The 121,896-nt window shown below is 36.7% G+C and overlaps 4 protein-coding genes and 2 long non-coding RNA genes across 6 annotated transcripts; 1 reads left to right on the top strand and 5 right to left on the bottom strand.

The window, feature by feature from the left end:
* The first annotated feature begins 7,721 nt into the window (after nt 1–7,721).
* On the top strand, nt 7,722–78,125 carry LOC121725573 (putative pre-mRNA-splicing factor ATP-dependent RNA helicase PRP1). Its single transcript, XM_042112589.1, has 10 exons — nt 7,722–7,871; nt 9,094–9,215; nt 10,283–11,435; nt 12,152–12,288; nt 14,280–14,417; nt 15,574–15,696; nt 75,207–75,306; nt 75,811–75,901; nt 77,131–77,293; nt 77,937–78,125. Exons 1-10 carry the CDS (start codon nt 7,822–7,824, stop codon nt 78,062–78,064), a joined length of 2,205 nt encoding a protein of 734 aa, XP_041968523.1. The 5' UTR covers nt 7,722–7,821; the 3' UTR covers nt 78,065–78,125.
* LOC121725596 lies at nt 46,456–47,423 on the bottom strand. The gene is made up of 2 exons (XR_006035408.1): nt 47,362–47,423; nt 46,456–46,742 (listed from the first exon to the last, which is right to left on the bottom strand). It is a non-coding gene; the product is annotated as an uncharacterized LOC121725596 (long non-coding RNA).
* LOC121725595 lies at nt 48,541–51,031 on the bottom strand. Its single transcript, XR_006035407.1, has 5 exons — nt 51,002–51,031; nt 50,518–50,736; nt 49,703–49,768; nt 49,091–49,156; nt 48,541–48,639 (listed from the first exon to the last, which is right to left on the bottom strand). It is a non-coding gene; the product is annotated as an uncharacterized LOC121725595 (long non-coding RNA).
* Nucleotides 78,126–89,135: 11,010 nt separating the features above from the next.
* On the bottom strand, nt 89,136–91,631 carry LOC121725574. The gene is made up of 2 exons (XM_042112591.1): nt 91,379–91,631; nt 89,136–91,058 (listed from the first exon to the last, which is right to left on the bottom strand). Exons 1-2 carry the CDS (start codon nt 91,508–91,510, stop codon nt 89,163–89,165), a joined length of 2,028 nt encoding a protein of 675 aa, XP_041968525.1. The 5' UTR covers nt 91,511–91,631; the 3' UTR covers nt 89,136–89,162.
* A 4,135-nt stretch (nt 91,632–95,766) lies between these two features.
* On the bottom strand, nt 95,767–97,474 carry LOC121725597 (jerky protein homolog-like). The gene is made up of 2 exons (XM_042112616.1): nt 97,428–97,474; nt 95,767–97,219 (listed from the first exon to the last, which is right to left on the bottom strand). Exon 2 carries the CDS (start codon nt 97,217–97,219, stop codon nt 96,239–96,241), a length of 981 nt encoding a protein of 326 aa, XP_041968550.1. The 5' UTR covers nt 97,428–97,474; the 3' UTR covers nt 95,767–96,238.
* A 1,403-nt stretch (nt 97,475–98,877) lies between these two features.
* On the bottom strand, nt 98,878–101,563 carry LOC121725643. The gene is made up of 3 exons (XM_042112672.1): nt 101,026–101,563; nt 100,354–100,445; nt 98,878–99,490 (listed from the first exon to the last, which is right to left on the bottom strand). Exons 1-3 carry the CDS (start codon nt 101,273–101,275, stop codon nt 98,906–98,908), a joined length of 927 nt encoding a protein of 308 aa, XP_041968606.1. The 5' UTR covers nt 101,276–101,563; the 3' UTR covers nt 98,878–98,905.
* Nucleotides 101,564–121,896: the final 20,333 nt, after the last annotated feature.

Below are 121,896 nucleotides of genomic sequence, written 5' to 3'. Positions count from 1 at the left end.
ATAATCCGACAAAAACATGAAAGAGTTTTCGTCAAAAACAAAACACAATGAAATGTATTGCAAAATAAAATTTAAGTAAACAACAACAATAAACTTATTCTTGAAATGAGTTATCCAAACTAAAATATAATATTATTGTCATTAATAATCAAGTATCAAAACTATAATTCCGACTATAGACAAGGTTGCCACACGTAGATTTTTTGAATTTGCCGCCTTTTTCCAGTATCATCTTTCGCTAGCCAAACTCTAATGACGTGATGTCGTAAATAATTACATTTTTTTCGCTTACATTGCAAACGCAGGCTGAACCCTACGAGCTTTATCAAAATAATGTACCAGGTATTGTACATACTAAAAAGGTCTACAGAAAACTCCGCGATGGTAGATATATGTCTGTCTCTTATGGATATCCCCTACGAATAATAAAAACTAAGGAAAATAACTCCGCCAAAAAACATGCTCCACAATACTTGTCAAAAAAGTGTACCTTAGTTAGTACACATTTCAATACATTTGCAATATTTAGATGACCTTGAGCGGTACTAGGTTGACGTTACATGACAGATCAAAATGAATCAAATTTAAAACGGTAATAGTACGGGAGTTACGATTTCCTACGAGTTTTTATTATTCGTAATTTCGTAGGATATCCCACAATAACAGTTTCTTGTCATTTACTTTTAACGACAAATAATGGGTAATTTTCGAAGCGATTTTAACTAATACGGCATTAATCCTTATTCAATTAAACACTTTAAATATATTATTGATTTAATATAGATATATAGATCTATATTTATTCAATAACATATTTAAAGTGCTTACAGCATATGATTTAAATGAATATTTTCGAAGATAATATTATATGACAAGGCTTTAAATGAACGTGGGTGACATTGACCTGCTGATAAAAGAGAACTGTCAAAAATAACGTTTTTGCAACATTTTTGTATGATAGCATCATAGATTAAGTATAGCATTATGATAGAAACGTTTAATTCCTTTTCTCGCCACGTTCATATAAAGCCTTGTCGAACTGTATTTAAAAATTGCGAGACGTAGCTTTTGCGGCGGTACCGAATGCAGGCCACGGGTTACTATCCGTGGCCTGCATTCGTTTCATCTGCATTTCGCTTCATCTCAATTCGATAATGAATATAAATCAAAACTGCTAAATCGATTTTAATTATTTTTTCAGTGGCTATATATTTTATACCCGTGCGAAGCCAGAGCGAGTCGCTAGTAAATTAATAATATTATTCTCTTTGCTGTCAAGTGTCAACAAGGAGTTTTGCCGGGAATGGGAAAGAGTGATGTTGTGGGAAACGTGCTATTTTGTGTTCCCTCCAAAACTCCATCGAAAGTTTCAGTAGGTAAAGCGTCTACCACTTTACTGAATCGACCGACTGGACTTCCTGACTGTATTGACTTTTACTTAGACTTTGACTAGACTTTTAGACCTGACAATATAGAAAAACAATGCTGAAAATTATTGTATTATAAAATATTGTTTTCCCGCCATAGTATACTCCGCCGAAGTGCCATACTAGCCAAAGTGCCATATTAAGAAAATAAAATGTCAAAATGCAGGCCTGTAAACATCCTGCAACCACATTCACGGTCCTTTGTGGCGGACTGCAAGAGGTGGGCGGAGCTTGCACACTTTGGGCAGGACTCAGGTCGCGTCCTACTCGGTGTTGCAGGCTGCCGTGCAGGCCTGCAACACCATTCACTATCCTGCTAAGCCGGTGGACTGCAAGGCGTGAGTGGGCTTTTTAATCTGTGATGTAAAGGCCTCTACCAAGCCTCGGCCTGTACGAAGCAGGGATGTTGCGAATATCCGCATCCTCATCCGCATCCGCATTAAATCGATGCGGATTTTTATGCGGATGCGAATGTCATACGAGAGTGAGTTACAAGAAAAAAAAAAGCGGCAGGGTCTGTGAATGGCGCGTGCCGCTTGCGCGTTATAAATGACCAATGGGAGCGAAAAAGCCGGCCAAGTACGTATCGGCCACGCACAATAGAGGGTAACGTAATACCGCCAGTTTTTGATAAATTTTATATCGTCTATGAATGTACAATTATAACATGTTTTACACTACTAACAACATCATCTCAGTTACATTCAAAGGAATTTGAACGAAAAATTCCTTTGTACATCTCAATAACTTATAAAGTCTTCTTAGCCGTGATAAATATCTTTTTAAATTTAGCATATTTCCTACTCCTATGAATTTTTCCACATATTTTACAGAATCAACCGTTTAGCTAATAGCTGGTAGAAAGGGGAGACACTGGACACTAACGATTTCCACTTCAAAACTTTGCATATTTCTTCGAATAATAATACTCGTAATATTTTTAAAAACCCTATACAACGACACCACACACGGTGGACTGGACGCAAAATAAAAAGACTTATTCCCCGCTTTGTGAAATGATAGATTTTTTTAAAGGTTTTATATACCATTTTGTCGACACCATTTATATGTATGTGCATTCATGCCAAATTTCGGATTCGTAGGCTATTCTCTGAGCGAAACCGCGGAGAAACAGACAGACAGACGGACAGATAGACCGAAAATATAAGGGTTCCTTGTTGATTACGGAACCCTAAAAACGGTCACAGGATCCAACGCGTTTATTGTGGTGCATTGATTATTGTCTTGTGTAAATTAATCACTACGTGTTTGTTTGTGCTTCTTACTTAATAAGAAACGGCATTATTACTATTAAATAATTTAAGTATAATGCTTTATGCTCCTATTTATAAATTCGTGTACTTACTAACAAAAAAATGGTAGAGGTTCATACAGGAGAATTAATGTAATTTTCATTTACAAATTATTATCTCTTTAATACAAAAGTATCATTATGGAACGGTAGAACAATTTTTTTTTATTACTATCAAGGCAATTTTTGTAAGCAGTTTCATTTTGATAAATGGAACAATAATTTCCTCTGCGGAAGTGGTAGCTAACAAAGATAAATATGATTTAATATTTCGATTTGATGGTCTTAAAATATGGATTGTTCTATTAAAATGCGTTTCAAAATGAAGCTACTCACAAAAAATTTGCTTAATATTAATTAAAAAATTTGTTCTAGGGAACCTGTACTATTATTTTGTAACACATTAATTAAAAATTAAAATAATACTTTTTCATTTTATAAACTATATTTATGTAGGATCCGAAACATCTGCATCCGCATCCGCATCCGCGGATGTATACCTCTAAAAATCCGCATCCGCATTCGCATCCGCGGATGTGAAAAAATCGGGATCCGCAACATCCCTGGTACGAAGCACGGGTACGAAGCATAAACTTATAAACTGTACGAAGTGTCTTAACTTTTAAAGGGCCCATTCACTATCCTCATGGCAAACCACCGTGCAGCCTGTAGGACTGTGAGCTGGACCTTGAGCTGGACATAGGCCATTAGCTCACGTCAGGCCTGTTAGACTAGCAATTGCATGCATAACATGCATTTATATCATCAGGAATTTGAAGAGGATCGTATAAAAAAATTGAGGTGGAATAGTTTTCGGTACTCATGCGCCGACTCGTGCTAGTCTAGGATGTTGATATTGTACAATTTTAAGTTACAATTGTAAATTTTAAAAAGATTTTTTTTCACACTTTTTTGGTAAAAAGTGGGACCCCGTGCGAGTTTCTTACGCCGGTTCTTCTCGCCGGGATAGTTCCCGAACCGATGGTAGGCACCAGTAGTATCAACGTTCTGAAAGCATTTGTTACAAATCTATTCGGAAATAAAACAATTTTATTTATTTACTTAAATAAATTTTGCAGTGCCGTATTTCTTATTTGCTTATTACTATAGGCTGGGGATTTTTGGTCCCACAATCAGCGATTTTCTTTATATATTTCGATAAACTCCACTAAGCCCGTGTTGTCTATTATCAACCACGTAGTGATTATAACACAGATTAAATTATATGTAGCAACTAGCAAGCTTATTATCGCTACATATTATAAAACAAAGTCGCTTTTTTTCCATCATGTCCCTTGGTTCCCTTTAATCTTTAAAACTACTTTCTTCTTTAATAGATAGAGTGATTCAAGAGGAAAGTTTATAAGTATAATAACATTCATTAAATAGTGGAGAAATACTGTTATTAATAGAGTTACTAATGTGATGTCGTAAAAAATTACATTTGTTTCCGCTTACATTGCAAACGCAGGCTGAAACCTACGAGATTTCTCAAAATAAAAATGCACCAATTAGTATTGTACACATTGAAAAGGTCTACAGAAAACTCCGCGATAGTATATGTCTATCTCTTATGGATATCCCACAATAACAGTTTTTTGTCATTTACTTTTAATCGATTTTAATTATATTTTCAGTGGCTATATAATATACTAGCGACCCGCCCCGGCTTCGCACGGGTATAAAATATAAATATCCACTGAAAAAATGATTAAAATCGATTCAGCAATCAGCAGTTTTGATTTATATTCATTATAGCGGTCGCCCGGGGCTCCGCCCGCTGCAAAAAGTATACCCAGGAAAGACTCAGTCAGCAAAATGATTGCCAGGTCAATTCACAGACTCCGACACGAACGCAGTCATTATTATACGCAGGCTGCCTACTGCACAGATTATCTTCCTCCCGCACGCGCACCCCCGCCTTGGTGACGCCCACTATCGTAATATTCATAAACCTATAATGCTATTAAGTCTATGGTAATATTTTAATTTCGCCATAACTTCTAAACCAAACGTCCAATTTTAATGGATGAAATAATTTATTTTGATAAGGATTATTAGCATGAGTAAAATAAATGCGTTTAAATGTAGTAAAAAAAAACAAGATTTTTAAATAAAAAAAGGGTTGTTGTGCCTCACTTGACATAAATAGGTATAGTATGTCGCGGACATTTTTGTAGATACTTATAAGATCTACATTTACTTAGAACATTGTATGGTATTGACGGGAGCGCTGCAGCTGGAAAAGAGGCCCACGCACGCCATTTCCGGCCAGAAACACAGAATGTGAACCAATCAGTGAGGCCCATTCACGGCAGGACTGCAGGCCGTGAATGGGCCGCTTAAAGTAGAACTGTCAAACACATGTCAAAAATTATGTTTTTCTATGATAGAAGCGTTTAGTTCCTTTTCTAGCCACGTTCAAATAAACCCTAGTCGAACTATAAAAGAATAATATTATTGTCTTTGCTGTCAAGTGTCAACAAAATGTCAAAATGCGGTCCTGCAACCACATTCACGCTCCTACTTTCTACACGGCAGTCCGCCACGCACACAGAATACAAATTACTCACGGAGGCCACATAGGACACCGAGCCACTCACGGTCCTTTGCGGCGGACTGTAAGCGGTGGGCGGAGCTTGCACACTTTGTGCAGGACTCAGGTCGCGTCCTACTCGGTGTAGGCTGTTGCAGGCCGCCTTGCAGGCCCGCAACACCGAGCAGGCGGCCTGCTGTGAATGGGCTCTTTTAATTAGCATTGCAATTTGGCAGGTATTAAGGGGGTGACAGACACGCGAGTAAGTACGTGGACTTATGGCTCGACGACCTTACTCGCCTGTGTGTCACCTAAAGTTCGTGTAGGTACTTAAAGATTGCCGCCTAAGTTCGCCGTCTTGGAATTTTACTCGTAGCTCGTACGTCTGGCAGCACTGCGAGTCGCGAGCCGCGAGCCGCGAGCCGTCAGGCAGTGTTGCCAACACGACTGATACAAAATTTGCTAAGCTACTGTTAAAATTTACTGTAATGAATTCTAAAAATTATGCTAACATTTTTCAGTCAAATAAAACGTTTTTTAAGTTTAAATCTTTAATAATCAACAAAATCTCAATTTATTTTATGTTATCAAACAAAATATTAATTTATTGGTGTTCATCGATAGCTGATGCTGCTGATGTACCTACATGTAGACGTTGAAAATTCATTGTCCAAACATGGTCCAAACTATAAATCTCCTTGGTACCATGAAGTTAATATACCTAACGGAATAGAGCAACAATTTCGAGCTGTCAAACGAAACCGAAATTGGTTTTCATCTGTGTGAAAAATATGTACGTACGTATACACTTCAATTTTTCGATTTAGTTTTTTAAAAGCTTTTATTTAACTTGCTCTGTATGTATGTATGTATGTTACGGTGGAATTTTGGAACTCAATTTTAAAATAGACATATTTAACCGATTGAGCTGAAATTTTGCATACGCGTTTAGGTTGGATGACCATGCACGATATGATATATGACATCACGCTAAATCTAATATGGCCGACCATCCAAGATGGCGAAATAATTATTTTCTATGCAGTCCTACAATATGGATAATAAACGAAAGGGCTTTTTGAGAGTAACTCAAAAACGAATGTAATTTCATTCTACATCCAACATGGCGGCTCATCCAAGATAGGGGAATAGTTATTTTTAATGCACTTCTGCAATATGGGTATCAAATAAAAGGGCTCATTAAAAATAAATTGAAAAATATTATTCGTGTCCATGTCGTGCGTCTCATTTCGTGACGTGACGTGACGTGAAGTGCCGTGTCGTGTCGTGTCGTGACTTGACGTTACGTGTCGTGATTTTACGTGACGTCACGTGACGTGACGTTACGTAACGTTACGTGATTGACTGACAGCCGGCCGAGGGCTTTCATAAAATGCTCCGTTCCGTTTCCGTTCACTTTTTTAAAATGAAATTTAACTTTTTAGTCATGCGGAAATCTAGCCAGGGATAACTAAAAATCAAAAAATAAATGATAAACAAAAAACTTTTTGAAAAAAAGCTTTTATTTAAATAGTCTAAAAAGAAGAAAATAAGATTCTCCTTAAAAATTTTAACTATTAAGTTATAATCCTCAATATATTATACAATTTGCATGATAATAAAAGCTTGTCGCAAAACTTAACAACCTATCAGTACCTACTTGATAAATTTATTAAAATATAACATTAATTTACTCAGTTACATAGTTAAATTGGTACTAGTTTATTGACGAATCGCGCGACAAGCTTTTATTATCATGCAAATTGTATAAAATATTGAGGATTATAACTTAATAGTTAAATTTTTTAAGGAGAATCTTATTTTCTTCTTTTTAGACTATTTAAATAAAAGCTTTTTTTCAAAAAGTTTTTTGTTTATCATTTATTCTTATTAGTTTTTAAAACTTAATATGATATTATTCCTAAATAACACAAAGCTTCTTCCGTCGACGACATGATAACCCAGTGTACTCGTGTGTCACCGACGCGACGCGAGCCGAGTAAGTTCGCGGACTAAAAACCCGCGTACTTAAAGTTCGTACGTCTATCACCGACGCGAGCTGAGTAAGCAACGAATACTATACTCACATGTGAGTAAGTTTGCGAACTTAAAACCCGCGTACTTTAAGTTCGTACGTCTGTCAGGCACTTTACACGCATCAATATTATCATGATTTCTAGTATCACGAGATTCACAAATCACAAGTACTAAATATCTGTGGTCTGTGATAACTGATACTGCGATTCGGCCTAATACACCATCTTGATATTATCACAAAATCATGATATTATCCATAAACTTATAATATTATCAATGAATAAGGAAACATAAATCAATGGATAATATTGATGCGTGTAATACCTGCCATTGAGATTCTGTGACTGTTGTCATTTGTCAATTGTCATTGATCTGTGAATCTATAATCTATTGTATTGTCATTTATGGTTGTAAGCGCCATTTTCATAGCCTTTTGTTGGTTTTCCAATAATTTCTCTGTAAAGTGTTCATAATTTTCTTTCCTAGTGATTCACTTTAGATAAACTGAAATGTCCAAACGAAGAATTGAAGTTATGGATCCTTTTATAAAAAAGAAGAGGCAAGTGTTTTCTCAGTTCGTCTAAAGAATTATGTTCAAACACGCACTAAACCTATAAATATTTTAGAACGCGCTTTATAAAATAAATATGGAAATACTGTTTTCTTTTTGTGTAGTCAAAATATAGAATGTTCAAATTAATTATAGTTTCATGAATCTATATTTTAGTCAAGGGGATAAAGCATAAGGCGCTTACTAAAAATCGGCGTTGCGACTATGGTCGCAACACATGCTGAGTAAGCACCAATTTGGTAGATACGGTTTTCAAATGTCATAAGCCCGCTCCACATTCTCGAGTTTTGGCCGAAACACAAAACTTTTGTTTGGCGAGAGCACACGAGAGCGGCTCTCCACATTCTCGCTTGGCTCTGTTGAAAATCTAAGACGCTCGTACGACATGGACTACACCAGAATATGTATGCTACTGTAGGATTCGCTGCAGCATATTATAGCTATTTGGTGAATCAGGAAAGAAGAGTACCTAAAATACGCTGGAAAAAGTAGTGTATGACCGGCATACTTCGTAACGGAAAATCCTGAACATACTTAGTGATTAAGGAGTTCTTTTTAGGGTTCTGTACCCAAAGGGTAAAAACAGGATGTCCATGTCTGTTGGTCTGTCTGTTAGTCTGTCTGTCTCCAGACTGTAACCCAAGAATGGCAACAGCTAGATTTCTGAAATTTTCAGAGATTGTGTATTTCTGGTGCCGCTATAACAAAAAATACTAAAAATAAACTTAATATTATATAAGGGGGGCTCCCATACAACAAACATGATTTTTTGGCCCTTTTGGGGGTATATTATTACTATAATTATTATTATATTAATTATAGTATTTTACCAACATTTTAAAAAAATATGTGCATTCAACATGGTGACTGTCTGCAGACTGGCACAAACAAACAAAGTTTACCTCTTTATAATAAAATATAGGATGAAGGGTCGCATATTTAAACTAATTTTGAATGATTGGTATCACCAACAAACTGAAATGCAGTTTGGCGGTTTTTAGGATAAGGACATAATGTTGTAAAATAATGGAATAAATACTTAAAAAAAAAAATACTATGAGGCTGGTGCCTGGTATAGATGCCAAGTGCATTTTTAAGCCTCGTCAAAAATTTGAATATTATCAAAAAATATTCAATTCAAAATATTATAAAATTTTGAATATTAATTTAAAATATTATTAATATATACTTATATTTTTAATGCTCAAAGGGAGGAGAGGGCTGCTGCTTTAGCAAAATCTGGAGGCAGTAGTGAGTCGTCAGAAGCAGTGGCTACTGTTAGCTCCAGCGCATCAACCACAACCAGTACGCCTGGAATCAACCCTTATACAGGTATGGAATTTCTTCAAATTATTAACATTGTCTATACTGTACTCGGCGAAACATGGCGGTAGCTGTCATTGAGTCCCTGCCAAAAACTTGTCATTTTCTTTACAGAGATTGCCAACATCCGGCTCTTCATTGTCAATCGTGATTTATAAAGAAAATGACAAGCTTTTGACAGGGTCAATGACCGCTACCGCCATGTTTTGCATGTACAGTATAGATGTGACAATAACCATTAATGTTTTTTGCTCACTTTGGTCTTATTTAACCTTAATATTTTTATTAGAAATCATTAAGGGGGTCCGTAGACGAGCAATTTTATTGCGCAATATAACACTCAATATTTATTAAACAACTTACTTGACAATTTAATGGTAGACACATTCAATAATAACCCTAAATGTCAATATGCCGATGTTAGGTTAGTATATATATATATATATATATATATATTACACACAATTTTTAGTTTTTTAATGCCAATGACATTAAAGCAAGTAGTTATTTAAATGTTACATTATAAATACTACCTATAATATTTTGAAAAATTATGAAGTCCCAAAATGTAGGTATACTATAAACAAATTAAATATTAAAACAGTAACTCTGACTTGCACTTGAAACATTTTGATTGCATAAAATTATTAGTGTCATTCATGTGTCTAACTGCCGCACTCAAGAGTGGAACATTAATTACTTAAATGCTACGAATAAAAACTAAGGAATCATAACTCCCATACAATTACCGTTTTAAATTTGGTTCCTTTTGATCTGTCATCTAACTTCAGCCTAGTACCGCTCAAGGTCACCTAAATATTGCAAATGTATTGAAATGTGTACCTAAGGTACACTTTTTTGACAGGTATTGTGGAGCATGTTTTTTGACGGAGTTACTTTTCGTTACTTTTTAATTTTTATTATTCGTAGCTTAAATGCAATTAATTCAAAAATTTGACTTAAGCCCCATACACTAACTGTCAAACTCTTCATTAAATCGAAGGTTTATCGTAATTAAATGTCTCTTAGTATGGCAGTAAGTATATAAAAAAATTAAGTTTACAATTTTATTGCAGGTTTACCCCACTCACAACGCTATCATGAACTTTTGCGTCGCCGACTTGGACTTCCAGTTTGGGAGTATAAAAATGATTTCATGAGACTACTCAACACTCACCAATGTATTGTACTCGTTGGTGAAACAGGGTCCGGTAAAACCACACAAATACCCCAATGGAGTGTGGAATTTGCTGCAATCTCAGCTGGAAAATCATGTGGAGTAGCATGCACACAGCCTAGAAGAGTGGCTGCTATGTCAGTAGCACAAAGAGTTGCAGAGGAGATGGATGTTGCACTCGGCCAGCAAGTTGGGTACAGTATACGTTTTGAAGATTGTTCTGGACCCCAAACCCTTCTGAAGTATATGACAGATGGTATGTTGTTGCGTGAGGCCATGTCTGATCCCATGTTGGAGCACTATAAAGTAATTCTTCTCGATGAAGCCCACGAAAGGACATTAGCCACTGATATATTGATGGGAGTACTGAAAGAAGTTATCAAGCAGCGGCCAGATTTAAAGTTGGTTATTATGTCTGCTACTTTGGATGCTGGAAAATTCCAACAGTATTTTGATAATGCTCCGTTAATGAATGTACCTGGACGTACACATCCTGTTGAAATATTTTACACTCCACAACCTGAGAAAGACTACCTGGAAGCTGCAATTCGTACTGTGATACAAATACATCTCTGTGAGAAAATATCTGGCGATATTCTTTTATTTTTGACGGGACAGGAGGAGATCGAGGACGCTTGCAAACGAATAAAACGTGAAATTGATAATTTGGGACCAGAAGTTGGAGAGTTAAAATGCATTCCACTGTATTCGACTTTGCCTCCAAACTTGCAACAGAGAATTTTTGAGCCACCCCCACCGAATCGATCCGAGGAAGCGATCGGTAGAAAAGTTGTAGTTTCCACAAATATAGCTGAAACTTCCTTGACTATTGATGGAGTAGTTTTCGTGATCGACACTGGGTTCTCGAAGCAGAAGGTGTACAACCCGAGGGTTCGTGTGGAGTCCCTGTTGGTGTCTCCCATCAGTAAGGCATCGGCGCAGCAGAGAGCGGGCCGTGCCGGGCGAACTCGCCCTGGGAAGTGCTTTAGATTGTACACAGAGAAGGCGTACAAAACGGAAATGCAAGACAACACTTACCCTGAGATTTTGAGGTAACCCTTGAAGAAGGGAGTTCACGTTTTTCTTCTGTAAGAATGTGTTCTTTATAATTTTTAGGGCTCAAATTCGTTTTGCTCAAAGTACAAAATTTAATAAACATTAAATGTGCATATTTTCTGTAATGTGGATTTGCCGATACTACTTTGCCTTAAATTCAGAAAGATGTGTTTAGTTTTGTAAGTACTTATATAACTTTGTTATTGAAAGATATGCTTTCTCAAATGAAATCTAAAAGACATACATACCTTTTTACCTGTTTATATATGAGTAGTACAAAATCATTTTGCAATAGACCTTGTAGTATGAGTAACAGGATCGAAAAGTGGTTAACCGGGTCCGGCGACCCTTCTACAACAGTGTTTTTCAACCTCTTTCGTGATGCAATCCCCCTGGAATGAAAACGATTTCGCGGCCCCTTTACTCAAGTGTGCATAGTGTATACAAACTTGATAAAAAAGTAAAGTATTAGGTACATATTATAAAGCTATATACTTTTATGGTAACAATTTCCTACCTAATAGTGTATCACTATTTTTAATCTCTGTTGTTTTTTTAATGAAATAGTTTTCTCGACCTCTGGCACTCCCAGAAGAAACTTCACAATCCCCCCAGGGAGTCGCGACCTACACGTTGAAAAACACTGGCCTACAACATAAGTTTGATTGTTAATAAGCAATCATCTAATGCCTCACCCGCATTACACTTGCAGATCAAACTTAGGATCTGTAGTTTTGCAGTTGAAAAAGCTGGGGATCGACGATTTGGTGCATTTTGACTTCATGGACCCACCAGCTCCGGAGACATTGATGAGAGCTTTGGAATTGCTCAACTATCTTGCTGCTCTTGGTAAGTTCTATCTTTATTTTTTAAAGCTGGTTTTAGTCTCACCATAGTAAAAGGAGGGGAAGTAAGTTATCTTCATACAAAGGCACCGCGCGCGGCTTGTATGTGTGCGCCATAGTATCAATGCGTCGCCACGTACGGCACACAACAAAATCTCGGCCAGCTTTATAAGGCTGGTACCGCCGAGATTTTGTTGTGTGCCGTGTGGCGACGCATTGATGCTATGGCGCACATGTAGCGTAAGACATGGTGGCATTTTATAAAACAAATTGTCGGCTGCTGTCGCTTGCCGCGTTGATTGGAACGGTACCTTTAATAGGCACTTTCGCATTTATAATATTAGTTAGATATAAGACTGCAGACAAGTGGTATTTCCGGTCCAATATGACCTGCAGGCTGCAAACCTTCAAGAAAATAGCATATTCCCTATCAAAAGGCCGACATCGCACCTGCAGCTCTTCTAATGTTGCGAGTGTCCGGCCACGGCACGGCCACCAGTAGAAATGCGAAAGTATGGACAAACTGTGGAGATAAACTTAAGGTAGCGTTCCGATCTTTTTTCGTTCCCAAAAATTCAATTAAAATGCCACTTTATGACAGACTAGCGACCCGCCCCGGCTTCGCACGGGTATAAAATAAATTATGGCCTAAGTCACTGAAAAAGTGATTAAAATCGATTCAGTAGTTTAATTTTAAATAAGTAATTTATATTCATTACTACCCGTGGCCCGCATTAGTCGGTACCGCCGCAAAAGCTACTTACGTCCCGCAATTTTCAAATCTGTAATATCTTCGAAAATATTCATTTAAAATTAAAATCTTAATAATTTTTTTGTAAAAGGCCATAATCAATAATGTATTTAAAGTTTTTAATTGAATAAGAGTTATTGCCGTATTAGTTAAAATCGCTTCGAAAATTAGCCATTATTTGAAGTTAAAAGTAAATGACAAAAAATATGTTATTGTGGGATATATCCATAAGAGATATACGTGGGAGAGCCATGCTTCGGCACGAATGGGCCGGCTCGACCGGAGAAATACCACGCTCTCACAGAAAACCGGCGTGAAACAGCGCATAGGGCGTTTGTGCACTACACGGAATTTTACCGTCCGGTGTTCATAACTTTCACGTTTGCCATATAAATAAGGTAGGAAATCGAGATGCCGCGCCGCGCCGGATGATAAAATTCCGTGTAGTGCACAAACGCCCTTACGCTATGTTTATGTTTACCGGAGGCCCAATCCCCTACCCTATTCCCTTCCCTACCCTCCCCTATTCCCTTCCCTTCCCATCCCTATTACCCTATTCCCCCTTAAAAGGCCGGCAACGCACCTGCAGCTCTTCCGATGCTGCGAGTGTCCATGGGCGTCGGAAGTTGCTTTCCATTAGGTGACCCGTTTGCTCGTTTGCCCCCTTATTTCATAAAAAAAAAATATACCATCGCGGAGTTTTCTGTAGACCTTTTCAATGTGTACAATGCGCACTCCTGCATTGGTACTTGTACTATTATCTATTCTGTGGCATTGGTAGCGCCCACTTCGAAACGGGCGTAAATCGCAATATTTTAATTTCGCCATAACTTCTAAACTAAACCAAACGTCCAATTTTAATCATTCAAAGAGCAAATATAATCTACGTAAACTGTACTTAGTGATGAAATTATTTATTTTGATAAGGATTATTAGCATGAGTAAAATAAATGCGTTTAAATGTAGTCCAAAAAAATCAAGATTTTTAAATTAAAAAATGGTTGTTGTGCCTCACTTGACATAGGTAGGTATAGTGTGTCGCGGACATTTTTGTAGATATTTATAAGATCTACATTTTCTCGTAGCGGTAAAGATCGGAACGGCACCTTTAGTTTATGTCCACAGTTTGTCTATACTTTCGCATTTCTACTGGTGACCCGTTTGCTGGTTTACCCCTTATTTTATAAAAAAAATTAGCAACATACTTTAAGAGAGCTTGTCCGCTCTATGTGCATTGTTCTCAGATGACGATGGCAACTTGACTGACCTCGGGGCCGTGATGGCGGAGTTCCCGTTGGACCCGCAACTCGCGAAGATGCTGATAGCCAGCTGCAACCACAACTGTTCCAATGAGATACTCTCCATCACCGCTATGTTGTCAGGTAATATATATATTTTTTTTAAAAACTTCATGCCTAATGGCATTATCTACCAGTCAACCTTTGGGCGGTACAAGAACAAAATTGTGTAGGTGCCAGTCAAGTTACAAAAAAAAAGAAAAACTTATACTTAACTTATCAAATAAATTGTAATTATTAATTATTCTTATTTAATACTAGATATTCCTTAACATTTAGTTTATTGCGTCTTGAATTCAAGTTAATCCTGGACTTTGTAGACTACGAGCCCATTGACGACCTCTGTGGCTCAATTGGTTGAGTGTGTGGAAGCTCAAGCCGGGGGTCGCGGGTTCGAATCCCGCCGACGGAACAAAAAGTTTTCAATGTTCCCAAGTCTGAATGTGTATTAATAAAAATCTCAAATTTATGTATAGTATAAATATAAATAAAAGTATTAAATATATTTCCGTTGTCTGGTACCTATAACACAAGTCCTTCAGGTACTTAGCACGGGGCCAGACTGACGTGGTGTGAAGCGTCCATAGATATTATTATATTATTATTATTATTGAAGAAAATTAACGGGTGAAATTAACGAACGCGAATATCGCTTAGGTTTGAGAAGGCTGTTACTATATCCTACTACGTCATTTCTGAGCGGGTACTACCTGTACCGCTCGGAACAGACGGCGTGGTGCTCAGAGTTATTATCAGACATAGTTATATGAAGTTTTATTGGAAGTCTCTTTATTAATGTCACCTGAAAAGGCTTACAGGGCCCTCTAGAGGACATAAAGAACAACCCCCCACTCTCAATAACGACAAAATCACAAGGATTGAGAAATAAAGAGTACCTTTTGAGTTACTAATATCAGTAAAAACTACGCAGCTGTGTACGTTTTTTGTCGTTTTACTATCCTAGCCCGCAATAAATAAATAAATAAATCTTTATTTCAACCCATCAACAGGTCATATTTTAAAATTACAATTAAATTTAACTAAGTATTATATTTTTAAATTAAAATAATATTAAGAACTTGACTTTCGGCATCATGCATAACCCAGCATAAAAGATTTTTTTCTTCACAGTGTCGTATGATTTATCATATAAATGAGCTTATCTAAGCACATTTAAAATATTTAAATAACATATTCGCGATATACTTTTTAAAATAAGTACTTGTTTACTTGATTTCAGTTCCCCAAGTGTTTGTTCGACCCAACGAAGCACGCAAAGCGGCTGACGAAGCTAAGATGCGCTTCGCCCACATCGACGGAGACCATCTCACCTTACTCAACGTTTACCATGCGTTTAAACAAAGTAAGTACACTTTAAGTACATTTTTTTTGAATGGACGCTTCACATACGTGGCCCCGTGGTAAGTACCTGAAGGACTTGTGTTACGGGTACCAGACAACAGACACATATTTAATACTTTTATACTTACTATAAACATATTTAAGAGTTTTTCTAAATATATGATACACATATTTAATACCTATCCATGACCTAGGACCTTTGAAAACTTTTGTTCCGTCGGCGGGATTTGAACCCACGTACCCCGGCTTGATCTACCAACGCGCTCACCCACTGAGCGACAGAGGTTGTCGAATTGTTTTATTTCTGAATAAATTTGAAACAAATGTTTTCAGAAAGTCTACACTCCACATGGCGCCTACCACCGTTTCGGGAACTAACCCGGCGAGAAGAACCGGCGTAAGAAACTCGCACGGGGCTCACTTTTTACCAAAAAAGAGAAATTGCTCATTTTAACATTAAATTTACAACTTAGTAACTTTTAAACACTGTCAACATACAGACAGCTTGCCTGGTGGTCGCTGTTACTCATTTGTGCAGACATATTTTTTTTTGTTAAGTTATGAATACAGTCTTGTTTTAAAAGGTCTTAAGAACATTCTGCATTCATAACTTAATATTATGTACTTTTTTTGTGGGATGAAACTCAAATGCTTAACAGCGTCCATATAGAGTTGACTAAAGAGGGCGCTGAGTTCCTCGTAGTCGTCACATTTTGACTTAAAATTCGTATGAAAATACTTTTGCATGGAAATTTCTACACTTAGCAAAACAGATTTTTCTAACATGTATTTTAGGCCTTCCAGGCCGCGTTCGGGAATGAATCACAGCCATAACTGGTACTTTATATTTTTTTCTTGTTTTCAACCCTTGGTTTGTCGTGTTTTATGATAACGCCGTTACATAAGAAAGTCAGAAATTTTATACCACTTAACTTTTTCATGTAGAAACGTACGAAGAAATTGATTCATAGATACTTAGAGGGCATCGATTGGTCGGGTTATGTTAAGGGCGCGTATTATATCAATTTGCTTTACATTATCGTCTGAATTATCTATACTAATATTATAAATGCGAAAGTATCTCTGTCTGTCTGTCTGTCTCGCTTTCACGCTAAAACTACCGAACCGATTGTAATGAAATTTTGTATACAGATAGTCTAAAGCCTGAGAAAGGACATAGGCTACTTTTTTATTGGAAAAAAGGGTTGTATGGGGGTGAAAATACGAAAATTTGTTCAAATTAAGTTAGTTCCAAAAATTCATACTAGATGGCGCCGTGCGTCTCTTACATTGCGCTAACGCTTGCCCAACATCTTTCTATAAGAGGTGGTATCATCATACATTCGGGTTTCGATTTTTTTCGATTGTTATTTCTTTTTTACGTTATTTAATTAGTCAGTACTTTATATTAAATACAGTGACGTAACCTTAAACTATCTTAAACCTATCAATGATAATTTTTATTATGGCTAAAGTTGTGTAATTGGGGGGCTAAATAAGCTTTAAAATTTGGCATAAAATATAAAGTTTAATTTTAAAAAATGAAATATGTGCACACTGCACAGCTGTTTTGATTTAAGGGGTACCAGGGTTTTTTTTTATAAAAGCTTTTGACACCAATTTTGTTGACATCGCGCGCTATAAACTGAAGTCCACGCGGACGAAGTAGCGGGCAACAGCTAGTCAATAATATTAATGAAAATCGAATGTTAAATTAAGATGCAGCAAACTTCAGGACTAAAGTGACATGTTACTCAAAAACACGATAGCATACAATTTTCTCGATAGAAAAAAATTGCGAAGTTGCTTCCAAATCACCTATAATTAACACGTTAAACTGCTACTATAGTCTAGTAAACGAATGCCCAAAATGGGGGTCTGCTTGGAAAAGTAATCAGAATAGGGACGTCACCAGAATAAGGATGCGCGCCCCTCACCTCACCCCCTCAAAAGCGTCGTGGTGCTGAACTCACAGCGCCTTAAGGGGGCGACCAACCCAAAAAATCAAACGTCGTTCTTCTCTCTTCACACTCACGCCCGTCTTTCATATGCCAGGTGAAATAGGACGACGCGGAATCATCGCCAAGTTAGCGGGCAAGTTATAGGTATTCTTTTTTTTAAAGGATATATAATATTAAGTTATTAAAAAAATATGTAACATAATCCCTGCCTTATCTATAATGTAATTATACTAAAAAGTGTCAAGCTTTATTTTAATCTATTACTCGAATAGTAGCCTAGTAAACGAATGATTCTGCTTGGAAAAGTCGAAAGCAGAAATTTTAACTTTGGTACTTTGTTTAGAGTAGTTAGGAGATAAACATACTAAAAGTCCTGACCCCTCTGAGGTGAGCCCGAGGGAGCGGGGGGCAAAGATGGTCCCGTTTTTTTGTTTTTTGGCTTACTCATCAAAAACGGTGCTTCGTACGAAATTCTCTTATACTACATAATAAAAGCTAATTAAATTCTCTGCAACTTCGTCCTTTACACTTTATATCTATCTCCAATCATTGCCTCATTGCCTCGCTAACTTGGCGATGATTCCGCGTCGTCCTATTTCATCTGGCATATGAAAGACGGGCGTGAGTGTGAAGAGAGAAGAACGATGTTTGATTTTTTGGGTTTGTCGCCCCCTTAAGGGGCTGTGAGTTCAGCACCACGACGCTTTTGAGGGGGTGAGGTGAGGGACGCGCATCCTTATTCTGGTGACGTCCCTATTCTGATTGCAAAATATTATAATCCCGGAAGTCCCGGAATTTTAAAAGCTTTATGAAATTACTGATATTATATCATGAGATATAAAATAAGATTAGTATTGTTACGTGCTAAGGTTCGAGAATCTGGAGAGAAAGACCTGGTGACTCTCTTGAAGACTTTATTCACTAAGTCCAGGTCACACAAGCACACACTAGGTCACAACACTTAGCACTAAGTCCAAACACTAATCACTAGGTCCAATCACTAAGCACTATCACTAACCTAGGTCGTAGCCAAGTCCACACACTATTAATCACTTGTTGTCACTCCGAAATCGCCTTGATGATAGCTCGAAGCGAACTGAATTTTCGCGCCGTCTACCTGCGGCTTTTTATATGGCGAGACGAATTCCAGAAAGTTCCCGATACACGTAAACAAGTAAACAAGTGTCGGAACTTTCTAGGAGGCTCGAGCATGTACCACAATAAACATAAACAACTAAACACGTAAACAAAATAAACCGGTAAACACGTAAACAAGACACTTCTAGAAAGTTCGAGCACAGTCTATTCGAGTATGTACTAGCGCACCTAACGCCATCTAGTATTGAGTAGGGGATTTATGTTGCCTGTGTTCCCTCTGTAAGTTTTGCTGGTTTGTCGCTAGATGGCACTACGTGTCCGTATACCATGTACCGTAACAGTATCATAAAAGAGTTCGAACCTTTTTCTATGGAGCGTGGCATACCTAATTAGTTTCAAGTACTTAAAATGGCATATTTTCGTGTTCACCTATAAAACATACGTCAATCGACAGAGAAAATAACTACATACAACAAATAATCTTTGACAAAATGTCGTAAGTGTTATACTTTTTGAAATATTTCAGTTAGTATATCAAAAATGTTATTTATTTTACATTTTCAAACTGAAATAACTCAAAAAGTATAGTATTTACGGCATTTTGTCAAAGAGTATATTTTATTGTTTGTAAACATCTTATCTTTTGATTGGCGTATGTTTCATAGGTGTACACCAAAATACGAAAGGTATGCCAATAAGGTTCGTTGTTCTTTGAAACCACTGATGAAAAATATGCCAATCGATAATGTAAATTTAAACAAAAAATGTCTAATAACAAAATTTGTTGGGGGTATCGTATCATCCCCGGTCCCGTGTGTTAAAAAAAACAAATTTTCTTATTTTTATGTGCCTGTTGTTTTTTGAATTCCTCTTAGGCTCTTGAACACATTTTCTCTTAGGAACTGCTACCGTATAATTACTTCTTATAAATAATCTCCTTTCAGCATGTGTCATATTCCAATACTGGTTGTTAATATACAAACGTTCCTCAGGAGTAAATATAATTGAACAACGTTTTGTACACTTCATATCACAGCCTGTTTTTACATTGTACTTGCTTCTAAGTTCGTTTTCCTTCTCAACCAATCATTCAAGCTAATATAACTCTTGATCTTTTCTTTTTCAATATTGGGTCACTTTAAAGGTTTGATGCATTTGTCTGTCTTTGCATGTCATAACCATATTCGGTGTCATCACTGAACACTTCGTCACATGGTTGATAGTCCTTATCCTTAACAGAACCGTCACTATCATAATCTAATATTTCAGGAATAATGCACTGAGGAACAGATGGAATCGGTGAAGGAGGTACCGACTCGTGGCAGTATAAAATATTATGTTTTTCAAGCTGCTGTTCCAGAGTTTCTTCTAGTTGGCTGGAATGTGTAATTTGTGTCTCATTAAATTTTTTAAATACTTGAAAGGTCATGGAGTAAGTCTCTTGGTAGAGAAGATTAACTAAGTCCTTATTGTTCATGCGGGCGTATTTTGATTCTCTTTGGCTAATCTTAGAGCAAGTGGAACTTCGTACAGTAGATGGCATGCTGTTAGTTTCATGATGTTGTGCAGTAGGAAATTCCTGGTCCACCTGCACACTATTCATTATAGTTTGAATCCTTGATGATACACAGGAACGTTTTTGTCTATATGCTCCATTCTCGTAAAAATGGCGCCAAAACTGTTTTTTGAACTTATCAGCTTTTCTTCCATTTTTTCTTTCCAAAAGTTTTCGTCTCTGTTTATATATAATATTACCATTTTGTGATCTTCCCCTCCCCATATTCCAAAAATACATCTCGATCGTTTTGTAAGATGTAGCTGCCCTTGAGCCTGGAAATACCAATTGCTATTCTTATTAATAGTTATATTTTTGTTTTTCTTATTATATCGCAAATTTTTTATTTTATTTTGGATTAAAGCTTCTTCGATTCCTATTTTGTGAGCAGCTACGGGACATTTAACTTCAACAACAGTATCGTCCTACAACACCATCGGGGGAAGCACCTAGAAAATCATTGTCTTTGTCAATGAAGAGACCACAAGGGTCTATTGTGATATTCTCTTGCTTCGCTAGATGCTGGAGAGCAACCTGCTCGTTATCTATTCCGTGCGCGATCGAGCGTACAAAAGATATATTTGTTTACAAAATTTGCTTTACCAGGTTTCCGTATTTTTTTTCCTTTTTATTACATTACCAAAGTTTAATGCAGTTAAAATCAATTTTCGTAGCTCGAGCCACTCATTGCAGTCTCTTTGCAAAACTGTTTTTTTTTTCTATTTGGTTTCTGTCTTTTACTAAATCTTTTAGTCGTTCATAGAAACTTTTTTCTGCTTTTTTGAAATCTTCTCCATTCATGTCTGGGGCAGCTGAGGAATCACCGTAGTCATTTTGATTAGTAAATAATTTCCTCTTTCTATTTTTCTTTCTTTCGACAATATTGGACAAAATTCTTTTCTTGTCTCTTTTCTCTTGTAGTTTTTTTATATTTCCTCGCGGATTTTTGCCCAAAATTCTTTTGTGTAATGTGTATACGGGTTTTTTGGTGTTAAACGCAACAACAGCCGCGGAGCACCGCGCTTGGTAGGATCTGCGCAGTGCAAAATTAATTATTTTTACTCGTACAAACTTAGCTATAACGCTATTAAATCTTTCGACATTATTTGTGTCTACATTTTCGTACAGGCTTCGGGAGTTAGAGGCCACTGAATTTATTATCACCTGAGTCCTAAACCACAACATTGAATTCTCTATTTGTGGCACAACATTATTTTCAAATGACTTTTGCGTATAGCAGTAATAAAATAATTGATTGGCATGTGTCATTATGAATATTTTTTATGGATTCGTCTCTATTTTGTCTATTTTGATTAATTGATGTTGTAATTACTTTCCTTATGCTCATAATTTTTTGATCAGTAATTAACTTTCTGTGAGCCAGTGGGTACTTTGTATTTTTTGTTATTGCTCGAAGTTTATTGCACATATTTCTCAATAGATAGTTACGGTATTCTATCTTACTTACTGTAAAATTAGGATATGGGTTCGTAGCAACGATTTTTGCATAAGTAGACGAATCTCCGTCTCCTATAACATTTCCATATATAAGCCCGTACATTTCTAACGACTTCTTAAATCCTTCGCAAATTATAGCCGCCTCCATCCCAGTCGAGGAGCCCTCATAATTCTTGTAACATATATGCTCTTTTGAAATCTCGCCTTTTTTTCAGCTCTAGCGCAAATCAGACAATATTTATTCGTGACTCCTATAAAGATAACTTCACCGAATTTCCTGCCAACTATTGCAGCTCCTGAAAGAGCTCTGTAGTTATTTCCATATGATCGGCCACACCAAGCACCGTCCACAGACACGTCAATAACTGGTATATTATCTTTGAGACGCCCTTCTGCAATAGCAGCATGTTTTTGTCGTTGAGCTGCTGCTTCCATAACTTCTATAGCAGTAGCTTCCCACAGGCCAAAAACTTGATTTTGTAATTTACTATAATTCTCTGTAAATACTGGTACCTCCACAGTACATATTTCTTCAAACTGCGAATATCCTATGCCACTAGCAATGATGCCTGAGCACGCAACAGTATTTATATCAACATGATCTGATGAATCTGAATTATCTGTTGTTACTTTAAATAATAAACCGCATAAATTACATTTTAATTTAACATTTGACAAGACCAATTCGCTTTCCACTAATGTTATATTGCTGAGGTTACACTGAAATAAAGTTTTTAGTTGTTCAAAAAAGTATTTCATGTCTATTATTCGTCTTCCTACAATATCATTTTCTTCTGTTAGATCAGTGTTTTCTATCTCTATTACGATCATGTTATTCACTCCTGAAACAAACATTCAATTAATAGTTTTTAAGAAATCATAACAAAATTTCTCAACAAGTTGAGAAATTTTGTTGTGATTTCTTAAAAACTATTCTCTCATTTAGAATTAAGATTTTATTCGCTATATACAAAAACATTAATAATTGATAGTACGTTTTAATACACTGACGGCAAGTAACGTGGCAAGCAAGCGACAAGACAGCGAGCAAATTGGCAGTAAATGAACACTTTCTAAGGGCTCTAATCATACATCATTTAAAACGACAATATAGTAAACTAGCTGTGCCGGTGAACTTCGTGTCACTTTAAAACCTTCCCTGGACTTCTACAAATATTTTAAGACTAAAATCAGCCCAATCCGTTCAGCCGTTTCCGAGTTTTAGCGCGACTAACACATTTGGAAATCCATTTTTATATATAAGAAGAAGACTAGCTGTCCCGGTCAACTTCGTGTCACTTTAAAACCTTCCTTGGACTTCTACGAATATTTTGAGCCTAAATTCAGCCCAATCCGTTCAGCCGTTTTCGAGTTTTAGCGCGACTAACACATTTGAAAATCCATTTTTATATATAAGATAATTATACTTACGGAAAATGTTAAATTATTTCTAGATCATTCACAGGCGTTTTTATTGCATTTACAACCACACCTTGGAGAGGTAAACTGAAAAAAAATAATTTTACATGAATATATTGTATTAAAAATATATAATACCTTTTAAAAAATTGTATTTTGGCTAAGTTCCGCTTCTGACCAGCCAGACATGCAGTCTCGTGTTGAGGTACAATGGGAGAAGTACAGGACAAGGTTTCAGCTTGCCTCAAACACCTTCTCTAAATTTCCCAGTAGCTCTTGGGCTATAAATAATACTTACTAACGGTAACAGTGGTTCCAGTTCATTCACAGGCGTTTTTATTCTATCTGTAACCACATCTTGCACAGGTAAACTGAAAAAAAACTTACCCCTCAACTGTCCATGCAAAAAAATGCAATATGGCGCCTCTGTCCACGTCAACGTGGGTGGTCTCCCGCGATAGCGCCGCGGCGAATTACAATGACAATATCTTAAAATTTTTGTATAGAAGACATATTTTAAGTTTGTGTTTTCAAAATATGTAGTCTATAAGCTACCTAATAAATATAATTTGTAATGCTTTTACCTAAAAATATATTTCTCATTCTAAGGTAAAAGAAGGAGAAAATCGTTGAAAAATATATTTCTCTCTAAAATAAAAAAAAATAAACCATTTTCTCAAATTATTTTTATTTTATATACAAAAGGATATACATTATACAGCTTAACTATAATCTATTAAAAAATACACATTTCAATAGCGTTTTTTTATACCACAAGCTTAACAATCACTTATCTCGTGTAGGTGACCTGAGCGCAACACAAAATAAACGTGTATGTTTATACTTCAATTTAAGGAACCCTGTTCGCCAAGTGGCCAAAAACAAACACTCATTCTATAGTTGGGTTCGTCATCTTGTTACAAACAAAGATTTAGCTGTTGAACTTGTTTACTTTACAAGACCCAAACAAAAAACTAAGCACTTGAAAATAAGCTCTAAAAAAGGTGCTCTCGTACTTTGCATTACAGAGCAAATTGTGTTGAAAGTTTGTCAAATATTAATTTACATTCTACAACTTAATGACATTTACAATTGGAAAAATATAATTATTGGGCACACTATCATACAAAATAATTTTATAAATCAAAATGTAAAACAAACGATTTCTCTACAGAAAGTAGCAAGTACATAGTAAGTGAGTTAAATAATATGGATACGCCTTTTTGTACAGAAATAAAATTAAATGAAATGAAAATAGATTTTTTTAGAACAGCAACAGAAAAGCATTTTTTTGTGAGTTTAAATTATTTTAATGTTTTTTTAATGAAAAAAAATTACAATGTATTCTAACAAAGTGTGTCTGAATATTTTTTTGTGATTTGTATGGGCAAGCGCCCTAGCGTCACGAGTTTTCTTATACAAAAGTAAAAAAATATTGGTCTTTCAATCTCAAACTCAAATTACTTTATGACGTGGGAGAGCCATGCTTCGGCACGAATGCGCCGGCTCGACCGGAGTCACCACCACAGTACCACGTCCTCACAGAAAACCGGCGTGAAACAGCGCTTGTGCTGTGTTTCGCCGAGTGAGAGTTTACCAGAGGCCCAATCCCCTACCCTTTTCCCTTCCCTACCCTCCCCTATTACCCCTGAAAAGGCCGGCAACGCACCTGCAGCTCTTCTGATGCTGCGAGTGTCCATGGGCGACGGAAGTTGCTTTCCATCAGGTGACCCGTTTGCTCGTTTGCCCCCTTATTGCATAAAAAAAATTATTCAGAATAATTTTTTTCAAATACTTTCTGAACGTTGGTGCTATGGTGCCTACCATCGGTTCGGGAACTAACCCGGCGGGAAGAACCGGCGTAAGAAACTCGCACGGGGCCATCTTTTACTAAAAAGATGGAAAATTACAATGTCATTTGACTAAATAAAAACTAAATACAACAAGTGCACATAATAATATACAGAAACAGCTCAGCAGGGGCGACCTTATTCCCACGGTACTATCATTCATGAAATCAGTAACTTTATAGTATGCTTTGGTACACAAACGTTCCTTAACAACTTTTTAAATTTATTAATTGACAGATTTTGAACGTTTTCTGGGATCTTATTATAAAGGTGTATACATTAACCTTTAAAAGAATTTTGGAATTTCAAGCTTAATGTTTATTACGAGTATTTCTCCCATCCCACGGTGTACTGTCATTCATGAAATCAGTAACTTTATAGTATGCTTTGGTACACAAACGTTCCTTAACAACTTTTTAAATTTATTAATTCACAGATTTTGAACGTTTTCTGGGATCTTATTATAAAGGTGTATAATAATAATAATAATAGTTTATTGTCTCAGTAAAAACATAGCAAAATGATATTAACCTTTAAAATAATTTTGGAATTTCAAGCTTAATGTTTATTACGAGTATTTCTCCCATCCAACGGTGTACTATCATTAATGAAATCAGTAACTTTATAGTATGCTTTGGTACACAAACGTCCCTTAACAACTTTTTTAAATTTATTAATTCACAGATTTTGAACGTTTTCTGGGATCTTATTATAAAGGCGGACTCATACACACCCTAAAGTATTATCACTTAGTTTTGTTACACCTTGTATAAATGTAATTTGTTTATTTATAATATAAAAAATACATAATGTGTAATGTTTTAGTAATTTATATACATGATATTATTATAAGATATTATATTCTATATATTATATTATAATAAATTATAATAATATCATGTATGTAAATTACTAAAACAGGGGTCGAAACATACGGATTTGCCACAACCAACACAATGTGTGCACCCGTTTTTTGCATACACATTGCACAATCGCCGCTTGCGATAACTGTTTTGCAACGGGTACTCAGCCAAGCGGTGGGTGAGGTCGAGAGTTGAAGTCTGTGGAAGCGGAATAAGTGGAGCAACGGAAGTGTGTTTGGAGAGAAGGGATTTGACGAGACTTATATGGAAATCGCGATGTGAAAGAGGACCCGAGTGGTGATGGATTATATACGAATTTAAAACTGATACGTTTAAAAGTTTTCTAAATAATTTTTTGTACCATACCCTCGTTCTTTTCCTTTCAATGGGGTACATAGCGAGCATCTGATCTTTTTTGTCAACCCCACCCATCATGATATTGTAATCTAATATGAGGATGGGTTTGGTTGACTGATGCACCATCTTAGCCGCATTGCCATGGTAAGTAGAGATCATTGAGACCCTATTTGAATCTCTCCATACCATGATATCAATATCTCCCGATGTCAGGCCAGTGATTTGCCCCTTTGTCATGTTCTTCTTCGTAAGATCATTTAGGGCCTGTGGAACAAACTGGCGATTCGTACGCAGGGTTCCTACGCAATCTATACCTGAAGCCTTAAGACGCCGAGCGAGACTTGGCGAATTATAAAAATTGTCCATCCACAACGTGTGACCTTTGTTCTCAAGACCTTGTGTTAGCCTTAAAACAATTGAAGGCGTGGATGCTTTTAATGGATCTTCTGGATGCTGCTGTGGGGATTTCTTATTAGCGTGAATCTCAAACCGCCATAAATAACCAGTTTGAGATTCACAAATCTCATAAGATTTTATCCCCATTACAGCAGCTTTATTAGGAACAAGCTGGTTGATATCCAACCAACCTTTCCACTGCAAAAGAGATTCGTCTAAGGCTATGTTTTGAGATAGATCATAAAAATTTTGAAATTTGGTGTTGAGGTGTGTCAGTACGGGCATAATTTTGAATAATTTAGCGTCGGAAAATGATAGTTCTGACGCTTTCATTTCGTGGTTGTTCCTAAAATGTAAAAACTTGTTTAACAATAAAAATCTATTTATCCCCATATGGGGGCCAAAACCCGGGGTGCAAAAAATGTCTGCTATGGAATTCCAAAATTCTTCTAGCCTCGATTTGACAACGATCCCCATCGCAATTATCATACCAAAGTAAATATAAAGCTCATCGGCTGTGGTATCATACCACCGGTTGATGCGGCTATTAGGATAAAGGCTATTCTTATCCATCATTTCTTGTGCCACCTGCTGAGCGTACCTGTTTGTTTCCAACGCAATTGACTCCATAAACTGACGATCCCATATAGACACGAATATCTCATATGGGTTGACATGTGGAATTGTTGGACCGCTACTTCCGGAAAATGTTTCCCTCCTCGATTCTGGTGGAATTGGAGGATTTGGAAACGTTTTCCAATCAAATTGGAAAAAACTATTTGGCTGGTACGTCTCCGTCGACCCACCATCCACCCCAGCAGGCGCTGTGCTACCAGTAGCGGGAGTATTGATGATTGTGGGAACTGGTGCAGGCTCATCATCATCGTCAGATGGTGTCTCCATCATGCTCCTATAAGCCCTCGGAATCAATGGAGCTACTACTTCGTTCTCACCCTCGCTCTCATCAGAGCTTTCATCGCTTCCTGTAACAAATAATTAATAGGCTTGGATATTTGGTCTCCACCAGGTTATGAACATGGTCTGACAAAAATCCAAAAATGTCAACCGAGCTAAAACTAGTTGCTACTTACCATAATGTAATTCAAAGATAATATCATCATCATTTAAGATCTGACGGGGGCGAGGAAGAGAACGCACTATCGGCGACCGAGATGGCGTGCTCGTTGTTTGGCCACATTCGACAAACCTAAAACAAAAAGTTTTGTAGTTGGTACCTATTATCTTTAGATGTAAGAAAAAAAAAGAAACCAAGACGGCCTCTGTGGTTCAATTGGTTGAGTGTGTGGCAGCTCAAGCCGGGAGTCGCGGTTTCGAATCCCGCCGACGGAACAAAAAGTTTTCAATGTTCCCGGGTCTGGATGTGTATTAAATATGTGTATGATATAATAAAAATCTTAAATATATATGTATAGTATAAAAGTATTAAATATATTTCTGTTGTCTGGTACCTGACACAAATCCTTCAGGTACTTAGCACGGGGCCAGACTGACGTGGTGTGAAGCGTCCATAGATATTATTATTATTAGATATTATTATTAAGATACGTACATTGATGGCGAGGGCGGCATTGTCAATGGCGAGGGTGGCATTGTCGATGGCGAGCTCGGGGTTGATTGGCCACATTCGACAAACCTAAAACAAAAAGTTTTGTAGTTGGTACCTACTATCTTTAGATGTAAGAAAAAAACCATGATACATACATTGCCGGCGAGGGCGGCATTGCCAATGGCGAGGGTGGCATTGTCGATGGCGAGGGTGGCATTGTCGATGGTGAGCTCGGGGCTGATTGGCCACATTCGACAAACCTAAAACAAAAAGTTTTGTAGTTGGTACCTACTCTCTTTAGATATAAGAAAAAAAGAAACCAAGATACATACATTGCCGGCGAGGGCGGCATTGCCAATGCCGAGGGTGGCATTGTCGATGGCGAGGGTGGCATTGTCGATGGCGAGCTCGGGGCTGATTGGCCACATTCGACTAACCTAAAACAAAAAGTTTTGTAGTTGGTACCTATTCTCTTTAGATGTAAGAAAAAAAAGAAAACCAAGATACGTACATTGCCAGCGAGGGCGGCATCGCTGATGCAGCAGACGCCAAGCACTCATCAACCACCATCGTCGATGGCGTCCTCGTAACTGATTGGCCACATTCCAAAAACCTGAAACAATAAGCTTTGTAGTTAGGCCCTATCTTTTTAGAGATAAAAAGAAAAATGAGGTGCTGTGTTTCTTTTTGAGATCTAGACCTACAAAAATGATTTATTTGTAATTACTAATTATACTTGCAAGTTATGAAAGTAGTATGTATGTACAACTAACTTTAAATAAAACTACTTACCGTTGCCACACGCGCATTCGCTTGGGGTGAAGGGGAGTTTCAAGCCCCTCACCGGTCGGCATATCTGATATATCGACAATAGTAAGCCTAAAATTATAGGTCATCGTTAGTAATAAAATATATATTATGTGACATAAAATAAATTCGAAATACGATAAAAAAGTGTTAGTAAAATATAAAGCTAACTCGTCTATAGAAGAAGGTCCAGGTCGCCTGGGGGGGCCTTGGGGTACTCCAGCACGACCACCCCGACCACCCCGACTACCTCGACTACCTCGACCACGACGACCACTACCACCACCTCGCGTGATCACTGCCGGTGCCGGCAGTTGAACCCTCACACCTCTGCCTCGTCGCCCTCCACGAGTACAAGCACCTCGTGTCACACTAGCAAAAAAAATAATAATGCAAACAAAAAAAAACATGCACGTTAAAAAAAAGACGGGTTGCACTCCGGTAGTTCCGGCAGAAGTGAAAACTTGATCGACTGTTCATTTCTGCTTAGCACAATTTTCCCCGACTGTACATTTCTGCTAAACAGCTCATTTCCCCGACTGTACATTTCTGCTTAGCACAATTTTCCCCGACTGTACATTTCTGCTAAACAACTCATTTCCCCGACTGTACATTTCTGCTTAGCACAATTTTCCCCGACTGTACATTTCGTTCGAGTTCGAGTTCGACACAAAACACTACTCTCCAACCGTCTTACGCGTTTTTCAATCAGCACTAAAATCTGGCGCGAGTTTCATAGTTTTTACCCATCCCACAAAAGTGCTCAACGCCGCAACAGAAGTTTTCACTTCAAAAATAGAAGAAAAATAATAAAGCATGCAAGAAACAATATTAAATAAAATGCAACAAAAAAAAAAATACAACGCGCAAGCAAAATAAAAAATTATAATTCACACAAAAAAGGTCTTATCCATACTATCCAAGTCAGGAACAAAATGTCGTTATACTGAGGCCAATGACCTTACGCCTGTGTGTCCAAATGCCAGTAGGTGGCGTGTTTATTTTGCGTATTTTAGTTTCATTCTTTACGCTAAATTTTAACGAAGTTATTCAAATTAAATGCTGTATACGCATGTAGTAAGATGTATCTTTGATGTAATTAATTACATTTTGCTGTTAATGTAACATTTTATAGGCAAATCAAATCAAAGTGTAGAGGGTTGGCGCGCGATATGGTTGACTTTGTCTTTAAACAGGTTAATTACTACCAATAATCATTGTCTGAAAAACAAGAAAGGAATAAAAAACTGTTTATTACTTACCCTTCCATGATTGTAAACAATGTTTGATCAAATTTAACTTTTATTACACCTCAAAATAATAAAAATATCACCACCTCAAACACAACCACAACTTGTCAACAACGGCGTCACTTCACTGAATCATAAATTACGTTCCGGCGGGAAACTGCTTGACATGTCATGGTATATTCTATCCTTGTCTTACTCTTCGTATGTTTTGCGAGTTTGAGCAGGATAGACACATTTTTTAAAGGTCATTTCTGCAAATAAAATACGGCGGCAAAAATCGGCCAGTAGCTGGCGTTGGACAGACGCGCGCATTTCGAAAAACGCCAACAGCTGGCGTGTGGACGGTCAAGGGGTTTAATAGTCATAACTTATAAATTAATAAAGAACTTTTTTTATTTCAAATAATCTTTTATATTGTTTGTTTACACATAATATTATACACTTACTCGAAAAAATCTGCCAAAACTGGACGTAGTTCTATAAAAGTTTTCGTACTTATTTTCTGGAGAATTTTCGTTTTCTCTGAATCTGAAAGAAAATCATATAACTGCTGATTTAACACTATAAAGTTTTGCAAGATATGTAATAGCGTATTTGAGAAGGAGTTCAAATCACGATTCCAAAGAATTGCTTCTTACTAGGGAATATAATCCCGGACTTTTATTCAATCCCGGGATTTCAGTCCCGAAATCCCGGGATTGAAAAAAACCGAAAATAAGAAGTAATTCTTTGGAATCGTGGTTGGAACTCCTCAAAGTTTCGGTTAGGTTAAGTTAGGGTGTAGAACCGGGAAACTCCGGTACTGAAAATCCCGGGAATCTTTTGCAGGAAATCTATATTATTATTTACTTATTATTATTATTATTATATTTACTTTGATCCAACATAATAAGAGATGTAAGGATAGGGGTTATTTATAAAAGAGAATGCTAAAAAAAAACCCACGCCCGGCGCAAATGAAATGTATCTTAGATTATTAGTATAAATGAGTAATAAGATGTCATGTAGGTGGCATCATCAAAAACAATGGCTAAATGGAGCAAATTGCTATTTAGTTTTGGCAGGGACTATTTATTATGATTATTTTATTAATTAAAAATATGTAATATCTCGTTGCTTTATTGAGGTAATTACGCTCCGTATTCATCTTGAGCATCAATAAAGCGTGTCATAAGGCTTCCAAGTGCGAGTGAGAGAGATAGATATGAACATTTGGAATGCTAACGAAGTATGGGAAAAAACCCCAAGCCAACAAATGAAATGTATCCCAGATTATTACGGTGGTATGAATAAAAAAATCTTAGTGAACGTTTTAACAGCTTTCTAACTAAAATGTTCACTAAAGTTAAAAACCGTCTTATAACACTCCATATGAATAAACGCTTGCTAAGCCTTCGCTAAGTAAAATACCTTTAGATGACGTTTTATAAGAATTTTTTTTGGTAATGTTGGCAGTGTGTCAATTTATTGTATTCCACAGATTAAAAATTGTATTCAATGTGTCAAAAATAAAGAGTAAAGAAAAAATAAATGTACTTTATGGATTTTATAAATCATAGAGCAAAGTAGACTTTGACATTGGCAACTCACTAAGGCCGCCATAATAAAAGAAGAAGAAGAATAATGAAAAGAAGGAGAAGATAACTAAAAATACTATTTTATCCTGTTTTACTTTTGAGGCCTACAATTAGTGCATTTAACACAATGTATCTAAGGGTCTATACAGACGGACCGCATTTCAACTGCAATCCAACCGCAAATTGCAGTTCAAGTGCAGTTTGAATGCAGTTGACACGACTGCAATAGAACTGCAAACCAAACGCGCAGTTGGATTGCAGTTCATTTGCAGTTGGCGTGCAGTCGTGTGAACTGCATACCGACTGCATTCAAACTGCACTGCTGGAGAGCGGACCGTGCGGGCGGGTAGGATGGTGCAGTTTAGATGCAGTCAGTATGCAGTTCACACGACTTCACGCCAACTGCAAGTCTGCAACTGAACTGCAATCCGACTGCGCGTTTGGTTTGCAGTTCTATTGTAAGGTGACAGATGGACCGCATTTCAACTGCAATCCAACCGCAAATTGCAGTTCAAGTGCAGTTTGAATGCAGTTGACACGACTGCAATAGAACTGCAAACTAAACGCGCAGTCGGATTGCAGTTCAGTTGCAGTTGGCGTGCAGTCGTGTAAACTGTATGGTTTGCAGTTCTATTGCAGTCGAATTGCAATCGTGTCAACTGCATTCAAACTGCACTTGAACTGCAATTTGCGGTTGGATTGCAGTTGAAACGCGATCCATCTGTGTAGACCCGTAATCGTGTCAACTGGATTTAAACTGCACTTGAACTGCAATTTGCGGTTGGATTGCAGTTGAAATGCGGTCCGTCTGTAGAGACCCTTACTAATTCTTGAAATTGATATAATGTCAGAAATCGCGATAATACTCGATATTGCGTCCATTTTCAGTCTCTTAAAATGGTCTTAAAGTAGGTCCGAGGCTTCACTAAAGTTTGCGAACTCCTATTTGACGTTTCGCGCCTAAACAACTGTTAGCAAACGTTTATTCATATCGATTATGCTTAAAATGTTCTTAAAATAGGTTTAAAACAGGCGCGCTATTTTTTGACAGCTGTCACCTTAAAAAGGTGTTAGAGCACTGTTAGAGAACCTTTATTCATATTAAATTTTACAACAGGCTTATAAAGCTGTTGTAAACCTTCGCTAAGTTTTTATTCATACGACCGTTAGTATCAATGATGATTAATAAAACATTATATAAGTGACTACATCGGAATTGAGGAAATAGCTACCTATATGTTTTTATTAGGGTTTTTTTTACTTTTTATTTCTGGTGAAGTAGAAAGTATCAAAACGAATACAAACATAATCAAAACATCATTTATTACAGATATAACAGTAATTATTCAACATTGTCATCATTTTCTATATCTAATATTACATTTTCCAAAGAAAGTGCGGGATGTGCGAAACTATCTTGGTGTCTTGCCCACCCAAGATAATATATTATTGACATCACATGGGCACAGCTACCCAACGTCCTTTTCCCGTGGGGATACATGAACAATAATGTTCGGAAATTCCATTTCTCCCACTGTCGCTTTTGTATAAGATGTAGGTGTAGTATGTCTTACTTCTAACATGACGTGATTGGATACGGCATCTAATAAGTCGATAATCATCATCTCCATTTAAATTCAACGCCACAGGGTCTCGAAAAACTTCGATCTCATACACACCCGTTTGCTTGATGTGCTCACTAAAGTACGAGCCAGCTATTTTCATATGGTAAGTGCCCACTGCAAATGAAATCATTTCTTCACGTGTGAATGTTAGGAAGTCATTTGAAAAATGTGGATCGTTGGCTTCCATTCGCACAAACACTGTCCTTTGTCTGTTCAGATTATTTTGAATAGCATAATCTGCCAAAAGATTTGGTCGATTCATTCTTGCATTTATTATTTCAATAAACTGCTGCGTGTACTGACTGTCTTCATACGGCTCTTGAAAGCAGTATTAGTGCAGCTGGCTTTTGGCGATTTGTTATTCCCCAAAATATGGTTTGGAAGAACTCTGCTTCTGTGTATCACTTCTTCTCTGGTGATGTGATCAAACCCCAAATGTTGAGGAACGAATTCGTTAAGTAGGCAATCTCTGACCAAGTGAACTTTGCGGTCTATAGTTTGCCTGGATTTATTGAAACATGGTTCGCCAGTTCGTATTTTGCTGAGGTATATGCCCAGATCTTCTCGAGCAGTACTTGATCGGCGCCGCAAGCTTGGTAATTGTTCATATAAATGGGTGTACTGTTCATGGTCCAAACCAGTCCAGAAATGAAGATCTTCTGTTGTGAGCTCATTAATATTATAAAAATCCAGAACACATCGCTTTTCCAGAGCCATCGTATTCATCCTGACAATATCTGGAATACAGTAAGCGTTGAAGCCTGTTTGACGGCGTGTCACGCTGAGGGGTATATCATCCAAGATGGTGTTCATTAAATAATTGTGACAAATTCTTGCTAACTGGGGTATGTACAGTTGATGGTAGCTCATTAGGTACACCTTTATGCTGTTCGGAATAGCACAGAGCTGAACGTTATTGCAGTCGTCCACCATGCCCATTCAAGACATGTATTTAAGGCAGACACCGCATTTGAGCTGGAAACGCTTGCTACTGGATCAACGTGCGACATTTCTACACTTTCGCCGTCGCATTCCTTTGTTATTTGCCTTATTATTTCATCGTCAGTGAGAGGTTCAGTTTCAATTAGTAGGTCATCATTGCGTAGTAAGACGTCATTAATTTCAGCCTCAGAAAAGCCTCAATTAGCGAAAAAAGTTAAAGGAATCTCATCTTCGGGATCAAAGTCATCGTCTGTATGTTCTTCGACGTGTAATTGAGGCCACAAAGGAAACCAAGATTTTTTTATTAAGTTCGCATTCACCTGATGCCAACTTTCACCCAATGAGAAAACAGCGTCTTTCATAATGGTCTTCTTGAGAATATCGGATACACTGTAGTGTGCTTTCACAGGAACTGGATTCAGAATGTATTCTGAATCCAGTTCCTGTTGTGCAAAAACTTGCAGCAAAAGTTTTTTCTTGTAATTTACCTTTATGTTTTGAATAACGTTTTGGTCCATTGGTTGGATGAGAGCTGTACAATTAGGAGGCATGTATAAAATTGTGAAATTTTCATCAATGGATTGCAGGTCTTCATCAAGCGGATGTGCCGGCGCATTATCGAGAAGCAGTATCGCTTTCTGTGGTAGATTCTTCTTAGACAAGATTTTTTTTACTTCAGGGATAAAGTATACTTTCAACTACTCTAGAAATACAGGTCTCGTCACCCATGCATTCCTTTGCCCCATGTCCAACTGGTAGCTTTCGTACAGATGCAAAGGCACGTGGCTTTTGTGCTTTTCCAGTGACCAACAAAGGCAGCTTGTGCGTCCCAGCAGCATTCCCACAGGGCATAAATGTTATTCGTTCTTTAGAAACTTTAGAACCTGGGGCTCTAACTTCTGTGTCAGATGCCAGACAAAACCTTGTCTGGTATAGTTTTCCAGTACAAACCAGACTTATAATATATATTCTTTCTATGTGCAAATTTCTAGTACACACCAGACGCCTACTCGATAGTCGGTAAGCAACTGGCGAGACCGCGAGACGGCGAGTGAAACAGCAGTGCAGGCGGGGGTGTGGCGTTCGGATTACAGAGGGGTTAGAATTAGAGTGGGTTCGGATTATAGAGGTCGTGCTGTAGTTCCAACAACCACTTCACCTTACATTACAAGGCCACGATCTCTAAGTGAATTAGGTATTTAACTCTTTCTCTCCACCGTCGGATGGGTTCTCGCGAACGCCCGATTCGAGTGAACTCGCCCGACACTGCGCCGTGGCGCCGCGCGCCGGCCGGTTGCGGCAGTCGCTTCGTACGCCGCAGTACACTTAAAACAGTACGACAACTTTAATATTTCTACAAAAATGAATGTTAATTTATAACACAATTTGTTTTAAATACCTAAGTATGAAGTTTGGAGGTATCTTTAACCTACTCGAAAAGTAAGTGAAGAGAGGTAGTACTTATTTTAATTGCATCATTCATAAAAATGGTATTTTGTATGGGGTAAAACAATATAAAAATAGGGTAAATGACCAGTGATTGCACAGTACCAGTCATTGGACAAAGCACAAAAAATATTTAAGGTTGCTTTAGAAACTGCTTTTTTTAAAGTCATAGAACACACGATTTTAAAGAAAAACAGGTTGTTGTTACAGCAATCTTAATAAATATTGTGTCTTTGTGCTCTATCCAATGACTAGTACCGTCCAATCACTAGTCATTTACCCTATATTAATAAAAAAAAAGTAAAATATATTATTTTGATCAAAAGATTTTTATCACTTCAATTAATAATCAATTAATCACAAAAATTAACAATATTTGTATTCGAGCCAGGTTTTTGATCTTCTGTCCTGGCATCCTGTTGTTGCGAATTTGGTTGTATATTTTCTGTGTCTTCTGATGACATACGATTAGGCATACCACGTTTGTGTCTACTATCAACAGATTCTGGTAGTAGAATATTCATATAAAAAGTTTTCAGCTTTGGCTCCATTTTAGTGGCCCAGAAAGTGTCATTGTCTATTATTTCTATGTGCAAATTTTCTTTGTCTCCAGCACAAATACCTAATAGGCATGGTTGCCGGCCCGTAACATGCAGCTGGCCTTGAATTTGGTAGTACCAATTACTGGTTTCATTTATGTGTGACTTTATCTGCTTATTATATTTAAAAAAATGTATTTGTTCTTGGCTATTGCTTTTGATAGCCCTAATTTGCTAGCTGTGATGGGACACTTTACTGCTACAATAGTATCATCATCTATTAATCCGTCAGGCGTTGCTCCTATAAATAGATATATGGGATCTATAAATAAAGCACATGACAAAATTTCAACATATTCCTGCTGTTGTAATTAGAGCAACGCCTGTTTTTCATTTTCAATCCCATAAACAATTAAGGGTCTATGTGCTAATTTCTTCTGGTATTGTTAAATATGTGCTGGAGATCAGTGAAACACGCTAGGCCATTTTTCAGACTGTTTATTCTCGTAGCCTGGAAACATGACATTCTATCATAGACTAAGCACAGACTACGCATATGCAACATTTCTCCCCCCATAAAAAGTAAGGAATATAAAACAAAACAATAATAGTACAAATAACAAATAATTGTAAACATAAATAATTTATTACAAATATCTGATGACTCTTGCCTCCCCCCGTCGACTCCTCAGGTTCTGAATTTCGGGCATTGTCTACAAATGCAGGCCCATATTCTTTATATATATATATATATATATATATATATATATATATATATATATATATATATACATATATATATATATATATGTCGGAGAATCATTGTCCTGGTCATCTCTGCCGCTAACGTTAGGAATTCTAGAGGGCGTCATTTTGGGTAAATGCGGGCACAAAACACAATAATTGTCACTTGTATTCACAAATTTATTATAAACACTATTGTAACGCTTTCACACAATTTACTAGGATTCTATAATCATAACACAAATTCCAAAACGAGCAGTGAGTTCGGGGCACCGATGTTACTTTATTTAGCACAACACCAGAACTAGCCACGATCCAACTCGATCGACTGCTCACACTAGAATGTGCTCCCCAGACTGTCAATCCCTCTAAAGTAAAGATGGCGCCTCGACCCCACTCAAGGCGCACGCGCCCTCTGCTCTGATTGGTCATTAATCAAATAATTACAATTTAATTCAAACCAATATATTTAGAGCTAGTAAAAATATGACAAACTAAATTAAATTTAGCTAAGAATTTTACAATGATCACTGAATTTTACAATCATTTTAAAGCAATATAATCGTGAAGAATCAACACTTCAAACAATCAGAAATTAACTATACTCATGACTACTCATGACTTCCTCTGACATTTAAGAATCAATATATATATATATATATATATATATATATATATATATATATATATATATATATATATATATATATATATATATATATATATATATATATATATATATATATATATATATATATATATATATATATATATATATATATATATATATATTCGGAATCTCGGAATCGGCTCCAACGATTTTCATGAAATTTAGTATATAGGGGGTTTCGGGGGTGATAAATCGATCTAGCTAGGAATCATTTTTAGAAAATGTCATTTTCATCGAATACCGAGCAAAGCTCGGTCAAATAGCTAGTGTTTTTTAACATGAGATGACGATTGATGATCAAAAATTAAATAAACAACCTTCCCTATTTTGTCTACGATAGTTCCACGTTCCCACACAAACTTATTACTACTCACTGCTTTTTGTACAGTACCTCATCACCTGGCTCAAAACTCTCATCTCTTTTATGTCCTTCTTTACTACTTTGCAAACACTGTTTTTTATTAACAAGGGATGAAGACGATGCCGAGGGTGAGCTAGACTTTATTAAATCCAAACGACATTTTAAATTTCGACCGTACATCATTCGAGCCGGTGACAAACCCGTGGTAGAGTGTACCAAATTCCTATAGTCAAACAAATATTAAAAAAAAATGATTTTTTTACGTTCGGCGGTTTGTAACGGATAACGTTACAAACAAAGCTGATTTGATTCCCTTTTTTACAACTTTTTACAAAACTCTCTGCTTGCCCATTGCTCGCGGGGTGATATGCCGGCGACGTAACGTGAGCCATTACTTCGGCAAAAATTTTGAAATTCGTACGACGTAAACGCCGTTCCGTTGTCATATAATCCTCGGTAACCCAAATCGTGACATGTACTCGTACATTTTGTCTATTACCTCGCTAGAACCAGTGTTCCTGCATTGATGCACCTCTACCCATTTCGTATGAGCATCAACTATAACTAAGTACGTACGTCCATGAATTTGCATTGTCCAAAAAAAATCACATGTACTTTTTTCGTTAAAATAGGGTATTTTAAGAATATAAATTAAATAATTTTGAAATTCATTGGCTAGTTTTTTCTCAATAAATTTTTAAAGTTTTGCTCTGACGTCATCATCGGCCGCCAATTGACCTCTGCATATGTTTTAAATTTCCTTTCAATCTTATTTATAATGGCTGTTTCGTCAAATGCAAGTTCTCATTATGTGAAAGCTGATACGCGAAGCTTACAAAAAGTTCGAAACATAATGTTGGTCGAATTTATTGCTGATTTAACGCCATTGAAGGTCAAACAAAGGTTAAACGTATTTGTTCAAAAATATAAGGAACTAATGTGTATTTTTTTCGTTTATATACAGAAAAACGATCACTGACCTTATTTTTTTTTTGTAGTTTTTGTAATGAGCAAAATTAAAAAAAAAATGGACAATCCCCATTGGTCCTAAAAAGTCTAAATGGACTCTTTCAAAAGCATGTTTTGGATACGAACACGGTGCAGGCGAAACGCGCGGCGGTGATGGTCGCAACTGTGAATAAATCGCGCATGTCCTGATCATGGTCTCTATCGCACCGTCTATGCCGGGAAACCATAAAAGTGCCCGAGCCTCAGCCTTAGTTTTAACCATTCCTAGATGAGAGCGGTGAAGCTCCTTTAAAACTTCCGCTTTTAACGTCTCGGGTATGACTTATGCCCTCGCATTATACATCAATTTTCGTAGGACAGCTGGGCTCTACATAAACGGTAAGGTTTAATTTGGTCGTCGTCATTTCCCTAAGGCCAGCCTTTCAATATACAAGTTTTTACTTATTGTAACACTGAATCTTTTAGTGTTTCGTCGCGAACTCTACTTATAGTTACTGGCATGTCCCCGTTCACTATAAAATTAATATAGGATGCCTTATCGACATCGTCCTCTATGCCTGTCGTGTCTGCCGGCTCTGGCGCGACCGGCTGGACATCTGGCAAACTGGCCCGAGAGAAATAGTCGGCGCAATTATTGGCACTCCTAACATACTCAATATTGTAATTGTATGCACTTAAAAACATCGCATACCTTTGCAGCCGATTAGCAGAAAATTCCTGAATACCCTTTTAGGGCCCAAAAATCGAAATTAAGGGCTTGTGATCGGTCCGCAAAATTAACGGACACGCTCTCCCATACAAATATTGATGGAAACGCCTTACATCAAAAATTTTTGCCGTCGCCTCCTTTTGAATCTGCGAGTACCGCTTCTCGGCAGAATTGAGCGTACGAGACGCAAAAGAGATAGGGCGCTCCGCCCCCGTCTCGTCCACCTGCGATAATACCGCACCAAAACCGCTCGGCGACGCGTCCACCGTCAAAATTAGCTTCGCGCTAAGGTTATAATGTGTTAACACCCGATCTGATGACAGACGCTTCATAATTTCGATAAAAGCATGCTCGTGCTTCTGCGACCTAGTCCATTTAGTACCCTTCTTCAGTAACTCGTACAAAGGGCCAAACAACGACGAAGCTTCATGAACGAAACTTCTATAATAGTTAACTAACCCTAAAAACGACTGTAACCTATGTACATTCTCGGGCCTAGGCGCATTGACAATAGCCTTAACCTAGTCCGGTGATTTTTTTTAACCCGTATTTATTAATAACATACCCTAAATAACTTATTTCGTCCTTAAAAAACAAGGAGCAATGTGTGCTCCTCTGTAACGTTAGCCCCGCGTCCTGCAGTCTCTTGAGGACCTCATGAATCCTCCGCAGGTGCTCCTCTCTGTTGGAAGCGGTTATTAATATGTCATCGAGCAGACACACCCCGTCCATGCCCGCGAGCATGCCCTCCATCGCGCGCTGAAAAATAGACGGCGCGCTTGTCAGCCCGAACGACATACGCGTGTATTTAAATAATCCGCGATGCGTATTTATGCATGTGAGCTTCCTGGCTATCTTCATCTAGAACAAACTGGTTGTAGGCACTTGATAAATCCAGTTTCGTAAACTCCTGCCGCCCGTGCAAACATGGGTGATGAAGACGATGATAACATCAGAAAATCTTTGTTTTTCTGTAGGAACAGATATACAGAAAAACAAAGATTGTTGTTATTAGTCACTCTTCTGTAGTCGGGTAAAGTAAGTTGATTTTTTTGTGCTATTTTCTTCATTTGAAACGAATGACGCTATAGGCTCATTCGTTGTTGACAGTACCTCGGCTAGTATAGGCTCATCCATTGTTGACGGCAGCTCGGCTGGTATAGGCTCATCTATTGTTGACGGTACCTTGGCTGGTATTGGCTTATCTATTGTTGATGGTACCTCGACTGGTATAGGCTCATCTATTGTTGACGGTACCTTGGCTGGTATTGGCTTATCTATTGTTGATGGTACCTCGACTGGTATAGGCTCATCTATTGTTGACGGTACCTTGGCTGGTATTGGCTTACCTATTGTTGATGGTACCTCGGCTGGTATAGGCTCATCTATTGTTGACGGTACCTTGGCTGGTATTGGCTTATCAATTGTTGATGGTATCTCAGCTGGTATAGGCTCATCTATTGTTGACGGTACCTTGGCTGGTATTGGCTTATTTATTGTTGATGGTACCTCGGCTGGTATAGGCGCATCTATTGTTGACGGTACCTTGGCTGGTATTGGCTTATCTATTGTTGATGGTACCTCGGCTGGTATAGGCTCATCTATTATTGACGGTACCTTGGCTGGTATTGGCTTATCTATTGTTGATGGTATCTCGGCAGTCGGCGGGTATTGGCTCATCCGTAGTTGACGGCACCTCAGTTTCAGATTGTGGTCTGTTAACATCATGTGTATGACGGGCCTCTCTTTGTGTGTGCATCCAACAAGGGTGACACACCTTATCAGTTACCGTTATCTAGAAAGAAAAATAAAATACTTCAGTCGGAAACCTAAATAATTATTTTGAAATAAAATGTGGGAAAATAATAATGTCAATAAAACCTTTTATAAATATATTTCCAATAAAACCTTTTATAAATATATTCCATTTATAGTTTTTATTAACAAATCAAATATATTATGAATAATCAGAAACCAAAAATTCCTAATGCTTACAGATGTAGCTCTAAAATAAGATGAATGTGTTTTTTTCACAATAGATGACAACCCAAAATAAATAAATTGTTACAATAATAGGCTTATGGTATGGCAACTAAGATAAATCAATAGTACTTAACAATTATTGTAAACATTAATGACTCAGGTACAAATATAGTCTAGCTAGCGGAACATTAACCTAGCAAAGCGCGGCAAATTCAAAATTGGCGAAGAAGGCAACACAGAATATAGTTGAAAAAAAAATACGATTTTGATACTTTTATAAAATAATAAATTAAAAATATATTATTACTCACAGAACATTTTCGGATTTAATTTTGTGTGTTAACCCGGGATATAAACTACATGCAAGCAAGTTCATCCAAATCTATTCAAAAATTTTGTGTAATTGAGTATTGATTAATGGTGTCAAAATACACAACAGATTCAAGCAAATTTGTGTCAAAGGTTCAGGTCAAAGTTTTTGAGCTGCTCGACTCTTCATCCCGGACACTTATTATAAATTGTTCCATATCTTCCGCTATCCCATCCCTGGTTCTGAATTGGTCTTCAACATGCAGTACCTGCTCGCCGCCCTTTTTTTTTTTTTTTTTTTTTTTTTGGTTGTTCCTACTTTCGCGCAGGACGGAGACGCGGCCTGCTCGCCGCCCTGGAGCCATATTTACGTTGTAGCAAGTCGACACTTAACAAGCCTCACGTCTTTCCAAGCGACAACGGAAACGTCACCACATTGTCGGCTTTCCACCTCTTTTGTTTGTTTTTCAAAGACCATGTTTTTTTTTCTTTCTTTTTTCTCTTATTTCAGTTGTTTTTTTTTTTTGTATTTAAGTACTATTAATGTTTTTGCTTTTTGTTTAAATTTGTGTTAGCTTTTATTGTAAGTTAATTATAAGAGTATTGTATAGTTTTTCCCTTTATTTGGTGGTGGTGGTGGTGGTGGTGCAGTCACTCATTGGCCCTTGCAGAATACCAGTGCAGCGAGCTAGCTTGCTGGCTGCTGCGTATTGCTGAGCTTGGGCCAATTTTGTACATCACACAATATTATGTATGTATTGTGTTTTACATGTGTTGTGTGGTGACAAAATAAAAAACGTATGAAACGCATTAGGAGAAGGAAGCGGTCTTTTCTCATTATGCTCCGTAATCCGGGCATACCCAGGATTCCGGTGCTCCAATATTCATCAATACGTCCCCTTACACACATGTCCATTACTAAAGTCACAGCAATTAACCGGTAAAGCTCAGCTACCGTGGTTTCGGACCATTGATGTAACCGGCTTTTCCGCGGTAAATCTGCCTCTGACTAAAAATAAGCTCCAATGCTTTTTTCGGCGAACTTATTGGTTTCAGCCTTGATGAGTTCCATGAGAGGATCGTCCCATAATCCACAGCTCTAGAGGGCGTGTTCCATCAATTTTGGGACCAGTACTCTCATGGAACTCTTCTTGAGCGCCTCGAAAGCTAGAATAGTCATGGAGGTTTGTCAAGTACTTCATCTTCGGGCATATCTTCTAGATATTCCAAATCCTCCTCCTCCTCCGCTTCACTTCCCGAATCAGCAAGAGTCGCGGCAAGTGGCGGGTCAAATTACCGTTTTAAGGGTGCTTTGGGATAATCTGGTTGCATGTTTTGCTAGATTGAAGACGACGCATTTGCCGCGGCTCTTGCGGAAGCGAAGCGGAGGAGGAGGAAGAAATGCCCGAAGAATTAGACAATTGGGACGCAGAATCCGTCCAATCGAATACAATATTTGATTGGACGGATGACTATTCTATATTTCGAGGCGCTCAAGAAGAGTTCCATGAGAGTGCTGGTCCCAAAATTGAGGGAACACGCCCTATAGAGCTGTTCACTCAATTATAGGACGATCCTCTCATGGAACTCATCAAGGCTGAAACCAATAAGTTCGCCTAAAATAGTATTGCTGCTTATTTCGAGACAGCGGCAGATTTACCGGCAAAAAGACGTTACATCAGTGGTCCGAGACGACGGTAGCTGAGCTTTATAGATTAATTGCAGTAATGTTAGTAATGGGCATGTGTGTAAGGAGTCGAATAATGAGAAAGGACCGCTTTCTGCTCCTGATGCGGTTCCTACATTTTGTTGACAACGACAGTATAAGCTACCGTGGTCCCGAGCGCAAGCTTTCAAAAATTAAGCCGGTTCTGGATCACTTAAAGTTTTAAGCCGCTTACACGCCTCGCCGAGAAGTCAGCAAAAGACGAATCGTTGCTGCTTTGGAAGGGTCACCTTAGTTGGATCCAATGCATTCGCACCAAAGCAGCACGATTCGGCATAAAAAGCTACGAACTCTGCGAGGCGGTAACCGGCTATGTATTAAATATAATTACATATACCGGGAATGGTACATTAGCTACCACTGCTGAGTTAAGGAGTGAGCACACTGAGACGGGCCGTGCCGGGGCTCAGCGTGCCGGGGCGCATCGCAAAAATCCGCCTCCATACAATTTGTATGGAAGCGGATGCGCGTATCGCACATTGTGTCGGGGCGCATCGGTGCGGATTTTTGCTCGGCGGATTTCCGTCAATTAGACACGGCCCGATAAGACCCGCTGCGCCCCGGCAACAGTGTGCTATAGCAAGCGGCGCGCGGATGTGATGCGGTGCGGCCCGGCAAGCCTCGGCTCAAAATCCGTCAATGCATTTCGCGCCGACCCGTCCCGGCACGCCCCGACACATTGAGCGTTAAAATCCGTCAATGCGATGCGACCCGACCTGGCAATAGTGTGCTATAGGGCATTTTGCGCCCTGACCCGCCCCGGCACGCGCCGACAAAGTGAGCGCGCTGCGCGAACCTTATGGCTTTAGGCCTCAACAGCCAAGATAGTTCTTGAGCTTTTCAAGGACTATCTTGCCAAAGGCCATAAACTATTTATGGACAATTTTTATAATTCGATAACTTCAGCCAGATTCTTAAAATCCCGGAGGACCGACGTGGTCGGAACTTTGAACCGCCGGCGTGTCGACTGTCCTCAAGCAATTAAATATTTGCAAGAGAAGCGGATGCAAAAAGGCGCTGTGGAAAGCCGACAATGTGGTGACGTTTCCGTTGTCGCTTGGGAAGACGTGAAGCTTGTTACCACAGTGTCGACTTGCTACAACGCAAATATGGCTCCAGGCCGGCGAGCAGGTACTGCATGTTGAAGACCAATATCCCGCACTTAGTTTTATTGTAAAATGTAATGATTTCGGGCTTGTTGTCTTCACCGCTATCGGAATCTATTTTGTTATCGTTGTGGAGGGTAGAGAGCAACAAAACTACGTTATTTTTTAGGTACATAGCTTACAAGTGTGCAATCAGATTGAAAGCCAAATGTAGACTCACTAAGTATCTTGCCTTGGCTTGTTTTGAACAATTCTGGTATCTCTGGTTTATTTTTTTTACGGCCGTTCCCAATATTTGATCTATCTCTTGTGAGCTATTCCTATCTCTAGTAGGGCAAAACCAGAGCGCAAAAACATAGATCAAATATTGGGAACGGCCGTTAATGTGCCAACTGTTGTGATCCTTAAAAGTGATACTTAAAAGTTCTTTATATACAGGAATGCTGGTAAACCAGTTATCCATTGTGACATTGCAACCCAATCCATATAATGGATTCAAATGCGATGAATAGTATCAGGAACCTTGTTAGACTGCCTAAAAGGTCCTTCTGGCTGCATGGCCACATAAGTTTTGAAATTGTAGACATAAGGATACTTTACATCTACGACCAATATTATCTTGATGCCAAGTTTGGCCGGCTTATTGGGCATATACATCACATAGCCGCAGCATCCCCTGAAAACTACTAGCTGTTCATCTATTGTAGACTCATGGATTTTTAGGGTTCTATTACTAAGACTTCGATGTCTGTCCGTCCGTCCGTCTGTCTGTCTCCAGGCTGTAATTCAAGAACCGCTATAGCTAGACTTTTGAAATTTTCACAGATTGTGTATTTCGGTTGCCGCTATAACAATAAATACTTAAAAAAAATACTCAAGGGTGTCTCCCATACAAGAAACGCTATTTTTTCGGCCTTTTTTGCTCTATATCAAAAATGGCAACAGGTAGGCACATTATATTTTCACACAGGCCCTTATTGTATGTCTACTTCAATAACTCATAATAATATTAAAATAAAATAAAAAATTAATATCCCATACATAAAACACAATTTTTGGCCTATTTTTGCTCTATAACGGTACGGAACCCTTCGTGCGCGAGTCCAACTCGCACTTGGCCGGTTTTTTATTAATATTTAATGCGTTAAGTATAGTCTTACATAACGTATATTTTGTCAGAAAAGTGAAGAAATTAAAAAGTGGCAACATCGTAGTGTCATCCCTTTTTTCTTAAGATTAATTCGAACACTACGATGTTGCCACTTTTTAATTTCTTCACTTTTTTGACAGACTATACTGACGCATTAAATTTTAATTTAAAAAAGTACTAGCTCGATAGACCCACCGCTGCCGCGCTGGTCCAACGATTTTAGAAATTTTTACTTAATTAGTTAATTTTAGAAAAGACTACTTACCTTCGACGTTTCTTGTCGTCTGTTTTGATGATTAACTACAACTGCATGCGTTGTTTTCTTCATCCCACGAAGAAGGATGCACGATGATATTATACAAATCGCCCACAAATTACACTGGAAAAAAAAACGTTTAAATCTTTGTTCGCTGCAAAAATATATAAAAATCAACATGAAACAACACTTCCCTCGGCAAGCAAGCTCTCACTCACTTAAGACATGATAGTCTTAAGACACAGCTATACTAATCACATGAAGATGTGTGTAAGTCTGTCTAAAGACAATCGTGCCTCAAGTGAACAAGAGCAGTTTTCTGCTTTGAATATCTTCTGCATCTCTCGAAGAGAACTGTAACAAAAATCAGAATGTTAAATGTATTCAATACTCAACGTAAGAAAGTTATTTTTATTTATTTTTAATTTAAATCTACTTAAAGAATTCGTAAAATAATAAGCCACTGGCTGCTTAAAATTGTTTTTTATAGTTTTTATCATAAACACCAAGACATGATTAGCCAATTTACAATCCTTTGTATCTAAACCTTTTAATTCATCTTTAAAAGGATTAAAGTGCAACTGTGGCGTTATAGACATTTCGTCGAAAATCAAGGAGCAAAGACGATCTTCAGAAGCAGAGAGATTGGCTTGTCTTTTTAAATTTTTAAAGATGACATGACTATCCGTGCCAGGGCTTAGTTTCACTTGTGAGAGAAGCCTTTTTAAGGATTTTGCAGAAGGCAATGTAAACATTTTATATAACAAAGATTTATACGTCTTAGGACTTTTTTTGTAGAGAGCTAAAGATAAAAGTTTCTCGTCAAAACTAAAACGACGTCCTTTTAGTTTTTTATTACATTGACTAAATTGCATTTTGCAAAATACTTTTACGGGTTTAGTCAGCTCATCAATTTTGTCAACCATTCTGTCAGCTTCACTTAACCTAGTTTGATATGATGGACGTCCCTTACGAAAATTCCTTACTGTACGACGAAGGGATTTCACGTTAGTTCTTTATATTTTTGATGCAGCTTTGACCCTGAAAAGTAACCATACAACTAATGAGTTTCAAATGCAACTTTAAACTTATAACTAATATTACAAGTCTATTAACTTTGAAATCTATATAAAATGAAACTGAAATGCATTTGCATATCAGTTCTAAGAAAGATGGCCGAGAGCTATTTATATCACACCATCTTTCTTCTTTGGGTTTCATACCCAAAGGATAAAAACGAAACCCTATTATGAGATAGACAGACACGGAAAACTTATTACTAAGTTATCCGTGTCTGTCTGTCTGTCTCCAGGACGTAGGTATCTCAAGAACTGCTATAGCTGAACTTCTAAAATTTTACATAATAATTATTCTAAAAAAAACCTATACAAATTACTTTCACTACACTATCTACGAACAAAATAAACTAAAAAAGATAGTATACTCAGAAATTTAACTTGAATTTCTACCAAAGGTCCACAAATTACGTGAGGTGTTTTTTTTTAAATTTTCTGAATTCTGACCCTCCTCCCTTTCAGTGGTTTAAACAACGCCAAAATCCCCGAACTAGTATTTATAAGGATTCAAAAGTTCTGTTGGGTACCTTCGGATCCAGGGTATAACCTGGTGTAAAGTCTTACTTTTTGGTAGCATGTGCCTTGAATTGAATATTTCGGAAAAAATTGAATTCACTATACAGGGTGTAACAAAAATAAGTGATAATACTTTAGGGTGTACACCACATCCTAAAGTATTATCACTTATTTTTGTTACACTGTATATTCCCAAACAAATTTCATATAATTCAAATAACAATGAGAAAAAAAAATACGTGAGATTTCCCGAGACCCCTCCTCCCCCCAGCGTAATATTAGATGATTTGACACCTCATGTAATTTGTGGCTGCCCTCAAAAACCTACAGTAGATTCAATAACACAAAGGTTTTATCTTACTCCTAGATTTTCTATTTCCAGCCTGGCAAAAGCCCGAAAGGAAATAGTTGTGCTCTAAGGTAATGCGAGACGCAGATGTTAAAGCAGCTGTAAAAATGAGAATTTATATTTAATTAAAAAAAGAATAATAAAATAAAAGAATGTAAAATATGTTTCAGAATGGTAACAGAAGGATACTTACACAGTTGTAATAGCCCACAATTATTACTATCCTCCAGCTCCACAGTTCCATATAAAGGTTGTACAATACTCTCTGGTATAGGTAAATGAAATTGGGGCATTATTTCTTCAATACAGTCTGAAATAAAAAAAATCCCATCAAACGACTGGAAGTTGCAAATCAGCCTATCACGGACCAGATAAACCGTGATTTTCCAACAATGAGCAGGCTGATGATGATGAACTATAGCTAAGAACACTCTCGACCATGTCTGCTTTCAAACAAAAAAAAACTAGTTCCAAATCGGTCCACCCGTTTGGATGCTACAATGCCACAGACAGACACACAGACCGACAGAAACGTCAAACTTATAACACCTCTCTTTTTTGTCGGGGGCTAAAAATAACATTAAAATGTTATTTTTGGAAGGTTATATTATACTACAGTTAATAAAGTTCAAATTCTGTAGTCACAGTTCCCAGAACCTTTTACACTAATTGACTATCACCGGGACATCGTTAAGGCGAGTTACTTAGAGTTGCACTTCAGTGCAAGCACTATAAAAATATTAACTAGTAAAAATACTTACCAGAAGCACAATAAATTTCTCCTACATAGGGTATAGATTCTTCATGTATTACTCCACCCCAAGTACCTATAAACAATATCATGAAAATCTGTATACATATTACACTCTAACCATTGATCCTCGACCTCCGTGGCTCAATGGTTAGAGTGTGTGGCAACTCAAGCCGGGGGTCGCGGGTTCGAATCCCGCCGATGGAACAAAAATTTTTCAATGTTCCTGGGTCATGGATGTGTATTAAATATGAGTATGATATAATAAAAATCTTTAATATATGTATAGTATAAAAGTATTAAATATATTTCAGTTGTCTGGTACCTGTAAAAAGTCCTTCAGGTACTTAGCACGGGGCCAGACTGACGTGGTGTGAAGCGTCCATAGATATTATATTTTATTATTTTTATATTCATTTAAAAAGGCAACCATTATCAGGGTGGATGTTTAAAAGTCCTTCTATAGTGGATGGCCACATACTTAGGTAACACATATGAAAATATATGTTTTTAGATTTAATGATTAGTCATGTGTGTCGATACACCTGATGTTAATAGCACATTTGTTTTATTAAACTATTGTGTTATACGATAACTTTTAATATAAAGACAAGTTACTTACTTGAAGCAACCTCAACTTCTATAGGATTTTGTAATACACATCCCGCATCATCAACCACTTGATTTCCTGAAACATTAATAAAATATATTATAATATGTTGAAGTATTGCCTTTCCTTTTCAAAAATTATCTAGGAATCCTGTACTATATTGTATTAATGTGTACATATTATTACATTACTTCACTACTTACTTAAGGTAGGTAAATCAGTGCTTAATGACTCTGCACAGGGAAAATGTGTATCTGTAAAGATGATAATATAATTTTGTGATGAATAACACTAAATTCACCAAACCATATTCCAATACAAAATTATCTACTTTGTGTGTGTGTTTTATTATTATTAAAGTTGAATAATATACGCACATAATATGAAAATAGGTTAATTAGTGTAATTTTGGCTACACTTGGCTACTATAATTTTAGATCAGTGGTTCTTAACCTTTTAGTCATGATGGACCATTAATACCAAATGTTTGTCTAACCGGGACCACCCGCTGGTTTTGATAAAGAAAACAAGGACAACTTTATAATGATTAGCACATACATTTTTTTTATTTGGCAAAAATCGAAAAGTTACAGATTTTAATAAAATGTGATTTTTGTGACTGCATAGTGCACACTATTAACTAACTTCTGAATTCTCACATACATATTATTAGAATAGCTTTGCATACCACTTGGAATGCTTTCAGCGACCACCAGTGGTCCGCAGACCACCGGTTAAGAACCACTGTTTTAGATAATCATAGTAGTTACATTGCATTGCAGGAAATTAATTCTATAATTACTTATAATTACTTTTAATGAACTTACCAACTGTGGTAGGCTCACTAGGTAAATGTAGTTTTGGAACTGCCCATCTTTGAAGGCGACCCTTCCCGTACTTTGCTTCTGGTTCAAAATGTCTATCGCAAACTCTATATTTGCGATAGCAATTTTCGTTTTTAAATCTGCTTGGGACGACTTCCAACCACTCTTCGTATACAACAGGATGTATATTTGGTGACGGAAATCTATGTAAGGTCTTTGATCCTAAAAGATAATTGATATTAAATAAAAAATCATCTGACCATAGCATATGAAATCTGGATTGTATTGTACTACTATGTACTACGTAGTAGTATGTACCACCATATGCCGTATGCGTATCAATATAGTTAAACCTCGTAAAAATCCGGTGACGGAAAACGTGTGATCTATGATCCCAATAGACAATAAATAGAAAATAGTCTGACCATAACATGTTCTGATTTTATTTACAATTGTAACAATTGATAAATAATTACGTTATACTTACAATATTACGAGGCTGCGAGGTTAAGCAAATAACTAAGTATATAAGTTCTAATATACGGTACTTTAATAGGTAAGTACTTACTTTCCTGTGGCGAACAGCCAAAAATGCAACGACTGCTCATTATAAATAATTATCTCTGATTTTATTTTAAGAACAAAAAACAAATTTGAAATTTTGAATAAATTATTTAGAAATCAGTTCCTCTAACGGCAACCATTTTCTAAAGAATGTTGCCAATTATTTTTGTTTATCTGCCCAGTTATTAAGGTGCATTGGGGTAATCTCGTAAAGTTTTTGGAAGAGTGAGTATATTGTGTCATTGTTTCAAGTTTAGAAGACGAATTTGTATATATTGTTACCTATAACTGTAACATTTTAGTTATAATAAACATATTTCCATGTGAATTGTATATTTTTTAGTTCAAAAGTATTTACGGATTCTGATATAACTATCCCTTTAAAATATAACCCTATTTCTACTTTTCATGGGTAATTTCGCATACTCAAGGGGTAATTTCGAATAACAGCCGAAACACGACCTAATGTAAAAATACATTTAAGGCACATATTTATTTTTATTATATTTTACCCCATACAAAAACATTGTGCATACAAGCCATAGAAGACACCAAACTAAGTTTTTTTTTTTTTTTTTTTTTTCTAAAAAATCAAATGGGTTAAACAAAAACATTGGATAAATATCGAAATAAAATGTAGTATATTAGGAACTTAAATATATTATATTGTTATAGATTAAGAAAAATTGCACAAAGGAGATAAAATAATGGTTTAGTTTTTCCCAAGGAACATTTTCCCTTGTCCTTCAAGCCTTATGTTCACTTCATCTCCAGGTCTTCCCAGCTGTAGAGTGTTGATATCTCTCCATTTAGTAGTCCCCATAGACAATTTTCCATTTTCTTTCTTAATCAATGAGTGGATCTCCTCTAGGGTGCTGGTTAAGATGTTCACAATTTGTGAAAGGGTCTTTCCAGTGTTACTTAGAATGCGTTTCTTCTCGATGTGTTCAAAGAAAGTCTGATCAAATTTATGGGTCCTTGCCCCACTGAAGCACGGAACAGTGACCACCTGATTATAAACCCCTGAAAGAAGCCCTGTTTGATTGGCACAGGACATTTTTGCGTAGTATCTAACCAAAGGGAGTTCTACCTTGGTAATGGAGCCAACGGATCCTTGCTGGCGAAAACAAGTACCCATTTGCTCCCTATTGAACCATATAGATACATTAGTAATTTGAGAGAGAATTGATAGGTCTTCCTTATAAGTTCCGAATATGCTATGAAATACAATCTGGGACGCCTTCTCAGATTCCATCTGGCCACACACACTAAATTTTATATTTAATCTAGCAGCTGTTTTGTATGTGTACCAGCCCCCTGCCCCAGTGGAGCTAAAGAAATTACAAAAATCTCTAGGATTCTTATGCGAACTCCATACTGCAGCGAAAATCGTGATAGGGAAGAACATTCTTGTTGCCTGTCTTGCAGTGGTGACCAGCAGGATTTCTGCTACCAATGTTGTGAGTATTGATATTTCAGATGCCTGTTTAGTTGTTTTGGTGAGTTCAATGATGTCGTCTATACAAGGTACATGGGACATAGCCCTTTTCACTGCAGCAGCATACTTCTTCCTATATATCCCTTCGCTCCTTACCATGCAGATCCATGCAGTCATAGGCCCCAGGCTCTGTACGATAGATGATCGGCGTTCAGGTGGAAATGATGTACCTTCAAGCAGTTCTTGATGTGCACCCGACAAACCGTACTTTGAAACCGGGAAGCTCTTATGTATACCGTCCACTTTAGTTATGGGCATGTTATTATGGCCTAGTCCGAGCTCGTTGGTCCTGAGTGCATACGCAGCGAACATATCCAGATATGGACCCATCGTACCATACCAGTTTGTTGAGTCAGTCTGAGAAAAATCCTTGTACTCTAAACCATGTCCCTTTAAGATATCAATCCATCTCACTTTCAGTGCTGTATTGTCAAGAGGATAATCACTGCCTCTATAATGGATCTTGAAACTTGTAGATGCTGTTTTCTTAATCATGTTGGTGGCTGCACTTTTGACCTCCTGTCTGCAGGTATTATGCAGAGTGAAAATTATACTGATTATATGGTTTCCAGCAGTGATATTATATAGTGTTTCTTCAATGGGATATCTGGGTAAGGGGGAATCTGTTTCCATGGGTGACTCACCAAAAGTCACGGTTTTAGTGCTGGTTGCTTTTTCTTTGGTTGCCTGGAAAGCAGCATTATGGATGAACTTAAACATGTCAACTATCGATTTCAAGCAGAAATATTTTCTCTCTGCATTCAAGTCGATTTTGGGTCTCTTAGCATCCTCTATTTGTTGAAGTGTGTCAGGGTCCACTATTATATCTTCGGCTTTCCTTTTTAAGCCGGTATCTACAGCAGTTGTTGCCATTTCTGTTACTTGATTTTTTGATTGTGGTGTTCAAATAAAGTCTTAAATATAGGATCTGTTCATACTGACCAAACTAAGTTTTGTACCGAAAAATTTTCGAAATTACCCCATCGGGGATGCAGATGTCCTCAACATTTGGAGCAAAGAAATAAATAGAATAAGAACAATAAAAAAGCCAACGAAAGTGGTAGCTAACAGAGATAGAACTATTAACCTATCAATATACAGAAAATCAGCTTGTTAGGGGTGCATTTTAGGGTTCCGTAGTCAACTAAGTTTTGTTGATTAGTGAACTAAAACGACTAAAACGGTACCCTAATAAGCTGTTTTCTTGTATAATGATAGGTTATTATAGTTATATAATTCAAGAGTAACCTTGTCCTACAAATAGAACCATCCATATTTTAGGACCATCAAATCGGAATATTATATTATGTTGCGCACCCCTGCAGAAGACTATGAAAAAATTTTTGGGGAAATTTCGTTAACAAATTTACCCCACTGGGGCTATTTCGAATGTTTATTAAAAATCACAGCTAGAGCAACATAACCTATTCTTAGGAAAGCAAAAAACGTCAAAGCTTCTTTAAAACAAACAAAATATTACGTAACTTACCTAATTTCTGTGTAAAACAATACGGGGTAATTTCGATAATTTTGATAATCCCAAAAAAATCATAAAATTGCACTTGGCGCGAAAAAATGAACTTAGCGCACATACACTGCCGGCTGACAGAAAGGAAGTGGGGGAGGTGATTAAATTGGCGTCTCGGTTAATGTAGCCAGAGCTCAAAATTATATGAAATGTTGCTAGCGTAGTTAATACTCGTAATTAATAATAAATATAATGCCGGTAATTATCAAAACTACACATTATTTATAATTAATTACGCTGATATAAACGTAACAAGTAATTTGCTTAACAAATAAGAGTAAATTTGCCCACTGACACATTTTTTCTGTCAACTGACACACGTCATAATAAAAGAAACTTTAAATCAATTTAATAAGGTTGAAAATTACTTCATTCGACGACTCTTTAAAAAGAAACCCCTTTGAGCTCCCTTATTCTTTATGTACTTATTCGTTATGAAGAGAAATATATAAATATATACACTTCTCTTAATTTTATATGAAAGTAAAAGAATATTCAATTCCTTTACCAAAATTCTGTTTTGGTTTTACGTCAATTTTTTTAAGTTTCTTTGCCACTGGCAATTTACAATGTTATGATCAAAGCTCCGGAAAACAATATAAAAAGAAGAAGGAAAAGTTTTGTATCGATGTGTATGTGTGAGTGTGACCGTGAGGGGCACCAATTACATGGTTCTGTCCCCCCCTGGCACACGCCTAGCCAGCCTTGAAGACATGCCTCTGACGAGGTTAAAAGTGACAAAGTTGTGCTTAACAAACTTTTAAAGTAACAAACTTTTAAAGACAATGTGCAAAACGCGCTAGACTTTGCTTAGAGCAAAACGGATTGCAGTTTGAACTCGTTTGAACTATGCTAAGTGTAGACAAGATGGAAGTAAATAAGATTTAGAGGTGGGTTGTTTTGATTTTTATTTTTTAATTAGTTGTACTGTGTACATAAGTTAATTGAATTTTTAAATACGCCTAAATGCAAAGGATGTGGTTTAGATTTATTATAAATTTCTAAAGTGCTTATTTTTCGTAATTAAAAAGTTGTAATTTTCGATACTTTTGATGTGTATCAATTTATTTTATTCTGAACATACCTGTCTACGTCCTTTACATTTGACGGTCCTAAGTTCGTCAAAGTATGAAGTACTAGTACTATGTATTATCTATTCTGTGGTATGAAGGGAAAATTCGCAACTTATGATAATAACAAGAATGCAGTGACGGATTAGCCGTTAATCAAATTAAGCAATTGCCTAGGGCATCACGTCTGAGGGGGCACCAGAAGAGTAAAGGTTCAAAGACTGATTCTAGTTGAGATACGGATAATGGCCCACAGCCATGGATTGCTTAGGGCATCAAGTAGTCTTAATCCGTCACTGCAAGACTGTCAATGGAAGGGCGGGGCGGGGCCGGGTCGCGCATGTGTCCATATTTTGTGGTGATTGGTAGGATAACTTTCGGAGGCTATTTCTCAAAATTTTAGTATTGAGTGATTATAAAAGAAGAAATACGTGTATTTTTATTTTTAACAAGGATCAATATATCCAAATTTGGCAGGAAGGTTAAATTTCACCCTGTATCTTCAGAAGGTGTTTCTTGTAAGACCTCCTGTCTTAATAATATTTTTTTATAAAAACTTAATACCAATAAGCCTTGCCATTCCGTACCAAACTTAGAGCATTAAACCAGCCTGGCTGGTTTAATGCTCTAAGGTACCAAAATGTTTGCTCAGTAATTTATTGACATCACTTAATTTACTTTTATTAACAGCAACTATACTGGGCAGTATAATCGGATTTATTATATCTATAAGTTTTCGTGGTCTACAAATATTTTGAGCGGTAGCTAGGTCACCCCTCACAAGCACTTTACCAGGTTTTTTGAACGACGCAGAGTAAGTCTTTTACACTGCTTTAATTGAATATTCCAAGTTGTGGTGGGTTTTACGATGTCTTTGATAGATAGATGACTTCCAGTCAAAAACCTTGCAATCTTCGCCTACTAATGTCGCGTTTTCAGACACAATATCTATGATTTCTTTGGGATGAATACGTAAAATGGAGGTAGTACACCTACATTTTACGCAGCTTTTTTCTATAACTCCAAAAAAGCGATCAGCAGGCATAAAGGAATGAGCGGTGACAGTAAAAATTACTTTGTTTCCATTTTCTAATAGCCATTTGCAGCACATACCAATTAAAATACAATTACATATATAATATAATAAATACATACAATTTTGCCCGCCACATCCGTCTGCAACTAAACGAATTCTTGATATGCCCGTTTTATCAGTCTTACAAAGCCGGTCATAAACTGCAGAATATGCCACCAAATTTTTTCCTAAACTCGTCTTCTGTACAATTAACAATAATAAGAGACTACACGCTCTTTATTTAGGGGCAAAGAATGGCCTTCGACTACGGTTAAATTGAAGAAATATAATTATTGTCGGCTATAATAGCATGATTGGTCAGGCACCTTTGGTAATGGTTAATTTTTTTTTAATCAAAAGATATTATTTTCAAGGCAGGTGTAGTGTCTCTCAAGTTTTCAAAAAATTATTTCACTCAAAGAATGAACCCTCTTCTCTGTCATAAATATTTTTATTTTATTTCCGTCTTTTTCCATTTTGATCTTTTCTTTTATTTCAAGACATTTTGAACAAACATCCGTTTGTGGTGTGCCGAAGCCTGAATTATATTCAGTGTTGAAAATATGCCGAAAGTATGATAATAATTTTATCTCAAGTTGCGCATTACGCTGGTCAAAATTATACATTAGGTAAAGTTTTTTAATATTTAACTCACATGGCAAGTATTTTCTTTCAGCTTCCTTGCTTTTTCGGCAATAACGAGACTATACATTTGAGACTTTGGATAACAGAGCCGCTGCTATTTGAAAGTTTTGCATCATGTGTGGTAGTCGGTAGATACCTATGGAAGTACTCCTATCGAAACAATTTAAAATCTCTTTTAGTGTCCATTCACGACCTCTACCTATCCATTTGCAAATTGAGACGCAGTGACTCCTAATAAGGATTCTGGTATATTATGGTTTGTACCCACATCCTTCTAACACTCCTCCCACTTTATCACCATTGATGTACTTTTTTCGTATGTTTGCACATCTTCCCAAGCCCTTAAACTACCGCCACAACAGAAACAAACGGTTTTATCTCCTCGACCCATGTATAAAAAACCAGCATCCGCAAGTTGCTCCGCCGTCTGACGCATACGCTTTGGCCAGTCTTTAAAATTTCTCAATCGTTGCCATTTTGAACGGAAAATTGGAAATTCTACTCTCTCAAAAACACTCCATCTTGAAGTTCATTAATTATGATTAATAACAACAACGATTCCCTTCCACTGTGGAATCCACACGTATCCATGTTCAGTGTTCGCCTTCGAATAAGGATTCCGGTATATTATGGTTTGTACCCACATCCTTCTAACACTCCTCTCCCACTCACACCTTTATCACGATTGATGTACTTTTTTCGTATGTTCGCACATCTTCCCAATCCTTTAAACTACCGCTAATACAGAAATAAACGGTTCTATCTCCTCGACCCGTATATAAAAAAAAAGCATCCGCAAGTTGCTCCGCCGTCTGACGCATACGCTTTGGCCAGGTTTAAAATTTCTCAATCGTTGCCATTTGAACGGAAAATTGGAAATTCTACTCTCTCAAAAACACTCCATCTTGAAGTTCATTAATTATGATTGACAACACCAACGATTCCCTTCCACAGTGTGGAATCCACACGTATCAATGTTCACATTGAAACTAACTTTTTTTCACAATAATATTATCAACTCTATTATTACAATTCACACACACAGACATACCACCTCTCCTTATCACTACACCTACCAGAGAGATCTTTTTACGCTGGTTTTTGCGTGGTCCAGAACGAACAATATAACACTACTAACTCATATTGTCTCGGAACTCCCTATCCAAAATAAATATTATATAATTCTCTCTAAAATATGATCTTAACTCATATTATCCCAACCATAATAAATCATGTTATTTTTTTTTAATAAAAATCGGATAAGGCCATGACCCATATTTATAAGTCTATATACAGGGTTACCTCGTAAGTCGACCTAGATCCTTTAAGGGGCTATAATTTAGATCATTTCTGACTGATTTGACTATGAAACACCCTATCCTAAATCCAATGGTTTTCGAGATAAACTAATTTTAAGTATTTTTCATAAAAAGTCCATTTTTTGCCTTTTGTTGTATCTCCTTTTTGTAATCTGAGGCTCTGGTATGTTTGTTTATACGTTTTATTTTAGAAGATAAATTGCTTTATCCATTACAATAAAAAAAAAATACAATTGCAGAATAAAATGAGTCGTAAAAGATGGAGAAAAGTGAAAAATCAAACAAGAAAAAAACCTAAGATGTGTCTTTCTTTAAGCGATACTTAAAAAAAATCTATGGAAGTCTGTTTGCAGATGAGCTTAAAAACATCTCCGTTTTGTCAGCTATCCAAAAAGGTATAACATTATAGGGTAATAGCAGTTTTTATTACAAAAAACTCAGATGATAGCCTCCCCGGGCATTGAAATAAAAATATTAGTTAGTTCTAAAAATTAAACAAAAAAATGTAAACAGTAAATATTTATTAAATTTTGTTTTTACAGTTCATTTTCTACGTGTCCGCCTCTGTTTCGGACACAAATTCGCATTCTTTTTCTCAAAGCACTTTTAACTACTCCAGTTGTTAGTGTAGTTCGCATTTTATCGGCTGCATCAATAATCTTTTGGCGTAAAACTTCTACACTCGTTATGGGATTGGGGTCGTCATACACCAAAGTCTTCATGTGTCCCCATACGTAATAGTCCATGGGGGTTAAGTCGGGACTTCTGGCTGGCCATGGTGTAGGTCCACCTCTCCCAATCCACTTATTGGGATACGTCGTATCTAGCAATTGTCGGACTGATCTTCGGTAATGTGCAGGACAACCGTCGTGTTGAAACCACATATTTTGGGTGATTTCCGCCGGTAAGTCCTGCAATAGTTGTGGTAATTCTTCAGTCAAAAAGTTTTCATATGTTTCTCCATTTAAATTTTCGGGTAGAAAATATGGGCCAATTAAATGGTTACAAACTATACCCATCCACACATTCAAACTAAATCGCCTCTGGGATCCCTTTGCTCTTTTCTTTTTTGGATTTCCGTCTGCCTTTGAGGCCCAATAGTGAGCATTGTGGTAATTTGTTATACCATCTTTGTCAAATTTGGACTCATCAGTCCACAAAATGCGTTTAAAAAAATTTGGGTCTTCTAAATCGGCATGCAGCATAAATCTGCAGAAATCCAATCTCCTCACAGGATCGCCTTCTTCGATGACTTGTACGGGCGTGTAATGGTATGGGTATAAGCCAGCTGTATGGACGGTGGACCACACTTTCCACTGCGAGCATCCAAGATCTCGGGCAACAACACTCGTTGTTGTAGTTGGATCTGATCTAAATCGTTGTACTATATCGTTATCTTGTTCGTCGTCATCATTAACACGTGGACGACCCAGGTCAGACCGTCGTCTTGAAACTGAACCAGTCTCTCTAATTCGTCGGTAAACTCCATCAAACACACTGACATCTGGGGCGCGGCGGTTAGGAAACCGTCGTGTGTATTCGGCACGAGCTCTTGATGATACACCATCGCAATATCCGTAACACAATAACATGTCAGCATATTCCTCGTTCGTATAGGCCGCCATTTTCAACAGTTCCAAATCAGAAGCACAAAACAAAGTCCACAAAGCAAGCACAGGTAGTCACGAAGATAAAACGGGATCAGTCCAGAAATACAAGCCGAGTCAAAAAACAGAGAGAGCACAGAGCAAGAATCGCATCTACCACGGACGAATCGCATGAGCAGACTAAGCTAAATCTTTTGTTTAGTCATCCAAACTCCAAAGTAACTCAAACTATCTTTTTTCTCACTCCCACATACACAAAACGTATCTCATCTCGCTCGCACGTATCCTATTTCAAACAAGGATACTTAACAAAAGACCGGAATTTTTGCTACCTGTGGGCCTTTTAACAAAGTTTTTTTTATGAGGTTTTGATGTTACCCTATAATGTTATACCTTTTTGGATAGCTGACAAAATGGAGATGTTTTTAAGCTTATCTGCAAACAGACTTCCATAGATTTTTTTTAAGTATCGCTTAAAGAAAGACACATCTTAGGTTTTATTTTTGTTTGATTTTTCACTTTTCACCATCTTTTACGACTCATTTTATTCTGAAATTGTATTTTTTTTTATTGTTATGGATAGAGCAATTCATTTTCTAAAATAAAACGTATAAACAAACATACCAGAGCCTCAGAATAAAAAAAGGAGATACAACAAAAGGCAAAAAATAGACTGTTTATGAAAAATACTTAAAATTAGATTATCTCGAAAACCATTGGATTTAGGATAGGGTGTTTCATAGTCAAATCAGTCAGAAATTATCTTAACTATAGCCCCTTAAAGGATCTAGGTCGACTTACGAGGTAACCCTGTATATAAATAAAGCTACGTACGAAAAAATTATACTAAACCTTATTTAAATTTTTAGTTTTATAACCGTTCCAATGATGGATCAGTAGGATAATACTTACATACATGTTAGTTTCCGTTATAATAAAACATATTATTTTTTTATAAAAATCGGATTAGGCCAAAGAGAATATAATCACTATGGATTAGGCCATGGCCCATGTTTATAGATGTATATAATTAAAGCTACGTACGAAAAAAATTATCTTATTTAGATTTTTAGTTTTGTAACCGTTCCGTTCTGTTCCAATAATGGATCAGTAGGATGATACATATACACGTTAGGGGCTATGTTTTTTTTTTAAGGAAACTAGCTGTCCCAGCAAACGTTGTTTGCCATTTAAAGTATTTCGCTGATATTATTTTATTAAAGTGACTAAATAAGTATGTCACCATGGCAACGTCCATCGCTATTCCGTCACACAAACAATGGTCATCGTCAATCTCAAGTTGTAAAAATTCACTATTATTTATTCAAGAAATGCACTTATCAATATAAAAAGTAGCCAGTAGCTGATTCTCAGACCTGAATTTTGAAAATTTGGTAAAAGTCATTAAAGCCGTTTCGGAGCAGTACGGTAACTAATATTGTGACAAGAGAATTTTATATATAAAACTAGCTGTCCCGGTGAACTTCGTGTCACTTTAAAACCTTCCCTGGACTTCTCCGAACATTTTAAGACTAAAATCAGCCCAATCCGTTCAGCCGTTTTCGAGTTTTAGCGCGACTAACACATTTGATTCCAATTTTATATATAAGAAGAAATTCCATTTTTATATATAAGAAGATAAAACAATTATATATGCTTTATTTCTTTATTATAGTTAGTAAAATCTTACAAATTATTAATCTTCTAATTAAAAGGGGATATTAGGTATGTTACTTAATTAGTGTAAAATAAAATAGAGCATTTGCTATGTGAAGGAACATTAAGTTTTATACATATCATAGTGATATTTTTATGACAATAACCACATCGAGTTTGTTTATTTTGTTTATCAATTAGATGCCCTTTGCCATTCAACCTAATAGCATCAGGAATACGTTTTACAACAGCCAATGAAGATCTAGGAATTGATACTGATGAAGTATGTATTTGGAACTGAATCTTTTATTAGAAAGTATGTAAAAATAATATCTCCTGTAATAGACAAAAGATCATGTTGCGTAAGTTTTTTTGAAGCTGGGGATATTTTATAAAGTTAAAAAGCGTTATTGAGTGCTACTTTTAGAGGAAACACGAGCAATTGCCAATACCAACTTGTTTGAACCTTATAATACCACCTCTTCAGGCGAATAGCGATTCGGTAACAACTAACAACCCACATTTTGATCCAGTCGGTCCACGCCGCCCATAAAGAATGATCATCGTATTTCTTCGTCATTTCGTACTCACTAATGTAGAACTTTGAGACATATACCAAATGAAAGGACTTAAAAAGTTGAATATTTTATTGTATAACGAAAAATCTCTAAACCATGGGAGAAAAAAGTAAATGAGGGTAGAAGGTAAGAAATAATTCCTAATGCTAAACAGTTTCGAGATATCTATAATATGTCGAAACTGTTTAGCATTAGGATTATTATTATATCCACCCTGCCTGCGAATAATACCATAAACAGCTCTATATGATCTTGGGAAAGACACAACAGATTCAAGCAAATTTGTATGAAAATAATTACTTAGATAAGAATTTCACTTAAATAATCATTTAAAAATCAAAGTCATACATTCAATAACAACATATTCACTGTAATCAAATTCTAATTTTAAATATTCTACACCCATATCTGATTCATCTGAGCTGCTCGACATTTCATCCCGAAAATTGTTCTATCTTCCGCTATCCCATCCCTGGTTCTGTATTGGTCTTCAACATGCAGTACATGATCGATATTTTTTTCATCTGCTGTTATGCTTTGGAAAGCTTATTTTATTAGTTCTTGTGATTGAGCTACTGATATAGAAATATTTCTGCTTGCCACTCGACATTTTTTTTCCAGTCATCTGCTGTTATGCTTTGGAAAGCTTCTTTTATTAGTTCTTGTGATTGAGCTACTGATATAGAAATATTTCTGCTTGCCACTTTTCGCTTTCAAAGACTATATTATAAGCTCTATGGGATTGAGGTCGCAATGGTAGGGAGCTAACTTCAAGCATAATGTGATTGGCCCGCAGCCAATCTTGTATAACTGCTTTCCGAGTGCTGGTGTTGGGTATCTTATTAATTTGAACTATATGGTAACCAACGTTGTCCATCACTATGACGCTATTGGCACTCAAGTTGGGTATCAGTTTCTCGCACAACCATTTATTAAAACTACAGATCGCCCATTGGTCGAAATTTGACCTTAAATTTAATTATAAGTTGCAATGCTAATAATATTTTATTACCAAAATATTGACTTTCTTATTCTTCTTTTGGCGCCCCGTTTAAAGTTTTGACTATTTCAGATTTAATTGAAAAAAAAACAATCCATTTTTAATTTCACAACAGACTTCACCAAATCTAGATTAGAAATAGATATATTAGAAATCTATTATAGAAAACAATATTGCAACTTTGCAACTGAACATATGTATAATATAATAATATTTTTATAGTTTTTACAATGTGCTGGATTAAACATGTTTCACATAGTTTTTTTCTTAATAAATTCCAAGTTTATTGACAAAATAATCTGAATTATTATATAGTAAAGCTATATAAATGGGTCGGCAACATTGCCTATTTTCTCGGCAAAATCCGGTTCGAGTTACGGCAAATTATAGAAAAAGAAATAACTGAATAATAATTTAAAAAAAGGCGTTCAATTTTTTATTTTTTAATATCTGGTATGGCCTCCTCGTTTTCTAATGCACTCTTCCAGTCTTGTAGGTACACTCTCCACAAGGTGAACAATTGTTTCTTGCGGGATTTCATCCCAGCTTCTTTTCAGCACGTCGATCAGCTGCCTCTCATTGTGGACGGGTTGGTCTGTGCTTCGGACCTTTCGTTTTAAGATGTCCCACATGTGCTCGATGGGATTCAGGTCCAGACTGCTCGCAGGCCAGGGCAAGACCTGTATACCAGCGGACTCTAGGGTTTCCCTGGTGGCACTAGCCTCTAGCTGTGTGTGCGCGAGCATTGTCGTGCAACAAGTGGAATCCTGCGCCAACTCTGTGTGCATATGGGGCCACGTGGGGTCCTATGACCTCCTCGATGTATCGCTAGCCATAATCGTACCTCCACAGAATGACTAGCTCGGTTCTGCCAGACATAGAGATTCCTCCCCACACCATAACGTTAGGACTCCCAAATCTATCACTTTCATGTATGCAGACATCGGAAAATCGTTCTCTCCAGACTTTAATGCGATGATCACTACTACAAAATTTCACTTTGCACTCGTCAGTGAACAATACTCAGCTGCTCCAATCACTCATATTCCATACGAGATGCTGCCTGGCAAACGATAATAATCAGTTTGCCCGATGAGTACTCGTTAAGGGAATTCGTACTAATCGTCTTCTGGAGAACTGCTGGTCCTCGTGTAACCGATTTCTAATCGTTTGGTCACTGACGCTGGTTTCCGTCGCCTGCCGCAGACGGTTTTGTATAGAGCGGGCTGTGGTGGCGCGCTCTCTACGGGCCATCAGGCGCACGTAGCGATCCTCCTGGTGTCACGGGGTAAGTCCCTGAGCCCTTAAAGAATCTTTATTATAACTTCTGTCTTGATATTATTTCACTCTCCTGTCCAGACAGCAAACAAACATTTAGATTTTTTTTTTGTTATACTCAGTTGTCCTTGCATTTGGTAATAGCAATTGTGGGATTTATTTATTTCTAATTCCCCTTTATCATTGAGTTTGTAAAATGGCAGCTTTTTATTTATTTATTTATTTATTCAGGTATAATTACAGACAACAGAATAATACATTTACATATAAAATAAAAATTAACAACTTATCACGTTCAGACTGAAGTCCTATTACAATTATACATATCATTGCACTCATTAAAATTATTACTGCAATATTAATATAAAATAATAATTGGTAAATAGTACATGCTCAACAATAACATAATATAAATTATAAATTATAAATTAAATAAGGTCAAGCTACGGCGAGCCCCACATATCCGCAGTGGGAGTCCCCATCCCCTGCGTCGAATGCGTCACAGCATTTCTCTGCGAAAAAAATAAATTAATTAATAATGACAATAATATGACTTAGTACAATTCATTGACTTAAAAATATGCTTAAAAATAATATAAATTATAATTTAACATAGAAACTCTGTAAAAAATTAATAATAATAAAAAAATCGTTAAATAATAATGTAGTTTGGCTTGTTTGGTATGTGCTTTACTGCATATGTAGTCATTTATTTTCAACCACCACTTGTATATCCTTTTCGTACGCACAAATGGGACATTTGATTTCTAATTTTCTACTATGGTCTTATCATCGGTTATGCCATCGGGTGTAGTACCAAGAAAATCACACTCATCATCACATATAGAGGCCACAACGGAGAATTTTGAGATTTTCTTGGATCTGTTTCTAAATTGTTTTAGCGCTTTCTGTTCGTTATCCTTCCCGTGCTCGATGGATTTGATATGCGATAATGGTTCGTTATATACAGGTTGTTCGGGTGAACACCGTTTCGTATAATTATTAATCGCATAATTAAATGAATCAGTATTCTTCCGTCTTTCATAAGATCATTATCACGTTTTTAACATTTTTTAAATACATTAGTTTCAAATTTTCTAATAACATACCCGGCAACATATTTTTTGGATTTATTATGCTCTTATAAAGGGTTTTCCAATAAGAGGTGTTATTTTGATATTCAAAGAAAAATGCCATTTTTTATTATAAATCATCAGATGTTTATTTCATTACAAAGAGGAAGGTATGCCGTTAATAGTGGAAAATAACATCAGGCAAATGACCACCACGGCCACGCTTACAGGACAAAATCCTTTTCATGAAATTTTCCATAACTAAATCGCAAAGTGGCTGCTCTATGTCCTCGATAGCCTCACGAATTCCATCTTTGAGGTCTTGAATCGATACTGGGCTGTTGGCGTAGACCTTCTCCTTCACGTGGCCCCAAAGAAAGAAGTCGCAAGGTGTTAAATCACAAGATCTCGGTGGCCAATTGTGATCACCTCTTCGAGAGATAACACGGTCCGGAAACTTTTCCCTTAAAAGATCAATGGTTTCGTTGCTTGTGTGGCACGTAGCGCCGTCTTGTTGAAAGTGAACGTTGTCCAGATCAATACCATCCAATTCCGGCCATAAAAAATCGTTAATCATCTCTTGATAGCGCAATCCATTCACCGTAACTGTTGCGCCAGCCTCATTTTCGAAAAAGTAAGGTCCAATGACTCCGCCGGACCATAAACCGCACCAAACAGTCACACGTTGAGGATAGAGAGGCTTTTCAACAATAACTCTTGGGTTTTCTGAGCCCCAGATGCGACAATTTTGCTTGTTGACGAAGCCACCGAGGTGGAAATGGGCCTCATCACTGAAGATGATTTTTCGATGGAATTCCGGATCATTTTCATGCATTTCAACGACCAAATCAGCAAAGTCACGACGTTGTTGATGATCGGCCGGCTTGAGTTCTTGTGTCAACTGGACTTTATAAGCCTTAAGACCCAAATCTTTATGCAAAATACGGTGTAATGACGTTTGTGGAATACCTAATTCCAAAGAACGACGAGGAATGGACAAACCTGGGTTTTCTTCAACACTTTCGGCTACAGCAGCAATATTCTCGGCTGTTCTTGAGCGACGTGCACGGGTTTTATTCTTCTTATCACTAACTTGTCCCAACAGCTCGAATTTTTCCACCAATTTCTGTATTGCGGTCCGACAAGGTGCTTCACGACGACCCAAAAATGTTCGAGTTTTACGAACCGTCTCTGCCAAATTTTCACCATTTTTATAGTGAATTTTAATAATTTCAATGCGTTGTTGAAGCGTGTATCGTACCATTTTTATTAATGGCGTAGTTTCTACTTGTCAAATGCCAAGAAATGACAGCTTCAAAAGAGACATCTACCGAAATAGCGGGCTATTCAAAATAACACCTCTTATTGGAAAACCCTTTAGTTACTGGTTGTAATTTTATTCATCGGTATGATCAAGGATTCAATTTCACATGCAGAATCAGGAGTTTTTACATCACATTTCTGAGATAATAAAATTTTCATTGATTTTAATGGTTTATAATCTTTTTCACAATTGGCAATTAACGAATGAGGTGAATTCATATTGTCAAGCATTAAAGTTTTGTACGCGTTAACAACCTGCAGACAGGTTGGACTTATGTTTAGGTATCCATTGCTTCTAATATACAACAAAATACGTTCTCAAGAGGGTCTTGATTGAAATTTGTCAAAATATTTTAATACTAGTTGATGCCCGCAACTCCGTTGCGCCAAAATTCGTTTATCGCGCAGGAACCGTACATTTTTTTCGGGACAAAAAGTATCCTATGTCCTTTCCCGGGACTCAAAGTATCTCCATGCCAAATTTCAGCGAAATCGGTTCAGCGGTTTGGGCGTGAAGAGGTAACAGATAGACACACTTTCGCATTTATAATATTAGTATGGCTGAGTCCACATTTCAGGAAAAGTATTGATATTGTGTATCCAGCTTTGTACTGTATACACTTTTTAATATTTTTTGTACCATCTACATTTTTTAATTTTTTAAACATTTTTTAATTAACATTTTAATTGTGCTTACATTTGAGGCAGCCTGGTCACATATACATAGTTTCAAATAATCATTCCTGGTTAATTTTTCTATTGTTGTCTTAATAATGGATTTCAAATTATATTTTTTTTTGTTGTGCTCCTACAAAAAATGAACAGAATCGGTATTTTTATTTTTGTTTTAATTCCCTTAATCATTAACACTAGGGCATGGTCAGCAATGTATTGATTTGTTTTTTTTTCCAAAATCTTCAAATCCTGTTATTTTACCATTATTAAAATAAAGTCCTGGTGCCAAGGCTACCTCATCAAACAAAAGTGTGAAGTGTTTTTTTATAGGTAGATTTTTTTATCCCTCTTTTGATTACTTGCATAATGTTTTAATTTATTCCTGGATTTAAGCTAAAATCACTTATTAATCGTTGTAGTGTTCGTAAGATTATATGTTTCCTCAGATAATTATAGCCTTTCCGGCTCTGCTTCCAAATTTATGCGGACATAATTGTCGTCTAATTAAAATTTTCTGTCTTTAGGTTTTTTAAATTTTATTAAATTTTATTTGCATCTTCACAAATGTTTGTAGCATATCTGGCAAAGGCTCTACAATTTTTAAAAATTATTTAGTTTCGGAAAATTTTAGGGGCGAGAACCCCTACAACGTGGGAGTGGATTGAGAAGAGGAAAGGGAAGTTACCTGGTGGTTGACACAGCTGGGCAGATGTGCGGAGAAGACGGCTGATGTGCTGATACATTCACTGAGCTGAGTTCGAATTTATGACGATTCACGGGAACGGTTAGCTGATATTTTTCGTATAACGATCGCGGGCACCGGTAGTGGACTGTGTCTTACTGTGTCACTTGTCAAAGGACGTATGACATCTGACAGCGACTCATGCGCAGTGTTGCCAACTGCCACATTCGTCGCGCGAAAGTTTGGCTCGAACAGCTACTTTTATTTCTTTAGTCAAATTTTTTGACTTTTGGGTTACTTTAAAAACCTTTTTATTTAATCGTTTAATTATTTTGTGGTTGGTTACGCCGGAAATAGAAATAAGGGGTTTAAAAAATTATTTAATAAAAAAACAATAAATTAATTAAAAAATCATGGCCAAGTCTATACTTTTTTGGGTGAGCTCAAATCTAACCTGCCATTTTGACAGTTTTAATTTTAGGGTTCTCTACCCAAAGGGTAAAAACGGAACTCCATGATACTAACGGTGGTATGAATAAAAAAAACTTAGTGAACGTTTTAACAGCTTTCTAACTAAAATGTTCACTAAAGTTAAAAACCGTCTTATAACACTCCATATGAATAAACGCTTGCTAAGCCTTCGATAAGTAAAATACCTTTACATGACGTTTTATAAGAATTTTTTTTGGTAATCTAAAATTTGGCAGTGTGTCAATTTATTGTATTCCACAGATTAAAAATTGTATTCAATGTGTCAAAAATAAAGAGTAAAGAAAAAATAAATGTACTTTATGGATTTTATAAATCATAGAGCAAAGTAGACTTTGACATTGGCAACTCACTAAGGCCGCCATAATAAAAGAAGAAGAAGAATAATGAAAAGAAGGAGAAGATGACTAAAAATACTATTTTATTCTGTTTTACTTTTGAGGCCTACAATTAGTGCATTTGACACAATGTATCTAAGGGTCTATACAGACGGACCGCATTTCAACTGCAATCCAACCGCAAATTGCAGTTCAAGTGCAGTTTGAATGCAGTTGACACGACTGCAATAGAACTGCAAACCAAACACGCAGTTGGATTGCAGTTTATTTTCAGTTGGCGTGCAGTCGTGTGAACTGCATACCGACTGCATCCAAACTGCACTGCTGGAGAGCGGACCGTGCGGGCGGGTAGGATGGTGCAGTTTAGATGCAGTCAGTATGCAGTTCACATGACTGCACGCCAACTGCAAGTCTGCAACTGAACTGCAATCCGACTGCGCGTTTGGTTTGCAGTTATATTGTAAGGTCTACACAGATGGACCGCATTTCAACTGCAATCCAACCGCAAATTGCAGTTCAAGTGCAGTTTGAATGCAGTTGACACGACTGCAATACGACTGCAAACTAAACGCGCAGTCGGATTGCAGTTCAGTTGCAGTTGGCGTGCAGTCGTGTAAACTGTATGGTTTGCAGTTCTATTGCAGTCGAATTGCAATCGTGTCAACTGCATTCAAACTGCACTTGAACTGCAATTTGCGGTTGAATTGCAGTTGAAACGCGATCCGTCTGTGTAGACCCGTAATCGTGTCAACTTGATTTAAACTGCACTTGAACTGCAATTTGCGCTGGATTGCAATTGAAATGCGGTCCGTCTGTAGAGACCCTTACTGATTCTTGAAATTGCAATAATGTCAGAAATCGCGATAATACTCGATATTGCGTCCATTTTCAGTCTCTTAAAATGGTCTTAAAGTAGGTCCGAGGCTTCACTAAAGTTTGCGAACTCCTATTTTACGTTTCGAGCCTAAACAACTGTTAGCAAACGTTTATTCATAATGATTAAGCTTAAAATAGGTTTACAACAGGCCTATTAAACATGCGCTATTCTTTGACAGCTGTCACCTTAAAACGGTGTTAGAGCACTGTTAGAGAACCTTTATTCATAATAAATTTTACAACAGGCTTTTAAAGCTTCTAAAAACCCACGCTAAGTTTTTATTCATACGACCGTAAGTCTTTGCTGTCCGTCTGTCTGTTTCCAGGCTGTATCTCAAGAATGGTGATAGGTAGATAGTTGAAATTCTCACAAATTGTGTATTTATGTTGCCGCTTTAACAATATATTCTAAAAATAAAATATTTAGGGGGACACCTACAGAACAAACATGATTTTTTTGGCCATTTCTTGTCTCTTGTAGCCACATGAATATACAAAAAATTGTGTATCAAGGAATATAAGTACTGCATGCATATCTTCTTAGAATGCATAAGTATACTGTATTGTAGTAGTATAAATTGCACTGTGAATTATCTACAGGGTGTAACAAAAATAAGTGATAATACTTTAGGGTGTGTACGTGTTACTTGTAGAGAGTACACTGTGAAAGTAGCAGCGCTGAAAGACCAAATTTTTTTTTCACTTTTGTATGGGAAAACTCGTGACGCTCGTACCCTTGTCCATACAAAAGTGAAAAAAAAATTTCGTCTTTCAGAGCTGCTACTTTCACAGTGAACTCTCTACAAGGAACACGTACACACCCTAAAGTATTATCACTTATTTTTGTTACACACTGTATATCTATACATATTATAAAACAAAGTCGCTTTTTTTCCCTCGTGTCCCTTTGTTCCCTTTAATCTTTAAAACTACGCAACGGATTTTGATGCGGTTTTCTTTAATAGATAGAGTGAATCAAGAGGAAGATTATAGGTATAATAACATTAATTAAATAGTGGAGAAATACTGTTATTGTTGGGGTTTCTAATGTGATGTCGTAAATAATTACAATTTTTTTCCGCTTACATTGCAAACGCAGACTGAACCCTACGAGATTTATCAAAATAATGTACCAAGTATAGCGCGCGCGACGACTCCGCGATGGTATATGTCTATCTCTTATGGATATCCCACAATAACTTTTTGTCATTTTGTTTTTCGACAAAAAATAACTAATTTTCGAAGCAATTTTAATAAATGCAGCATTAATTCTTATCCAATTAAATAACTTAAATACATTGTTGATTTAATGTAGATCTATATGGCCCTTTACAGCCGTATTGAAGATATAACTGATATAAAGATATTACAGATTAAAAAAATGCGGAAAGTAGCTTTTGCTGCGGTCAAACTACAAGTCAAAACTGCTGAATCGATTTTTATCATTTTTTCAGTGGCTATATATTTTATACCCGATGCGAAGCCGGGGCGGGTCGCTAGTATTTGTATAATAGTGATAAGAAAAACGACTTGAGTAATTTACAGTAGGTAATTTATTTTTATCATTATATATAAGTTGTACGTCAAGTTAATAGACAGATACCAGTTTTGTTATAAGTTGAGCCTCTTTTATAGCTTAGCAGTGAAATGAATCCCGCTAACATAGCTAGGTTTTTTTATACCAAAAGCTATCATACAACTATTTTTCCTACTATAAATGACAAAGTACGTATTAAAAACTAGTACAATTTGTAATTAAGTAGTAAGTATTTGTGATACTTATTTTGCAAAAAAATTCACTAAAGGACAGAGTCTAAATCTAACAAAATCGTTATATTTTAAAAGTTATTCAGTTATTTTGAATAGCATATTTGTATTAAATACAATATTAAAAATTATAAAACAGGCCCATTACATAATAAATTATACAGAATTATTAACAATCTTACTTTAACCCTTTATAGGGCGGAGGTATTAAATAATGAAAAAAATTGCTTTTGTGTTATTATTTATTCCTATATGATGACCTATTTTAACTTTATTTATGGAAATCTAAAAATATATAATAATAAGTACGCGAAAATTGGGTGGTAACTATATTACCATTGCCAGTTTACGTCTAGGTGTTGGTGATAATTATTTGACCTTAGCCCGTTAAGGTACTAGAAGTAGAGCTGCTACAATCCCTAGCTTCTCCTTCTTCTGGAGCAATATGAAAGGTTTCAAAGCATGGGGTCACAGGGTGGTACATAAAGCTACTTTGCAGATGTTGCCAATGATCCTCGATCGTTTTTGAACACTTTTCGTGCTGCAAAATCGGCATCTGGTAAATTTTCCCTGATCTTCTGGGTAGTGTAGTATAGAAGAGCATCTGATTTCAGTGGGTACCCCAAAATTCCCACCTTGTTTATTCCTGAAAATAATACTCGTGGTTCGTTTATTGCTTCAAAATTTTCAAATTTTTTGTATATCCTATCCAACTCTGGCTCTCCTCCACATATTCGTGACAGACCTCGCGAAACTTCATCTTCGTAATCCTGGACGCTACCGTTCCAAAGTGGTTCTTCCGAGATATTTTCGTCGCTGCTTTCAATGTTGGAGAGATCACCTTCTAAAATTATCTCGATTGTAGTGTCCGATAACTTTTTTTTTGTTCGACATTCTTCTGAAATAAAAATACGGTAATGGGTAATGGTAACTATGTAACCACCAAATACTATTATGTTCGTGTAACCGGGCAATGGTAAAAGTTTTACCACCAAGCTTACGACGATTTTCTGAATAGTACAAGATTCATTTCAAAAACTACTATGCGAATCATGCAGGATAGCATAATTAATAATGACACCAGTTATCACAAAACTATTTACCGGAATCTTGTTAGAACAAAATTAATACTTTTGAAGCCAAATTTTAAAGGACATTGACAGGGTTTGGCCCAAGTGGTGCCCACACGTGGGAGTAGTGCCAACTAGTTCTCCTTGGACTACAATACATTAAAAAATAATTTTAAAAAATCGGTCTCAGGAGTTATTAATTTGAATACTTACATACAATTTTTTTAAGATTTTTTGGTGTTTAAGGTATTTTTTGTTTAATTAGTTACATTTTCACGCTCAAAAATGCACACCTAACTCATTCCTGTCATACGTATCGCATAACTCCTTAAACCGGTCTTTTGTATGCTCCGCTCTGATAACAAATACCTACCATGTGCATAATATGGTTTTTGGGGTGGGCTAGGCATCTCGATGCGATAAGGTGCCCTGCTTTATTCCTAGATAGAATTATAATCGATGACGATGACGACGACTAGTATCTTATTTGTTTTATTTTTATGTTATCCTATGGCTGAAATGATGATGATAATGATTGTAATGTAAATGTTGTATAGTATTTTTATAACTATACTATTACAGTGCAATAAGTAATAGTCACTGCCACAGCTGTTACCAACTGATTACTTATGTTTATTATTGTAAATATCGATTTATGAAAATTGATTTATATTAATATATGTAAAACTATAGAAGTGGACGTTCTGTCACTGACATGATGATGTAAAACTGAAGTAATAATTATGCAATAGTTGCTTTTTATTGTCAAATTATTTTTTCGTAAATAATTAATTCACTACAAACAAAAAATAATTCTCTTGACCCCTGGGATAGATTTTTGAACGCTTTGGTTTACAGGTTAGGGTTGGCCTGAGGAACAAAATGCACCATGGCTTCATTGTGGGCAGCACTTGGGCCAACTTCCATATAAGGATTGGCAATGTCCTTTTATCGACACTTTTTTCTGAACGTTGGTAGTTTGCAAACTTTGACGTTAGCGTTATTGCCAGTAGTAATAAAAGTTTCTACGCTATTTACACTTTATAAATATTGAATTTACGGAAGTACACATACCAATCCAAAGTTACGAGGGTGCAAAAATACGATGAAACGTTTCGAGAAAAGGTAGGTAGTGCCCTTGCGCGCTTCGCTTGGCTCATCTTGGCGGGGGGCACTCCCGTGCCCCCAGATACCGTTCCTTTGTTTATGGTCAAAAAACTAAGGTGGTAAGCAATAATTGTCCTTTGCCCTATTAAGGGATAATTTAATCATTCAGTTTCAATAAGATTATTTACCTTTCGTTACAGTATTAATCGTAATACAGTGTTTAAAATTCCACAGTTATTTATTTCGTAACATAGGAGATTTTTTACAATTATCTTTATTTTAAAATATCAATAAAATCATGGAAATAAATATACGAATCTATATATTACAGATCAGTTTTGACTCCGGACATAGACAACATTATTGGTTAAGGGTTAGCACATTGAATTTGGTTTCTTTAGAGCGCGTATGGCGAGCGTATCTTTAAAGGCTTTTATACATACAACATTGCACAATATTGTTTTAACTGGCAACTTAAACGTAGCAAAATTATAACAATAGAGTATATTGTACTTAAGAAATCACCAAATACTATGTATAGCCAACTAACATTTATAGGTGACACAACACTGGCAAAGATACAAGATAATCATAAAATTAATTAAGCTAAAGTACGTACTTAATAAAATTAATAAAATAATCAATTTAATATAACAACTAAAACAATAATAATATAAAATAACATTTCATTGATTTTATTAGAAAACATAAAAAACAGAACATAAATAATAACCTTAGATCAATTATAATAATTCATGACAATAAATACTATGGAGTGCAATAGATAATACGAGTATAGGCAATTAATGTGCGTTTTACTTAAATAACTTTTTTAATTTTATAAAATCCCTTTTTTTATTTGAAAACCTTTTTCTTGGTAAGAAACCACTCTCCAAGCAAGCGTGGTATTTTATAATAATAATAATATCTATGGACGCTTCAGTATTTTTTCCATTCTTTTGATGTGTATCAATTAATTTTATTCTGAACATACCTACTAGTCAGGGAGCCCTAGAACAACATTTTTTTTTATTACTATCAAGCTAATTTTTTTGTGAGTAAGCTACATTTTGATAAGACAAACAACATTTTTATCTGCGAAAAATCTTGAAAGTGAGCTAACAGGGATAGAAAGGATTTCATACTTTGGTTTGATGGTTCTAAAATATGGACTGTTCTATTTGTAGGACAATGTTACTCTTAAATTGTATAATTATTAACCTACCGATATACAAAAAATCAGCCGGTTAGGCTTCTGTAATCAACAAAACTTGTTGACTACGTTGAAACGGAACCCTAACCATATTATAATAAAGTATACTTACTACCCGTCCGCGCTAAGTTTGCCGCTGTAAACTGTCACGCGTTTATCATTCTCTCACTCACTCACATTCATTAACAGAACCGAGTGAGTGAGATAAATTCATATTTTATTTAAAAATGTTGGTGCTAATTATGAATTTCCCTTTTTTAGGCATGGAAGACCCTCACTGGTGCTATGACAATTTCATCAACTACAGATCTCTCAAGTCCGGTGATAATGTAAGGGAACAGCTGAGTAGAATTATGGATAGGTAAGTTTATAGTTTGCAACTTATTTATCAATAGTCGCTGTTAAACCCCGCTTATTTGTGCCCCGCAAAACATTTTTTTGGGTTATGAATGCAGTCTTGTTTCATATGTATGGAATTAACTATACGTATGGAATGTCATGTCACGTCATGTCAATTCCAAACATTTTGCGATTTTATAAAGAAGCAATAGAGAAAATACCTTGGCTAGTTATTGGTAAGGTGTGGGTTGGAAACACTGCTCTAGTGCTTTTTTTTGCCGGTTTTATTATATTATGGACTTTTCTTGTAAATATAATTTACTTGCACAAACTTTTACAACGAGGTAAGGTAAGAAAACAAAGACAAAAGCCATAGATCATAGATCAGTGTTCCCACCTGGCAGAAATATTTAAAAAAAAATTGTGGCCAGTGTTAAATTTTCTTATTCAACAGGTTTGTCAAATTCCTTGTAATATTTACAAAATTATTGTAATACATATTTACTATACATTTTTTCCTCTACAGGTTTAGCCTCAAGAGAACAAGTACTGAGTTCACAAGTAAAGACTACTACATTAACATTAGAAAAGCGCTTGTCAACGGTTTCTTCATGCAGGTGACTAAAATTATTTTTAAATATTGTCCGCGCGAACGTACTGTATAGTGTATAGCCTCTGCCCGTTGCATGGTGAGATCACAAGAAAATGTATGTAACAATTTAAGTAGCGTCGCGGACGCTTTATTATATTATTATATTAATACGCTAGCGAAAAACTTTGGATCCATTTTGAAATTGACATGAACTACGTTTCCGCATTTTTCGTCAAAATGAATGAATGTTGGTATCGTTATTTTATTGTAATGAATGAAAATTTGTATCGTTATAGTTTATGTGGTGAAGGAGTGCATGGATCATTATTTTTAAATTATGCTTTTATCATACATTTTTTATTAACAAATAAATCATTACACACACTACAATGTGCACACTACCATCTTTTTCAATGACATGCCTATACATACGAATTATACTCTTTTGTTTATGGTTGACTAGATGATGCCCGCAACTCCGTTGCGCCAAAACTCGTTTATCGCGCGGGAACCGTACATTTTCCTGGGGCAAAAAGTATCCTATGTCCTTTCCCGGGACTCAAAGTATTTCCATACCAAATTTCAGCAAAATCGGTTCAGCGGTTTGGGCGTGCAGAGGTAACAGACAGGCAGACATACAGACGGACAGACAGATAGACACACTTTCGCATTTATAATATTAGTATGGATGTCTGTTGTCAAATTAAAAATGGATTATTGTTTTTTTTTTATTAAATCTGAAATAGTCAATAGAAGAAGATAAGTAATTTAAAAGGTCGAATTTCGACCATTGGGTGATCTCTAGTTATAGTATATAAATTTGCTTGTGATCCCTCGGTGTAGCCATACAAATAATAATAATAATAATAATATCTATGGACGCTTCACACCACGTCAGTCTGGCCCCGTGCTAAGTACCTAAAGGACTTGTGTTACAGGTACCAGACAACGGAAATATATTTAATACTTTTATACTATACATATATTTAAGATTTTTATTATATCATACACATATTTAATACACATCCAGACCCGGGAACATTGAAAACTTTTTGTTCCGTCGGCGGGATTCGAACCCGCGACCCCCGGCTTGAGCTACCAACGCGCTCACCACTGAGCCACAGAGGTCGTCAATAGAGATAGAATAGATAAACAAATAGAGCCTAAGGCAGAGTTGCGGGTACTATAGAACATATCTCAACTCTGCCAGCGATGCTAACCCATCAGTACTAACTCATCCCAATCTTTTCACAGGTCGCTCACTTGGAGCGTACTGGCCACTACTTGACGGTGAAGGACAATCAGGTTGTCCAGCTTCATCCGTCGACCTGCCTCGACCACAAGCCCGACTGGGTCATCTACAACGAGTTTGTACTCACCACCAAGAACTATATACGTACAGTGACCGACATCAAACGTAAGTAAACTTACCCTTCTAGAGAGACTATGGCAGCCCTTAAATCTACAAACATATTGAACAATTTATTTGACAATTAGATTGAAAGGCGGGCGCGTTCAATATTAATCCTAGACGGTCAATAATATTGCACAATAAAATTGATCGTCTAGGGGCCCGCTAACATAAGGACCGTTCAGACGTGCGCGTTTTGCCAAAAGCTACAGCAGAAAAGCGCACGTCTAAACGCGTTGTAGGTCATCTCTTTAAAATTTCACTCACTTTTAATTTAGGACTCAACCTTGTCCTAAATTAAAAGTCCTAAATTAAAATAAACCATGTCTTAAATTTTTGACGACAACAGTCGTCAACAATTTAAGACATGAGTGGATTTTACATTCTACAATATAGGAGCAATTGCTCAATTTTTCCCTTACAATTTGAACAAACCTTGTAACTTATCTACTTCATCATCTGGCTAATATGTCTAGCTATACATAGAATCAACATTTTTTGTTGATTTATAACAATTTTCCCGATCCTAAAGCTTCCATTTATGCAAAAATAATCATTACTTACCCGCTGCATCCACTCATGTCTTCAATTATGACGTTTTATTGAACAAATATATCATCTAAATAAAAATATTTTTTTGTCATTACAGCGGAATGGCTATTGAAAATAGCGCCGCAGTACTACGAGTTAAACAACTTCCCGCAGTGCGAGGCTCGTCGACAGCTCGAGCTGCTGCAAGCTCGGCTCGAGTCCAAGGCGTACCAGGAGGGCTTCTAAGTGCAAAGTGACAAAGACTAAGTGATCTTAGTGAAGTGCTAAATAAATATGTGTAAGGTTACGTATATTTTATTCTCCTATAAAGGTGATCGCACATATATCAGCATGCACGCGCCGTATTTCAGAATTCGTTGTATTTTCATTGATGTGAAACCTCGCAAACATTTGTCAGCACCGTACGCGCCGCATTTCATGAACCATGTGGCGCGTACGGTGCTGACAAATGTGCGATAAGCTTAATAATCACAAGTTTAAAAGTACATACAGGGTGCAATTTAACTTTCCTGTCAAATTTGGATATATTGATCCTTGTTAAAAAATAAAAATACACGTATTTCTTCTTTTATAATCACTCAATACTAAAATTTTGAGAAAAAGCCTCCGAAAGTTATCCTACCAAACACCACAAAATATGGACACATGCGCGGCCCGGCCCCGCCCTTCCATTGAGATTCTTGCAGTGACGGGCTTACACTACTTGATGCCCTAAGCAATCCATGGCTGTGGGCCCCCCTATCCGTATCTCAACTAGAATCGGTCTTTGAACCTTTACTCTTCTTAAATCTAAACCACATCCTTTGCATTTAGGCGTATTTAAAAAATTCAATCAACTTATGTATGTACGCAGTAAAACTAATTAAAAATCAAAAAAACCTACCTCTAAATCTTATTTACTTCCATCTTGTCTACACTTAACATAGTTCAAACTGCAATCCGTTTTGCTCTAAGCAGAGTCTAGCGCGTTTTGCACATTGTCTTTTAGACTTTAAAAGTTTGTTAAGCACAACTTTGTCACTTTTAACCTCGTCAGAGGCATGTCTTCGAGGCTGACTAGGTGTGTGAAGGTGTTGCGAAGTGCGAACTGTCCATAATCCGAGTCTTCGATTGTTTCACGATTCAGATTCAGGGTACAGCTGCTGCATTCGAGAATCATCAATCAGCTGTTACGAAGACGAGGAAGACTTTCTTGCTCGTACAGTCTCTGGGTTGCGCGTAAACTTTCGCCACTCAAAATGTAGCACCTGCACCTATGCCTTCACATTTCATAACACTCGATCGTGGTTAGGGTACATTGTAACAGACACTAATTATTAAAGCGCGAGGGCCGGGGGGGCCGTGACAAACAAAATAATTACGTGTTACCTATACAACTACGCGCGTGGCCGCGCGTGGTACTAAACGGTCGCCGGCGGGCCTCCCGCCTCCCACGGCCCACCCCGCGCGTCACCCCCGCTTTACCCCTTCGCATAACCGGTTTTCCGACTGGATATAATCTGTGCGGCGCCATGGCGGTCGCAATATCGTAATTATTATGAACTTATGAAGTGACCATTGTGCATCGATTTATTTGGATAAAATATGTTATTTTAAAAAAATTAACAGCCTATTTTTTTTTGTTTAATGGACTCACCTAATGATACCTAAGCCCCAAAAAAAATTTGGCAGGTAGGTTTAATTGCACCCTGTATACAAGGTGTTACAAAACAAAAAATAGGGTTCTGTAAAAATAAAGATTAAAAAGATTAATATATTAAGTAGGAGTTTTTTTCTAAAGTATAATTAATAGTTGCATCTGTACGGTAAATTATACGGCTGTTGCTGAACCAAAGATTTCTTTTGGTAGTGTTGTAATTAAACCAGTGGAAGTTATTTATGAGGTTTATTTTAACAAATATTACTATTAGTTTTACAGAGCACAGCCACCATTTCTGTCACGGATAATAGAGAGAGAGAGACATAGATAATAGATACAGGACATTGATAATAGACGAGTACACAGAACATTTTCTTACCACAGACAAAAGAACTTACTTTATAAATTTAAACTACATCACTCCTGCCAAATTTTTACCCTATTATAACAAACTTATGTACTAACGTCTAACATACATTAAACTTCTATTAGCTAATTAAGAGATAACATACCAATCTTGTCTCTCAAACATTTAAATTTTTCTCTTGGCAAAGCCTTAGTAATAAAATCTGCTACTTAGTTGATTATTACTTGAAATATATCTAAAATCAATAATTTTTGCATAATACTTTTCTTTAATGAAGTGATACTTTGTATCTATGTGAAAATTAATGTTCTAAATTACACTAATTGCACTTTGATTGTCTATATGAATACACACTGATTGTTGATTAAATTCACCCAAGTCACACAATAGTTGCTTTATCCAAATTGCCTCCTTGGTGGCAGCACAGGCAGCCATAAACTCCGCCTCAGTTGTAGATAATGCTACAGTCGCTGCTGTGACTTGGTCTCGCTAACGTCAGCATATATTATTATTATTATAATACTATATGCTGACGTTGGCTAGACCAAGTCACAGCAGCGCCATTTTTGACAAAAATATACCCTGTAGTAGAGCGTCTAGTTGTAATATCGTTTGTATAATCAGCGTCACTGTGTCCAGTCAAGTCCGACAGTCCTGATGATGATTTTTGATAACATAATCCATAATTGACAGTTCCTTTGAGATACTTAATTATTTTCTTTACAACTGCCCAGTGAGTTTCGTTATAACAATTCAGAAATCGACATACCAAACTCACAGCAAACATACCCTTTAGCACAGAGTCTTGACTTGAAGCGTGGACCCGTTGGTTGATCTTTTACTCTGAAGACATATTTACATCCGATGACATTTGCATTGTCAGGTTTATTTACCAATATTTATGCACCATTTCTTTCATGGGCTTCAAGTTCCTCCTCAATTGACTTTTGCCATTTTTCAGAATTTTCACAGTTAATTGCCTCTTGATAAGTTTCAGGGACTTGATTTAACAAGGAATATTCATCATAGCACAGGTAAGTTTGTTCTTTCATTTTGTTTCTAGGCCTTAGTGTTATGTTTCTCGGCGAAGGCATTTCAAAATTAACATCTGGTCACTCATCCGAATCCGAGTTATTTTTGACAGTATTGTATGAACTATCAGAGTTATAGGAGTCTTCTTTATGCTGTTCAAACATTTAACTTTCCTCTTTATTTTGGCAAGGTATGTTAATATCTAATGTGTTATTTTCTTTTTCAGACAGTTCCAGTGCCACATAATTCCTCTTCACAGAAGATTCAAGAAAAACTGCATCTCTGCTTTTGATCACAATTTTAGTAGATGGATCTATGAATCTGTAACCTTTTGAATTTTCACAATAGCCAATAAAGATTAATTTTTGTGCCTTTGGATCCCATTTCTTGCGTTTTTCTTTTGGCAGGTGAACCATGGCTTCCGATCCGAATACTTTCATATGACCAATCTTAGGTTTATTACCGGACCAAAGTTCTTCCGGAGTTTTATATGATAGTTATCTAGTCGGGGATCCGTACCGGCTTAACAGAATGTTGTCCACTTTTGTTGCTGTTGCTACTATTAAATTTTGTCGGTTCAGTATTTGTGATTAAACTTAACTTGGCCACCATTTTTGGTAATTTGATGTACAGATATTAAATTGACAGCATTTTCAGGAACATAAAGAACATCAGTGAATAAAATTTTGTTTGTCTTATTTTCTCCATTCAAAACATTAAGAATTACATTTCCGGCACTTTTAACTGAAAGTGTTTTGTTATTTGCAACTTTAATTTCATTGACAGGTGGAGAATGTTTATTCTGAAGCAAAGTTTCATATTTTGTCATGTGCATTGAGGCACCGGAGTCTATAAACCAAGCATCACTATTGTTGTCAGAAGCTATGAATGCAGTGTCATAGCTTGAATTTTCTTGCTTTGGTTTCGGTTTAGACTTGCACACATTTGCAATATGTCCATACTTGTTACATTTAAAACAGCGTGGACCTCTCTGAAATGGCTTCTTATATACAGGATGTTGTATAAACCTGCGTTAACAGCAACGCTTATCCAACCGCACTTTTCCATGTACTGCCCGATGACTCCGAGAAATGCCTTCTCTATATGAAAAGGGGCAAACATCATCACAAATTTCTCTTGTCCATACAAATCTGGCCAATTCCATTGGATTAGTTTCCCGATAGTGAAGAGTGGTTGGTCTCCATACATGACTGGTGTTTGGAGAGGGTTGAGTTGGTGCGTTGTATTTTTTATGATATTCATTCCGTGACGAACCATAGACACAGTGTTTGACTCTTAAAAAAAGTGGCAATAGTGAGCAAACAGCAGTACGTAAATTCTGAATATTCTAACCACTATTGCTTGTATGAAATGCACCTCAAGACCGATTACTCCGTGTACCATCTTCGTGACTGCTGCAATTAAGGATGTATTCAAGCCATTCGGATTCTGTTTTCCATAGTTTCTTTAGGGGGCATTTGTGATAAAACTGGAACACAGCTATCAGGGACTTTTGGTTTCGTTTCCACAAGGATCGCATTTGGCACAATGGCATACGACTCTGGTAACTGAGGGACAACCTAATGTTCAAAGGTCCGCAACTGTTGTATGTAAATTGGAAACAGGGATACTAAAATTTAATTTCTGTAATAAATAGGCGCTGTCAATGTTAGGATTGATTATTTTACCTAAATAGGATAGATCAATTATATTTTGTCTAATTTTTAATGATAAAAAGTGGAAATGTCTGCATCTGTCTTCATAATTGGGTAAATAATAATTACTTCTAAATTGTAGGTATCGTAGAAAACGCTTTTGGACTGATTCAATCCTATTTTTATATTATATTTCATACCTGGGGTTCCATACCTAAGTATACTACGCACAAGACAGCAAAACAGAATTTTAATAACCTTGAGTGTTGTGAAATTTTTGCTCATCCTTATAGTGTGCCTAGTGCCTTCAAAGCTTTATTTACAATATGATCAATATGTTGGTCAAAAATTAACTTCGAATCCATGATAACACCTAGTTCACTCATTTCATAAATGGACTCAAGAGATAACAGCTACGTCTCTCATTTTATCAATGGACTCAAGATTTGTATTATTAATTTTATATAAGAATTTTATTAAATTTGCATTACGAGAAAACGTCACCATAAAGCGCTTAGAGACGTTTAGATCCAGTCCATTTAGATCGGAGAAATCGTACACTTTTTTTGATATTTAAAGTTGAATTTCGACTTGGTGATGAAAATTGTCTGCAGACATAAACGTATGTCCTGGTTCGAGGTATTTAATTATAAATTTGTTTGCGCTGATTACATGGCTGTTTATAATCTGTACCAGAAATGTGAAAAATGCCCAATTTTTATTTTGGCTAGTGCAGTGGTCTGTCCAAACAATGATTTCATTGCAATTACGTTTACTTTTAAAAAAAGCTCTATATGTACTTATAATGTCTTCCTGTTTTCTACCAGATACTGCTTCTTGCTAGACCGCTGCGAAAGATTTTTCTTTACAACAAAACTTTCGTTAAATGCTATGATTCTTAGACAGAACATAACAATTTTAAACATGTCTAGCCTAGGTAACAGAATTACTGTTGGCGACACGACAAACTCGGCGGGGCCGTGGTCGCCAGTTGGTGGAGCGGTGGACTGTATCTTGAGGGTTGAAGGATGCCGGATGAGGGTTCTTTCTGGAGAAGGAGGTGCATGTGGAGGAGATGAGAAGGAAACACCAAGAGGATACTTGGAGCTGCTTGGTGCGGAGTGTTGGGGTTGGCGGACAGAGCTTAGTCAGGCATCTGCTTGTCTTGTGGAATGTGAAAGTGTATGCACCAAGAAAGTGCGTGTTTATATTTGAAAATTGTACCGATAGAACCTATCGGATGTTGCCGAACGTATGCAGCCCGTTTATTGAAATATACAAATTTTACGCACATGACCTCAAATGAGATTATTATAAAATAATACAATAGTAAACAAACATTCTTATAAGATAAATTAACAATAAAATGTGTAAATAAAGTTATGTAAAAAAAGAGACAACAATAACGTTCGAGTGAGACGTACTACAACTATGTAAGAAAGAGACAACAATAACAATTGTATGAAACACACTACGTTTCTGTGCGAAAGCGACAGCAATAACATATATATATATGAGACACAAGATAATACATTTTCCAATAAGAACTAATACGAAATCTTAAATCTATGTGTAAACAAAAAGGAGGGAATAAAACTAAGCTATTATTTACAATTACCTTCCAGCCGAGTAGTAACATTTTGATGATCCTGATTCATTTATGGTTTGCGTTACACCAAGTTGATAACGAATTCGTGTTTTTTTATGAACAGTATCCACAACGACCAATCTTATTATTGTTAGATGTTGCTGAAGACTCGGGTCCATCTAATTTACATATTTCGGCGAGCCTGAGCCTTATGGTTCTGGCAAGGATGTATTTAGAGCCCGACGTCTAAGATGCGGATTGATCAGATCGTATGCTAAGGCTTCAAGAAAGATCCTACGGCTCATTTTCTTCGAAGGGTTGTTCTGCAGGTATATTATAAACGTGTTTATACCTGCTACATTCATAAGGCTATAAAATACCACCATCGGCCATCTATTAGTACCACGTGCAACGTTGTGAGTCTCACACATTTTGTCCACGGTATCAACTCCACCTTTGGTTCTGTTGTAGTCCATTATAATTTCCGGTTTACCGGTATCTTCATTTATTTGAGCATCTTCATGCATGCTGGATACGAGAAGGACATTTTTGCCTTTTTTCGGTACATAAGATACCAGACTGCAATTGCCTCGGTGCCCGAATATACTAGATTGTTCGGCTCTTCCTTTTATTTCCGTGAATTATTTAGGCAACTGCCTTTTGCTTTTACGAATCGTCCCAATAACTGTTAATTTATGTGACTCAAGCTTCTCTATCAATGGAATACTGGTGAAGAAGTTGTCACATGTGATATTACGCCCAGTATTGTAAATATTTTCACTTAATCGCAAAACTAAGGCCATAGCGGAGTTGTCAACTTGATATGGACCGTCTGGTGGTCGTCCAACATAAACTTCCATAGTATGGGTATAAAACATTTTGGCATCTGTCAACGCATAAATTTTAATTCCATATTTGTTGGGTTTCGATAGAATGTACTGGCGAAAGCTGCAACGTCCTCTAAAAGCTTCTAATTTCTCGTCAATTGTGACATACTGAGACACACTGTAATATTTTTTGAACGCTCCCACAACTTCATCGAACAACTCTCTAATAGGTGCCAGTTTATCCAGGTTCAGTCTCTCATTTCGCGTATCTTTGTTGTCAAATCTGAGACAGCGCATCAATAGATAGAACCTGGTAAAGCTCATTGTTAGTCTACATATCTCCGGGGTTGAACCATCAGTTCTGAACAAGTCTTTGGCATTTAGACGACCATTTTTTCTGACTCCAGCAAAAATTAATATGCCTAATAAAGCTTCAATTTCCATGTTGTCTGTATCGGCACAGTCTCTTTCTCTTGAGAAATTATGTTTCGATCGATTAATTTGTTCATTAGTATACTTTACTATCATATTGATAATGCTCTCCGAGAAAAAAAGCTTCCATACCTCACCTGGTTCTATCAAATTTCTGGCTTCTCTTCTAGCGCCTGGAAGTTGAACTATGTTTCTAGCACGTCGCCTAGTTGGGTGTAAGGCTGGAGATTTATTCCACCTAGTCCGTTCATCTTTACCTACATAAATATCGCGGGAACTTCCTATATCTCCTACCTCAAATTTCTCTTCACTATCGTCATCTTGTTCAGTATCGTATGTCTCTTCTTGTACCTCCACATGGTCTTCCACCTCACTGTCATTTTCGTCTTCATAGTTAGAGTCAGAACTTAATTCCTCCTCCAGCAACAATCTGATTCGCTCCTCATCCATTTTGATATGATATATTATAATCTAAAAAGAATAACGAAGTTGATTAAAATATAATATAGAGCAACATACACGCATACATTTTACTATACATAAGTAATAAAGTATTCAAGGTTTGTTAAAAATATATAAGTTCAAAAAATATAAATATTAATACTTACGCTAAAACTAGCACCTGTAGTCGCGTCGGTCTCACGGACCGATCGGCGCCAAATGCTACCACACGTACGTTTCGCACGAACGCACGGCGCACATTGGATCGAAAATCCAGTTTCATAAACATAGGAACTTGAATTTCCAGATGTCATTTTTTGGGCTGAAATATGTTCTCCTAGTTGTTATCCATACTAATATTATAAATGCGAAAGTATCTCTGTCTGTCTGTCTCGCTTTCACGCCAAAACTACTGAACCGATTGCAATGAAATTTTGTACACAGTTATTCTAGAGTCTGAGAAAGGACATAGGCTACATTTTGATGTGGGGAAAATATCTTATTTCCATGAAAATATCGATGAAAATTAATTCGCATTGCGCGTGGCCAGCGCTCATCCCGGGGGTCCTGGGTTCGAGTCCCGCAGGCGGAACAAAAAGTTTTCAATGTTCCTGGGACTTGGATGTGTATTAAAATAATATTTCAAAAATCATAATTAACACGTTCGTGGACAGTACAAGTTAAGAATTTCTTCCTAAATGACACTTCTTATTCTCATACATTGCCTATGGGCGTAGTGTCAATGCGGTTGTATGTACAATGTTGTTGAGTGACAGAACGCCTATAGGCGCTTACGTCTATGAGCGTACTGTCATGTTGCATGTCATGAAAACTACGCATAGGGACTACACGCCTATAGCCGTAAAGTTGATTATACAGATAATAGTAATAAAACCAGTATTTTATATATAAATTTGTTTAATAATAATCACAAAATTAATCAGCCTCTTTTATAATTAACAAGTTACTAATATAATCATCTTTTTATCTTGCCTGTATTGAAATTCAAATAAAACATTAAAACTCTTTTAGCTTTAGAATAATTGTTCATACCGTCGCCCTGACATAGTGTAGGTAAATATCGGATGATAATACATTGCTTTGGTTAAAGTAAAAAGGTTCCTTTGTTTAGGACATTTTATATGACCTTTCAGAAGGCTAAGTCCTAGAAATTTCAGCATTTCTTCATAATTGGTTTCACGAAAGACAGCTTTGCGGCTATATCTTGTATGTGGTTTGTTAGTTTGGCACAAAGATTTACCATAATTATTAGTATATATTACCAGATATTCAACGAAATTCCGTGGAAAAACTAGATGAAAAAAGTCCATAACATTTTCTATGTTATCAATGTTTACTTGAATACCAGAAGCAGCGTTATCAAAATTAAAATCAGGTATATCGGTCACCGTGTCAGACCAACCTTCTACTACTGAAGGTATCTCAGCAGATGTCCTGGGAGCATGACTGATTGGGCTAGTAAGCTGATCAGAAATATCTGGTGAATTGGGGCAATCATCTTGATTTATAAGCCGATCGTTTGACGATAAAGGAATGCCAGATGACGTCGCCTCCGAAACATGAAAGTTTTGGGTAACTGAAATATTCTCATTCCGTCGTTCGTCCTCGGAAGGGCAAAATGTTTTTTCACTATCATCCGAATCACTAGACGAAGAAGACTCACCAGATGAGTCACTAGCGTGTTTTTGTGGGCGGCGTCCAGCAGCATCGTCAGAACTCAACGACTCGTCGCCTGAAGGATAGTAGTCCTTGTCGGACCCGTATTCCCCATCATCAGCATATGGATCTTTACTAGATTCCGGAGTTTCAACTTCATTGAACAATTCTAACAACCGTTTTTGTTCCCTTTCGTACGGATCTCCAGGCGCCATCTGTAGATAAATTCATTTTGTTTCAATACCAAAAAACTGCATTCAAAACAAGCAACTACTAATATTAGAAGCACAATTACCTTATACGTAAGTTACATGAATTGAATTTGAATGTTTCGATAAATAAAAACACAAAAATACGTTGATAACTTACCACTCGAACCGTTATTTGCGCGCGAAAGTATGAGGTGACACTAATCCTCCCGCCGACGCGCACTACGTGACTAAATGTATGAAAACACGACGCCCACGAGCGTACTGTGCGGGGAGAGGGGTACCGGAATTCTGTCAATGTGTGTGTAACTTGACATGTTGTAGAACTATGTACGATGACAGTAGGAAAGCCGCATTACTTTTGCGGTGACACTACAACATGTTCTTCCTTGTAAAAGTATTGAAAATCACACGCCCTCAGACGTACTGCCGTGACACGAGTAATAACTATGACGTCTACAGGCGTTCTGTCGTATCATTATTTACTATCTGAACGTCCGTGGACGTTACTGTCCATCAATAATATTAAAATATATTTTATGTAAGTATAATATTATACAAAATCCAGAAATATATCGATGCAATGAACATTTTAGTTCTAATATGATTCAACATATGGCGTTTTATTTTAATCGCTCTAAAATAAAGTGTACCGTGTTGGCCTATATTCCATCCAGAAAATATATCAATGCAATCAACTTTTTAATTCTAATATATGAAAACAGATGGCGTTTTATTTTTTACTTAAATATATTTTATGTATAATATTATAAAAAATCCAGAAATATATCGATGCAATGAACATTTTAGTTCTAATACGATTCAACAGATGGCATTTTATTTTTTACTTCATTGTAACATAGAACTAATCATACTTATTAGTTACTAGCTGTTGCCCGCGACTTCGCCCGCGTGGACTTTAGTTTATAGCGCGCGGTGTCAACAAAATTTGTGTCAAATTTAAAAACTTTTTAAAACCCTGGTAAGTGGTACTCCTCTTAGGGCCGCGCTACACCGGAATGGCAGCGCTGAAAGAAATTTTGTATACAGATAGTCTAAAGCCTGAGAAAGGACATAGGCTACTTTTTTACTGGAAAAAAGTGTTGTCAGGGGGTGAAAATGCGTAAAGGACAATGCTCACATATTATGGAAAATTAACCCAGGCCCGGCGCGAATGAAATATATCTGAAATAACTGGTTATAATGAGTAATTAATTACTGCATAGGGGGCATCACCGAAATATATTTTTTTAGGTGTCAAATTGCTATTCGAAGATCTGCAGGGGTCATATTACCCTTTTTAGTAAAAGGATATTGAATCGTTAAAATAGATGTTTAATAATGAATAACATATGGTCATCCTTAAATATTTTTCTACTTTGTGAAATTCCTCTTACATTAAAAGAAAAGAAAACACAGAAAGTTAGTTACATGGATCATTTTATTATTTTAAACATTATTCATTTTCTAAATCTAGAATTACATAATCCAATGTGTGTCCAGGATGAATAAAGTCATTTTGAAATCTGGCCCAGCTCAAGTAATATATAATACTCATCACATGAGCACAGCTGCCCAATGTCCTCTTTCCGTGAATACATGTACAATAGTGTTCTAAAATAGCGTATCTACTATTTTCATTTTTATACAATATATATGTGTAGTAAATTCTACTTCTAACGTGCCTAGATTGAATTCGGCATCTTATCAATGCTCCTTCTTCACCATTCAATGTCATAAGTACTGGATCTCTGTAAGCTTCAATTTCATAAACACCTGTTCGTTTTATGTGCTCACTGCAATAGGAACGTGCTATTTTGCAATGATATGTTCCCACGGCAAACAATATTAGTTCTTCTTGTGTCAGTCTGGGGAAATCTTCGAATGTCTGGTCATTAACTTCCAAGCGCACAAAGGTTGCTCGTTGGCGATTTAAGTTGCGCTCAACAACATAGTCAGCCAAAAGATTGGGCCTATTCATGTTCCTGTTTATGGTTTCTATAAACTGTTCTGTATATTGGCTATCTTCGTAGGGCTGTTGAAACGCGTTTATTAGTGCTGCAGCTATTCTGTAATCCATCATTACGGTAGGTAAAGCTGTATTAAATACCCGGTATCTAAACATTTTGAAGTCACGCTTGAACCTTCCATTTATTGTTTCAACAACCCATCTACACAAGGTCACCAATCTAGATTTATTGGCTTCTTCACATGTTAATTGTGTTTCACCGCGCCTTTTCGTTGGGGGCATATGGACTGTATAGCCGCACGACTCAAGCAGAGGAATAACATCCCGGAAACCTCTATCAACAATGAACGTATCACCTTGTTCAAGATAATAATTAATTGGTGCCTCCTCAGGTGGGCCATCAGGATTTTCCAAAATGTGCCGCATGATTACAGCATCTGAGGCAGTGGCTGCGTATGGACCTGCGACATCTAAAATATGTCCATCACCGCAGACCAACATAAAAGGCTTGATTAGATTTGTGTATTTATGAAGACTGTAGCATTCTCTTTGGAAGAAGAAGTTAGAGCTTTTTTGTATGAAAATGTAACCTCCGTCACATATTATTAATGCTTTTGTCCAAAGGTCATCCCCAAAGATGTAGTTGGGAAGAATTCGGTTTCTTTCGACTATTTCTGATCTGCTAATGTGATCTAGCCCTAAATGTAATGGAACAAAATCATTGTTAAGGCACTGTCTCGCCAATTTAATTTTTCTGTCTATACTTTGTCTTGATTTATTAAAAAGCGTTGCCAGTCGTATACTGGGTTCACCCGTTCTTATTTTAGCTAAATATATACCTAGATCCTCTCGAGCAGAAAAAGATCTGCGGGACAAAGTCGGTAATTGATCAAATAAGCTATTGAACTCTTCATGGTTCAAGCCAGTCCAAAAATGTAAATCTTCTGCTGTTATTTCATCCAAATTGTTAAAATTCAATTTGCATCTGTTTTCTAGTGCTAATGTATACATACGTACAATGTCTCCGAAACTTCCACTATTAAAATCAGTTTGAGCATGAGACACACTCTGAGACATGTCTTCCAATGCAGTATTTCGAAGATGATTTTCGCAAATCCTCGCAAGTGGGGGTATGTACAGGTGGTAATAACTGAGCAAAAATACCTTAATTGAATTAGGCATTTGCCGGAGTTGCACATTATTACAACTCTCCATCATACAGCGACGGGAAGTGTTTGCCGCTCTAGTGAAACCCGGAACTTGGATTGCTGCACGACTCGGTGACACTTGACGTATAGGTGGAGTACGTGGTCGCTGATGTAAGGATTGCTCAATTCTATGCCAACAAGGATGGCATATCGACCTCGTTCCATCAAATGCAAGCTGAAACAAACAAACATTTCGTTACTTAACTACTTTCACTAACAATAAACTCCGGTCTCCGGTTAATACGGTCACGAAATCTTAGGTTATAGAATGTGAAGACAGTGCCTCAGCTACATGCACATTTACATAAGTATTATAATACTGGTTATCTAGAAGAAAGCCGTCGAAAGGCTGCCTTAGCCCACACTAACGTAATGTAATAATGTTGCTGTATTTTGTTACTTGTTTAATGTCTGTATTTAAGTAATAGCGTATATCTATCTATCATATATACAGTTTTGCTTATATCTATCATACTATACATAAGATTGACTTACCTCCTGTAGCGGTTGCAAGTTCTGGAAAATGCGCTCAACGAAATCTCTCCGGGAATCAAAAAAATGATGCGTAAGAACGTGTCTCCGAACACCACGGTATAATGATCGATCACACGTAACACATCTAGCCATCTTTAAACAATAACCAATCGCAATGCTTGTCGTAGTCAAAAATCGTGCCAAAGTCGTAGTTAACAGAATGAAGTATAAACCAAAGCCGGTTTGACGATACAAAAAACGCACAGATCTAACGAAGTACAACGGAAGACTGCGCATCATAAGTATCCTGTATCACTCACATAATAAACGTGAGCGAGACGTAAAATGGTCTCATACGGGCGGCGGCGGCTACCTGAAGTACGAGAATACATGAACCTATAAGAGTGAGTGAAATAGCAGATGACTTGCATACGGGCGGCGGCGACTACCTGATAAAGTACGAGAATACCCGAACCTATAAGAGTGAGTGAAATAGCAGATGACTTGCTATTTCACTCACTCTTATAGGTACTTACCGCAAAGACCTCTAAAAACAGGCTTACCGTCATGTATTCTCGTACTTTATCAGGTAGCCGCCGCCGCCCGTATGAGACTATTGTACGGGACGAAGTTATTTGAATTAATATTAACTTTTCTAACTGGATAATTAGTATGCTTAAACACCCTTTTCAATGATTTAATACCATTTTACTAGAAACCACTAATGTCACCCCTACCAGTTTCGAATAGCAATTTCACACTTTTAGAAAAATATTTCGAGGATTCAAACTATGCAGTATTTAATAACTCATTAATCGTTATAATTTGTGATACATTTCATTTCCGCCGAGCTTTGGGTTTTTTTTGAGCATTGTTATTTGTTCGAATTAAGTTAGTTCCAAAAATTCATAATAGATGGCGCAGTACGTCTTCTACATCGCGCTGACGCTTGCTCAAAAGTCTTTCTATAAGAGGTTGTATCATCTTACATTTAAGTTTCTATTTTTTTCGATTGTTATATCTATTCTACGGTATTAAATATCTCAGTACTTTATCTGTGCAGTGACGTAACCTTAAACCTATCAATGATAAATAGTTTATGGGTAAAGTTGTGTAATTGGGGGGCTAAATAAGCTTTAAAATTTGGCATAAAATATAAAGTTTAATATAAAAATATGAAATACTTATTGTGTGCACACTGCACAGCTGTATTGATTTAAGGGGTACCAGGGTTTTTTTATAAAAGCTTTTGATACCAATTTTGTTGACATCGCGCTTTATAAACTGAAGTCCAAGCGGACGAAGTCGCGGGCAACAGCTAGTTACATAATAAAATGTTAAAAGACTCAGTTACTTGTAATAATATAAGAGTTATAATTTTTTAAATAAATTTTTGTATGGAGCCGACATAAAAGATGAGCATATCTCTAGAATCGCATGGTTGGCCGTTTTATCCTCACACACTATTATAGTACTAATTATTACTCACATTTTGGAATAGTTTGTATTACGGCACTATTTGCGATTTTTTTTCTAAAATTCATCGAAATTAAAAATATTTATTCTATTTGTATTTGTTATAAAAGTTTATGTTGTGGTTAAATGAGGTCTCTATCATAATATTTTAATACCACAGGATCACATAATTGGCCAAGTCCGAGTCGGACTCCCGCACGAAGGGTCCCGTACCATTATAGAGCAAAATAAGCCCATAAATTGTATTTTTTCGTATGGCAGCCCCCCTTAATTTTTTATTTTATTGTAAAATTATTATTAAATATTAAAGTACACATATAACTAAGGATTTTTTAAAAAAATCAAGTAAGTACCTACATGTTGCCATTATTGATATAGAGCAAAAATGGCCAAAAAATCACGTTTTTTTTTATGGGAGCGGACCTTAAATATTATTTTTATTTTGTTTTTAGTAGTTTTTGTTTGTAGCGGTAATAGATAAACATAATCTGTGAAATTTTAAACTATCTGGAGACAGACAGACATAACGTTTTACACCTGTGGTCTGTGGGCCAGCTTTACTCAACGGACCTATGGCGCCTTGCGGGTCCTTTACAATAACATATTCAGGTCTCTGTTGCGGCTCCCTAGTTACTGCAGTGCATCCGGGATGTTTGCCGATGCAGGAGTCGACGACTTCTATGCAATTATGCGCAAAAAGGTAGCGTCAGTGGTGCATAGAGTTCGAGAAAGCCGGAATAGTGTCCTGAAGATGATAGCGGAGAGAATTGACTCTGCGCTCCTTCGCAGACTCACTGAGCTACATGTCAGGGTAGCAAGATGAGCTGCATTATAATTGTTATCATAATTAGATTGTTAATATAATTAGATTGTAACTAAACATTCCTTAATATGGACCTTTTTCTCTGATAATTTTTTTTTTTTTTATGGACGGAGTCGCACTCCATTAATTTGAGTGTGTCCTTTGGTAAGGTACTTTTGAATTATTTCAACATCATATTTTTCGGCAAGACTTAATAGTGCATTGGACATTATTACATTTCGGTTCTGGGCTGTACAACCATCAGAGTATATTATAATAGGGCGATTATCACCCTTTCCCAGAAAATTAGATTCGAGGTAATGAACCAAAAAACTAGCAAAAGTTGATGCTGAGCCGTCACTAACAGTTTCATCGAACCAGTTACATGTTGCATCACTTGTGGCAAGATTGTAGATTGCAAAATTGTGGTAACATAGCTTAGTCCGATAGTAAAGAGCACATTGGCTTTCGTCATCGGAGACAATTTAACAGCTTGGACATCCATGGTTAAGACATGGCATTCACCCTCCAAAGCCCTGATTTTATCTTTACTTTTTTCGTCTCTTGCTTTCTTCTTTTCAGCTTGATCACCAACATTTGAACAAACGAGGTTCGTTTGTTCAAATGTTGGTGATTCAACAAAAGGATTCTCTATTGCGGTTTGTTTATTTCCTTCTGGAACAGGCACTAATTCTGTTAAATTGTGAGTTGATATCTCTTCTAATGTATCAAAACTATCGCCAATCAATTCTGGTAATCCAAAAGGTTCTTCATTAAAGTGTACTTCAGTCAAATTAACATTGTTATTATCATTATTTATCACAGGCAACAACTCATCAAAAGGCTGAATGTCGGACAAAAATTCTTCAACAGGAGACAAAGTATTCTGCTTATTAGTTTCACAAGTAATTGACGTAATCGTATTACTCTCATTCATGGTATTTTCTTTTAATAACGCCTTTCCCTGTTGGTGACAGTTTCGGTTAATTTGTGAATCACATTGAAGAGCCATCAGTAGAATAATAATAATAATATCTATGGACGCTTCACACCACGTCAGTCTGGCCCCGTGCTAAGTACCTAAAGGACTTGTATTACAGGTACCGGACAACGGAAATATATTTAATACTTTTATACTATACATATATTTAAGATTTTTATTATATTATACACATATTTAATACACATCCAGACCCGAGAACATTGAAAACTTTTTGTTCCGTCGGCGGGATTCAAACCCGCGACCCCCGGCTTGAGCTACCAACGCACTCACTACTGAGCCACAGAGGTCGTCAAATTTTTCTAAGAATCTTTTTTTTTTTAATTAAATAAGGGGGCAAACGAGCAAACGGGTCACCTGATGGTAAGCAACTACCGTCGCCCATGGACACTCGCAACATCAGAAGAGCTGCAGGTGCGTTGCCGGCCTTTTAAGAGGGTATACGCTCTTTTCTTGAAGGTTTTCTTTCTTTTATTTTTCGAAGTCAACATCGCGTTCGTGACTGTGGACGAAAGAAATGATGTTGTATTAGTAAAAGTATTAAATCAGTGTATTAACTACGTTGTTGCTGTTCATTTATAAATAAGATTCGTTCCTAGATATAATGAGCAACTCAAACAAAACCAATTTAGGTATAACAACCGAAAAGCAAAAATGTAAGAACAACTTGAACATACTTTTCATAAAATTCAGCTGTATGATTACTATATTATATAGCTAAACAATTTAGCTTTTATCGTTTATAATTTTGTTGTTTATGAACCGAATGACGATAATGATACATGAAATTCAAATATGAAGTTTTGCCTACGATACGGCTGTATCATTATAGTTCCCGGGTTATTATTTTTAGAAACATATGAAATTAAAAAAAAAAGAAAATTTGTTGCAACCGTCCCCATGCCAGGGGCGGTTGAAACAGCGATTGGGGTCAATTGAAACACATACAAATACTAAGGAAAAATGTCTTATTTATCATTATGGCACTACATAACGACATTAATCAGTCTTCAAGGTTTCATCAGCCTTTGACAAATAGTAAAAATTTAAAGAATTTCTAAAATCAAATAAAAATTAAGAATAAAATTAACAGTTTGAATAAACTAAACAAAAACTTTGGTGTATTTATAGTTTCTTCTGGTTCGTGAACGTTTACTTGCTGGATTATTGGAACTGGTGAGTCAAGGCGAGCTTGTTGTTCAACTGTTGTCGGGAGAGAGCACTGTAATTCTTCAGTTAAAAGAGAAGGCGATAGTGGTGGTGTTTCATCTACGTTTGGATTATCATTAAATATAGGAACAACTGCAGACTCAATAGTATTTTCTAGATTAGGTCTATCTGTTCTTTCAGTTGTATTGTCCGGATTAGGTCTATCTGTTACAAATGCAGGAGCAAAATCGATCTCAGTAAACAGATTCCGGTTATATGGGTAAATTCCTCTTTTGCGAAAGCCGGCTTGAATGTTGGAAGATGTCATAGCGAGGGGCATAGCAGACGCTACAATCCCCGGTATATCGTATATTGACATGGGTTTTCCTGGATTGTTTCTCATCCACGCATCACACGTGGTATTTACAGCCTTCTTTAAAGGACCATATGCGGATCAATCGAGCGGCTGGAGCTTGTGAGAGCAATGAGGAGGAAAAGACAATAACACAATTCCATTGTTCTTGCAATAGTCCAGTGTGTTTATGTGTACGTGTGAGGAATGGTTATCTAGTACGAGTAAAACTTTGTGTGACAGAGAAACCTTGGAATGCTTTTGAAAGTGTTTTAGAAAATTCAGGAATGATTCATCTTGCATCCAACCTGAGGGATTTGCAGCTCCACTAGACCCTATTGGCCCATCCCTAACAAAATGGTCTTGGAATCGTGCTCGCGGAAACACAAAAAATGGTGGGAAAACATTTCCAATGGCGTTTACTGCAAAGGTTACTGTCACTAAAGTACCTCTTTCACCTGAGGTTACTGAATCAACTTGACCAGCACCACGTCTAGCTATAACTCTGTCAGGCTTTTGCACGGTGGTTATGCCGGTTTCATCTACGTTATATATATCTTGGGGCTCAAATTTATAACGGTCCATGACAATGGACAGATTATCATAGAAGACATCTACGTTACTTTTATTGAAGCTTGTCGCCCTTGCTAAGCTTGTAGCTTGTGCGGCGTGTACGGACAGTTCAGGGTTTCTTCTCATAAACATCCGAAACCATTCTTCACCAGCCATTCCGTTGTCATCCCAAGTTCGAGGACGTGATAAATTATACTTAATGGTAAGTTCGTAAGCCTCTTTCTTGGATAGTCCGAAATATATATCAGCACATCGAATCAAATATTTTGATAATTCTCGCTCCTGATCTTCATTGAAAACACGATTGTGTGCTTTATACCCCATACCTTCATCGTCTTTCCCGGACACATCTCGCTTTCGAATGTATCTTAATAGGGAACAGTGGTTTATACCATGCTTGTCCGCCGCTTTCCGTAGTGAATCCCCAGCTTTTACCTCCTCATATGCATTACTATAGCTCGACAAGTTAATTTCCCCTCTGGAAGTCTTCCTCACTCGAACTCTCGGCATCTACAAAAAATAAACATTTTGTTTCAACCGTCCCCAATAGCACTTTTGGTAGAATATACTTTATAGTTACGACAGTAATAATAACACATTAAAAATAATCACTATCCCTTATTTTACAAGCTTCATAATAATCACAAACACACACTCAATACAATCACTTAAAAAGAACAGATAATATAAGCGTTAATGTCAGAAGAAAAATACTTACTTTTGGGTAGTAAAAAACAATATGGCGTCCTGCACACAACAACAACGCGCGGGGAGCGGCGCGACACTAAATTCGTGTCCAGAACTGTCGTCCGCTTCGTTTTCCCCTCGCCTCCCTCACTCCCCGCGTAACCGTTTACGAGATATTTGCTCTGTTGCAACCGTCCTTTGTTTCAACCGTACCCAGTCTACCCTACATTAGGTTTTAAAGGTCTATTTTTTGTTTTAAAATAACATTATTTACGTAAGTATAATCTAGTGTTATTTTTTTTTTAATTTAACGCAATAACTTCTAACTTTTAAGACTTTTTTAACCTCTGAAATGCCGGGCCGCGCCGCACACAAAATGTGCCAACTGCTGCGTGAAATGCCGCAATTGCGTAATTATTTTGTTTCTCATTTTCAATCTTGATACCTAGTCTATACAATCTTTTTTATATTTCTAGGTTTAGATAGATCCTTGGGCATTATTTACTGTATTTTACGTCACTGAATAATAAGTTATTTCTTTTATACAAGCACATCATTTACGCTCAAGAAAATTGTTGAATAAAAACTATTTACAACATTTTTTTTTCAGTTTTATTTCCTTTTAACAATATAAATATTGTTAAGAACTTTGAAAATATACGATTTCTAAGCTAAAAGTGATCTAAAATCAAATTTGAAAATCTTTAATAATGTGCGTAGATATACGTTCCGGCGCAACACCTACAGGATGCTCCATTTTGTGCCGACAATATTATTTTTGTAGCATAATTTTAACAGAAAACAGGTTAAGGTGGGTACAGACTGGTGAAACGTAACATGAAATGTATAATTCTGCCTTTCATTGCATGTTCGCTGCAAGCGTGGACGCATAGCGCGCTCTTAACGCGCATTCACTACGAACCTCCCGCGTTCGTCTGTTTCCGCCATTCTGCCGCGAACACGGCCCTTCGATACACGTTTTTTTCGTGCGCGTCACTTACAAAACCATAGATCACACGAAGCATGGAGTCCGAAGACCACGTTCTTGCTATGACGATTATCAGTACTTCATTATTAATAATACATCAACTCATGAAAACACGCCGAAGACCCCGACGTTGGTGGCGGACAGAATTGTATAAACGGAGAGAAGGTAGAGAACTGCTTACTGATATGAATTTTCAGCACATAAGTGGACAATACAAAAACTTTACTAGGATGACGCCAACAGACTTTGAAAATTTACTCGAGATGATTGGACCAAGAATTAGTCGAAACCATACAAATTTAAGAGCTCCAATTTCAATCCAAGATAGGCTAGCAATAACACTTCGATTTTTAGGTTCCGGGGACTCTTACACAAGTCTGCAGTATACGTTTAGAGTATCGAAACAATCCATAAGTGCTATTGTACCTGAAGTGTGCGCCGCAATAATGGAGGAATTAAAAGAATACATTAAGGTACGTATTATGAAAATCTTTATTTATGTTTAGAAGTGTCTTTATTTATCACATTAAATCATTAAAGTCATCCATAGAAGACGTGTAAGACTCTTGTGAAGAGACCGACAAGGGCGGCTGGTTGGTTGGATAGTCAGTAGTATCTTCATTTCTTGCCGTAGTATAGCCATAGGGTCCCGCTTCGTTTGTGCCCGATGGTGGTCCGGCCGATGTTGAGGGACGATTAGAATATCCGGTCAGATCCACACAGTTCTGTCTTGCCCTGGATAAATAGTCATCTTGGTGTGAACCATATGCATGGTTATTTTGATGACGCCACGATTCGTAATATCCCCTGTCAGCTTTCATAATTATTTCAAAAATTGCATGTTCGACCGAAGTCCTAGTTTGTGGAGAATAACTAGTCATTTTAGCCCCTATAAAGGAAGCGAAACTTTTCGTTGTATCAGAAATACCTATCGAATTGTCCAATTTGTTGGCTGTTGTTTTCAGTATTCCCATCACATCTGAGAGCACATTGTCATCCCTCCTGGTTTGTTTAGCGCTCTTTGGACTACATTCATTTGGTAGTACTGGAGGGGTGAACACATTTTGGTCGGCAGTGTTTTCCAAGTCCGAGCGATGAAGTGACTCCTAAAAATGCAAAAAATAATTAATTGTTTTCTTTTTAGATACCAACGACAGCCGAAGCCTGGTTGAAGATAAGCAAGGAGTTTGAAGACCGGTGGAACTTTCCACACTGTTCAGGGGCATTAGACGGAAAGCACGTTATACTTGAAGCACCTATCAAAAGCGGAACCGAGTTCTATAATTATAAACAAAATTTTAGCATCGTTTTGTTTGCTCTAGTTGATGCAGATTATAATTTTCTATTCGTAGACGTGGGATGCCAAGGGAGAATTTCAGATGGCGGAGTTTTCAAAGATACCACATTATATGATATGATAGAGAATCACACAATAAACCTGCCATCGCCGCGTCCACTCCCCGATAGAAATATTTCCATCCCATATTTTTTTGTAGGCGATAGTGCCTTTGCTTTAAGTGAAAACTTGATGAAACCATATGGTGGGACACCTCCAAAGGGTTCATCGAAGAGAATATTTAATTACCGATTAAGTAGAGCTAGACGGATTGTTGAGAACGTATTTGAAATTATATCGTCTGTGTTCAGAGTTTTAAGAAAACCAATGCTTTTACAGCCTGATAATGCTGAATTGGTAGTTATGGCAATCGTTCTTCTACATAATTATTTGAAACGTCATTCTAGAAACGTGTTCATAACTCCAGGATTAGTTGATCAGGAGGTAGAAGGAATTTTAAATGAAGGTTCGTGGAGGCGAAATAATGACGACATGACATCATTACTGCCCATAAGAAATATTCCCAGACGATCACCTGCACATCTAAATGCTATTAGAGATGAATTGGCTGATTATTTTACGAAAGAAGGAAAGGTTTCTTGGCAAGACAGATGTTCATAGAATAATCCATACCGTATTTTTTCTCTTTCTCGGTGTGTTCCTGTCGTCTAAGAACTTCAAAGCATCATAGGCAAACCATCGACTTATGTATGTTTCCGAGGCACCTGCAACCGAGTAATACAAAGTTAATTGTTTAGGATAAATAAATAATGTAGCTGAAACATGAGGTTTGAATTCCTTTTTCTCGTTTTTGCATCGAAATTGGTCCATCCGTTTAAGCGCTACGATGCTACAGACAGACAGGCCCACAGTTTTAGGGGTCAGACTTATAACACCCCTCGTTTTACGTCAGAAGTAAACAATTACACATTCTCGTGGTATTTTTTATACACTTACATTACCACTTACATTACAATACAGGCTGTCCCGTAAATAGTACGACATACTGCCAGAGGTTAAAGTACTCATCAATACGAACAACTTTTACTATGGGACCAACTTCGAAATCGCGAAAAAAAATCAGCTGTGGCAGTATGTCGTAGTATTTACGGGACATCCTGTATGTCTTTATCTACCATTATACTTTATGTAGATACTATGTGGTTAATGTTGCTGGTTTCACAATGTTATAGATTTAAATACCAAAATTTTACACTAATTAATGTGATTACCTACTGTTTGTTAATCTTTATAAATGAAGAAAAAAAAAACAATAATAATACAAACATTAATCATTATTCTTACCTTTTCCTGTCCCCTTTGATTTTTTTTCCTTCAGCTTTTCGCGGCGGTATGAAGAGAGAAGACTAACAATTTTGTTGTTGCATTTTTCTACAGTCATTGACATCAACTTTGCGATTTCCGACCACGCATCTTGCTTAAGATTTTTCTTAAAATAGTTTTCATTTTGTGGGTTCCACAAAATTTCACGAACTCTGTACGCATCTATCAAGCAAAATGCTTTTTCCTCACTCCACGCAGTGTCGTCCTCCATGTTCGTTGCGTGCACGTGTTGATTTCAAAACGACCGTCCACGTTGGCTGCTCCGCGCACACTGCGCGCCCCTTTGTGTTCGTTCGAAAAACCGACAAATCACGGATCGCTCCGCGCGCGGCTTGTAATGCTCGTAGCGTGCGCGTGAAATGCACATTTCGCGCGCACAAGACGTCCAAACTATGAGAAATTGTTACAAAGTGTGTTACCTTTCATGATACATTGCAGCAATGTGTACGGTGAATTCTTTCATTGCATGACACATTGCATGTTACGTTTCACCAGTCTGTACCCACCATTAAAGATAAATAAAAACCCTTTTACATTAAAAATGTTGATTTATTATTAAATACAAATTAAAATTAAAGTCTTGACAGGAGAATAACATTTATTTACTTTCATTTATTTTTTTTTACTTTTTATTTTATTTTATTTTTTCAACCAAATAAATAAATACAACGTGTTATTGAAATAACGCAAAACCTCTTAGGTGGTAACTCAGCCCATGAAATTGAACAACTTTTGATCTACAACTTTCCCGAAATCCCAATAAAAAAGTATTTCGGATTTTCATACAAACTGATCACCTGATCGAGTCAATTTGTATGAAAATCCGAAATTTTTTTTGGGATTTTGGGAAAATTGTAGAACAAAAGTTGTTCAGTTTCTTGGGCTGAGTTACCTGAGAGGTTTTGCGTTATTTCATCAACAAGTTGTATATAAAGATCCCACCAAAAACATAAATGTAAAAATGGGAGCCAAGTTCAACCGTCGACTTTGCCGAAAAAAGAATTGAGATCTAAATGTGTTCTGTAGGCAGTCCAAAATCAAAATTGAAAATTAGTCCAGAAATTTATTTACAAAGACATGAAATTCTTAGATGGGTTTGAAACTCAATCATTATTTTTCCCTTATAGAATAATGCTTATTCGAAACTTACAATAGAAAATATTATGTTAAATACGTTTTAAATATTATGTTAATTATGTTAAATCAATCACGTAGACAGTACTTCCTTCGTGTGATAATCACGCCAGCATGTACCTATACACAAATATACGCGGCATTTTGAGCACTTTACATTGCTTTCAGTCCGTTTTTTATTCGTCAGAGCTAGGCACCGCGCACATCGCCCCCTTTTATAACGCACCCGTCCTTTCTGAACACGATTATCACTTTCTTCATGCTCTGGGAAGTGTTCAGTTCCATCTAACCTTGTCTCTCTCGGATGGGATAAAGCTCCAGATCTTATGCGCTGTCTGGTTAAATGTTGCTCCGATAAACTTTTAGCTAAAGCATAGCGATATTCCCGGTGTGTCAGTTTGCGCGAACGACTGCTATTACTATCAGAGTTTGCGCAATAAATTATAAAGGTATTCAAAACGCTAATATTTAACAGCCTCCTGAATACCTTGACATACCATTTTAGCCCTCTTTTTCGCTCCAATAAGTACATGGATAGTTTTTGGTCTTTAAGGTCGACCCCACCCATGTACTTATTGTATCTGTGAATTACGAGCGGCTTAATGCACTCTTGTCCTGCTCGCTGTCCTGACGCCGTATCAGAATTATGATACGTGGAGATCATGGTGACTAGTTTGACATCTTTCCATGATAACACAGTAATATTCTTGCAATGCCGTGCGACTATTTCACCTCTCTGCATACGTCGGTCAACTAGGGCTTTTATATCTGGGGGAGTATCTGTTCGCCGCCGATTTAGTGAACCAAGTACATCAGTACCTTGCTGCTCCTTTAGAAATCGAGTTAGAGCTACACTATTATAAAAATTGTCCATGACTAGACAGTGTCCCTTATGAAAATAGTCATTCATCAACTGTATTACTATTTTACTTGTGGCTCCTGTAAATCCGTGTACTGCCTGTACAGGTTGTGAATTATTTTTCCCCAAGGAACTTCTACCCAAACTGGAATGTGCACAGTCAATCAAAACGCGGTCCGAGGGAGATAGATTCGCGAGAGCCCTCTGTCCTTGTTCTGTAGGGTGACCATTCGGGTTGAAAAGAAAGGAAAACACGGAAAGAAAATGCTAGCTTAGTAAAATAAATTGTGTTTAATAAACAATCGTGGCCGTATTTATAAAATGGATTTTAGCTTATAATAGAAACGGTTTTTCTTTAATGTCATACAGTTGCTGTCAAACGAACGAATGTGACAATACAGTCAAGTATTAAATAGCTAAAATGCTTGTAAATTTTTTACTAATAAGTTATTAACAAATTCACTAACAACAGATTAACATTTGTGTAGAGCAAGATGAGATCCAGCTTTTTTCTTTTTTGTGGAGATGCCGGGGATAGTAAAACAGAAACAAGTTACTGAAAACATTTCTTTATTTACACATGGTTAAATAGGACAGTTTTATGTAGTTTTTGCCTTAATGTAGATTTTTGACCTAAAACCCTCTGTGTTTGTGATTTCCCATAATTAATTAGACGAACAAATAAATAATATGTTGCTATACTTTTAACTAGTTGCATCTCATGTGAATCTTCACATTCAAATGATTGTAAAGGATGAGGTGGATCAAAATATTTCATAAGCTCGGTAGAAAAAACATTCATTATAATCATAACCATTTTGTTTTTGTTAATTGTTTTCAAACATTGTGAACTTTGAGCAACAAATATTTTTTTCTGAACATCTCACAATCTCAAATACAAATTTGGATACATGTTTTAATTTACCTCTATCTATTAAGGTTGTAAAAGCCGAATACGAACATACATCTATCACAGCATAGCTATGATCATCAGTCTTACGTTCATGCTTAAACAGTGCAGAACAACAATATTCACAACTCAATTTTTCAAATATCTTTTTTGCACAGTGGCCAGCTATGTAATACAGTATGTTGTTTTTGTAATACGATAAATTTAAATCTTGTACTAAAGACTGTAAATCACGCAACTGAATATCGTTCGTTTTTAAATCAGCTGCTATACTTGTAGAGGGTTTGTCTACGATAGACCTTTTAAAATGTCTAAATTCCAAAATAAGTGTGTTTTCACAATTGTCTTCAGTTGTACAATTGGCGTTGATACTAGGCTGTACACTATTACAAAATAGGAGTTTTCGCAAGGTATGTCGTAACTGGAGCGCATCGGGGTTATCATTTAAAGCACCACAACTTCTGATGCAAGAAAAAAATATCTCCAGCTGATCCTGGGAACATTTGTAAGTTAAGAAGTATTTCATTGGATGTTCGTTGCTCGTCAATAAGTCCACTGCTAAGTTTGCAAAGCTAAACGAATCCACTATTAATCCGAGAGCTGGAGTTTTGCGTCTGTGCTGCAGAATATGTTGACTATTCACAATTAAACTCATCAGATTTTCCCTGGTTTCAGTAAGTATATTTATCCATATATCTTTATTAACTAAACGCAAAGGTGACTTAAAACCTCTTCCAAAAGGATTTTTTGTATTAAAAATGTCGAAAATTCTATCTAACATTCGAATGTACTCAACAGTGGCCTCACTTCCCAAAAACCGCTCATCACCCACCTTAGACAAAAACTCTATTGCGTCTGCTACGGAGCTACTTAGTGTCTGAGCTGCTAGTTTGACGTTCATCTTTTTTCCTGAAAAATTAATGTGCATTTCTGAAAATTTATTAGCTAATTTAAGCGCTTCCTCTTCCTGCATCTCATGTAACTGCCTCACAAACTTGAATTGTATGTCTCCTTTTGGAGAACTAATATTTGCGTCCGCAAATACATTTCTCGCAAGTTTTAGCATATGAGGAGGATCAAAAATGCAATAAACTTGATATTCCTTTGTTGGATGTTTAAAACTTGTTACTATATTCGGTAATTCGAAATTGCATCCTAAGAGCTCGTAGGTTTTTACATTGACAATTGTGCCATCGCAAGTCAAGGATCTGACAACAATATTTACTTCCGCCAACATTCGGATTGCGGTAAGTACTATTTGAGCCTGGATTTGAGCTGATATTTTATTGATAAAAAAATACGCTATCGGACATTTAAATCTTGTTGTGTAAGATACAATCATCAAAATAAATACTTCAGTTGCTAGCAATTCAGAATCACTTTGTAAAATACCTCCATAGTCCACGTACCCCCAATATTTATCTGTTTTTTTGTCATATCTGTACCCGCTCCTTATCGACATTGAGTCGTAAAGGAGACCCACACTGTGAAGATAGTCATTCTTAAGAGCAGTATCTTTTAAGAATGCAATAACTTCTTGTAAGAACCCTACGTTACAGTCACGAGTCGCTAAAAGTCTTCTTAGTGTTGCAGGATGCGGAAGACATATATGTTTTCTCAAGAAGAGAAATGCCCTTGGACTGTAATAGTGCAGAGTCAATGCAAAAGATTTAAATTCATCAGTATACCTGACTTCCTTTTTGCGTACATTATAATTAAACTGTTCGTTAATAGAATTAAAGTTATTTTTTATGACGCTTTCTACTTCATCTGGATCGTAACTTTTTTTTTAAATAATATTTAAAAGATGCGTTGCTTTAGAATCTTTACCTCTCGTTGCAGTTCTACAGTTTTATCATCATCTTGAAGCCGAACTTTTTTAGAAGGTGGCTCGGAAGTACTTGGTAATGGACAAACTTCAAGAATACAACTTGGTCCCGCAGAGATATTAACAAGTTTTTCAAAAGCTTCTTTTGTACAGGTACGTAGCTCAGGTTCAGGAGAAGCAGATTGGATAACTATATTGCTTAAGACAGTTATTTTTTTATCTGGCGGGGTAACCTGCAAAAATAAAATTTTATGTTAAGTAAACAAGTATGTGCATATTGTTAGTTTCACGACGTGTCAGCTAGTACACAACATAAATTATACCTATAATATAATGGATACTTAGTAGGGTGTCCCAAGCTATAAGGGCGAAAAAATTTTTTGTGAATTTGGGTACGCATACCCGCTTTATTTTTTCGATTTGACCCTTAAGGCTTAAATATGAAATATTATTGCAATCGGATGATGATAACCCGTGCCGACTTAGCACCAAAGTTTGAACCTGAAAGTTAGTATGGAGAAATATAGGAGAATTTAAGAACTTAATTTTAATTCAGTTAATAAAACAAATTTTTATCAGTAACTTGTATTATTCTCATAATAAACATAAACAGGGCTTTATTTTTCATATTTTCTTTTCAATGTTTGATTTTTACAGTCCGGATACATTTGCCTGTGTTCTTGTACGCTTCTGCTTGTTCACGACCTGAAGAGTTGTCCAATTTAGGCACAGCAAGAAGTTGTTCTTTATCATCATATGAAATAAGTATTGGAAGTCGTTCTTCTTTACATTTTCGTGAATCTAAAGCGGGTAAAATCTTTCCGTCCCAATGAACAGTTACAGTATCTGGTACTTTGTTCTGGAAATCAGCTTTAATTGCTTCTGCGCGCTCCGTTCGCTTTTCTGTACGAATTCTTTGAATGGTCGACTTACTAATTGGAAATTCGTCAATGTTATGCCCAAGAGCTTCAATAGTTGCTTCTATAATGTAAACAGAATTCCTCATACTTATCTGACACCGATTTTGGAGTTATGAAACTTTTCCTTACAGAAATATTAGACTCGGATCGTGAGCTCAAGGGTGCATGAAAAATTTCTTGTGAACTGCTTTTTTTCAGAAATAGATGATGAATCTTCTTGAGGAATATAAGATGAAGTTGAAGGCGCCAGAATTGAATAGTGTTTAGCACGCCGTTTTTGCTCTTCGATGCTTCTAACGCGCGCCTTTTCTTCCTTTTCAGCCAGTTTTTTGTCTACTCCAGCTAAGTGACCAGGCCGACCTGGTTCTCTCTGTCGATGTAAGAAGATCATATCTTCGTCAATCTTAATTGCAGCGCATCGGCATGTGCAATATCAAGTAAGTTGTCTAAATTTGTAACAAACTCCTGTCTACGCTGCTGAAATACATTTTGCGTCTTATTAGCATTCTTTTGCAAATCCCTCCAAACTTGGTACAAATTCACTAGTTTCTTAACGCAGTTAGGAAAAGATTTAGTTGGAATTCGTGCCTTTTCCCAATAAATAATGCACTCGCGAATAGCCAGATTCGCACTTTCACTTACACTTAAATTCACTTCACGAATATTGCAGAATAGAACTGCGAGTATTTGTCCATTTGAGGGAAGTTTTGAACCAGTAATTTGGTGTTTTACGTTCCCTATTAAAAAAATATCCTTTCTTGAACTGCGTAACTCGACCGACATCTTGATTGTACGAAAATAATGCGTTCACTGATTAAACAAATATCGGTACGATCGCTGCCGCGTGCCTAGTAAACAAGTACCCACATGTTTCGATGTAAGTCGGCACGGGTTGCCGTGTTTCAAATGACATGAAATTTTATATACGGTAGTTTTGACATTATTCGAACAAAATAAGAGGGTATGCGTTATAAAAAAACAACTTTTTTTTTTTTTTTTTGGGACACCCTAATACTTAGTTTAATAGGTAACTTACCACAGGGAATATTGATGGGATAGCATTTTTTTTAAGTTTTGATGTCGAAACATGATTATTGATTAATGATATCTTCTGGTCTAAAGTGCCGACTGCAAACAACAGCATAGTTTGGCAGGTTTACTTTTATAATATTAAGCCACTCTTTCTTCCTTGTTTCATCAGTAGGTAGTCTGTAAGAAAATATTAAAAACAAATAAGATTGCCGTATAAAATTCATGTGCCTTTAAAAAAAATCGATCGCAGCTCGAGTTGTCAATAATTAAACCCACTTAACACAACTTTTACCACATACCTAATAATTGTGTGTACCAATTGTGTACACAATAAATTTACAGTGCACTGTACAAAATTATTAATATATAACGAAAAAGTATGGTACATACAGAAACATACACATGTTAGGATTATCGCAAAAATTACTTACTTAAAGAAAGATATTCCACATCCAGCATACGACTCACTATTGCAGCCAATAATGGAACACTTTTTCACCATCTTTTTTAATTTTATAATTAATTTCAAGACGAAACTAGGAAAAACATGCAACCACTATGCGGCACTCTTGCAAAAAACAAATATGGCTACCCAGTGCCCTCGTTTTTCTCGAAACGTCTCCAGTGTTGCCATACTTCGTATTAAAAATTACTACTTATGGTCATTAATTTTTATACAGAGTAAATACAGCTGTTAGTATTTTTGTTTACTTGTGAAGAATATTAAAAACTTAAATTCAACATAATGAACAATAATACAAACTACTGGATATGAATTAATATCAAGTTTATATAAATTACGCAGTCATCATTCTTATTAAATATTGTACCCAGGCTATATGTTATTTTAGGCAGTTAACACTTAGAAAGAGACAGTGGGCTCCTCCACCGCTATCTCCCTCAGACCGTTTTCTCTGCAAACTCGATGGAATTTTAATATCGACTTTATTTATAAAACCATAGAGTCTTCTTTTGAATTCATGGAAAATACAAGTGCAAATTCCTGTTTGGGTAGAAGTTCCTTGTTTTTCCCCGAATAAATGACCATTTTCAACAAGTAACCTGTCACAGCCTCGCACAGCTCGTACGTTTTTATACCAAATCGAGCTGCTTTGGAACGGATACACTGAATCCAATTCAGTTTTCCCTTCCAAAGCAGCAACGATTCGTCAAGGCTCAAATGCTGTTGAGGTATATACATTTCCCGAAATTTACTGTTGCAGTGATCAATAATAGGTGCTATTTTATAAATTTTACGTTGTTGACCATGTAGGTTCAAATCTAAGTCATCATTATTAACAAAATGTAGAAATCGTAATATTAAAATGAAGCGGTTTTTGGACATTATTTTACGAAATTGAGGCATTTCTAGTACGCCAGTCGTCCAATATTCATCTATACGTCCTCTGTAACATAAACCCATGTAAATCATAATAGAAAAGAATTTATAAAGTTCCTCAACAGATATTTCTACCCAGTCCTTCAATCTAGATTCTGGTTTTATCCCATCAATTTCGTCAAGACGAGAAATAATCTGCCAGGCATATTCTTTAGTCTCACGTACAATACATTCCATAATATTACGATCCCAGACAGTAGAGAATAATTCAAAAGGATCAGTAGAAGATATTGTAGGTCCTGGTTGCTCATTGTAAGTTTCTTGCACACCAGTAAAAGTTTCAAAATCCGCTGATCAACTACATGATGCTGACAACTCTGACCATTCGACAGGTGGTGAAGTTTCTTCTTCTTCTTCTTCTTCTACTTCAGACTTCAAAATTTGTCTTATAATATCCTTAGAATAATCTTCATCGTCACTTTCTTCGCTGCCTGAGTCGACTGCCAACGCCTCGGCGAGATTAGGGGGGAAAACGGGATCAGCCTAAAACACATTTACATACTGTTTTAATACAGCTCAAATCAGCCCAGTGCTAACCAGTATTCAAACCAATTCCTGAAAGTGAATTCAAATACGTACTACAGTAGGTTGACAAATGTCATCAATATGTTGTGATTTTTGCTTCTTATTCGGAGGTTCATCATTTTTCTTCTCATCTGTCATCATTTCAGCTTCTTCATCGTCACTGTCTTTGCTGCCAGAGTCGACTGCTAACGCCTCGGCGAGATTAGAGGGGAAAACGGAATCAGCCTAAAACACATTTACATACATTTTTTAATAGAGCCCAATGCTAACCAGTATTCAAACCAATTCCTGAAAGTGAATTCAAATACGTACTCCAGTAGGTTGACAAATGTTATCAATATGTTGTAATTTTTGCTTCTTATTTGGAGGTTCATCATTTTTCTTTTCATCTCTCATCATTTCAGCTTCTGAAATGTCCTCTAAGTCTCTTACTTTAACAGGATATATATATGACGCGAGTGTGACTTTTTTAAAATAACTCTTTTATCCGAAATTATTTTTATTTTCCCACTTGGCGATCTGTCCTCCATCAGTGCCGCAATCAAAGGCTGACCTTGTGAACATGATGGATTATCTTCAAAATTATCTTCTGTTGGCTCCATCTGCAACAATGTAATCAGCAATATATTTTTTAGAAACTGTGAGTTACATTATTATAGATTTCAGATAATACCTACCATGTAAATTAAGTAGTTACTTCTCATCCCCATAATTCATTATAAAAACCCAAATGTCGAATGAAATAAAAAATATTTAAGAAATTTGTTGCAATCAACCTTTCTAATTAGGTACTTAATCATAAATTATAGGCAAAATTTGCATTCATCACTTATGTAGTGCTCATATACTGCAAAATTGCAATATATAACCAAAAATAACTTGTTCGCAACAACTCTCGTATAAATTGATTCGTATCGGTATGAAGAATAAAATGTGGTGGTGCACTTAAACTTGTCTGCATATTGCATATGAAACATTTATTTCGCTTAATAAAATGAGTTATGTTCCACGGCCATTTGCATTCGTGTGCACATAAATTGTAGTCATTATAATGTAAATATTTGTCAACGACCATTATGACGACCATGATCCTACAACAAAATAATAAGCTACGTATCATTTCAATAGCACAAAAGCTCTCAAATAATGAAAACAATAAATCATTGTTGGCTATATAACTTTTCACAAACACTTCACTTTTGAACAAATCTGTTCAAACGTAGATCTACGCTCCGGCACTCCACACGGCAAAAAAAAATTTGAACTTCCTATATGAGATTATTTTATAAGGGAATTTCAAATCAATCAAAAAACAAGTTTATACACGTATTTACTATTATTATTTCAGTATGTCTATCCCTAGTTGTGTTTTATAATAAATTACATGATAATCGCAATAAATTGAGGGTTAAACTCAACTCAATTGGCATTAAATTGTAACGAATTTTTTTTCTTAGATTTTTTTGCAAAACACTTATGCCATATAGTTAATTGGACTTTTACTATTGAAAATATGTAATAACACATAAAAAAACAAACAAATACCTACTTTTACCACAGTATTTAACACAAAAACACTTTGAAAAACACGGATGTCGTTGGTTCTTACCGCTGCAAACTGGGCGCAGAGAAAAAGTAAATTTGAATGACTATTTTGCATCCATTCGTTGATTGAACGACTTCTTTTCATTCATCCATTCACTAGCTCAATCATTGAACACGTTTTAAGCTGATTTAGACTTTATTACAGCAACAAAAAGTTACTTTTTTATTGCCGTCGTAAGAGCGTAGATCTACGATCCGGCATATCAGAGGTATACCTAATGCATTACCTTCTAAGTACAAGGCAGAAATATGAGCTGACTGTACCTATTTGAATTTATCGCCGGGCGGTGCACGTGCGCGGCCGGGTGAAAAAATATTCCCAGGTTCGCTATGGACCAGGGTGTGCTGAATAGCTCGAAGTGACCAGAAAGGTCACAGGACGGCTCGAAAGAACCAGAAAATGTAGGGGCGAGGACCCCTACAACGTGGGAGTGGATTGAGAAGAGGAAACTCTGGAGTTACCTGGTGGTGATGTAGCTGGGCAGATTTGCGGAGAAGAGTGCTGATGTGGTCACACGACACTGTCACCTTTGTCTTTAGTCTATATTCACTGGATTCACTGAGTTGGGATTATACACGGGCAGAGATTTTATGGACCGACAGGCGGCTAGCCGATAAATTTCGTATAACGATCGCGTCGCATGTCAAGAGCGGACTGTGTCACTCATTGAGATACTATTCATTTTATCTATGGTGTCACTTGCATGTCTAAAGTATGACAGATGACAGCGCAGACTCACGCGCAGTGTTGCCAACTGCCACATTCGTCGCGCTAAAGTTTGGCGTGAACAAGTAGTGTCATCCCTTTTTTATTAGATTGATTTGAAAGGGATGACACAACGATGTTGCCAATTTTTAATTTCCTCACTTTCTTGACAGACTATAATTTTTTTGAATGAAAGATGCCTGTTTTGACAACCTTTTGATTCTGGTAACACCATACCTACAAAAAAAGATACCTGCATGCGAAAAGCTATAACTCGAAAAGAAAAACTAGGAGCAACTTTGCGATATCTGGCTACTGGCATAGTATAGCAATATATTTACCCTACACTCTACAGTAGTGAACCTTTGATGTCGCACGATGCCGCCACCGGTGTAGGTACCAACTACCAAGCAAATATGCCAGGGAATCAACTTGCCACGAAACGGGAAATAAAATAAAAATAAAATATTGTGGTTGTAATTATTATCTAACTAATCAGCATGTTATTTTACATATTATGTCGTACTGCCAGATATTTACGCAAAATTATGTTTTTAGTTCTCTATTTAAAAATTTAATTAAGTAATGAAGACGCATTCGAATATACAATCTTATTAAAAAATATGAGCATGGCCGTGATTTAAATTCTATGGAACTTAGAACATGAAATAGTACAATATTGAACAAAGTCATCGTGGGTCTGTAATCGCGCCGATAAATAATCACGCCGATAAATAATCACGCCGGGTATCATAATATGCACGTTCACGTAATTATAAATTATTTGTTGTTGGTTGGTCAGAATAACTTGACGCGTAGTTCATCATGGACAAACACTTGTGTTCATCTACGCAACGCCGCAATAGATAACCACAAGTTACATATAAAAAAAACGATTCTGCTCAGGAATATTGCTATACTGTGCTACTGGTAGGAATATTGAATACATGAAGTTTTCGGTTATTATGTTCTGAAGCAATTATGAAAACAGCTGTGAGCTGCAGCGCGCTGGCGTTGCAGCTCACAGCTGCCTCTTCGGAGTGTTCCATGTCCGAATCCATCGCTGTCCGTGCGCTGACAGACGCGTGATTGACGAAATGCCATTAAACGTTTACTCAAAAGTCATGATTGATGGTTGCATGACAAAAACCAAAATATCCAGATAACGGTCAATCAATTTCATGCAACCATCAGTCACTGCATTACACGACAGGTTACGCATCAGTCACTGTCATGACTGTGGTAAAACGTACAGCAAAGCCTACCGTGTAATGTTTGCCTTAGAGGCTAACGGCCGTTCCCAATATTTGATCTATCTCTGATTTTGCCCTACTAGAGATAGGAATACCTCACAATTGACATAAAATATATGTCTATAATGTCTAATGTGAGCTATTCCTATCTCTAGTAGGGCAAAACCAGAGATAGATCAAATATTGGGAACGGCCGTTAGTGAGGTGAATTCCACGGTGGCGATCCAATTTCACGTCAACGCGATGTCAGCAGAATGTTTCCCTGAATGTTATCGATGAGTATGTTATACGCAGAGGCGACCATAAAATATACCAAAGATTATGTAATGGTATAGAGGCGTTTTTAACTTGTGGATTTTACTATCTTGAATCTTCTGAGTATCTTCGGATGATAGCTTTGGTGGTATATAACACCTCCCCCCCTTAGTTCAGTGACTATTTTTGAACGACAGGAAAAAATTTAATTGGCAGCTTTCCACAATCTTGGCTTGGTCCAGGTTCGGCATAACCTGGTTCTTGGCGAGGCTTCTTGATTGATTGTAAATTACTCTAAATTTAAGCTTTTATTGACCTTTAATTTTGTTTACATATTTGTAGTGATGTGGTTTACTACTTACGAGTATTATAGTGGTGTATATTAGGAGGTAGAGACGTATTAAAATGCCAATGGTCGGAATAGGTATGTATATTTATTTACCTTTACAGATCGGACTTCGGAGCTATATTTAGATTATAAGACGTAAGATGTTAGTGCGTGTGAGCGGGATGGACGTCACGGTATCAGTGCGTCTCTGTCTGTCTGTAGATAAGGAGGACATCGTAGTCGGTAGTGTAGCAATAGGCAGCTACAATTTCTTATATTGTCAATTTTGTTTGTGAGAGATTTAGTTGCATAATGAATACGTACATTTAAATATTTTTTACTTATTGATTTGATTAAAAGAGAGTAATGGTTCTCAAAAATAGGTCGATTTGAATAATCATGTTCGTTAATAAATAATTTGAGACCAATACATTTTTTTTAAACATTCTTGTTTAAGGTAATGCAACTGGTTTTTTTATTATTATTTGTATTTTTATTTGTTTTGAAAACTCCTTCGGCTATTTCACAAATTTTTATTACAGATTTTGACGAATACCGCAGACCACCCATATCTTTTATGTATTGAAGGGTCTCTTTCATTTTTTCGCTGGCGTGCAGTGAAGATATGCATTGTTCGCATTTAAGTTGTCCCTGCAATGCTTTTATAACAAAACCTGCTATGTAGATTATAACTTTTTGAGAAAATTCCGTCAGTCTTGTTGGATCAGCTAAATAGTCGTGATCGTTAGGTACAATAAGATCAGATGTTAGAGATAGCTTAATATCCTCGTGATCTTCTGTCAATCTATTGTGATCCGTTGTGTTGTTAGTTGCGATTTCGGGTTTTGTACAAGTTTATATATTTAATTCCATCAGAGGAATACAATTACCCGTTGTTAAAAGTTTTAATTGTCCATGAACAAGCATACCGTTTATAAGCAGCTTGGAACTGACTAGCGATGGGCTTATTGTTAAACCGCCCTTTGCCCGGATAGCCCCAAAGAAAATTTCCAGGTGGTCTTGGCTGAGTTTGTAAGTCGACAAAAAGTTCAATTTTTTGGTAATTATGTATTCTTCGTTTTTATACAAATCTGAAAACCCAAAAATCCTGTTTTCCTATTGGTTTGAAGTATATTTGTTTCATCCATTTTTTAATCCATGTATGGAAACATATTTTCCAAAAAAAGCTTTATATTTTCAACGTTACCGGTATTCAAGGGCTTCTTGAAACCAAATGCATTTAAATTGCGCGTATTCAATATCGAACAAGGCATTAAATCTTTTAATAAAGTCTATAGCTGGTTCACAGTTAAAAAAGATCTTCAAGAAGGTTATTTCGGAACTGCACCTACAATCATAGCGAATACAATACTACCTCAGAATATGAGCCCTTTAACTCTGCAGTCATCTCCTGTAAATTCAGAAATTTACAGGAGGGAAAATTACATGAAATGAACACGAAATAAATAATGCTCCGTGTATCCCAGATGGAATAACCGTTCATAACTCAACCTCTAAAAATCAAGCTACTACTGAAACTAGAACTTCTATTAATATTACACCATCTAAGACCCAAACATCATATTATGTCTGCATATGATACTGAGATGGAAAATAAACGTCCACCACCATCGTTAATTAATTAATTAAAATCTTAACGAAGGTGGTGGACGTTTATTTTCCATCTCAGTATCATATTATGTTGGATCTGAGTCACTTAGATCACTCTCACCAGAATTAATGGAGGATACTTGATAAGATTTTTTATTTTTTCTCAAAGATTTTCCTGAGGATTTTTCATTGGTTGCAGTTGTTGTGGGCTAGTTGAAGCCAGAGCATTTTGATAACGTCTTACAGACGGTCCAGGACACTCCCCTGCACTTTCAACATCTTGTTCTTTTTGAGGTGATACTAAAGTATTAAGTTTTGATAACTCAATTTTGCAGACATAATATGATGTGTGGGTCTTAGATGGTGTTATATTAATAGAAGTTCTAGTTTCAGCAGTAGCTTGATTTTTAGAGGTTGACTTATGAACGGTTATTGCAGCTGGAATACACGGAGCATTATTTATTTCGTGTTCAGTTAATGTATTTTTTTCTGAATCTTCAGGAGATGACTGCAGAGTTGAAGGGCTCATTGTCACCTGGTCCGGAGCAGGGACAATAAAAAGGAAAGAGAAGAGATAAAGAAAAGAGAATTTAACAATTTAACAAATTTATTTAAACAAAGAGAAGAGAAAAGAGATACCTAGACAGTCGGAGAGCGGGTACGCGGGTAGGAAGCCTAGCCTCAGTCTATTTCGTAGTCTTTGGAAGTCACGGGTAGGGACACTACACTTATCTGGGTCAGACAGCGACTTGCGGGACTCCAGCTCCTCAGGTCTCCGTTGACCTTGAGACAGGCGCAGTGTCGATGGCCAGATGTTCGGGACCCCGTCAGTGGCAGCTAGTTCAGTGTGTGATAGGTGCGTCAATCAGACGGCATGAGCAGCACGTGGTCGAGGCGGAGCAAGGTGGTTTCTCCAAACGGAGCAGTCGTCCAACCGGGGCGGCAAAGTAGTGAGTCCAGAGGGAGCACAGAAAAGTAATGTGCTCCGGACGGAGCACAGCGGTCCAGACGGAGCAGCAGTAGCAGCCGGGATAGAGCTGAGCAGAGTTGTCCGGGACAGAGCACCCCTGGAATGTTCCGAACAAAAGTCTTAGAGGAGCATTCACGCTGTTGATGACCCCCGCAAGCACGTGTTCTCCACCCGAAGACTTCGAGCACGTGGTTGCGGAGTCCATCACAAACATTAATTTCACAAAAATACTAAAAAATAACAGAAAAAAACTTTAAAATACGTACGACAACAAAAGGTTAAAGAACTTTTGACAATGACAGCCATAACTAGGTCATGGCCAATTTTGTTATGACAAATAAAAGATAAAAATATTATGACCACGGTAAAGAGGTTAATTTGTTAATATTACAAATAAAATCTAATTTTACAAGGTTTAAGAGTTGAACTGATTACAAAAAAAAGTTGAAACAAAGAAAGTTGACGAACACGTGGTCTGTCACCAAAAGAGATTTTACAATTTTGACAAATACATAATGTTTTTTCGCCACACAATTAAATCGAAATACAGGAAAAAGCAGGATTACAAAAATAAAGAAATTAAAAGACTTGGGACAATTCCACAAACACACATAACACTCACTCACCTAAACTGGGGACCTTTTAAAAGGGAATAAAAAGGATTATGTACCGGGCTGGAGGGTTTTTATACCCTCGAGCCGGTATACTTTTTAAAGTTGACAGTGTACCTGTCAAAGAGACAAGGTGGAAGGACATTTTTTTTATTAATGTTATACAAAATATGTCTTTAGATATTAAAAAAAACAATACTTTTTATTTAATTAAGAAATAGTTTTTATAAAAGGAAAATATCTGATAAAAATAACAGATATCCCAACGGAGAATTGTACTAGTTGCACCATTAGCCAAAAAATGGCGCTGCCAACCTCATTTTTTCAATCGAACGAACGCAATCGATTAGGCGTAAAGGTTACAAAGACGCCTAATAGATGTCGCTATGCGACATCATATTCTGAGGTAGTATTGTATTCGCTATGATTGTAGGTGCAGTTCCCAAATAACCTTCTTAAAGATCTTTTTCAGATATATCAGTATGAGTCGTCATGTCAGTGGTAAGTTTTTGCGTTAAACGTTGTAGATTATTGCTTTCACTTTGTCATCGTACGTAGTTATCAAAGAATTTTCTTCATAATTTTCAAATGCAGATGAATGAGATGAATCTGTGTCGAAAAACTCTTCTTTTAGGTCCAAAATAAACACATTTTTTGCTTCTTTTCTTTCAGAAATACTCTTGATTTATTTGTTGTATCTCTGTTCACGTACATCAATATTCCGGTTATTGAAAATTTGCTTCATACGCTGTTTATCCATCATGAATAGTATAATCTACAACAAAATAATTTTCAGTGGTAAAATTATTTTGATTTATCTATTAAAAAAAGTTATGAAAATAAGCGACACAAAGACGTATTTTTACTTATAACGCATATAAACTCATAATTTTTATCATAAAACGACTTAACAACGAATGCGTCCAAGTATTCTGAATTGATTTTGTAAAAAAGAGACCGAATTTAATTACGGACAAATACATTTTAAAATTATAAAAACAACACAGACTCGATTCAAAAACGGTCAATAAACTTATTAAATTTTTTTGTGAAATACTGACTCAATACCAAAGAATCAACCGGAACTCTTAGGTATTTACTAAAACAAAGACCTAGTATAAAATTGGTCATTATTTCATAAAACAAAATTCGCTAAACTTACCTTAATTTTTGATGTAATAACGACTTCTTTCAAAATCGGTCGACGTTCAACACTACTACCACATACCGCCGCCGACGCGAGACTGAATCGGTCCCTATTTGACTGAGGTGGGAGGTGCGCGGGGAAAATAAAATACAGACCTTGCGAAAGTCAACGACAAATCTCCATTTCTGCTTCCCCGAAGCGTCCTTTTCTTTAAGGACTATCCAGATCGGAGAGCTCCAGGCAGATTCTGATGGTCTAATTATGTCCTGACTTAGCATTTTTGAAAGGACATTGCCAGTTTTTGTATGGAAGTTGGACGAAGTGCTGCCCAGAATGCAGTTATAGCGCATTATGTTCTTTAGGCCAATACTTATCTGTGATCTGAGGCGCTTCAAGATCTGTTTCTGGGATGAAAAAAAAATATTTTTTTGAAATTCTTTATTTTGTAAAAAAAATATTAAACAATGATAGACATGTATTTATAATAATATAATATAATAATGTAGCAATAGTTATAGTTATTGACATAATCAGTGACACAAAAAAAATAACACAAACAGGGCTAAGAAATCATGTCGTGATCATTCAATGAAATAAATTAACATTTTTTATGATTAATTAATTATACTAATCATCGTCATCGATTATAATTCTGTCGAGAAATAAGGCAGGACACCTAATCACATCTTCATGTCTAGCCTATCCTATTAACCAAATTATACACATGATATGGGCATAACAGCCAATTGTCCTTGGACCCGTAAAACAAGAACAATAATTTCTGATTGCATCTGGCTCTTTCTCCAGCTGAGTTCGAGTTAATCAATATATAACAGCGATTTACTGTTGACGATAAATGTCTGCTCTTTATGTTAACTCGGAAGAGGTGAACATTTTCAGACGGCATATTAAAATTCGACAAATCGTTAAAATTTCTATTATATTGTTGAATGATAAATGCGCCTGTTTGGCGTATGTGCTCGCTATAATAACTAGGACTGTGTCCCAAACTATTCCTAGAAATTCGATCTGTCTTGTCGGACCACGGATTTCTGTAGGTTTACCGACCATCCTAGATCTTTGAGGAACTGTACCGCGAACTCTAGTTGAGACTTGAGTATCTGGGGGCCTACAACAACCTCTTAAAGCAGTATTATATTAATCTTACTTTATGATTTCGTACCATCACCTCTTAAAAGTAAGATTACTTTATGATTGTTCCGTCAAGACGTTTTGTGACGTCATGTCCCGATTCATTCGCTCTCAGCGTACCATGAGCTCCATTTTGACACCGTTTGACAGATGAGCAAGATTACTTTAACGTCAAACTAGCGATCTTAAATCCGCTGTGAAATACCAACTTTTTTCAGATTGTTTTTTTTTTTTTTACTGTTTTTAGTAAAATTATATTTGAAAATTGAGTACGGTACGACTTTAAATTACGCATATTATGTATTAACAACAAAAGTCTTAACTTTATTTGTATTTAAAGTTAACCATGTACATAAAAAAACGGCTTTTGTTTTGAGATAACCAATGAATTAAATATTTACGTACCTTCTATTTTAAATCTTATAATAGAAAATATCGAAACAGTCTTCAAAGTCGCGCAACTCACACACCATTTAAAACTTTTTTGTTTTAGCGTACCACAACAACACTTCAAGTCTTATTTGGGTTTCAGCATTAGTTTTTCAACAATTTCACTATTTGATTTAATTCTTATTGTTAACAATTTAGCGCTGAATCGGTTTAATTTATTGAAATATTTAGGTTTAGTACCATTCAAATTCTCTACAGTCACTAATAAGTTTTTTCTACATTTGTTTAGACTAATTAGACCCTTCATTTGTTTACACAGTCGTGTGAGAGTGACAAAAAGCTTTATAGCTGCTATCTCGCTTCCACCCATGACAATTCATTTGTTTACACAATCGTGTGAGAGGAACAAAGCGCTTCATAGCTGCTTATCTCGCTTCCACCCATAGCAAAATGTAAACAAATAATTTGATATCGTGTGAGAGGAACAAAGCGCTTCATAGCTGCTTATCTCGCTTCCACCCATAGCAAAATGTAAACAAATAATTTGATATCGTTCGTTCTTTCCCATCCCTAAGCCGGAATAAAACAAGATTGTTTTCATACACTTTAAAAAGTTCATGGTACGAATCAAAGTAAGGTTATTGTAATCTTACAACAAAGTGTTCTGGAAACATGATAGTTTTAGGAAAGGTTGTGGTAGGCCGCCAGGGGTACCTGGTGCGCGAAAAGAAAATCGTCTAAGTATACTACAACTCGAATCCCTTTCGACCTCAATACGCCTGCGAACCAATTTGTTATTCGACAGAAGATATGGGGTGCACTGCTCAGGCCAAAAGGAAGACAAGTCATTTGACAGAGGTTGCCTTTGTAAGAAAAGCTGAGGAATCTGCGGTGGCTTTCCTTTATCGGAATGTGGAAGTAGGCCTGCGAAAGGTCCAACTTTCCCAGGAAGTCTAAAGGTTGCAAGGAACTTGTCGCTGATTTATGAGTCGGAATTTTGGGGGTTTCAGATATAAAAGTCGTCTTAAATCGAAAATCTGGCGCACATTCCCGTTTTGCTTTGGGATTAGAAAGATTCGCGACAAGAAGCCTGTTTTTGTCTTTGACGGTTCTATAACTCCGCTGCTTCGTAAAATGCCTATCTCTTTTGACATCAACTGAGAACTCTTTGTCGCGAATCTTTTTTACAGGTCTTTGTGTAAGGGTACTAGTGGGGGCGTCTTTGCAAAGGGAATTGTGTAACCTACGATTGATTTTAAGATACTGTCTGGTGTTTCCAGGTTTCTCCAGTGGTCGACAATTTTCCTCAATTGCCCCCCACGAAAACTGTCAATGCTTTCTGGTTCTTTGAGTGTGGTTGTAGTCTTTTTTCTTCTTCTGGACAGGTTTTTGAGGGCCATTGGACCGTATGGTAGTGGGGAACCCACGACGGTATTGTGGAGAGGTGGCAGCGGAGGCGGGTACACGGCTTGAACTGGATCTGATCTGAAAAACTTGAGATACCCCACCGTTATCCTTTAGAACATTTGAAAGGGCTTTCTCCTCGAAGAGATGAGTCTCAGATGGCGGTATCTGTTTTAAAGCTGTGGCTAAGGCTTCGTTTCTTGCCTTATACGTATTTCTACGCATTTCTATAGTCTCGGCCCTGTGGCCACACACGAATTGCAGGAGATCATCCGTCACAGTCTTAAATTGCGAGCCCTTTGACAGAAGTTTTTTAACATCTTCTGCCGCACCGGGGTGATTCCTACAGGTGCCTTGCAGGCTTTCCACCAGAACCTTTCCTTGTAGGAGCAGTCCGTATGTTATAGCGCCTAGCATCTTGTCCTGCTTCTCAAGTAGAGCAGATGGTTGTACTCCGAGGCCTCCCAACTCTGGATTTACTCGCAGCGCACTAAAAACTGGTGTAGCGTGTGAACGCTGTTCCGCGTCCTTGTACCGAATTCGGTTCCATGTCACTGACCCGAACCTTTGGCATTCTATCCCTTGCTCATTTGTGGAGTATGCGCGGGTACAAGCGGCTCCGCTTCTTTGGTTTCAGGACGAAAGTTTATCTCAAAATCATGGTCATCAGCCATTCTCAGCGACGGCGCCCCCCAGTCAGAACAAGCTGGAGAGCCACGCGGTGCTTCATCTTCGTATTCTGACTCCGCTGAGGACTCTTGCGGAGGGGCTTGTAGTGTTGGTTGAAACGCCT

This window comes from Aricia agestis, chromosome 3 (assembly GCF_905147365.1).
Source record: "Aricia agestis chromosome 3, ilAriAges1.1, whole genome shotgun sequence".
NCBI classification, from domain to species: Eukaryota; Metazoa; Arthropoda; class Insecta; order Lepidoptera; family Lycaenidae; genus Aricia; species Aricia agestis.
The sequence above is the reverse complement of the archived record's forward strand: the minus strand, read 5'-3'. Positions and strand labels throughout refer to the sequence as shown.

Coding starts and splice junctions, on each gene's coding strand:
- LOC121725574 (XM_042112591.1), bottom strand. CDS start 91,510: ATGGCTAGATGTGTTACGTGTGATCGATCATTATACCGTGGTGTTCGG. Junction 91,059..91,378: donor ACTTGCAACCGCTACAGGAG/GTAAGTCAATCT, acceptor TGTTTGTTTCAG/CTTGCATTTGATGGAACGAG.
- LOC121725573 (XM_042112589.1), top strand. CDS start 7,822: ATGTCCAAACGAAGAATTGAAGTTATGGATCCTTTTATAAAAAAGAAG. Junction 12,289..14,279: donor CAACTATCTTGCTGCTCTTG/GTAAGTTCTATC, acceptor CATTGTTCTCAG/ATGACGATGGCAACTTGACT. Junction 14,418..15,573: donor CATCACCGCTATGTTGTCAG/GTAATATATATA, acceptor ACTTGATTTCAG/TTCCCCAAGTGTTTGTTCGA.
- LOC121725643 (XM_042112672.1), bottom strand. CDS start 101,275: ATGGAGGACGACACTGCGTGGAGTGAGGAAAAAGCATTTTGCTTGATA. Junction 100,446..101,025: donor ATCAAAGGGGACAGGAAAAG/GTAAGAATAATG, acceptor ACTCGGTTGCAG/GTGCCTCGGAAACATACATA. Junction 99,491..100,353: donor CGAGAAAGAGAAAAAATACG/GTATGGATTATT, acceptor TTGCATTTTTAG/GAGTCACTTCATCGCTCGGA.
- LOC121725597 (XM_042112616.1), bottom strand. CDS start 97,219: ATGCCGAGAGTTCGAGTGAGGAAGACTTCCAGAGGGGAAATTAACTTG.